The sequence below is a fragment of the Salvelinus namaycush genome, chromosome 8, assembly GCF_016432855.1.
Source record: "Salvelinus namaycush isolate Seneca chromosome 8, SaNama_1.0, whole genome shotgun sequence".
In the NCBI taxonomy this organism is placed as follows: Eukaryota; Metazoa; Chordata; class Actinopteri; order Salmoniformes; family Salmonidae; genus Salvelinus; species Salvelinus namaycush.
In genome coordinates, this window is record NC_052314.1 from 38,261,783 (window position 1) to 38,375,041 (window position 113,259).

A 113,259-nucleotide genomic window follows, 5' to 3' on the forward strand; every position below is an offset into this window, starting at 1 on the left:
TTATTTTACTGAAATGCACAAGGTCCTTTTTTCCCCCTGGATCTTTGTAGAATTTTGACCCATTTTGAGTCACACAAAATCACAGCCTTATTCTAAAATGGAATAAATCGTTTTTTCCCCATCAATCTACACACAATACCCCATAATGACAAAGCAAAAAAAAAATATTGAAACTTTACAAAATGTATTTAAAAAAAACTGAAATCACATTTACATAAGTATTCAGACCCTGTCCTCTGTACTTTATTGAAGCATCTTTGGCAGCAATTACAGCCTCGAGTCTTCTTGGGTATGATGCTACAAGGTTGGCACACCTGTATTTGGGGAGTTTCTCGCATTCTTCTCTGCAGATCCTCTCAAGCTCTGTCAGGTTGGATGGGGAGAGTAGCTGCACAACTATTTTCAGGTTTCTCCAGAGATGTTCGATGAGGTTCAAGTCTGGGCTCTGGCTGGGCATTCAGAGACTTGTCCCGAAGCCACTCTTGCGTTGTCTTGGCTGCGTGCTTAGGGTCGTTGTCCTGTTGGGAAGTGAACCTTCGCTCCAGTCTGAGATCCAGAGCAATTTTTCATCAAGTATCTCTCTGTACTTTGCTCCGTTCATCTTTCCCTTGATCCTGACTAGTCTCCCACTCCCTGCTGCTAAAAAACATCCCCGCAGCATGATGCTGCCCCCATGCTTCACCGTAGTGAAGGTGACAGGTTTCTTCCAGACGTGACGCTTGGCATTCAGGCCAAAGAGTTCAATCTTGGTTTCATCAGACAAGAGAATCTTGTTTCTCATGGTCTGAGAGTCTTTAGGTGCCTTTTGGCAAACTCCAAGCGGGCTGTCATGTGTCTTTTACTGAGGAGTGGCTTCCATCTGGCCAATCTACCATAAAGGCCTGATTGGTGGAGTGCTGCAGAGATGGTTGTCCTTCTGGAAGGTTCTCCCATCTCTACAGAGGAACTGGAGCTCCTTAAGAGTGACCATCAGGGTCTTGGTTACCTCCTTGACCAAGGCCCTTCTCCCCTGATTGCTGTTAGGTCAGGCGGCCAGCTCTAAGAAGTATTGGTGGTTCCAAACTTCTTCCATTTATGAATGATGGAGGCCATTTTTTTTGGTACCCTTCCTCAGATCTGTGCCTTAACACAATCCTGTCTCGGAGCTCTATGGATAATTCCTTCGAGCTAATGGCTTGGTTTTTGCTCTGACATGCACTGTCAACTGTGGGACCTTATATAGACAGGTGTGTGCCTTTCCAAATCATGTCCAATTAATTGATTTTACCACAGGTGGACTCCAAGTTGTAAAAACATCTCCAGGACGATCAATGGAAACAGGATGCACCTGAGCTCAATTTCAAGTCTCATAGCAAAGGGTCTGAGTACTTATATTAATATAAGGTATCTGTTTTTTTATAAATTTACAAACCGTTTATACATTTTGAAAAAAGTAAAGGGGTCTGAATACTTTCCGAATGCACGTATGCTTCTAAAAACCAATGAGAAGATGGGAGAGGCGGGACTTTCAGCGTGTCATGCGTCAAACAGCACCAAGTTCTATTTTAGTTTCTGGCTACGCAGACGCTTGTTGACGCGTGTGAATAGTTTGGATGAAATTATTATATTTATTTTGCAACACTCGTGCATGTGTAACGCGAACTGTGTGGTCAGCATGAAAGAAGAGCCTATAAAAAGGTCTGATTAAAGACCAGTTAACAGGTAAAACCACAGAAATAGAAATTAGCGGAACATATATAATTCATGAAATTAATGTGACTCATCCAACATGGCCTACACTTACGACTTACAGGTATCTTACCAGTATGCAGACAGGTATCTTACCAGTATGCAGACAGGTATCTTACCAGTATGCAGACACAAACAGTAGCACTCGTTACAATGGGGAAAGGTGGAAAATGTGATATTGATAAGAACGTTAAGATTTTCTTTTCTATCGGGAAGAGGCATCCGATGTTTTCGGCAATGTGTGTAAAGCAGATGCTTTACTTTGAAACAATCAACAGGTTATTGAAATAGGAGTGAGTTCTATCCATTCTATTTCTATGGTTTTAAACTAGGGACAGACCATGTGTGCTCTCAGATAGGGAGCCAGTGAATGAGAGAGCCATTTTGAATTTTTTTCAGTCCATGTTTATTCCGGAATGTAAAAGACAATTCGTTTTGCTCATAAAGGAGAGAAAACAAAATCTATTTTTCAGAGGAATAAGACAATAAATAAATGCACAATATAAATGAATAAAATCACCCCCCCCCCAAAAATATGTTTGGTGTGTCAAATTCCTAAAGTCTGATGCAATATTAACTAGAGTTTCTTCTAGATTAAAGCAGTAAATATGCATGCTAAAATTCAATTGCTTCTAGAAATAAGTTATTCACAGTAAAGCAATATCAATGTAGTTGTGATATAAAATATTGCAAAATCTACAGTAGAGATTTTAGGTCAGAAAAAAATCCACATACTTTCAAAGAAAACCGTACAAAGCAAAAAGCACACCCAATCTATGTCTACAGCTTTTTAAATGTTCTGTTCAGTCTTAAAAGACTTCAGTATTGCAAAGCTTTGTGGTCACACACACAGTTCATATGGTTCAGTACCCTAGGTGCAGCAGGCTCACCCAGTGTAGTACCAACACTTGTGTCACCGCTATGCACCGTGCCTACACACAGGTCAACTAAACTGTTTCTCCTACAACACTGACTGAGTAGTTCAGGGGTAAAGAATCTGGTTTACAATCAATATAACAATACGCCTGGTTGGCAACATGCAGAGATAGGCACAACAGATAAATATATATATGGGAGACTCCATAACTGCAAGCTCTGGTCAGGTCTCTAGTCCCAGCAAAGCTAAAAGCGCTCAAGACGCTCAGTTCTGGCCCTTGAGGCCAGTTACACTGCTGATTTATTAATTTACCCCCTCAAATCCGGGATTTCTTTTGAACTGGCACATCATACAGTGTATATGCAAGACTATAGGGAATACTTCCTAAAGGAGACAGACAGAGAGATGTCCTGCAGAGGTAACTGTGCTGTGATTATCAGCCCTATTATTAAACGGTAACGGACCTGTCCTGAAGCCTACTGTAGGAGCCCTCGGCTCAATTCTGGACGGACACACACACACACACACACACACACACACACACACACACACACACACACACACACACACACACACACACACACACACACAGACAGCCAGCCAACACCCATCAGCCAGAGACCGACCAGAGAGAAAGAGAGGAATTAAAATGGAACGACGGTGCCAATAAACGCAGGCTGAGCTAGCAGCAGGACCTGTTTTTCCTTCTCTGTCCCTCTCTCCTCTCTTTCTCTCCCTCGCTGTTGTCTGTTCCCCTCATACCTGCCAAAAGCAGGTTATTAACGCACACACACTCATTCAGACACACACAAAAAGCACAGACTAGACTGAATAACTATAAAAACCTATGGACCTGCTATAGGCAAAGGGAGAAAATGTGCAGGTCAAAATCACTCTCACACACAGAGCTCTGCATAGCGCCGTGGCACACGCGGTAATTGCAGTGGGGGGGAGACTGCCGAGAATAGCTAATACAATCACCAAAACACTATCAAAACAACAGACTGGCCTAATGTGCCTGAATACGTGGCAGACAGACAGTATTTACTGCCTGGGTCTGCCTTTTACAGCCACTGACAGAGAGACAGACTCCTATGGTCTCTCACACACACACACACACACACACACACACACACACACACACACACACACACACACACACACACACACACACACACACACACACACACACACACACACACACACACACACACACACACACACAAAGAAATAAAGAAGCTACACACACACACTTCTAAGCATTGCTTGGTGGGAGAGAGCAATCAGCTGGCTGGAAAAACCAAGTCCTACTGGGCAGTTCACACAGACACGCACGTGCACACACACAGTAAAAATAGAAGTGTGGCTTTAAGCCAGTGTAACAGCATTGAAAGGGTTTAAATAATGTACAGTCACACACTAATATCATTTTGAGATGCTTCGCCCATTGAGAGCATGAGGATATATGACAGCACTAAAACACATATTTATTTGTGATATTTGTTGGTGCAGTAGTTGTTGTTATTGCCTGGGTCTCAGGCTGAATACCTGTGCCAACACTTAGCCCTCATCCATGCCCTTTCCTGGGGCCTTCATACCCCTAGCACCCCCTCTGTCAGATCACCAGGGTTGGGTTCAGGGCCTTTTCCCTTGCACTGTACCACATGAATCTTAAGGGGATGAATTGAAATTAGATTCATTGCTTGATGAAAATTGCTGACTTATTATTACAAACTTCTGGATTTTTTAATTCCTGAATTGACTCCAACCCTGGAGTCCACAACATCTCTGAGATAATTCAACATGGCTACTCTCCTGAGTCTTTCTGTTTTCGGTTTCATTTCTAATGGCAGCTTATTAAGCGGTATTAAAGTGTCGGTTGGTTTATTTGTGTCTCCAGAGCCCTTCCCGTCCTGAAAAGTCCACCGCATTTTTTTTTTTAAACAGCGGGAAAAGAAGAGAAGAACCTGGGAAAACCTGGGAGACCTCCTCCTGCGTACCTTATTGCGTTTAGCGACTGAGCCACTGTTCCATGGCCTCTACAGAAAACAACAGCCATTATAAACAGAAAGGTTTCAAACCTGTAGCTATCACAAACACAGGGCCATAAGAAGGCCTAGGAAGTGTCCATCCACAAGCAAGTTATAATACATAGCTATATGGGCACAAAGAAGTGTCCACTCGGTGACTATTCTAATGGCTATAAGATACCAAGTTTAAGTGTCCCATTAATTTGCTAGTAGACCAGCCCAGCCTTTGTAAGTGTCCATTAGCATCTGCCGAGTCCCCAACAAACGGATTTTCCGGTTTTCAGGGGAAATGGAAAGAGAGCCGGGAGCTCCACTTTTGCATGTTAACAAGGAGACACCTGAGAAACACTCCATCTTAACTCCTCCTCCACATTTACTGGATTGGTTAAACAGCGCAGAAGAGAACCTCCCCCCCGACAGTTTTTTCCCTTCCTTTCGTCAAGTCCAGTATGTAGAGGATCTAGTTTCAGCCGTTTCTTTTACACCTGCTACGTTAGGGTTAGTGTCCATTGTTAAAGGTTAAGAGCAGTGATTGGATGTCCCCCTTCCTGTGTCTCTGAGTTTCCACGGTAGCCCCGCCGCCTTGTACCCTGGGAATGGCTGATCACTCCTACGCTTACAGCACAGCACAACAAATAAGCACGCGCGCGCACACACACACACACACACACACACGTCAAGTCAAGGTCTCCGCGAAGAGAGATAAAAAGAGACACTGAGGCAGTCAGAAAAAGAGAAAGACACCGAGGAAGAGAAAAACACATCAGTTACAGGAAGGCATCAAAGCAACTCTGTGTGCAACACTGTACAGTTTCCCCCATTTTGAAGAAAGAGTACACAGAGAGATAGAAACACAGAGAGAGAGAGAGAGAAACCCGACTACACAGTGACTGGCCTTCAACAAGGCAGACTGACTGATTGGCCATAAAATACAAAAGCAGCTCATATATACATTACAACCAATTTACAGATTATTAGTCAATAAACATTTACACATCAACTGAGAAGAGAGTAATAGTTCAGAATTAAGGCTTGAAAAAGGACAAAAGCGACATAACGGTGTGTGTGTTTACCAACGTCGTACAACACTAAACCCAAGACTGTGTATGTATTGTAGGGGTTAGGAGTTAGGGTGCAGGAGGTCAGAGAGAGGGAGGCCAGGGGTCATAGGTCATCTCTAGATCCGCTTCTTCTTGAAGTAGTCAGCGTACTGGCCCCCCAGCCCCTGGGAGTGCTGCCCCACATACACGCCCTCTGATGCCATATTCTGCACCGCCAAGTGAGGGTACTCCCGCTTCTGCCCCCGAGCCTGATTCTGAGAGACAGCGAGAGAGAGAGCGAGAGAGGAAACAGAGAGAGAGAGAGAGAAGACGATATGAGATTGAAGGGTGGAGAGAGATTGAAAGAGAGAGACAAAGTAAACACTGCTACTTACTGTAAGATCCAGACCCCTCGCTAAACCTTCTCCACACACCGTCCCAACCCCAGACCTGACTGCATGTACATATACCGTCCCAACCCCAGACCTGACTGCATGTACATATACCGTCCCAACCCCAGACCTGACTGCATGTACATACACCGTCCCAACCCCAGACCTGACTGCATGTACATATACCGTCCCAACCCCAGACCTGACTGCATGTACATATACCGTCCCAACCCCAGACCTGACTGCATGTACATATACCGTCCCAACCCCAGACCTGACTGCATGTACATACACCGTCCCAACCCCAGACCTGACTGCATGTACATACACCGTCCCAACCCCAGACCTGACTGCATGTACATACACCGTCCCAACCCCAGACCTGACCGCATGTACATATACCGTCCCAACCCCAGACCTGACTGCATGTACATACACCGTCCCAACCCCAGACCTGACTGCATGTACATACACCGTCCCAACCCCAGACCTGACCGCATGTACATATACCGTCCCAACCCCAGACCTGACTGCATGTACATATACCGTCCCAACCCCAGACCTGACTGCATGTACATATACCGTCCCAACCCCAGACCTGACTGCATGTACATATACCGTCCCAACCCCAGACCTGACTGCATGTACATATACCGTCCCAACCCCAGACCTGACTGCATGTACATACACCGTCCCAACCCCAGACCTGACCGCATGTACATATACCGTCCCAACCCCAGACCTGACTGCATGTACATATACCGTCCCAACCCCAGACCTGACTGCATGTACATATACCGTCCCAACCCCAGACCTGACTGCATGTACATATACCGTCCCAACCCCAGACCTGACTGCATGTACATATACCGTCCCAACCCCAGACCTGACTGCATGTACATATACCGTCCCAACCCCAGACCTGACTGCATGTACATATACTATCCCATCTACTTCAGTCCACTGAGCACAGTATGTGGTTGAGACAGACTACACCCAGACATCGGGTATGTGTCCCATTTCTGGTCTGATCTCACTACCTGGTTCCCCAGTGTTTGCATCTTCGCTGGTAGTGAGAGGGGAAGAGGAGGGGAGAGATTGAGACGGGAGGAGCAGGTGGAGAGTGTGTCTGTACAAAATAGAGTATTATTTTAAGTCAGTATTTTAAGAGATAGAGTTCAGCTCAAGTGTCTGGGTAAATCCTCCCACTAGGCTGTCTGCTCAGCTCAGCTTTTCTCCTAATGTCCTTCTCCCCCTCTCGCACACTTCACACACTCAGGAAGTTGGGCTGGCGCCTCGCACTCATACTACTAGTACAGCCTGCAAGGAAAATGCATCTACTAACATTTAATACCCTATATATATACACAAAAGTATGTGGACAACCCTTCAAATTAGTGGATGTGGCTATTTCAGCCACACCCATTGCTGACAGGTGTATAAAATCTAGCACACAGCAATGCAATCTCCATAGACAAACAATGTCAGGAGAATGGCCTTACTGAAGAGCTCAGTGACTTTCAGCGTGGCACCGTCATAGGATGCCACCTTTCCAACAAGTCAGTTTGTTAAATTTTTGCCCTGCTAGAGCTGCACTGGTCAACTGTAAGTGCTGTTATTGCGAAGTGGAAACTTCTAGGAGCAAGTGGTAGGCCACACAAGCTCATAGAACAGGTCAGCCGTGTGCTGAAGAGCGTAGCGTGCAAAAATCGTCTGTCCTCAGTTGCAACACTCACTACCGAGTTCCAAACTGCCTCTGGAAGCAACGTCAGCACAAGATCTGTTCGTCAGGAGCTTCATAAAGTCGCACACAAGCCTAAGATCCCCACGCACAATGCCAAGCGCCGGCTAGAGTGATGTAAAGCTCGCTACCATTGGACTCTGGGGCAGTGGAAACGCGTTCTCTAGAGTGATGAATCACACTTATTGGACGAATCTGGGTTTAGCAGATGCCAGGAGAATGCTACCTGCCCAAATGCATAGTGCCAACTGTTTGATGGAGGAGGAATAATGGTTTGGGGCTGTTTTTCATGATCCGGGCCCCTTAGTTCCAGTAAAGGGAAATCTTAATGCTACATTATCCAATGGCATTTTAGACGATTCTGTGCTTCCAATTTTGTGGCAACAGTTTGGGGAAGGCCCTTTCCTGTTTCAGCATGACAATGCCCCCGTGCACAAAGCGAGGTCCATACAGAAATGTTTTGTCGAGATCAATGTGGAAGAACTTGACCGACCTACACAGAGCCCTGACCTCAACCCCATCGAACACCTTTGGGATGAATTGTCCCCGCAGCAATGTTCCAACATCTAGTGGAAAGCCTTCCCAGAATAGTGGAGGCTGTTATAGCAGCAAAGGGGAGACCAACATAATAATGCCCATGATTTTGGAATGAAATGTTTGACGTGTCCACATACTTTTGCTCATGTAGTGTAAGTACTAAGCATAGTACTGACTCTACACTACGCCTGCTTCTTCTAAATAACTTATATAGTTGGGTCTTTCCACGAAATAAGTGCTTTTTGCGTCCCTTTGATATTTTAAGTAGAAATTGCACACACATTTTAAAAGCCCGTTATGTTAAACGGAGCGCCCTTTAACATAGACCACATAGAAATCTCTATAAATCCGATTTTTTTTATATAAATAAAGACTTTCTAAAGTGCCCAAATTCTGCATTTTGACATGTCCCTTTGCGCATCCTCTGTGACGTCTGAGAACATTTTAAACCACTTAACCCCACAATTTCTCCAGTTGTCCCCATCATCGTAAAACCTGTTTCTTTTTGAAGAATATTTTTTTCATGTGATTATTTTTTTAAAGGTAGAAACAAAAACTGTCCTTCATTTTAAGGTCATTCCTGTTACGTGAAATGAATTCTCATTTTAATATGGTGAAACTTTTCCTTTTGAAATATTTTTTCAAAAACAAACATTGAACATCTAATAGTCAAATCAGTGTGAAAGCAGGTGAGCTGGTTCTGCTCTTTTTGGTGATTTTCTGGTGTTTTGTGGTGGAAAACTGAGCTGATTGAGCATATCACATCAACCCTGTTACCCACAGATAGACAGGCTAGAATTGTTTTCACAATTTACATTTTTTAATTTTTTTAATGAAGCTTGCATTCAATTGCTCCTCGCTTTTGCACTCAACAAGCTTCCATTCCTGTCACAAGGGGATTTATGGTTGATTTAAGATGAAATCATCAACCCTGTTATGGTCAACCCTGTTACAGTCCACTCTGTTATGGTCAACGCTGTTACTTTATTTGCCACTTAATATGCACTCACTATGGCAATTTGTTTATTTAACCTCTTGAGATGGGAAAACTAGTTTTTTTCTTAAGTTAAACATTTACTCTTTATAGCAGAATGTTAAAAACCAAGTTACACTGCACTGTAAAAGGGGTTACCGTGAATTTGACAGTAGCTTACAGGCAGCTCAGTGGCAAGTAAAATTCTGTATTTCATATTACAGTACACCTACTGTAATATAAATACGGTATCAAAGCAAGTACTATGTAATGACACAGTACACTGCTGTAAATTCGCTGAGAGGAGGTGTTTGTATTTTACTGTAATTACAAGGGATTGGTGCAAGCAGGTTGGCTGCTAGGTAAAGTGTTTACAAACATTACAGCATATTAATGAATAGTTGGTGTTTTATATCACTTCCACTTCTAGAGGCCTTAACAAAGGCTTCCAAACTGGCAGCGAATACAGGGCAAAATTCTCATCCATTTAACGTTTAAGACTTGCTGCCACTCCAATCTGTCCCCTAGACATTATAAATTGATGGGGCTCTATAACCACATAAGAGTTACATTGGTAGAGTATTCTCACTTCCGTGTGCAACAAATATAGCCTCTTACAAGGCACGCCTCAAAACAAAATGATGAGCCAGAAACAACAATACCATGCACCCACTACTGGTCAAAAGGTTGAGAGGGTGGAATTACAGTAGCATTCGAAATACAGCAATTATTTCCCCGCCCTCAACATTTTCCCACAATGCACCATCAGTTACAGTATGCTACAGTAAAAATGTTTCACAGTATTTTACTGTTGATAATATTTAAAAAATGACAGTATAATTTTGAGTTTTCAGTTACAGGGATACTGAAAAAGGAACCTAAATTGGTGGGACAACCCAGTTGTAGAGGTTTGAATAAAGCAGTTGCACTGATTCTCTCACTTTCATACTGGAGTCTGGCCATAATGATGTCTGTCTCTAACAAACCAAAAAATCTGGAATAAAATCACCATCATGCGACTTACATAGTAATACTGGTTCCATTCGCTGGCCGCTTGGGCGTGGGCACTCTGAGTGTGTGTGACAGGGCTGGGTGGGAGTGTGTGTGTGGAGGGAGGTGGCACGGTCATGAAGCCTGGCATCATAGGGATGGAGCTGTAGGCTGGCAGCACCGACTGGGCACCACTGTTACTGACCGCATGTAGAGACACACCCAGCGGCTTACACACGTCAGCCTCCTAGGAGAGAGAGAGAGAACGAGAGAGAACACACACACACACAGAGTTACTGACCGCACAGAGAAACTCAAACAGGGGCTTATTTGCATCCACCTCCTGTTATTTCACACACAGATACAGCAACACTCTGGTGTGGAAGGACAGCCTCTCCCAGCAGGATATCCATGTCCTGGGTTAGGGTAGGGTCGTTATCTCCAAATAAACACACCAGCATCGAAAGAGCACAGGCCTTCCACACCAGTGGCTCACTGACAAACTACTCGGATGAATTACACCCTACGGGGGGGGGGGTAAGAAGGGGGCAGGGTGAGGGGGGATAGACTCAGGGAGGGGGGATAGGAAGGAGCAGCTAAGGTGGGCGAGTGGAGGTCACTACAGTTAACCAGAGAGAGACGTAGCAAGGATGGGATATAGTGCTGGGTTATTTACAAAGCAGGGATGGGACAGTGTTAGATGTAACCTGGGACATGGGGTCCAAGCTACAGGCTAAGTGCTGATGGTAATGTATATTACATCACGGCTATACTACATCTAGAGAAGGAAAGGGTGTGTAATGACGTACCCCTGCGCATAGAGAGGCTAGACTGGGGTTATACAATGTCTAGGACATTGGATTGGAGGTGTCGACTAGGGGAGGGTTTGGGGGTATGAGTGTCGGAAGGCTCGGCATGGGATTGTGTGCTCTGAAGGACAACGACACTCTGTGGTAACAGTGACATAGTGCACAGTAGTGTACCTTGGTAGGGTCTCTGTTCTGGTAAGCCTGGGGAGGTGGCTGGGTCATGGGAGGCTGAGAATAGTACTGACTGACAGCCTGCATGTAGGAGCTGTAATCCCCATAGGACGGCGCTGCCGCTGCTGCCTGCTGCTTGGACACAACACAGATAATGTTACACACACACACACACAGGCTTTTAAGACACACACACACACACACACACACACACACACACACACACACACACACACACACACACACACACACACACACACACACACACACACACACACACACACACACAGGCTTTTAAGACACACACACACACACACACACACAGGCTTTTAAGACACACACACACACACACACACACACACACACACACACACACACACACACACACACACACACACACACACACACACACACACACACACACACACACACAGGCTTTTAAGACACACACACACACACACACACACAGGCTTTTAAGACACACACACACACACACACACAGGCTTTTAAGACACACACACACAGGCTTTTAAGACACACACACACACACACACACTTTTAAGACACAAAGGAGACAGAGGAGGAAAATTATAGTTTTTCTCGAAGGGTAACGTTTCGTATTTGATGACATTAGAAGGGACGTGTGTGACTATGCGTGCCAGAGATGGCGTCTTCACAGTTTGATCCCCGCCTCTATGTCGTGACCGCGAGGGGCCAGCCACGGTGTGTGTGTGTGCTTGTATAAAGCTGAACTACTTCCCCCACCTTGCTTTACAGTATATAGTGTCCTGCCCTCCATGTTGCTTCGGTCGACATACCAGTTTGTTACGATTCTGTCCCAAAATCAGTGAACACATAATGGAGTGTAACTGAGCAGACAGTAAATGCACCTGTGTGTGCTCCTTGGCGTAGTCCACAGCTTGGCTCTCCTGGGGGGCGGTGCTGTAGCTCTGGGCTTGTGCTTGGTAGTGCTGGTACCACTGCTGAATGGCCTCCTACGACACAAATCACAACAACATGACATTATTACACACACACACACACACACACAGTAATAGTATGGCAGCTGTAGTTGTGTGGTGTGCTGCATGTTGTTTTGGTAACATTGGAGTACTCGTTTCCATTAAAGCTTGTTTGGATTTGATTTGAGTAGAGAGTGGTAGATGAGAGAGTGAGAGATGAGAGACGAGAGATGAGGAGAGAGAGATGAGGATAGAGATGAGGAGAGAGAGAGAAAGAGAGAGACATCTCTATGGCTCTATATGGTGTTGCAGTGCGAGGGAGTAGAGCGCCAGATGGAACAGAATATACACTCAACTATTCAGTCTCTCTCTGGCCCTCTCTCTCTCTCTCTCCCTCTCTGTTTCTCTCTCTCCACCGCTTTCTTATTCTTCCTTTCCCTCTAGATAACTCTCATCTCTCATCTTTTCACCTCCCTCTCCACCGCAACCCCCCCCTCTCTCTCTCTCTCTTTCTCCATCTCTCTAACACAAGACAGATTTGTGAGGACGTGCAGAAACAACTTGTCCCTATGAGGAAGCGTGGAAGACTTTACTGTGCAGGGCTCAACAGTTTGTGTGTGTGTGTGTGTGCCTGTGTGTGCCTGTGTGCCTGTGTGTGTTACCTGTGAGTATGCCTGGCTGTAGTGGCTGTAGTCTGCAGAGGTATCTGTGCTGTAGGGTGCTGGGGCGTGAGAGGTGGAGGGTTGGGAGACAGGGGGCATAGCACTGCTGTACATCCCAGCCAGAGGCTGTCCTGCCTGCGCTTTACCGGCCGCCGGGGCTGCCGAACGGAGCACACAACCACACAGAGAATACAGTCGAATACACACTCATGTAATAAGGGGAAATCATCTGTTAAAAGTTAAATCGACTTCCTTTTTAAAAATGTTTTATAGCAAACCCCAACAATCTTAAACAATAAACGTGCATTCCTCCCTTCACTCATTGTTTCAGACGGCGTCATACCCAGGAATGTGAATGTGTGTCTGTCTGTGTACCTCACCTTGCATTACCATGCCAGGTAACACACTAGCTAGATTCAGGTAGGGGTTGGAGGGTAGCTTCATCTCTTTAGGAGGTTCACCCAGAAGAGAGATATGACAGCTGGGAGCCTGAAGACACAGACACGGATAGATTGAACCCTTTACCTTTACCACACTGTCACTGTAACTAAACCATCTCATTAACAACCCATTTGGCATGATTTCTGAAATGTACGTCATACTAATGCCTCATGAATGCATTCGACAATATAGATGTAGACAATATAGAGTGCCCTACAGATGTTCAAGTCACAATGCTGTACACCCTTGGATACTAAGTGTGGCCGCCCACTCTGCCGCACCGTCATCCCTCTATACATCAGCCTTCCACCACCATACAGCCTTGTGGAACTTCACCATTTTATCATCTAACTCAAGGTCCTATGACTCATATCCACCCCATTAAACATACTTCACAGTGGCAGTCAAATGCCGGTGCCTGGCGACCACACACAAAACACACACCGACACACACACCGACACACACACACAGTGTTAATTACTGTGCCCATGTTGGGAGCTGGGCTCCGTTATGGTGACCCTGTGGCTCCTGTAAGAGGTTCTCCAGAGTGGGAACGGTGGGAGAGGAATAATAATGAAACTCAGAGGCGTGCCATCACACACACAGAGAGAGAGAGAGAGAGAGAGAGAGTGAGTGTGTGTGGGGGAAGTGGTGGTTGGTAGAAGCAGTGCATTGTGGGCAAATCCTGGGGCCACAGACCCTTCGGGGTATGGAACTAGTTTGTGTGCCTGCTCTTCGTGTGTATATGTGTGTGTGTGTGTGTGTGTGTGTGCCTATGGATTAGGCCAGAGTTTCTGAGTACTACATCGGGCGAAAAGGCCCAAGGCCATAGAGCACCAACTCATAAACAAATGTTGACGTTTCAGAGGAGTCAGAGAAAGACAGAATGGAAGAGAGAGAGAGAGAGAGGAGGATGAGGAGAGAGAGAGAAAGAAAGACAGAATGGAAGAGAGAGTGAGGAAGATGAGGAGAGAGAGAGAAAGAAAGACAGAGGAGACTAAAACCAGAGAACCTTAGGGCCACTACAGTGCTCCCTCGACGTCAAAGGGTGCAGGAGAGAAGAGACGAGGTGGACGGACAGACAGATAGACAGAGACAGATAGACGAAGGAAAGAGCTGGAGGGAGAGAAGGAAAAAGATGGAGACAGGGACCCGACAGGCAGGTAAAACTATAGGCAGAGGGGAGGGCCGGAGGGCTAGGAGAGGAGTGTGTGAGAGGGGGATATAATGTATGTATAGAAAAGAGAGCAAGAATGAGAGGGTGAGAATGAAAGGAAGAGAGAGAGAGAGAGAGAGAGAGAGAGAGAGAGAGAGAGAGAGAGAGAGAGAGAGAGAGAGAGAGAGAGAGAGAGAGAGAGAGAGAGAGAGAGAGAGAGAGAGAGAGAGAGAGAGAGAGAGAGAGAGAGAGAGAGAGAGAATGAGAACGAGAGAACGAGAGAATACGAATGAAAGAGATAATGACAACGAGGAGAGAGAGAATGAGAATGAGAATGAGAGAGAATGAGAGAAAGAGAGAATGAGAATGGGCTGGTGGGCAGAGGAGACAGCTACCGGTATCACAGTCAGTGCCAGCTCTAGAGCCTGTTGTATTGTTGTGTTGTGTCCGAGCTCAATACTCACTCCACTAGCTGCGCTGCTGTCGGTGCTACTGTGGCTGTATAGGCCGAGCTGGTGGCCCCCTGGGGCTTTGGGTGGAGGTGGGCCCAGCCCCGGGCTGCTCATTCCCAGTGAGTAGCCCTGTCCCTGGGGCTGAGGGTGCATCGTGGTCCCAGGAGGCGCTGGCTGCCTGTCAGAGGCGGTGGAGACCCCGTTTAGCTCCCCTCCCCCGGCTATACCCAGGTGTGCCCGCGCCTGCAGGTAGGGCATCATGCCCGCTGCCGACACCGTGGCCTGACTGGACGCTGGCAGGGACTCCTGACCCAACACTGTGGAGGGGAGAGAGGGAGAGAGGGGACGAAGGAGAGAGAGCAAGGATAGGAGGAAGTCGGACTGTCACACCAGAGGCAGTATCATTCGCAGACTGGCCCATCTGCTTCTGTGAGTCACTTTACTTCCTGCTAGCCTACAATACACTACAGTCAGAGTCAACACGGTATGGCACGCCTGCTGTGCTCAGGATATAGGTTTCTCAACATTCTCATTCTTACTCCACTATTAAATCACAATGTATCCAACACAAAAAGACCATTATCTAGCCGGGAGCAAGTGAAGATGACATGAACTCAGGTTAAGACGTTTCTGAACGGAGCACCTCCTACAATAATATCTATTCACCAGCAGCAGAGCAGAAGCCCCCCTACTCCGTTTCATCCTGCAATCCCCAGATTTCATTCATTCCAGCTGCTTATATCCCTGTAATGAAGGAACCTGCACAGCCCAGAGCAGTCAGCCATTGTGGGCCTGTAGCAAACAACACAATTCCAGCAAACACAGATAAATGGACCACATCCCCCCCCAGACGAGACGCATACTCATTTCAATACATTTCCATAAATACTGACTTTGTCATTTGGAGGATTTGAATTGCAAATGTAGGGTTGTCTGTCTGGCTGAGAAGAACAGTCACAGACACGAGGCAGGACCGCCAGGCTAGGTGGTGCTAAGGGGGGGGGGGGGGGGCTGTGGGTCTATGCATACCGAGCCCAGGGCACTCACCAGTGGGGGAGTCACCCAGCAGACCCTGTCCCAGGGCCATGGGGGCTGGGGGTCTGAGACCCAGGGCTTTCTGTAGGAGTAGACGAGAAGGGTCACCCAGCAGACTGGATACCTAGGGAGGGGAAGAGACAGAGAGAGGAGGATAAAGGAAAACAGGCGGGGAAAGAAAGACGACAGAGGAGGTGATGAATTGAGTGAGAGTGTAGACGGATGACGGGAGGAGAGAAGTAGAAGAAAAGCAAAGGAAAAGATGGCGAGATGATGCAGAGATGGGTAACGACGTGACAACTCCACCAGCGCGGCTCCACTTCCGCGTACACACTGTGCGCAGTACCACCACGGCTGGGGCTAACGGAGCACACAGCAGCGTGTGTCACGTTAAGATATCTCTCTCCTCTCACACTCTCTCTGCATACGGGTGTAGCTACGATGTCACAATGTGCTTTTAAAAACGTCAACAAATATGCAGGAACCCAGAGTTGTGCAACGCATCTCTTTACTGCTGCAGCACACAGGAACGTTCAGGAAATAAAGAGAGAAGAACGTCACTCTCTATGGGAACTGAAGTTTCAATATTGTGAGAATTAATATTATTTTTTATTTTTATACTGACGCAAGCCAATCGTTTCTGCACGGAACCCATTAACTGTGCAGAGTAGGTTTTCCCTAATGTTGTGATGTTTCATTACAAATGACTGACAGAGGCAGTCAACCAAAAAACCCACCACACACACACACACACACACACACACACACACACACACACACACACACACACACACACACACACACACACACACACACACACACGTTGTCTCACATTGCTGATGTGCTTGTCTTTGATGTGTAAGAGCTGCTGCTGGGCCAGCTGCATGTGCAGGAGGTTCTGCAACACCAGCCCGTTCCCCAACATGGCACTCTGGGAGAGAAACAACACAGGGAGGAAAAAACAGTACACACACATTTAGAACGTACTGTAACACACATTACCATACACACTCACTCATTTCTCCAGTCCCTGTAACCCATTCTCACCTGCTGTACCTTCCCCAGTTGTAGCAAGGCTGCTGTGAGGGGGGGTCTGAGGAACGGAGAAAGGCTGGGGTGCCGCCCAAACTTCCCTGGAGATAGAGAGGGGTGGGGGCATGGTAAACGGTGTATCTTGGAGGATAATGGAAGATATAAATATAAAAAGAGATGTCTTTATTAAACTGCTTAAGAAAGTGTTTCTCGGGCAAATTGTAGACTTCACGGAGCTACAGCGCACCTGAAACAGAGCATGGGACACGGCACTGAGGTATAGTCTTAGCCATAACTCCAGCTAGTGACCCTCGACCCCCTCAGAATAAATGTACGCGTCAAAGCTAATGGTAGCTACCGCCAGAATAGGTAGAAAGTTTAACATTTAATCAGGGGCTAATTTTAGACTTAGTCCCAATTATGTGTTCTTCTTTAAAGAGCCAGCCGCTCAGCCTCCACTCCCTCCTTCCTGCCTGCTCTCGTCTGTTCTGATGGAGGCCGAGAACAAGTTCATTATAATAGATGATTAGGCATTCATCAAAAAGAAAACTGCTTAGCATTGATTGGACGGGACATGCTAATCAAAAGGCCATGCCTATCTTTCACAGAGAGGAAGAGACGGATACAAATCTCCCTGATAAACGACATATTAGCAAATAAGTTATTTATCAATGTAATTTACAATAGTCCTCCAAGGAAGAGAGTCCAGCTAATTGCTGTGTGTGTGTCACCTCCTCGTTTCCCAGTGTGGTAGGGCCTCATGAGGACCTGTAGGGCTGCTGGGTTGGCCATGCTGTTCAGTAGCTGGGCCAGGTTGGGCTCCGGCAGTAAGCCCTTCTTACTACTCAACATCTGCCAACACACACACACACACACACACACACACACACACACACACACACACACACACACACACACACACACACACACACACACACACAAAAGGGAAAGGTTAGCACGGCTTGCTCTATCTCAGACAGTGTGGTGTAGTGTAGTGACAGTGTAGTACAGTAAAACGTGGTAACATTGGTGAAATCGTGGTGGTGTCATATACTCTGTGTGTTAGTTTCTGTTTCTGTGTGGAGCCTGGGATCTCCTCATTAGGCTGTTCCTGATGGCACCATGGTCACTTGTTTACAGCAGGGCACCCATCTGCTACTGGAGAACAGGGAGGGAGGGGGGAAAGGGAGGGACAGAGAGGAGGGGGGTGGTAGGGAGAGAGGGAGGGAGGGGGAAAGGGAGGGACAGAGAGGAGGGGGGAGGTAGGGAGAGAGGGAGGGAGGGGGGAAAGGGAGGGACAGAGAGGAGGGGGGAGGTAGGGAGAGAGGGAGGGAGGGGGGAGGTAGGGAGGGAGGGAGAAATCTAGCAGTGCTTCAGGTCTGCTCCTTGCGCTACAGCAATGTGTTTTCTGTGAGCCACTAAACCCAGTTAAGGGGTCAGGCCGTGCCTTCCCACTGGGGCCGGGGAGGAGATGTGGGGGAGTCCTCTCCATATGTTACCATATGGAGCTTCAGCCAGGGGATAGAATGGGAGTAGGGTGGGTTGGCTCGGTTTAGGCCAGATTCTCAGCCAGAGGGTAAGGAAGACAACACACTAGCTAAACACCCTGAGCGTGGTCGACAGTTCACACGCCGGAATTCAAGCGCCTCAAATATTCCCTGCTCATTATGTGACGGAAACTGACGGAACTATAAATGCTACCACCTGCAGGGTTGAGCTTAGCAGCACAGGACAGCACGCTCTAGCCCGCAGACGCCGACTCACAGAGTAGAAATCTGCAATAACATTACCAAGATGATATTTACCCTAGCCTTCAAACTAAGTTCAGCTGAATTCAGGCTCGCTTGTATCCTGTTAAATACGGGAAGTACAGTGTGCATTACTACCTCTGATGGCACGCGTCTTAGCCTACCATACAGAGTGTGTATCAGTGTATGTTAGTTGGGTATTGAGTGAGACAGGTTTGTCCCCGAAGAACAGCGGGATCTGTCGCTGACAGTGTCTTTCAGAGGGAGAATAAGAAAGGAGGCTCTCTCTCTCTCTCTTTCTGAGAAAATGTCAGTGTGCATCAGTGTGTTTGGTTGGTTGCTGGCTGGTTCCTTCAAGCATCAGAAAGCCTGACTCCCACACAATCACACCAGAGAGAGGGAAGGAGAGGGAGGGAGGGATAGAGAGAAGAAAAGAGGAGGGGGGAGGTCCATCTGGTCCTGTGTTCACACTCAGTTTCACAAACTGAATAAATGACAGGAGGAATCCTCCTCTGAGTACAGTGGCTCTCCTCCGTGTCTCCTCTATTTTTCTCCTTCTCTCCTTCCAGATTTCTCATGTCGCTATGGTTTCTGTCTGCAGCTCATTCATTCTAATATTTTAAAGCACCTTAAAGCACTGTTCACTGTCTGAGTGACCGTATTCACTCAGTATTCACTGAGTATTCACTCAGTATTCACTCAGACAGTGAATAGTGGTCACCAAGGTGCTGATTCCGACTTAGGAATTTACGCCACTCCTACGCACTCCTCAGTGGTTGGTGTTCACGCTTACCTTATGCAGGTGCGTATCGGGCTTTGCAGACGTGGTTCCCTTGCGCGCGCTGAATGCATTTAATTCAACCGCTGAAAACCCTCCTACTTGCTGGCCAATAGATTTTCCCGTGGAGTTTTCATTCAACAGGGTTTTCAGTACATTTATCTTAAGCCATCCCTTTAAATACGGTGTACCTTTTAGTTAGAATTTTGTCCATAAACTAAAATATATTGAGAGAACGGGTTCAGAATATTCAGGATCAATGAAAGAAAGCCACCTAAATGTACAGTGCATTCAGAAAAGTGTTCAGACCCCTTCCCTTTTTCCACATTTTGTTACGTTTACAGTCGTATCCTAAAATGGATTAAATAAATACAAATCCTCATCAATCTACAAACAATACCCCATAATGACAAAGCAAAAACAGGTTAAGAAATGTAAGTAGTCAGACCCTTTGCTATGGAGGTACATCCTGTTTCCATTGATCATCCTTGAAATGTTTCTACAACTTGATTGGAGTCCACCTGTGGTAAATTCAATTGAATGGACATGATTTGGAAAGGAACACACCTGTCTATATAAGGTCCCACAGTTGACAGTGCATTTCAGAGCAAAAACCAAGCCATAAGGTCAAAGGAATTGATCGTAGAGCTCCGAGACAGGATTGTGTCGAGGCACTGATCTGGGGAAGGGTACTAAAAATGTTCCGCAGCATTGAAGGTCCCCAAGAACACAGTGGCCTCCATCATTCTTAGATGGAAGAAGTTTGGAACCACCAAGAGTCTTCCTAGAGCTGGCCACCCAGCCAAACTGAGCGGGAGAAGGGCCTTGGTCAGGGAGGTGACCAAGAACCCGATGGTCACTCCAGAGTTCCTCTGTGGAGATGGGAGAATCTTCCAGAAGGACAACCATCTTTGCAGCACTCCACCAATCAGGCCTTTGGTAGAGTGGCCTCTCCTCAGTAAAAGGCACATGACAGCCCACTTGGAATTTTACAAAAGGCACCTAAAGACTCTCAGACCATGAGAAACAAGATTCTCTGGTCTGATGAAACCAAGATTGAACTCTTTGGCCTGAATGCCAAGCGTCACGTCTGGAGGAAACCTGGAACCATTCCAACGGTGAAGCATGGTGGTGGTGGCATCATGCTGTGGGGATGTTTTTCAGAGGCAGGTACTGGGAGACTTGTCAGGTTTGAGGGAAAGATGAACGAAGCAAAGTACAGAGATTCTTGATGAACACTGGGACGAAGTTCACCTTCCAACATTACAACGACCCTAAGCACACAGCCAAGACAACGCAGGAGTGGCTTCAGGACAAGTCTCTGAATGTCCTTGAGTGGCCGAGCCAGAGCCTGGACTTGAACCAGATCGAACATCTCTGAAGAGACCTGAAAATAGCTGTGCAGCGACGCTCCCCATACAACCTGACAGAGTTAGAGAGGATCTGCAGAGAAGAATGGGAGAAACTCCCCAAATACAGGTGTGCCAAGCTTGTAGTGTCATCCCCAAGAAGACTCGAGGCTGTAATCGCTGCCAAAGGTGCTTCAACAAAGTACTGAGTAAAGGGTCTGAATACTTATGTAAATGTGATATTCCAGTTAAAAAAAATTATACCCGTTTTGATTTGTCATTATGGGGTATTGTGTGTAGATTGATGAGGGGCAAAAAAACGATTTAATACATTTTAGAATGAGGCTGTAACGCAAAAAAGTGTGGAAAAAGTCGAGGGGTCTGAATAATTCCGAATGCACTGTATGCATATTCATATGTGTTTCAGCACCAATTGGTAGATTTAAAAATACTTTGATCTTGTAGACTATTTAGGAGAGCCTTTACGCACGAAAGAAAGAAAACAGTGGTTTCATTCATTCAGTTCTTCAACCCATGTTACTGTTGGATGATTAATGTACATATAATTATAGTAGGGAGAATGGTGTACAGTAGTAGGCTATACCCTCATCTATTACCTGCACTAACCATGGAACTGTGTGATGCAAAGTATTGCGCCATGCGATGGGTTCAAACTGCTACAGCTTGGTCTGCTCCATAACAGCTTGCTCTGCTCCATAACGACTTAATTCAGCCTACATGTCTTTTTTATACATTATCAACTGTTACTAATGATCCTCAGCCACAACCACACGTCCGTGCCGGCGTTTACAGAGGAAGCAAACAAAGGTAAACAAAACAATGTCATTTAATGGAACGATAATGTCGGTTGTGTACCAAACGAAGGGAACGAAGAGTAAATTGGCAGTTGAATATGTGTGGTTATTAGGCCTGCTGACGGTTCATACTGAGAGTGGCTAATATCTAACACGATAGAAATAGGAGACAGAGAAAGTCTATAATTGAAGAAATCGTAGAGTGCCCATCCCTGCAAGTTAAAAGTGGAACAGCATTTCATAAACTTTACTGTGGGAAAGTTGATATGTTGATATGCTTCAGTCTGCTGCCATATGACCGGTTGCCCATTTGTCTCCTGTGATTAAAAGGTCAAACAGAACAATAGTCACTTATATTTACGACTCCCGCATCCAAACGGACGACTCATCTCCCTAGCTCTTATCAATACCTCTTATCAAGATGCAAATACCAGCGCGTGGATACAGGATGTTATTTCTATTGGAAAAGGTCTAAAGGTGGTGGAATTATTAGGGAATAAGTTCAAGGTCAGAAGACGGCGTATCTGTAGACACACGTCCACCACACATTCATTCACTCAATCTCCGCCCCCCCAAAACGAATCCCGGGTGAACGGCATGCTTTCCTCCTGCTTCAGTTCAAGGTCAGAATACGCATAGAGAGAAAAGTGCATTAAAAAAGGGAATTACGTTCCCATTTACACACGCTTAACTTGGGTCGGAAATCGCCCCCCCCAAGTGAATAGTTCTCACTAAAGGTTCCCTCTTAAGTCTATACTGTCTCGAGGCTACAGGCCAACCTTGTATCCCTCTGTATACACATGCAAATCTCAATTCCATTGAGATGACTACAGGAAAACTAAACGGACACAAGAGTTGATCTGCTCACTTTAAACAGAGACCTGATATACAGGGTCGTGTGAGGACAAGAATCCATACAATACTATACAGTACTACTGCATGCCTAGTGCCGGATCACCTGGTATATGCTGGAATACCTGGTATGACCAGTGAGAGTTCAACTTAGTGATGATGCAGTGTTGACAGACTGACAGTTCCTTCAGTTCCTGACAGCTCCACAGGTAGAAATTAGTGAATGGAGGAGAGATGAGATGCTGCTTTTGTTTGTGCAGACTTCAATGTGTGTGTGTGTGTGTGTGTGTGTGTGTGTGATTTTGTTTGTGCATGTGTTTGATTACATTTGAGCAGTGTGTATGTGTGTGTTCGTGTATGTTTGTTACAGCGGCAGTGGGAGCAGCATGATTTCCTTTCGTCAGAGGGAGTGGGTTTATTGTGAGCCAGTCCTACCCTGGGACAACTGTAATTATAACTGCCACCGTTATGGTTACTGTAACAGCCACACAGCACCAGAGAGAGAGAATGAGCAGGAGGCTATTTGTATTCATGTATATGTATGTATGCATGTATGAATGCGCGCAAGCATATTGAGCGAGCGTACGCAGCAAGTCGATGGAACCATCCGTTTATCGAGGTGTGCAGTCCTGACCATAGCACATGCATTTCCAAGGTTGTCCCTAGTTCAAGTTTGTACTGTATCTGAATCAGTAAAATGTATCTCTATTTTCTATTTTTAATAAATGTGTGAGGTGGGAGTGTTTGTATATCTACCGTGTGTGTGTGTGTCCAGTCACTCACCACGCCCTGAGCAGCTATGAGCGCGGCCAATGTGCTCCTGCCTGAGGTTCCGGGGGTGCAGAGAGACAGACGGATCTCCTGTCCTCCCACCAGTGTTTTGTCCATCTCTATCAGTATGGCCTCCGCCTGCTCTGCACTCTCATACTCCACCACCCCGAAGCCACGCACCGGGCTGCCCTCATCCTGGGCCAGCTGAAACACAGAGAATACAACGTTACAACCACACACCTCACTCAAAACAGCACAGAACTAACGACCAAACAAGCAAACGAAACCGTGCATGAACACTCCCCTATTCCATCACAATTACAGAGTGTGTGTGGAATATTTCATGCCGCCAGAGACTGGCAGTATACTCTCACAAGGTGAGCTCCAACTCATGTCCGACTCTCTCGCTCTCTCTCCTTTTCTCTTTCTCTCTGTCCATGTGTGTCTTCTCTGGGGAATTCTGGCTCAGAATTTCAGAGAGTGAGAGAGAGAGAGAGAGACAGATCTCCTGTAATTGCAACACAATTAGACCCGACCAAATCATGAGAAAATAAAAAGAGAATTTCTTGACACATTGGAAAGAATTTACAAAAAAGCAAAGCAAACTAGAATGCTATTTGGCCCTTAACAGAGACTACACAGTGGCAGAATACCTGACCACTGTGACTGACCCAAAATGAAGGAACAGTACAGACTCATTGAGTATACAATAACCTTGCTATTGAGAGAGGCCGCCGAAGGCAGACCTGGTTCTCAAGAGAAGACAGGCCATGTGCACACTGCCCACAAAATGAGGTGGAAACTGAGCTGCACTTCCTAACCTCCTGCCCAATGTATGACCATAGAGACACATATTTCCCTCAGAATACACAGACCCACAAAGAATTCGAAAACAAATCAAATTTTGATAAACTCCCATATCTATTGGGTGTGTCGTGTCTTTGACTATGCCAGATTAATTGCTATGACATGCTATTCTATAAAATAATTTATCCGTAATTAATATTACCTGATTGAACTAATCATGTAAATATTAATTAACTAGAGAGGGACACCACGAAAGAATATTTATGGGATTCCCGCTGGGGCGGGGCTTCTGTCAGTACTGGATTACTGAATGGGTTTAGAAAAACCCAAATTTTACTGATTGATCAATTTAATGATAAATCAAACCTGTATAGGCAATTTGTGAATTAAACTTTAATTAACCTGAGAAGTGCTTAATCTAGGTTAATATGAGAAGTTTAAAAGTGTCTAATTTGATTGGAAGAACATTAAATTATGTTCAACAATTTGACTTATGAAATTGAATGAGACGATAATCCATACAATCTCTGTTGATTGGATATCATAAGTGTAAACAGTAGACCAAATGTTGGGCACATTCAACAGTGGCACTTCTCCCTAAGGCCGAAACCACATGGGATTCCCGCTGGGGCGGGGCTTTTGTCAGTACTGGATTACTGAATGGGTTTAGAAAAACCCAAATTTTACTGATTGATCAATTTAATGATAAATCAAACCTGTATAGGCAATTTGTGAATTAAACTTTAATTAACCTGAGAAGTTGCTTCATCTAGATTAGTTTGGAAAAAGTTTGCAATGTCTTATTTAGAGAACTCAACAATTTGGATATTATTTAAAATATCTATTTCAGAATGTAAATGGCCAGATTTACACTTATTAGTTCAATTGGATAAGACATTGATATTCGTCTGGATATCATAAGTAATGACTTGAGTGTGACCTGAATAATTCTTCATGAACGAATATACTGGGCACACTTCAGCGGTCACTGATTTCACACGCTGAAATAAAACGGAACTACCCGGTGCGGGATTTCCGTTCCGCGAGGCGGAGGAATTTCAGCGTGGCACCAGAAAAAAAATGCTATTTTCCCTTGTTAGCTTTAGCACCTCGTGCCAGCTAACCCTCCTTTGTGCCTGAAAATATAGCACGTAGGATTCCCTTGGTAAGGGAAAAGTTTTACTTATAATTTATTATGTTCAAACCCTTTTCGGCGTTTTTTGACGATGTTTTAACCGGAACACGCGGCAAACACAAAATGCACCGTGGTCTCCTCGCGTTGAATCGCGAGGGAGAGAGAGATATAATTATCGCTGGTCGAGCTATATCTCCTGAATTTCAAATCGGCTGGCTCTTTGTCCTCGCTCGAGAAATTAATAATGACCTCGCCTACCCGCGTATGAAACGCGCCAGGCAGAAATAGCCCTGCGTTTGGCCAAACGCTCTATTTCTCAGATTTCTATAATTAGCTTTCTCAGCCTCTTACAAGAAATGTATTCGCTTACGTTATCCACTGACTGCGTCAGAGAACAACGCGGGGCGGGGGAATCTTCAGCACACACACCCAACAATGCTTGTCTATCACTCCAAAAATGTGTATAATAAACTTGGTATATTATGTAATCTGCTTTTCAATTTTATACAGGCTGAATCAAAATGAAAGCCTCATTCTATCTTAGATTCCTCACACGGGGCACCATTATGTCGTGTCTTTGACTATGCCAGATTAATTGCTATGACATGCTATTCTATAAAATAATTTATCCGTAATTAATATTACCTGATTGAACTAATCATGTAAATATTAATTAACTAGAGAGGGACACCACGAAATAATATTTATAGAGCTGTTATCTTCCGAATAAACTCTTAAAGATTTAGTAATATTTTACTAAATAGCAGTCACATTAATCGTCATTTTATTCAGTCTCATCTGAAAGTGGTAAATCCTTTGTTATCTGCAAGAATCCTGGCTAACAAGTTGAATCAGCAATACAAAATTGGGTTTAATTATTTATTTACTAAATACCTAACTAATCACACAGAAACACACATACACAATTAAATCATAACTTGATTACAAAGTGCCGTCATAAAGAAAACGTCCCTAGCGGGCGGAATAGACGTGACAGCTTGTTACACAAAGGAAAGGGGGGGGCAGGGTTTTAGTGAAAGAGCGGGAGACTGGAACATAGGCGAAGCTGTGTTATCGTAAATACAGTATCTTATGCATTCTAAATTACCGCCCATTTGAAAAAGGAAAATGCAATAAATATTTACTCTGAGCTGCGCTTCAGTAGGTTGGTGGTAGATGGAAGACCGTATCGCCAACCCGAGTCCTCTGTCCTTTGAAGAATGTCTCTGGTGATCACTGGATACGTTGGAGTAACGTCGTGTGTAGTAGACGGGATACTCTGACTGTCCTTCCTAACCTACGTTTGTAGCAGCTGTTGCTAACTCAACGGCTAGGAGGTATCCCTTCTGTAGTGAATTACGAGTTCAAAGTTCATACCATTCACAACCAAAGTCCATGCTGCTGTTGGCTTAGTTCTGTAGTTATTATCTGAACCATTCTGACACCGGATCGTCATCCTAGTGTCCCCGGAACAGGAAGTTATATTTTTGTCAATGGCTTTTATAGTGGAGGGAGAGGGGTGTGTCTGAAAAGTTTATAACCCATGTCTTTTCACAGGGGCAGGCCCCTGGTTGAGCAGAAGCCAAACTAATGAAAACCCAAATCTCTCATTTGGAAGCTAAAATTACATTTAATCTCTTCACAAATAATTTCATATTCAAACATTTGAATTAAACAACAATTCCATGTGAATCCGATACCTCTGACGTTTAGACTTTCCACAGTAGAGTTTATGTCATTCTATCATTGATGAGAATGTGTCAGAGGGCAACCGAACTGACATAATATACCTTAAGTACCACCGCATATGTTCAGTTGGTCGGATTACCAGAATATAGTTCATTTCCCCCCACCTTCTGATGTCCCCAGAATCTCTATGTTAACCAAGGGGTTTTCTTATGTCACATCAGTTATAGTAGGGAGAGAGAAAAAGGGGGAAAGAGGTATTTATGACTGTCATAAACCTACCCCCACTGCCAACGTCATGACAGTCCCCCCATGTTGGGTTCAATCTTGTGAAAATACCAGTGTGCCATCACAGACGCAAGATGAGTGACCTGTTGCCACAAGAAAAGGGCAACCAGTGAAGAACCAACACCATTGTAAATACAATCCATATTAATCTATTTTCCCTTTTGTACTTTAACTATTTGCACATCATTACAACACTGTATATAGACATATTATGAAGTTTCTATTATTTTGGAACTTTTGTGAGTGTAATGTTAACTGTACATTTGTTATTGTTTATTTCACTTGAGAGAGAGAGAGAGAGAGAGACTACAGTGGATTGTTAAAGAGCTCATTTCAGCCCATTATCAAAGCGGCTGGCTTTCACAGAATCCACCTGAGCTATTGAGAGATGTAATACATCTACTCCTCCTGGCTTTCTCTCTAAGACTTAGACAAATAAACACACACACACACAGTGCATACACATTCACACAAAAACGCACACAAACCGTACACTCACACAGACACACAAAACAAGCACTACTCTTCTCAGTACTGACGCAATGACAGAGCAGTTTCCTCATCATAAAGTGCAGGCTGGTTTCCATCCAATTTGGACGGTGCCTTCGTTGATCTTGTCCCTCGGGGCATCTGCACTGACGAAAAGCTTTCTTTCAAAAAGCATTTTGACGAGTTGGTTAAGAAATGAAGAATTAAAATAGGCTTCTTCTTTAACTTGTTATGGATAGGGCAGCTTTTTCACGTTTGGATGAAAAAACGTGCCCAGAGTAAACTGCCTGCTACTCAATCCCAGTTGCTAATATATGCATATTAATAGTAGATTTGGATAGAAAACACTCTGAAGTTTCTAGAACTGTTTGAATGATGTCTGTGAGTATAACAGAACTCATATGGCAGACAAAAACCGGAGAATAAATCCAACCCGGAAGTGGGAAATCTGAGGTTGGTCGTTTTTCAACTCATTCCCTATTGAAGATACAGTGGGATATGGGTCATGTTGCACTTCCTAAGGCTTCCACTAGATGGCAACAGTCTTTAGAACCTTGTCTGATGCTTCTACTGTGAAGTGGGGCCGAATGAGAGGGGAATGAGTCAGAGGTCTGGCAGAATGCTTTGAGCTCGTGACGGTCGTTCACGTGAGAGCGAGCTCTGTTCCATAGCTTTTCTACAGACAAAGGAATTCTCCGGTTGGAACATTATTGAAGATTTATGTTAAAAACATCCTAAAGATTGATTCTATACTTCGTTTGACATGTTTCTACGGACTGTAATATTACTTTTCGTCTGAACTTTTGCCTGGACCTGCCCGCGCGTCGTGAGTTTAGATTGTGTACTGAACGCGCAAACAACAAGGAGGAATTTGGACATAAATGATGGACTTCATGGAACAAATCAAACATTTATTGTGGAACTGGGATTCCTGGGAGTGCATTCTGACGAAGATCATCAAAGGTAAGTGAATATTTATAATGCTATTTCTGACTTATGTTGACTCCAACATGGCAGATATCTTCTTGGGTTGTGTTGGTCTCTGAGCGCCGTACTCAGATTATTGCATGGTTTGCTTTTTCCGTAAAGTTTTTTAGAAATCTGACACAGCGGTTGCATTAAGGAGAAGTATATCTTTAAATCTGTGAATAACACTTGTATATTTTATTAATGTTTATTATGAGTATTTCTGTGATTTGATGTGGCTCTGTGCAAATTCACTGGATGTTTTGGAGGCAAAGCCAAATGTAAACTGAGGTTTTTGGATATAAATATGAACTTGATCGAACAAAACATACATGTATTGTGTAAAAATTTGATGAAAAAAAAATACTAATATACCCTTATTATATAAGTATTCAACCCCGAGTCAATACATGTTAGAAACACTAAGTATTCACTAAGTCCGATTGTGCTATATTTACCCCTTATTCTTTTCAAAAGCTCTGTCAAGGTGTTGGGGGATCATGGCTAGACAGCAATTTTTAAGTTTTTTCATAGATTTTCAATCAGATTTAAGTCAAAACTGTTACTTGGACACTCAGGAACATTCACTGTTTTCTTGGTAAGCAACTCCAGTGTAGATTTGGCCTTGTGTTTGAGGTTACAGTCTTGTGGAAAGCAGACGGAACTAGGCTTTCCTCTAGGATTTGCCTGGGCTTATTTTATTTGACCTTTATTTAAGTCGCTCTGGATAAGAGCGTCTGCTAAATGACTTAAATGTAAATGTATTTAACTAGGCAAGTAAGTTAAGAACAAATTGTTCAGGGGCAGAACGACAGATTTTTACCTTGTCAGCTCAGGGATTCGATCCACCAACCTTTCGGTTACTGGCCCAACACTCTAACCACTAGGCTAACTGCCGCTACCTGCCGTGCTTAGCTCCATCCTACTTCTTTTTATCCAGAACAACACCCAAGTCTTTGCCGATAACAAGCATACCATGATGCAGCCACCACCACGTTTGAAAATAAAGAGGCAGTTACTCAGTGACGTATTGTGTTGGATTTGAAGAATCCAACAGAGCAGTGTTTTTTTTCAGTATTACTTCAGTGCCTTAATCTGTATATTTGTATTCTTCTTTTCACTCTGTCATTTAGGACACTATTGTGGAGTCACTACAATGCAGTTGATCCATCCTCAGCCATTGAACTCCGTAGCCGTTTCAAAATCACCAATGGCCTCATGGTGACATCCCTGAGCAGTTACCTTCCTGTTCTGCAGCTCAGTTCAGAAGGACCATGCTTAAAGAGATATTACATATCTGATGTGTCATTGTTAATCATCTACCAATCACTGCCCTTCTTTATGAGGCTTTCGAAAAGCTCCCTGGTCTTTGTAGTTTAATCTGTGCTTGAAATTCAACACTTGACTGAGGGACAGATGTTGTGCGTATGGGGGACAGAGGAAGGCTTAGTCATTCAAAAATCCTTTCAACCCCTATTATTTCACACGGAGTGAATCCATGTAACTTATTATATGATTCGTTAAGCCACATTAGTTAAATCTTGTCTAAACATTGGGGGTGAATACTTATGCAACGATTATATTTTAGTTATTAGATTTTTATTAATTTGTAAAATTGGGTCAAATGTTTATTTCACTTTGACACTGTGGAGTATTTTGTGTAGATCAATGCCCCCCCCCCCAAAAAAAAAATCACAAATAAATCTATTTCAATCCCTCTTTTGGAATGCAACAAAATGTGAAGAAAATCCAAGGGGGGTGAATATTTATGATACCCAGTGTAAAGTCTCTTGACACAGAGTTATTATTGCTACACGGGTCGCGGTCCACCAATAGGAGTGAAAGCAGATATGGAGGGATGGAAGGAGGGAGAGGAAGAGAGACGGCTAGATGGATGGATGGATGGAGTGAAGGAGGGCGTCGGTCAGTAAATCCCCTGCCTGGAAATGTGTCAATTTAAGCCCACTGTAATTGGACAAGGAGCCATTCAGCCCCATACTTGATTACGTTCCAAATGGCACCCTATTCCCCCTGTATAGTGCACTACTTCTGATCAGGGCCCATTGAGAATAGGGGGCCATTTGGGATTTAAAAAAAATTCTAACTTGTGTCCGTCAGCAGAAGGGATCACTTAAATAATGCATCAGACTCTCAGTCCTGTCATACACTTACATGGCAGCCTAATGGAGCTTGCAAGAAAGGTATGTCACTGTACTTGTGCGCATGACATTCAAACGTGAAACTTGAAAATGCAGACCAATTGACAATAACATAGGCTTCCTGCTCACACCCGGCCACAGTTTAGCTAGATGGAAAGGTATGACAAGGCAGGACTGAATGGCATGTAGTACAGATTCTCCATACCATAATGCAGCTGCTGTCATAACCCTCCATCGCCCATCCTCTCACACCACCATTTCCTCTCCTCTACTCCCACTCGTCTGCCAGTCCCTCCGGTCTGAGGAGAGAGGGATGAGGAGGAGAGGTGTGTAGGAGGAGGTCGATAGGCCATCAGCATACATTAGCCATACACTATGGAAATTACCTTCCTCTCCTCTTTACCAGTCTACCACTTCAACGCCCTGAGGGAGGGAGGGAGGTTGCCGTGAGTGAGTGATGGCTGCGAGGGCAAAGCAAGAGAGAGAGAGAGAAAGAGAGAGAGAATGAGTTAGAAAGAGAGAGAGAGGCACATACATACACTTGCAATCTCACACAAACGCATTAAGCTGCTATGGTAATTCATCTTCTACACAAAGTGTGTGTGCGTTCAGTGCGAAGGCCAAATTACAGAGAAATAACTTTTTGAGGCTATTAAATCCTTTCAGTCTGGAAAAGCCCCAGGGCTTGATGGCATACCGGTAGAGGTATATAAAGCCTTTTTTGATATACTAAAAGCTCCATTGTTAGATTGTTTTAACTACTCCTATAGAAATGGTAGTCTGTCAGGTACTCAGCAGGAAGGTCTGATTTCTCTATTATTAAACCAAGACCCAGATGGCAAATATAAAGACCCAGTCTATCTAAAAAACTGGAGGCCCCTTACACTTCAATGTTGTGATGCAAAAATACTAGCAAAATGCATAGCACTCAGAATTAAAAGGGATTTACCAGGTATTGTTCATCCTGATCAGACAGGTTTTTTACATGGATGATACATTGGAGATAATATATGACAACTACTCGAAATAATAGAACATCATGAAACATCTGAGAAGCCAGGCCTGGTACTTATAGTGGATTTTGAAAAGGCATTTGATAGAGTAAGATTGTATTTTATTTATAAATGCCTGGATATATTTAATTTCGGTAATTCTCTTATAAAATTGGTAAAAATAATGTATAGCAAGTGTAAGCAGGTGTAAAATAGTAAATAACAGCTACCGTAATTTCCGGACTATTAAGCGCACCTGAATATAAGCCGCACCCACTGAATTTTTAAATAATATGTATTTTGTACATAAATAAGCCGCACATGTCTATAAGCCGCAGGTGCCTACCGGTACATTGAAACAAATGAACTTTGCGTTTTTTCATGCCCAGTTGTTTTCAGAGTGACGGATGATTCGCCTTTCCTGTTGACAGTCCGAGTGAGAGGCAGGTCAAACGTCAGAGGAACCTCATCCATATTTATGATGTCGTGCGGGCCGATGGAATGCTCCGCTATCTTTGCATCAGTGAATTTGCGGAAGTTTGAAACTTTTTCCTCGTAGTCGGGAGGGAGCTGCTGACACAGACTCGTCCGTACCCTGATGGACAGGCCTTTACGTCTCATAAATCTTAGACACCACGATGGTCCACCTCTAAAATCCTCAAACTTCATTGCGGTGGCGATTGTTTTGGCTTTCAGTCGGATCTGCACAGTTGAAACACCTCGGCCGTCTGCTCTCTGTGTGTTGACCCAGTCTTCAAGCTCATTTTCTAGTTCGGGCCATCTGCTTTTCTTCCCTCTGAAAGCTTTTGTTGTCTTTTTGCACTGAGTCAGTTCCTCACGCTGCTGTTTCCAACGTCTTATCATCGACTAATATGACTACTGATGCAACAACTAGCATGGGTTGCTAATATGACTACTGATGTAACAACTAGCATGGGTTGCTAATATGACTACTGATGTAACAACTAGCATGGGTTGCTAATATGAGTATTGTGCTTTTGGCTAACGGACAACGAAAGAAAGTTGTTAGAACATGAGATAAACGCTGGTTTCAATGGCATATGAGGAAGTGTTTACAAAATAATTCCGTCAACATTTCTATGGTCAGATTTTTTGGCTAGGCTACTTTGAAACAAGGTAAGACATGATTCATAAAATGACAAAACATCCAGGTTTTAAACAATTACGTTTATGGCTAAACATACTAAACAAAAATATAAAAACGCCTTACCTTCCCAAAGAGCCATGGACCGCCGAAAGAGAGGCAAGAAGGACGACCAAAACGTCGTTGATTCCCAAGATAACGATAACGCTAGCAAGATTAGCATTAGCCCTCATAACTCAAACGACAGTCCCAGACTGTTGCTCTCGGCCTCTTGCGAGCCTGCCGACATGCTGGCTACTCTCCTCCGGGAAATTCAGGATGGTAACAAAGGTCTTTCTATGAAAATCGATAAGAGAACGGCTGAACTCCATTCTTCCATTGACGACCTGAAATCCTCCATGAATGATCTCCTTTTGAGAACGACTGAGGCAGAGTTGCGCATTAGCACAGTTGAAGACACCATCGCTCGACATGACCAGGTCTTGATACAACTGCAAAAGGACAATGCCTACCTCAAAAACAAGGTAGATCAGATGGAGAACCAGAGCAGACGTAGTAATATCCGTGTGGTGGGATTGAAAGAGGACAGCGAGGGCCGTGACCCGGTCCGTTTCTTCACTCAATGGATCCCGGATGTCCTAGGCACAATCAACTTCACCAAGTCACTGGAAATCGAACGCGCCCACAGAACATCAGCGCCGAAACCCCGGCCAGATGAGCCCCCACGGGCCGTCCTGATCAGGTTCCTCCGTTTCCAAGACAGAGAGAAGGTACTGCAACTCGCAAGAGCCAAAGGGGACATAACCATTGATGGCAAGAGGGTCAGCCTTTTCCCGGATATGAGCGCGGATCTCGCAAGACGTCGCAAGCAGTTCAGACCTGCCGCCAAAGCACTGAAGGAGAAGAACATCATCGGCTACCTCATCCACCCTGCGCGGATGAAAGTTCAGTACAAAGGCCGAAGCCATCTCTTCAACACGCCGGGAGAAGTGTACACTTTTCTCAAAGAACTGAGCAACGTCTGAGCCAGGACGGTCTCTTTGGGGGATAAGATGCAGTTTGTTTGTTTTCTCTTATCCGGACTGAACCGCTGATATCCTCCGGTCGCTATAATTGATTTGTACATTTTCAACTAACCGTATCTTTCCGGGGTGAGTTCTATTACATTTACAGGAGAGTATATTTTGGTTTAGTACATATCACTGGGCGAAGCAAATAAGTGGATTTAGGCCCACTGCTTTTCCCCTCATTTATGTTAATCTTTCGAAAAGAGACTCAAGCAGCCCTTACCGTGGGCAGTAAATATTCAGCCATAAATATCTATTCACAACGTTTGTTTTCAATTTAGAGAGCTCGCAGGTTTTAGTTTACGCCAAGGTTTAGCTAGTAAGAGCAAGATGGAAAGCGAGCAGCAACGTATCTCTACAAGTGTATTCATGTTTGATTGTTGGGATTGTGGTTTTAGTCTAACAATCGGGGTGGGTGGGATTCTTTATTTTTTTCCCCTTTTTTCTATGTTTATTGTTTCCTTCCTAAAGAGACACATAGGTCACTTCTGTGTTCAAACCAAAGTTGAAACATTTCCTAACTATCTACATATGATAGATTTCCATTCAGTTACATATTTGAAACCCTACTATGCTTAACCCACTAAAATATGTCACATTCAACGTAAAAGGTCTTAACAGCCCGATTAAAAGGAAGAGAGTCTATACATACCTTAAGAAATTAAAGGCTGACATTGTGTTTTTACAAGAAACACATCTTACATCCAGTGAACACAAGAAATTGAAGAGGGAATGGGTAGGACAAGTTTTTGCGTCCTCTTTTAACTCCAAAGCAAGAGGAACTGCAATTTTGATAAGTAGACACATCCCCTTCTGCGTCAGCAACACCATCTCTGATCCCTCTGGCAGGTTTGTTTTGGTGCAGGGGCATATGTTTTCAGAGTCTTGGACCCTATTGAATATCTATGCTCCTAACTTCGATGACCATATGTTTATTCAGAATGTCTTCCTTCAGGTCGCTCAAGCACCACCAGGATGGTTACTGGTTGGAGGAGATTTTAATTTTTGTTTAGATACAGTTCTTGATAGGTCCTCTGATAAACCCTCACTTCTTACCAAAGCCAGCAAGCTCACCATGTCATTCATGAAAGATCTCAATTTACTAGACATCTGGAGACAGTTGCACCCACAGGATAGGGACTACTCTTTTTATTCACACCCACACAAGACACACACACGCATAGATAACTTTTTACTGTCGACACAACTGTTTCATAGAGTGTTAGATGTCGAGTATCTCCCCAGATTGCTTAGTGACCATTCTCCCCTGGTATTATCAATCTCCATTCCTACCAAGGTAAATGGAGCATATAGATGGAGACTAAATTCTACACTCCTAAAGCAACCTGAATTTTGTGCATTCATCAAAGAGCAGATCAATATTTTCACTTTGACAAACAAACCCTCCGCTCCTGACAGTTTCATTCTTTGGGACACATTGAAGGCCTACCTGAGGGGACAGATCATTTCCTATACTAAAGGGCTGAAGAGAAAACACGGTGCGGAACTGAGTGCCCTTGAATCTGAAATCTCAGAGCTAGAGAAAACCTACCAAAGAGGCCCAACTAAAGATCTATACAGGCTTTTGGTGAATAAAAAACTGAAATATAATATTCTGAACACATATCAAGCTGAGAGGGCCATCACTAAATCAAAACAGCGTTATTACGAGCTTGGAGAGAAAGCACACAAAGTATTGGCATGGCAACTGAAAGCAGAGGAAAGTAAGAGGACAATTAATGCTATAGAAACTCTTACTAATGAGATATCTTTCGACCCTACTGAAATTAATAATACTTTTAAGAAATACTATGAAGACCTCTACACTTCCCAATCAAGCGATGATCTATCAGAGATCGACTCCTTTCTCTCCTCTCTCAACCTCCCATGCCTGTCAGGGGAAGACAGCGAGCGCCTGAGTGAACACTTCTCAGTTCCTGAATTGTTGGAGGCCATTAAATCCTTACCTTCTAATAAATCTCCTGGGGAGGACGGCTTCCCTCCAGAGTTCTATAAAGAATTTAGGGAGCTGTTGGTCCCCTACCTTATGGAGGTACTTAAAAAAGCCAGGGAAGACAACTGCTTTCCAGAGTCTTTCTCTCAAGCAGTGATTACTGTAATCCACAAGAAAGGGAAAAATCCACTAAAGTGCGCCTCATATAGACCAATCTCTCTCCTTAACACAGATTGTAAACTGGTCACCAAGATGCTATCTAAGAGACTGGAGTCATGTCTTCCCCTGTTGGTCAACCCAGATCAGACTGGCTTCATAATTAATAAATTGTCCTCCAATAACCTCAGAAGGTTCTTTGATATAATTCACCTTGCTAACAAAAACAAAATACCTAGTGTCGCAGTCTCCCTCGACGCTGAAAAGTCCTTTGATAGGGTTGAATGGTCATACCTCTTTCGCGTCTTGGAAAAGTTTGGTTTAGGTACCGGGTTTGTAAATTTGATAAAATCACTCTACAAATCTCCTAAAGCTAGGATTGCTACCAACGGGATTACTTCCTCCTCTTTCCCTCTCCATAGGGGGAACAGACAAGGTTGCCCAATTAGCCCCCACCTCTTTGCCCTCGCCATCGAACCGTTGGCTGAGGCTATTAGAACGTGCCCTGACATACATGGCTTTGAGGTGGGCCCCCATACCCATAAATTATCACTCTTTGCGGACGACCTTATCTTATTTCTAACAAACCCAGAACACTCCCTCTCTCACTTGCAGATCCTACTACAGGGTTATAGTTCTTTCTCTGGATATAAGGTCAATTTAGATAAAAGCGAAATCTTACCGTTGTCTGTCTTTGACCATCATACCATCAAGCACAAGTTCCCTTTTAGATGGTCGCCTATGGGCTTCACATATTTGGGCATAATGGTGGATGGTAACCTGAACAACCTCTATAAACTCAATCTGGCCAATTTGTTGCAAAAGGTGGAGGGTGACCTTTGTAAATGGATGGACTTACCTCTCACTCTACTGGGTAGAATCAATGTAATTAAAATGAATGTCCTGCCCAGATTTCTATATCTGTTTCAATCTCTCCCTATCCCTGTTCCCGCAGCATTCTTTTCCTCTCTCGACAAGATGACCAGACGGTTTATCTGGCACGGCAAAACCCCTAGGGTTGGCCTGGATAAACTGACCCTGGATTACAGTCAAGGGGGCTTAAACCTCCCCAATTTTAGAATGTACTACTGGGCAGCACAGTCTAGGTTTCTGGCTCAGAGGTTTGACAAGGGTCCCTCTCCCTCATGGTTGAACATTGAAAAGCTTGAGGTAAAAGATGACACTGGGGCAGAATTGTTTTACAAATGGGACAGAAAATCTATAAAAACCATCACAGACAACCCTTTAATCATACATTCTGTCCTGGCATGGTGCAAACTGCATGAGCTGTTCGGACGAGGGGGATTCCTTTCCCCTAAAACCCCTTTATGGAACAATAGATTGATTCCTATGTTTTTCCAGAATAGTAACTTTAGACCATGGTCTGATAAGGGGATCACTCTTCTGGAACATTGTTACGAGGAGGGAGTTCTTATGTCTTTTGATCAGCTGAAACAGAAATACCACTTGCCTAACAGGGACTTCTTTAGCTACCTACAACTACGAAACTTTATTAGGGTGTCTCTCAAGGGACAATGGAACCTACCTAAGATGTCACCTATTGAACATCTCTGCCACGCAGACCAACCACTGTTCAAGACCATTTCCCGTGTTTACGATGCTCTTATGTCAGGACTAACACTGCCTGGGCTAGATAAACCCCGACTTAGATGGGAAAAAGATCTGGGTATTGATCTTGATGAGGGTCTATGGAGTGACCTATGCAGGGATGGTGTTACATCCACATTGAACTCCAGATACAGACTGATCCAGTTTAATTTCCTCCATCAGCTCTACATCACCCCATCTAGACTGCACAAGTTCAACCCTGATATCTCCTCCCTATGTTTTAGATGTGGCTCAGATGAAGGAACATTCCTCCATTCCACTTGGCAGTGTTCAAAACTACACGGTTTCTGGCAGGGGGTATGCGATACCATATCCTCAATTCATGGGGTTGCATTCCCTCTAGACCCGGAGGTCTGTCTACTGGGCAACTTTACTAACACCAATCTTAGGCAAAGCCATACTATAAAGCTAACAGAAATATTGCTAGCGATTGCCAAGAAATGTATTGCCTTGAAATGGAAAATGGATTCCCCCCTGCCAGTTGCAATGTGGCTATCAGAAGTTAATAGTTGTATCCCACTGGAGAAAATTACTTACCGCTTGAGGAATAAGTTAAATACATTTTATAGAATTTGGCAACCTTTTATTGACTACATGGAGAATCTCCCCCCACATCACATTGAATGAATCTCTATATTATCCTTATATAATGTTTCACACGTAACGTATAATATGTAGCCTACGGCAGGTGACCATATGATCCAATGTCTCATTATAATTTTTTTTTTAATTGTATGTCTGTACATATAATTATAATTTGTTTTATTTTGTCTTTCTTTGTTATGCTCATCTGTTATTGTCACTTTCTCCTATTGTTGTCTAATATCTTTTCACGTTTGTCTTGAATGTTGTTAATTGGAAAATGCAAAAATAAAATATTCAAAAAATATATATATATAAAAACGCCTCTGCCCAGTCATGTGAAATTCATTAAGGCCTAATGAATTTATTTCTAGTTCGGGCCATCTGCTTTTCTTCCCTCTGAAAGCTTTTGTTGTCTTTTTGCACTGAGTCAGTTCCTCACGCTGCTGTTTCCAACGTCTTATCATCGACTCATTAAGGCCAAGCTCCCGTGCAGCAGCTCTATTTCCTTTTCCAACAGCCAGATCGATCGCCTTCAAATTGAAAGCTGCATCATATGCATTTCTCCGTGTCTTTGCCATGATGAGGGTGACAAAATGACTACCGTAATCAGAATGATGGGAAGTTTGAGCGCGCTCGATTTACGTCACATTATGTGACGGTGCTCAGTTTTTTGGCGGCATGAATCTTGTGAAAAAAATCCATAAATTAGCCGCGTCATTGTATAAGCCGCGAGGTTCAAAGCGTGGGAAAAAGTAGCGGCTTATAGTCCGGAAATTACGGTACTTCCCAGAGAGTTTTGAATTGTCAAGGGTGTCCGCTGTCACAATATCTATTCGTTATGGCCATCGAAAAGCTAGCTATTAAAATCCGATCCAGTAACAACATTAGAAGATTAGAAATCCAAGGCTTAAAAACAAAGGTGTCCATGTATGCCAATGACTCAAGTTTTATATTAAGTCCGCAAGCTAGATCCCTGCAATGTCTCATTGAGGATCTAGATAGGTTTTAGTCCAGAGAGTACAGAAAAGTTAAGTGTACAATATTACGTATTGGATCTTTAAAAAATACAACTTTTACATCACCCTGCAGTTTACCTAAAAAAAAAATGGGCTGATGGCATTCATATCACAAAATATATAAATAAGCTCTCCACAATGAATTTCAATAGAAAACCTGTAAAAATAGACAATATCCTGCAACCATGGATAGGTTAATACCTGTCTATTTATGGAGAAAAAAATTGCCCTGATTAACTCCATAGTCATATCTCAGTTTACTCACTTACTTATGGCGCTGCCTACTCCTGATAATTCATTTTTCAAATCATATGAGAAAAAAAACATTTTGCTTTATCTGGGATTGTCACACCCTGGCCTTAGTTATCTTTGTTTTCATTATTATTTTAGTTAGGTCAGGGTGTGACATGGTGAAGTATGTGTTTTTGTATTGTCTAGGGTGTTGTATGGTTTAGGGGGTTAAGTAGAGTAGATGGTTTAGTGTTCAGTGTAGGTGTCTAGGAAAGTCTATGGTTGCCTGAATTGGTTCTCAATTAGAGACAGCTGGTTATTGTTATCTCTGATTGGGAGCCATATTTAAGGCAGCCATAGGCTTTAGCTGGTTGTGGGTAATTGTCTATGTGTAGTGTTTGTGTCAGCACTATTTATATGTATAGCTTCACGGTCGTCAGTTTGTTATTTTGTTAGTTTGTGTATAGTTGTTCGTTTCTTGTTTTTTCTCTCTTCTTTAATAAAAGAAGATGTATTTTGCACACGCTGCGCCTTGGTCCTCTCTCTCACCCAAAGACGATCGTGACAGGGATGCTAAACCAGACAAAATAAAACGTGCCTATCTATATAATGAATATGAATTGGGTGGGTTTAGATTATTAAATATAAAAGCACTAAACCTCCTCTAAAAGCTTCACTTATTCAAAAGTTTTACTTGAACCCTAAATGGTTATCAAGTAGATTAAGAAAAGCTCATCCATTGTTTAAAAATTGCCTTTTTTCCTTTGTGCAGATTGCCATGTCTCATTTTCGATTAATTGAAAATTCTACTTTTTTCAAAGTATCTGTCTTTTCAAACAAGCATTGCAGAGCTGGCTACAATTTCAATTTCATCCCCCTGAAAAGATTGAACAAATATTACAAGAAATATTATGGCTGAACTCAAATGTGCTGGTTGATAAAATACCTGTATTTATGGGAAAGATGTTTGAAAAGGGTATTTGGTTCTTAAATTATATTGTAAATTGGAATGGTAGAGTTATGTCCTACATGGAGTTATCAGAATTGTACGGGAAGGTCTGCTCACTCCAAGAGTACAACCAATTGATTACAGCATTACCCAAAAAATGGAGGAGGCAGGTGGCAGCGGGAGGAGGTAGGGAATTGGTCTGTCTGCCCAATATAAAGGATCAAAACTGGCGGAGGAATAAAAATAGCATAAATAGGAAAGTATAACAGTTTCATTTGAGGACCAGGATGTTGATAACTGTGCCATACAGATTGCAAAATAGTTGGGAAGAGATTTTTGATGTACCGATTCCATGGTACAGGGTGTATGAGTTGATATATAAAACGAAAGGATTCAAGACTTCGTGCTTTTCAGCCAAAATTATTATATAGAATTCTTGCCACCAACAAAATGTTGAATATTTGGGGCATAAAATCATCGAAGCTCTGCAGATTTTGTTGTGAGGATACAGAATCAATAGACCATTTATTTTGGTATTGCCGTAGCCTGTTTCTGGTCTCAGGTTCAGGAATGGCGGAAAATGAATAGCATTGATCTAAAATTGACCCTAGAAATAGGAGATCTGGAGAGACTGGGTCTGTCAATTACTAATACTATGAGTAAAAGTATTTATCTTCAACTCGCAATCTGTGGATTCTATTCGATTAGATAGATTGAAATTGTATGTTAAACACCACAGCATAGTTGAAAGATATGTGTTGCGTAGAAACCCGAAGTGGGTGGCCAGCAGAGATAGATGGGATGGGCTGAGGGAAGCTGAGGGTTGAGATGTGGAATTGGAGACAAGTGGGAGTGGAGTTGCTGTGCGGGAGATATAATCATGGTCAAAGATAAAAGTTTTAAAAAAATAATAAAAAAGTACAAATAAAACATAATAAAAGTATATTTGAATGACACTAAGTGGCAGTGTTTTTACAACTAATGCCGGTTTGCCTGAGGCTGATGCCGTGCAGGTGTTTGTACACATGCATATACACATACACTCTCATTCAAATAATGTAATAGTGCCAGACATGCACATAAACATATACAGTTGGCATTGCTGTTCTGATTTTAGTTGTCCTTGATGACCTTTGTTTTCAATGTATTTTTTATTTATTTTTTAAATGGCATTGTTGTTTGCTGTTTTCTTCTGTCTTTTTCTTTTTTCTCTTTAGTTCATTCTCTTGGTTGTTGGTGCATTGGGGGGGGTTCTTGGGGGTGGGGAATGGAATTAATTGTATAATTTTCTTTTCTGGGGGGGGGGGGGGGGGGGGGGGGGGGCTGTGGGAGGATCTTGGAGGGTTCGGGTTCACGGTTATTGGCCTGGTGGGAGATCTGTCAACGTGCCCTTGAGCAGGGCATTGACCCTGGATGCTTCTGTGTGTCGCTCTGAATGGGAGTCTGTTGGATGACTGGTATGATGTCGTTGTTGAGCGGCTTCACTGCAAGTATACTGTATGTTTCAGATATTCAATAAAATAACAAACAACTAAATAAAAAAAAGTGTGTGCGTTTGTGTGTCTGTACGCGCGCGTGTGTAATGCACTGATCCCGACTCTGAGGGCTCTATATACAGAGCAGAGAGTAGGAGTTGTAATTTAGCTGGGTGTCAAGCAGCTGAGAGGGAAACCAAACTCTCGGAACAGACACCAGCACCGACCCCATTGGGGTAACACAGTAATACATCCGTTAATCATCATCTAACAGGTAAAAATACGAACCCTACCCACTCTGATTTTCTCGTCCAATGATAAAGGAATAGGCAAATAAATGACTGCTGGCCAGTATGCAATAGCTTTCCCTACGCAACCTGAAAATATGAACTGATGGCGAGAGGGATTGGCTGAAGTTGATCATTAGTGACCTCAGCTCTGCACTTCCACTGAGCCAGTGACATCTTTCTCCACTCCTCCATTCTTCCCTTCATTGGTCCCTGGTCCATGTCCAGTGCTGACATAAAGACTAAAACATTTACAGAGAGCCCCACCACCCCCCCATCCCCACTACCAGTCTCTCTATAATATGAATGGCATTCATCTCCCCCCTCAGGATGAGGTTACTTCTGCTTCTTCGACATCCCAATCACGTAAAAGGCCAGCTACTGTGGACACGTACGTGTGTGTGTGTGTGTGTGTGTGTGTGTGTGTAGTGTTCATTATCCCCATCTTTCTGTGTCTCTATCATGGTGTGTGTGTGTGTAGTGTTCAATATCCCCATCTTTCTGTGTCTCTATCATGGTGTGTGTGTGTGTGTCTTTCTGTCTCTATCATGGTGTGTGTGTGTGTGTTTCTTTCTGTCCCTATCATGGTGTGTGTGTGTGTGTGTGTGTGTGTGTCTTTCTGTCTCTATCATGGTGTGTGTGTGTGTGTTTCTTTCTGTCTCTATCATGGTGTGTGTGTGTGTGTGTGTGTGTGTGTGTGTGTGTGTGTGTGTGTGTGTGTGTGTGTGTGTGTGTGTGTGTGTGTGTGTGTGTGTGTGTGTGTGTGTGGTGTGGGGGGGGGGTCTGTGCACCAGGGACAAATAAGTCATAGTGAACCAGTCTTGTTATATAAACACAGATCAGTGCACACGCAAAAACACACACAGAGAGAGAGAGCAGGACATGTGCTCAGACCGTCAGAGCCACACCGTATGGTCCTGCAAACGGAGACGTGTCTCTATACACACTCTACAGACAGCCACACGCTCCATGTCTCTGGCAGGTCATCTATCTCCTCTTACTAAGCGAACACCAGCCATGACTCAGAGCAGAGAAATACACAGTCTTTGGGATGCTGCGGGCTGATCTGTCAGATCACAGTATACCTGGTGTGAGTGTTTGTGCCTGTCTGTGTTTGTCTTTGTATGGGTGAAAGGGAGAGTGCTTTGTGGGCGAATATATTCATATGTACAGCACATATAGTATGCATGGTGTGATTTGCCAGTCCGATGAGTGACAGGACAGGGGACTCCAGTCAGCCCTTCAGCAGATCTCCTCCCTGGAGGAGGTTAGAGGTCAGGAGGGGTTCTCTCACCCGGACCTGGGTGTCAGTCAGTCTAGGGGAAGTGTGTGTGTGTGTGTGTGTGTGTGTTCATCAAGCTGACATCAACCCAAATGCACTGGTTGTCAGTCTGTGACAGCTGTTAACCTCCAGGTCACTTTTGAGTTGAGACTTTGAAGACCTTAAAAGTGACCGTGATCTGACCATAGATATGGGGGTCACGGTCCTCCTGTCACAAAGGTCACTGACAGGACAGAGGAGACGCCACACCTGACTCACTGAGAGGCTGGGACAGAGGAGACTAGGAGGAGAGCTGTGTCGGAGTAACAGCGTGCGAGAGAAAAAAAGGGTGTGATTGAACGTTTAAGAGTGCGAACGGGTGCCAGGAGGTGTTCGTGGGTTGTTTTGAGTGTGACTTAGCAAACAGGTAACAGTCAGCTCCACTCTGACTTGCACAGTAGTGAACCCATCCAGGCTGTGTGTTTGTGGGTGTGTGTGTGTGTTGGCTACAAACCTGCGCCCGTGCAGTATTTCTTTCCGAAAAGGACAAACACTTCTTCCCGAATAAGTCGTCTGAGTACCTCCTCTTCACCCATCTTTACCACTCTACCTCTCTGTCACTCGGAGTTCTCCAAACTCCTCCTAACTCGACTCTTCTCCTCTCACAGGTACCTTGCTTTATCGCTGTCAGTGATGACTCATGTAACGTACTGTTGTGTCTGAGAGGCCTCTCCTGCCCCTAGCCAGAGAGAGAGAGAGAGGGGTTGGAGAGAGAGACAAAGAGAGAGAGAGAGAGAGAGACAAAGAGAGAGAGACAAAGAGAGAGGGACAGAGAGAGAGAGACAGAGAGAGACAAAGAGAGAGAGAGAGAGCGAGAGAGACAAAGAGAGAGAGAGAGAGCGAGAGAGACAAAGAGAGAGAGAGAGAGCGAGAGAGACAAAGAGAGAGAGAGAGAGCGAGAGCGAGAGAGAGAGAAAGGAACATAGAAAGAGTGACTTCCGTCTACTGTCATTTACCTGCTTCTAACGGCCCTGGCATTCTCAGCCTGGCTCTTGATATCACTTAAGGGGCTGAGTCACTTTCAAGCACTGCAGCTAGGGGATAGAAGGGCCCTCGAGAGGCAGCAGACTAGGGGAGATCCTAGGGGTTAGGGTGGAAGAGGGATGGTAGTGGGGGTGGGGGTGGAGGGGTTAAGCGCCTACACGTGGAAGGGGGTTGAATAGGGAGGGCAGACAGAGAGGTGAGTAAAACCAGCTGTAACAGTAAAAATAGGAAAGAAGCCTAAGGCTGAGAACAGTGTGGAGCTGTGAACGAGGCTACAGGCTATAGGAGTGGGGGAAAAGGGCCTTTGGATTGGAGCTCAATGCATAGATCTCTGGGAGTAATGGGATTTTGTGGAAGAAACCCCTAGGGAAGAGAGTTGTGGTAACGGCAGAGTGTAGGAGAAGGCACACTCACAACGCTGAACCGTAGGTCAAAGCCTGCTGGCTCTGCAACAGCTAGGAAACCATGAGCCGAGAACACCCACAAACCATCATGGGACTTTTAGCATGTAGGCGTATTGTTTTCTGTGTGGGAGGGAGTGGAGAGTTCGAGGGGGATGGAGCGGCGTGGGAGAAGGAAGGATGAAGGGATGGGGGAAAAGGAGGGGAGGAGTTGTACGTGGGGGTGCTCTGTTAGGAAGAGCCGGCAGGCAGGGAAAGACGAGTCGCGCTGGTGTCACGGTAAACAGGCCTCACCCCGGCAACCCCCCCCCCATTCACACAACGTCAGGGGCCGTTGAGGCGCTTGAACTCGAAAGCCTCACAAATAAGTATCCCGCCTCGGACTCACCTGGCAGAAGACAGGCTTGTAGCGGTCCGAGAACAGCAGGTTCAGCTCCTCCGACTCGTACTCCTGGGGCAGCCGGTCCACACAGAGGCACTTAGAGTGGAGGTGGTGACCCGCGGTCAGCTGGTTCACGTCTGTCCACTGGACCATGAGCGCGCGGTCCCCCTGCGGTCGCCCCAGCAGCTCCGACCGCGCCCGCGACGCCGAGTCCTTCTTCATGTACTCCACGAAGCCGTAGCCCTTGGAGTGTCCGGTGAGCTCGCTGTAGACCAGGAAGCAGCGCTCGATGTTGCCGTAGGAACGGACCAGCTCCTCCAGCTGCTGGGCGGTGAAGGTGTGGGGCAGGTTGGTGAGGCACAGCAGGGAGTCGGTGGGCTGGAGCTGCACCGTGATGTCTCGGCCACGCATGTTGCTCTGGTGGAGGGAGCGGATGGCACCCTGAGCCTGGTCACCGTTCAGCAGGGTCACAAACGCTGGAGGGACATGGACAGGGACGCACATAGACAGGGACAGGGACAGAGATACACAGAGACGGGGAAATGGACAGAGATGCACAGAGACAGGGAGACAGGTATACACATAGACAGGAATACACAGAGACAGGAATACAGAGACAGGGAGACAGGAATACACAGAGACAGGGAGACAGGAATACACAGAGACAGGGAAATGGACAGAGATACACAGAGACAGGGAGACAGGAATACACAGAGACAGGAATACACAGAGACAGGAATACACAGAGACAGGGAAATGGACAGAGATACACAGAGACAGGGAAACAGGAATACACAGAGACAGGAATACACAGAGACAGGGAAATGGACAGAGATACACAGAGACAGGGAGACAGGAATACACAGAGACAGGGAAATGGACAGAGATGCACAGAGACAGGGAGACAGGAATACACAGAGACAGGAATACACAGAGACAGGGAAATGGACAGAGATACACAGAGACAGGGAAACAGGAATACACAGAGACAGGGAAATGGACAGAGATGCACAGAGACATGGACAGGGAGACCGGGACAGGAACACACAAAGACAAGGAGAAACACACACACACACAGACAGAGAGAACAATATACACACACAGAGATGGAAACACATGCAGAGAGACAGAGAATGGGAGAGAGAGGGGTACAGAAACATACACACCCAGAAACAAAACAGCCAGAGAAACACAGAGATACACAGAGAGAAAGACCCACATTAGCTGGGAGCAGCCTGGAAAGAATCCACTCACTGACACACATATTTATCCCGCTTCTAAACACACAGTGACAGAACAGAAACAGCATGATAGATCACAATAACAGGGGAGGTGTTTACAACATCACAGTCCAATAAACAGGCTTAATCAAACCTGAACCCTTTTATACAAACGCTAACAGCCCGAAACGACCCCCCCCCCCAACACGCCCTCCCCCCCTCCCGAAAATGCCGACGCAGTGATTCATGGGCCGTGAAATGAGGCGGTAATGAATTGATATGGAATGTGTAGCGTGGCCAAAATACCCCTCAGCCGAGCGAATGAGCCCACTGTAACAGCATCTGACTGACTGACTGACTGACTGACTGACTGACTGACTGACTGACTGACTGACTGACTGGCCGAAACACGTCCATGTGATTTTTTTGAAGTTATAACTTAATTTACGATTGCTGGCCCGTCTTCTTCCTAACTGACTGTTAACCCGTGTTAACCCTTTAGCGCCCGCGGTAGGTCTGTGTTAATCTGTGTTGACTATTTACTGAGAGGAACTAATATCTATATTTAAATATTTGGTGGCAATTAGCCTCCCCAGTCGACATTGTGAGTCCTAATGCACTTCCAGTGCTCAGAGGATGTTGCTGATACATTACTACACAAGTGGACGAGTGAGTCTGAGAGAGGTGTGTGTGTGTGTGTGTGTGTGTGTGTGTGTGTGTGTGTGTGTGTGTGTGTGTGTGTGTGTGTGTGTGTGTGTGTGTGTGTGTGTGTGTGTGTGTGTGTGTGTGTGTGTGTGTGTAGAGTGCGAGGGAGGGAGAGGGATGCATGTACTGTAGAGTTGATTAATGATGACTAATGTTTCGAGAGACACCGGCTCGGTCTAACAGTGATCCCACTGATGTCTGACAACTGACGCAACTGTGGAGCTGAACCCAGAGCACTAATGTGAAGTCAGGACTGTTCTGCCAGATGAAACCGGGGAGGACCACTCTCCCACGTCCCGCCGGCCTCTAGAACTCACAGCTCCATCTGCACCACTTCACATTCCATTAAAGCGTTCACGCACGCCGCCAGCCGTCCCGCCCGGCAAATCAATTAACTCAACGTTCCGATACTCAAAACTGCATGACGGATCCATTTTTCTGAGCCCAGACGGTAATCTGGTTATACCGCGGTGAGTCAAGTAACGTTACACTGTGTGATGACTGAGGCCTACTTCATCCTCCTTTAAAAGCTTCCTCGCTCCCTTTCTGTGTTTCTCTATTGCTCTCTCTCTCTCTCTCAAACAATACACTCCAAGGAACGGGGGCTTACTAAATAGAACGACGCTGCTCAACATGTTCTCCATGTGAGAGAGAGAGATGAGACGAAAGATAGGGGGGGGGGGGTGGAGGTGGAGAGAAAGAGAGATAGAGGGATGGAGAAAGAGAGAGAGAAAGAGAGAGAGAGAGAGAGAGAGAGAGAGAGATGGATGGAGAGAAAGAGAGAGAGAGGGATGGAGAGAGAGAGAGAGGGGTGGAGGTGGAGAGAGAGAAGAGAGAGAGAAAGAGAGAGAGAGATGGAGAGAAAGAGAGCGAGTGGGATGGAGAGAGAGAGAGAGGGGTGGAGGTGGAGAGAGAGAGAAAGATGGAGAGAAAGAGAGAGAGAGGGATGGAGAGAGAGAGAGGGGTGGAGGGGGAGAGAGAGAGAGAAAGAGAAAGAGAGAGAGAGAGGGGGGGTGGAGAGAGAGAGAGGGCGGGGGTGGAGCTGGGGAGAGAGGGGGGGGGGGGGTGGAGCTGGAGAGAGAGGGAGAAGGGGAGAGCTCAAAGCATCTTAAAAGGCTTACACAGTAATGGTATAATACAGAGACAGTCCAGAGTCTGCTGACAGATTCTCCAGGCAAACGTTTCTCTCCAAAAACACAAAGAGGCTCTTAATTATGGGGCGGCGACCGTTCGGTATTTGTATTTCTATAAGGAGCGTGTCGTACGGTAAGGGGAACGGGGAGAAGGAGAGAAAGAGAGACGGAATCTTTTGCGGAATCATCGCCAAGCCTACAATTCCACATGCCATGTTCGTCGGGAAGTAGCTCATTAAAAACCCCAGGAGATACAGGCGCTAAGGAGGACAGCTATGTCTATGAGTCTATTGTATCGAACCACTGTGGTTTAGTTCACCTGTTATACCCCTGTCAATGCCATAGTGTAGATGACACCCCCTTTCTGTTCCTACACTACGGCCACGCTTGTTCTGAACGCACCCAACAGACGGTAACACATTTCAACAGGCGAGGCGCGGCTAGAAAGGCAGCCCAAGAGTTTTAGACCTGTAGGCTGTAGCGTAAAACCCCTTTGGTTGCCGTCGAAAGCCCGAACTAGGCCCTACCTTCTGACTTCCAGCATGTCAATTAATAAGGTGCAATCGCAATAGGCAAAGCCAGGGTTCTTCTGTCTCTCCGCAAACACACACAATCTGGATATAAAACGCACACAGACGCAACAGACACGTGTCAACTCAAGTATAACCCTTTCACAGCGACAATCGTGTTTCCTCCCCAATACCGTAGCCCTGAGGTCTCTCTCTCTCTCCCTACCCGACAGCTAACAGAGAGAGTGTGAACACGTTTTCGCTGTCATCCCAGTCTGATAATCAGAGCAGCACTTCAATTTGCCTGACTCTTATCAGGCACCCTGGCCTTTTGTCTTTCTGCATACAAACCACCCACCCACACTCTCCACTCAACTCCATCACTTACTGCTCCCCCCCCCCCCCCCAGCTCCAGCCTCTTCAGCCCCCCCAGAACCAGGCTCTCTAGCCCCCAGCACCTCACAGCCCCCCCCACCATGAGTGGCCAGGGAGTGGGTTACCCTCCCACGCAGGGCGGGGGATGGAAGACTTGTTCAAGCTCAAGTGGACCACCACACCGCCCAGTGCTAATGCACACAGTGAGTGGAACCTCTTCTCTCTCCCACCTATGGCCCAGCTCTCCATCTCTCAATCACTCCCATCCCTCTCTCTGCCATCATTCCGTCTCTCACATCCACCACTAACTAGTACGATGCCGGCCTGCCCATCTCTCTCTCTGTCTCTCTCTCGTATGTCCCACCCCTCTGTCTTTCCATCACTCCATCCCGCTTTCCCTCAACTACTTAATAGCTCTCCCCTGCAATCATTCCATCCACCTCCCCTCATACCACACCCGTCCCTCTCTTCTCAAACCATTCCATCCCATCCCTCGCTCGATACCCCATCACTCGTTCTGTTCCCCATCTCTCAGTCACTGCATCCCTCTATCCCACCACCACCATTCCACACCACTCTCCATCTCTCACCCTCCCCAAAAACCCCACACATCATCTCCATCTTTCTTTCAGTCTCTCACCCTGCGTGTTCCACTAACTAAATCCTGACCCTAAAGTCCCCTGACAGACCTCTGAACCACCAAGTCTAACACCCACCTGAACAAATATCACTCCCCCACCACATCACACGCGGGCGGCTTCCTTCCCCTTTCGGGTAGAAACTAGCCCCGTCTATGAGGTCTGTTAGCCACGATAACACGACGGAGACATTTTAGAGAAGTATAGAGGACACATATAGCCCGTCTGCTCTCCAGTTTGCTCTCCGGACGTAGACTGTGGACTACACGGCGGTCAGAACTGATAAGGGGGGGGGGACTGAGTGGAATGGAGAACATACAAATCTCAACGTGGACCTGCTGCTGTTGACGAAAACGGCGGAAATAAATCGTAGGCTTCTCCTCGGTGATTCTTAATTGAGTGTCCGTCCCGAATGGCACCCTTTTCCCTATACAGTGCACTACGTAGGGGGGGGGGGGGGGGGCATGTGTGACACAGCCGTAGTGTATGGTCAGATCACTGAAGGGAGAAACTCTCTGAGGGGAAGTTCTATCTAAAACAAGACTATCCAAACACGGGTTCAGAGGGCTGAAGTGAAGCGGAACTATCCGCTGTGCTAGTGATCGAAACAGGATCCAGAACTAGATCTGACGGAACGGTGAATCGTACGATCCCCGTGCACGGTACAGCCGTACGATCCCCGTGCACGGTACATCCGTACGATCCCCGTGCACGGTACAGCTGCCCTCAAGGGTCAATCATTGCCTGTGCGGCAGGTAAGCAGCACACAACAATTTTGTCGCGGGGTCTTTCGTGACGCCTTCAGGCCTGTTGGTTTTGTTAAACCCACTGCAAAAAGGGTCAGCGCAGTGCGTGTGTGGGTGGATAGATGGATGTTGTCAGTGGTGCTTGTCAGACAAAACACACACACACACACACACCTGCTGTTTGTGGAGATAACACCAGATGGGGCTGGCTGTGAACAAGTGTTCCTATGCCAACTGTTGTTTTCTCACTATCATTACCAATGCTGCCTTCGTCGTCATCATCGTCATCATCACCTCCACCTTCAGTTAAACCACAGACAGGCTCTTCGGTGTAATGAGGAGAGGTGTTGTTGGGGCACTAAGAAGGGGTGTAGCGGCTAATAGCTTAATGAACAACCTACACAGTACTAAGGCTAATTGCTACCTCTTGAGATGTGACTATTTTTTTTTTTTTTTTTTTTTTTTTTTTTTTTCTTTTTGGGGTGGATCAGCTTAATATTGCGGAAAGAATGTTGCTTCCAATGTAATTGTCTGCATCATTTCCAATCCCCCATATTTTTTTGGGTAAATATATATATCCATACACGCATGCATACATATATACATATATACATACACATACCTATATAGACATACATACTTTTTTAAAGAATATACCTTTATTATTATTCCCCGCAACCCTACCACCGCTCCCCCAATTGGAGTAAACTAATAAACACTTCTGCTTTTACCTTCAATTTATACATCTTATACCTATTTTACAGACACAGACTACTTTATAATAGTTCTCTCTTGTTTGTTCTTAGTCCTTCCTCTATTTCTGTTGTCCATCCAATTTTATTTCCACTTGTAACTGTGCTATTTCACAAAAGGTCCGCACCTATACACATTTCACAGATCCCGTATGCCCTACATTGTTTATCTTGTTATTAGTCCCACCCTTCAGTTCCACTCAACCCTTCCCATCTATCTTCCAACATCATCCATTTCGGATTTTTATTTGCCATATATTTTTCAACTGTGCTGTGATGCTTCACAAAAGATTTGAACCTTCCTATTCTTGAGATGTGACTATTGTAAGAAGAGGCAACAGCAGAGAGGAGAACAGAGCCCTACAGGAGGATTCTCAGGGTTGACTTCCTGTGTCCAAAGCTGCAAAAACAGCTCCATCAAATACTATGAAACTAGGAGCAAGTGTCATAGAGAATCAAATCTGTGACACACACACACACACACCTTTTCCCATAATGCCGCAGAGTAAAACACCATCGTTTTGTCCAGGTTCAGTAACAGCGACTTAACAGGGAACATGTAACTAGCTATGAGTTCGCTACAGAGCGTGATCAACCCTGGCGATATCAATCACATAACTCACACGGCCTGGCATGTGGGCTGCTGCTCTCATTTACAGATACTGACTCACACAGCACACAGATGGACAGATGACGATGGAGTGAGAGAGGGGGGAGGGGAGAGGAGAGAGAGAAACAGAAAGAAAGAAAGAAAAATGGGAGAGACGGAGAGAGTGAGAGAGAGAGAGCGAGCGCGAGTGAGAGAGAGAGCTGCCTGCAGTCGTCCTCAGAGGTAACTACAGGGCCGAGAGGTCTCAAGTCATATTGCCAGTCAGAGCTGAGTCATAGACAAGTAGACCCATAACGGATTGTTCGCATTCTACAGTAATAATAACACTAATAACAAAAAAGAACATAGGTGTTCTGGAAAACAAGGGAAAGGGCGAGTCAGAACATTTCTCTCTAAGAAACAACAGGAAATATTTTGCATCTTTAGGTAATTGGCAAGTAGAAACCGGATGGAGCTTCAGTACATTGGGTTATATGATGAGATGGTGTGAGCTGCCAGATTGGATACAAGCTCTCCTTCCTCGGAGATGCCAGTGGTTTGTGACGCAAGCAATGTACTGACACTGGCTTTCTTGGCACACTGTTGCTCTTCCACTCTCTATATAGCTGAACATTTCTCCTAAACATCCTATATAAATACAGGGACCATCGTCAGCTCGCCATTTTAAAGCAACACCGTTAACTGTGGGGAAATAGTGAAATTGTTTGTGATCATTGAGATCTAGGAACCTTTGAAAACACAGGGCGAAGGTAGGAAGACTACTCCCGGGGGCAGCGGTCAACAACCGGTCGGTCGTGATGGCATTCCTAATCGATCAACAAGCATTTCTGTAGAAAATCCAACGATAAAGGCTTGTACTCGTTTTTTCCCCCCGTCTTGCGCTGTTGGCGGTAGGTGCACTTGATTCAGGTGCCCTGCGCACCAGGCAGGCAAAGTGTTCCCATTTTGAACCATTTCCTACCCAGCGGAGCGGGAGATCAGTTGCTAAAACGAGTGCGCCTACTGCGCTGGCCAATCGGATAGCTCAAATCACAGTGCCTACCTACAGCTTCCACGACCCCAGCCACAGCAAAGTTTGATACTAGCCTATATAAGATTGCATAACTTTTAAAACCATGACCAGAGAGACTGTCAAAGAATACATGGCATCGGTGCCAGTCGAGTTTCACCATCAGGTGGAAGACAGTGTCCCCGCTCTCTGGTCAGTCTCAACGGGGGGAAAGGAAGGAGAGAGCAGGGACCGTAAGAGGCGGACCATCTGCGGCTCTCTTCCTGCCTCCGCTGAGACTAATGCCAAAACAACTGGGAACTCGGGAAATCTCCAACTTCTGACTTCAGTGCGGTCATCCAACTCAGAAACTTAGGCATCTTTCTACACTCTTAGGTGCTATGTAGAACCTAAAAGGGTTCTTCGGCTGTCCCCATAGGAGAACGCTTTGAATAACCCTTTTTGGTTCCAGGTAGAACCCTTTTCAGTTCCATGTAGAACCCTTTCAACAGAGTGTTCTACAAGGAACCCAAGAGTTCTACCTGGAACCGAAAGGGTTCTCCTATGGGGACAGCCGAAGAACCCTTTTTGCTAAGAGTGTAGAGCTCGGATTTCCCATCTTGAAGTTCACCGACGTCATAATTTGATCTTGTTTTTTACGAGTTCCCAGTTACCTTGAAATCACCATGACCATCAGATGCAGGTACCATCAATCCAGTCAACTAAAAAAAGTGAATAATTGCCTAATTATTTCAATTTATTATAAAGCTCTTTTACCAACTGATCTATTTTATTATCAAAGCTTGAGTTTTAAAATATAATATGGTCTGAGAAGAACAATATTGGCAGACCAGGCATATAGCCGATATGCTGTGATAATGTATTAGGCCTACTGCACAAACCTCATTCCGACAGAACTGTTTTTATTAGGTTAATGTAAAAAAAAGATATATATATTATGTTTTTCTTTTCTTTTTATCTGAGCCACTGCCCTAGGGAATCCTTTCCACTGAGGTTTTTACATAAATCCCAAAAGAGTTCTACCTGGAACCAAAGTGTTTTACCTGTGATGGGTTCTGACTCCTAAACTTGAAATATTGTTCATTATCAGATATCCTATTGAAATACTACATACCTTTGTAAAACTGACTATCCTACCGATCCTCGACTTCGGCGATGTCATTTACAAAATATCCTCCAACACTCTACTCGGCAAACTGGATGCAGTCTATCACAGTGCCATTCGTTTTGTCACCAAAGCCCCATATACTACCCACCACTGCGACCTGTATGCTCTCGTTGGCTGGTCCTCGCTACATATTCGTCGCCAGACCCACTGGCTCCAGGTCATCTGTAAGTCTTTGCTAGGTAAAGCTCCGCCTTATCTCAGCTCACTGGTCACGATAACAACACCCACCCGTAGCACGCGCTCCAGCAGATATATCTTACTGGTCATCCCCAAAGCCAACACCTCATTTGGCCGCCTTTCCTTCCAGTTCTCTGCTGCCAATGACTGGAACGAATTGCAAAAATCGCTGAAGCTGGAGACTTATATTTGTCTCACTAACTTTAAACATCAGCTATCTGAGCAGCTAGCCGAGCGCTGCAGCTGTACATAGTCCATCTGTAAATAGCCCACCCAATCTACCTACCTCATCCCCATATTGTTTTTATTTACTTTTCTGCTCTTTTACACACCAGTATTTCTACTTGCACACCATCATCTGCTCATCATCATCTGCTCATCTATCACTCCAGTGTTAATTTGCTAAATTGTAATTACTTGCTACTATGGCCTATTTATTGCCTTACCTCCTCACGGCATTTGCACACACTGTGTATAGACTCTTTTTCTCCCTATTGTGTTATTGACTGTACGCTTGTTTATTCCATGTGTAACTCTGTGTTGTTGTTTGTGTCGCACTGCTTTGCTTTATCTTGGCCAGGTCGCAGTTGTCAATGAGAACTTGTTCTCAACTAGCCTACCTGGTTAAATAAAGTTGAAATAAAATACAAAAAATATTGAGTGCCATAGTCTGGTTTCTAAAACGGAAGTCAATGGTTATCTGTAGGAGGGATGTATATGGTGGAGGCAATTAAGCTTGGAATGTACTTAGTAACGGAAAAGCAATCACATGGTTGCCGGCACTGATAAGGGTGGAGAGATGTGGTTCAGTGAGGAATGGGGGCCGAGGTCAGTTCAGGTCACATTAAGGGAGAAGGAATAGTTTATTGCCCGCATCACTTAACTTCCTGCCTAGCAATAAAGATGTAATGTTTAGAGGGAAGGAGGATACTCCACCCAAATTGGGGTATATATACTACCACTGGTGGAACCATGTCTTTGTCTGTGCAGCTGTCCGACCCTTTGGGTGAATAAACTTGGTTTGAGCTTTACTAAGCGTCCGTGAGTGTTTTACTCTGTTTATTTAGAACCTAACACCTGGAACCAAAAAGAGTTATCATACAGGGACAGCTGAAGATCACTTTTGGAACCCTTTTTCTATTGAGTGCAGTGTCTCCATTATGGGGACGGTAATCGGCTCACACAGAAGGCCCATTGTGTGGCCAGGATCCCCCTGCTGACCCCTTCCATTGTCATCCCAGCGGACAGTTCCGCAACGCCGCGCATACCTTTGGAAATTCCCGAATTCCGCATCCGGGGCACTCTATCGAGGCTCTATGGCTGGCGTGGAAATTCCCAGGCGTAGGATTGGGCTGGGAGGCCAGGTAACGACAGATGCTAACTGTTAAAATCAACACCATAACACTCCGTAATGAGGAAGTCATAAGGAGTCCTCGCTGCGGCGCAGCGCTCTAATTTGCACGGTGGGTGCACTGAAGCAAAGGCAGAGTAACACAGGGGATGAGGAGGGAGATATACCCCTCATTACCTAAAGAGGCTACCAACTTCTGAGCAACGTCCTGGAGCAAATCCTCACAGAGAGAGACAGAGAGACAGAGAGAGAGAGAGAGAGAGAGAGAGAGAGAGAGAGAGAGAGAGAGAGAGAGAGAGAGAGAGAGAGAGAGAGAGAGAGAGAGAGAGAGAGACAGGGACACAGACGTGCACACATAAGCTCTAATCAGCACAAGCAGCCCTCTAAAATGAACTGAAATGTCTATACGGGGACGGATTTGATGTCACAGATGGAACAGCCGTACATCTCAGTTATTGGTAATAGGCAAGGGGTTGGGAATCAGCCCTCACATACACACACTCTCCACTCTCCTCCAGGCAAGAGAGACCGGCTGCAAAACAAGATGTGACACTCCTTTGAATTCACTCCCTGTTGTTTTCTTCCAAAAGGAATCATTGCACAATTGTCATTTCCAGGAATTCTCTGACACATACCACTTATTTCACCCAGAAAACAATCCCTGTTGGGTAGCCCGTGTTTCAGGGCAAACCAAGCCATCTGCATCCCACAATCAGCACAGGGAATATATAATACGACAGTGTCTTGCATCCCAAACGGCACCCTATTTCCTATATAGTGCCCTACTTTTGACCAGAGCCCTATACGGGCACCTGGTCAAAATAAAACACTAAATAGGGAATAGGGTGCCATTTGAAGCCAAGCTAGTGTTTCACACCAATTAAAACCATGGCCCAATAAAAATCACATAAAATCTGTTTCACCATTTCCCCAAAGGGAAGATTAAATTTACACCCCATACTTACAACGATAGATATTACATCCAAACGAAACATGCTGTTCGGCTAATTCAGCATTAAGCGTACACAGAGTTTGTACACACGCGCGGCATGAGATGAATGGTGAGTAATGTACACTCGTTATCTGGTGATTTACGATGGTTTGAGTCCTTTAATGGCCCTGTGTTCTTTGGTATGGCGCTGAGGGAGATAGGGAGTAGGGGGGAGAGTTTGTGCGTGTGTGGCGGTGTGGGGGGGCTGACGGCAGTTTAAGGCAGGGATCAAGCTAGATGAAGCCGATTTTTTTCTTGAGTGGATGGTCGGGGGGCCGGAACCTAATTTACAAATCATTTGTAGACTGCAAATTGACCGCGAGAAGCCCAAACAGATATAATGTTCGATTAAAACACAATTTCAAATCTCGCTTACATTTGTATCTCTATTGTGCATGGGAATACTTGGGAACAGATTTGTTCAATAAGAGAGGGGGGGGGGGGGCAAATAAAACCACCTGTGGGCCAAATTCAGTTGGGGAACCTTGGTTTAAGGGATAGCGCTGCTTCTCACACAGGACATACTATATAAACATTTAGAAAGATCAACGTCCTACAGATGCCGAGGAGAACTATTCAGGCTCCATAACAGATTCATATACTCACTATATAGTTTAAACACATATGGACATACACAGAAACATGTACACACACACACATATATACAAGCACACACACACACACACACTCTCTCACCTTTCCCTTTATTTCTCCTATCCCTTCTTTATTGTCATCTATCATCTTTCTCTCTCTCTCCATTTCAAACTCTGCACGTCTATGAGTTGGTGTGTGGACTGGAGAGATCACTGTGTCTCCAAGCGGGACCCTGTCCTGAGAATGGAGCTGGGGGTCTGTGAGGTGACAAGCCTGAAGAGGTTGAGGGGCCCGAGAGTTGGATCACGGGACTCACATTCAACCCACTACACCTCTAATTAGGGATTTCTCCACAATGTAGAGGGACATATAAGATCCCCCACACGGCACAGAGATATAAGACCCCTCCTCAGCGCTCACACATCCCACAGCCTAGAGACCACACAAGGGTAAGGGACGGTGGGAACAGGCAGAGAATGGCAAGAAGCAAGACGGCACCGACAGCGATGGTCGCTTCGAGTCCTTAGGAAACTATGGAGTATTTTGTTTTTTTTCTTACATTAAGTATTTCTTACATTGTTAGCCTAGAAAATCTCAAGCGTTATTACATACAGCCGGGAAGAACTACTGGATATAAAGGCAACGTCAACTTACCAACATTACGACCAGGAGTACGACTTTCCCGAAGCGGATCCTTTGTTCGCACCACCACCCAGGACATTGGATCAAATCCCAGAGGCCGACCCAAAAACAACGTCGCCGCAGAAGAGGTAGACGGAGCGGACTCCTGGTCAGACTTCAAAGGTGTGCACACCACCCACCGCTTCCGAGTATATTACTCGCTAATGTCCAGTCTTTAGACAACAAGGTAGACGAAATTAGGGCAAGGGTTGCCTTCCAGAGAGACGTCAGAGATTGTAACATTCTCTGTTTCACGGAAACATGGCTCTCTCGGGATATGTTGTCGGAGTCGGAACAGCCACCGGATTTCTTCATGAGTTGCGCCGACAGAAATACACATCTCTCTGGGAAGGAGAAGGGCGGGGATGTATGCTTCATGATTAATGACTCATGGCGTAATCATAACAACATACAGGAACTCAAGCCCTTTTGTTCACCTGACCTAGAATTCCTTACAATCAAATGCCAACCATATTATCTCCCAAGAGAATTATCTTCGGTTATTGTCACAGCCGTGTATGTCCCCACTCAAGCAGATACCACGGCGGACATCAAGGAACTTCACTGGACACTATGTAAACTGGAAACCATATATCCTGAGGCTGCATTTATTGTAGCTGGGGATTTTAACAAAGCAAATTTGAGAACTAGGCTACCTAAATTCTATCAGCATATTGATTGTAGCACTCGCGCGGGCAATATACTGGATCACTGCTACTCTAACTTCCGCGATGCATACAAGGCCCTGCACCGCCCTCCCTTCGGCAAATCCGACTGTGACTTCATTTTGCTCCTACCGTCCTATAGGCAAAAACTCAAACAGGATGTACCCGTGACAAGAACCATTCAACGCTGGTCTGACCAATCAGAATCCATGCTTCAATATTGTTTTTATCACGCAGACTGGGAAATGTTTTGGGCAGCCTCAGAGAATAACATCGATTTATACACTGATTCGGTGAGTGAGTTTATAAGGAAGTGCATTGGAGATGTTGTACCCACTATGACTATGAAAACCTACCCTAACCAGAAATTGGATAGATGGCCGCATTTAACCATGGAAATATTTTTTAGAATATGGCTAAATATAAACAGTGTAGTTATTCCCTCCGCAAGGCAATCAAACAAGCGAAATGTCGGTATAGGGACAAAGTTGAGTCGCAATTCAACGGCTCAGACACGAGACGTATGTGGCAGGGTCTACAGGCAATTACAGACTACAAAAAGAAAACAAGCCACGTCACGGACACCGACGTCTTGCTTCCAGACTAACTAAACACCTTTGCCCGCTTTGAGGATAATACAGTGCCACCAAGGACTGCGGGCCCCTCCTCTCCTTCTCTGTGGCCGACGTGAGTAAGACATTTAAACATGTTAACCCTCGCAAGGCTGCTGGCCCAGACGGCATCCCTAGCCGCGTCCTCAGAGCATGCGCAGACCAGCTGGCTGGTGTGTTTACGGACTATTCAATTGCTCCCTATCCCAGTCTGATGTCAACACATGCTACAAGATGGCCTCCATTGTTCCTGTACCAAAGAAGGCAAAGATAACAGAGCTAAATGACCATCACCCGTAGCCCTCACTTCTGTCATCATGAAGTGCTTTGAGAGACTAGTCAAGGATCATATCACCTCCACCTTACCTGCCACCCTAGACCCACTTTAGTTTGCATACCGCCCCAACAGGTCCACAGACAATGCAATCGCCATCACACAGAACACTGCCCTATCCCATCTGGACAAGAGGAATACCTATGTAAGAATGCTGTTCATTGACTACAGCTCAGCATTCAACGCCGTAGTACCCTCCAAACTCGTCATTAAGCTTGAGGCCCTGGGTCTCAACCCCGCCCTGTGCAATTGGGTCCTGGACTTTCTGACGGGCCGCCCCCAGGTGGTGAAGGTAGGAAACAACATCTCCACTTAGCTGATCCTCAACACTGGGGCCCGACAACGATCCTTGCTCAGCCCCCTCCTGTACTCCCTGTTCACCCATGACTGCGTGGCCATGCACGCCTCCAACTCAATCATCAAGTTTGCAGACGACACAACAGTAGTGGGCTTGATTACCAACAACGACGAGACAGCGTACAGGGAGGAGGTGAGGGCCCTCGGAGTCTGGTGTCAGGAAAACAACCTCTCACTCAACATCAACAAAACAAAGGAGATGATCGTGGACTTCAGGAAACAGCAGAGGGAGCACCCCCTATCCACATCGAAAGTTAAGTTCCTCAGCGTACACATCACGGACAAATTGAAATGGTCCACCCATACAGACAGTGTGGTGAAGAAGGCGCAAACACCTCAGGAGGCTGAAGAAATGTGGCTTGTCACCTAAAACCCTCACAAACTTTTACAGATGCACAATTGAGAGCATCCTGTCGGACCGTATCACCGCCTGGTACGGCAACTGCACCGCCCACAACCGCAAGGCTCTCCAGAGGGTGGTGCGGTCTGCATAACGCATCGCCGGGGGCAAACTACCTGCCCTCCAGGACACCTACAGCACCCGATGTCATAGGAAGATCAAAAAGATCATCAAGGACAACAACCAACCGAGACACTGCCTGTTCACCCCGCTACCATCCAGAAGGCGAGGTCAATACAGGTGCATCAAAGCTGGGACCGAGAGACTGAAAAACAGCTTCTAACTCAAGGCCATCAGACTGTTAGACAGCCATCACTAACACAGACTCTAATCATTGTCCACTTTAATAAATGGATCACGAGTCACTTTAAATAATGCCACTTCAATAATGTTTACATATCTTACATTACTCATCTAATGTATATACTGTATTGTATACCATCTATTACATCTTGCCTATGCCGCTATTATTAGGTAGTTATTGTGGAATTGTTAGATTACTTGTTAGATATTACTGCACTGTCGGAACTAGAAGCACACGCATTTCACTACACTCACATTAACATCGGCTAACCTTGTGTATGTGACCAATACAATTGGATTTGATTGGTCAACAGGACACAAGATTCTCCCATTGGACAGTGGTACCCCGGGAGGGGGCTCGCGAGAAGGTTAGGGGGGGGGGGGGGGGGGGTAAAGCTACAAGGTGTCTTCCAAGATTTCCCACAGTGTGGTCTTGGGAGGGGCGAGAGGGGTGGCTGGGTATTGGTGGTTGGGGAGGTAGTGATTGACAGGGGGAAGGTTACAGTGTAACACCTGCTAATCAGGCTTGGGGTTAACACGTTGTGGTGTGCCGACTCCTCGGTCAGCTATTCTGGAACACCATAACATCATAACACACACACACACACACCTACAGAGATTCTCTCTGTGATAGACAAAGATTGATGACAGAGTTCAAATGCTGTCAGATCCTTTCTGGGGGAGCTGTGATTGACTCGCTGTGTCTGATGTTAAAGATGACTGATCTTGACCATACTGGTCCTGGCCTCAGAGATAACACTACTGTGCTGCTGTGATATGGTATTATAACGTGAATATATCACACTAGAAATCTCTCTCTCTCAACAATGTACATATTGCCAAAGCTTACTTTGGCTATTTACAATATGAAAATAATAGGAATCAAAATTGTCAACGGGACAACAGTAACAACAATAACCAAGGGCCAAAATAACCATACATTGAACGATAACAATAAGCATACAGTAGAGGACATGTGCAGGTCTCTCTCTCTCTCTCTCTCTCTCTCTCTCTCTCGTCCTCGTCCTGACAATCTCTTTGAAGTTCCACCACTTTCAAATGAGATTTGATTAAAAATAGTTCTGTCTCCGTCTTTTAATTCAAAAGGGCAATCATTAGAATTCCACTAACACTGACGCATCAAGTTCTGCAACTAGCTACCTTCTCTAAAATGAGCTAAGCTATTTAAAGCATGGACATCTATTGATTTGAGAAAGAGAGAGAAAGAGAGGGAGCGAAAGAGAGAGAGAGAATAGAGAGAGAGAGATGATAGAGAGAGAGCGAAAGAGAGAGAGAGAGAGAATAGAGAGAGAGCAAAAGAGAGAGAGAGAATAGAGAGAGAGGGCGAAAGAGAGAGAGAGAATAGAGAGAGAGAGCAAAAGAGAGAGAGAATAGAGAGAGAGGGCGAAAGAGAGAGAGGAGCAGAGAGAGAGAGCGAAAGAGAGTAGAGAGAGAAGAGCGAGAATGAGAGAGAGAGCAAAAGAGAGAGAGAATAGAGAGAGAGAGGAGTAGAGAGAAGGAAAGTGGAGCTGTCAAAATATCACCAAGGGATCTGTGTTAAGAAAATGAATTACAGTGTGGAAAAAGAGGGAGCCGTCTCGACGTCCTTCCTTCTACTGCTACTTCAGGAGCCATCCTACCCTCGACACCGCGGCCTGTTGGAATAATTAACCGTGTGACGTGAGCCGTGGATAACACACACACACACACACAGTGGATGAGGCCATTTCACATTAAGCTCTCATCAGCCATTAAATACCTTTAACCCCGTGACATGTTGCCCTCTGCTATCTCAGCTGTTTGCAGATCCGCATTTCAAAAAAGGTATTCGATTTCAAGTGTTTGGCTCTCGCTCTCCTCTATGTATAGGTATCCCCTTTAACTTGACGCCCCGGGAAAGGTGACTGGACAGACATGGTGGGGTTGTTCTGTGCACTGAAGAGGATGTTGATGGTTTGGAGAAGTGGGAGGTTGGTTTTGGCTTACCTGTCCCTTTGTTGCGGTCCACAAAGCAGTACTTGAGCTCGTACTCTCTCAGAATCTCGTGGACCTCCTGCAGAGAGAGGGGGGGGGGGGGGGGGGGGGGGTGTAGGGAGGGAGAGAGGGGTAGAAACAGAGAGAGGTGAGTTTAAACATGGGGGAATAAAAGCTGGATTTTTTAGGGGGAACAACCGAACACACTAACGTCTCGGTGTTTCCCGATGGGACACTTCTTCGATTCGTTGACAGCTGAGGCAATTTGCCCCCTCAGAAATACTTTTCAGAAGTCTTTGGTGGAAGGTTTCCCTATTGTAATCGTTCTCTTGTATTGGGGAATTAGATCAAACATATCCTCAAGTTGAATCGCCTTTTTGGGTTCTTTAACAAGAACATGTCGTTTACACTCACAGTGGAGATACATTCCCAAAAACATATGAATCAGAATATTAAGACACTAAATCAGACACCCTTCTGCCCGCACATTTAACAGAGGCTCCTATCCAGAGCGACATACAGTCAAAGCATACTGCCCACCAACCCAGCAGCCCATGCATTATCTGACAGAGGAGAGGGCAGAGGTCAAAGTGCAGTGGCTACTGTATACTTCCACACGAACCGCGGGGGTAGTGGTGCCTGCCTGCTGCCTGAGAGACGTATGGCTGGTCTCTGGGGAACTGTAAACATGACTTCGTTTAAAACACGGCCTGGGGAAGTGCCGAGCAGAATGCAAGCAGGCAGGAGATGGGCTGCATATAACATCAAAGAGAGGCGTATATCGTTTCACCTCCCTGTTCCGTTTCGCTCAACGCTACCCTCTCTGCTACCATCTCCGCTCCAACACACACACACCACGCTACGAGTCATCCTCTTATCGCGGAAGGCCACACACACCCACGCAGGGTCACTCGTAGCTAAAAAAAAAAGAGCAGCTCTTATGGGATGTAAGAGGAAATCAAAGCACTTCAACAAGCCCGCTCTCTCTCCACTCCTCCTTCAATCCCAGGGTACTGTACAGAGAGAGCAGAGCAACGTGTCCCGTAGGTAGATAGTCATCTATCTGACTCACCTCCCACAGAGAGAGAAAGAGAGGGAAAAGAGAGAGGAGAGAAGGAGAGCAGAGAGCTGTACATCCTGCACAGCAGCCCATTGCTCTTCTCTCTCCCCCCCTCGCCCTACCTACCTACCTCCCTCTTTCTGCATGCTTTCTCTCCCATTCGCTCCTTTTAAGCCCAAGCACACACACCGCTCACTGCTGTGAGCGTCACTGTGTTTGTCTGTCCGGGGTGAGATCAAAACAGAGCTGTTGTATTTCCTCAAACTTGTATGTCTCGGCGCTCACAGATCGGAGATGGGTGAAGGCAGCGAGGCCGAACTATCCTGCTGACAAACCTCCATTAAGCCACTCTGAAGCCCCACATCAGCATCCTGTAGAACCCCGCTGAGACACTTTAGAGCACTTTAGACATGCATGCTGTGTCAGACCATGCCGTACGGTTCTATGCTACTCTATTTCTACGCTGCTCCGCTCCGTGCTGTGACGAGTGTTCGTGGCGTTTCTACATCTAAAAGGTGGTGACATTTTGAGCAAAGTCCGTTGGTTCCAAAGCATCAGCCTACCAGCCACCCACTCCAGCCCCTGCGGTGTGTCTCTCTGCTTTGGTTGTGACTCCTGTGTGTGTCCTGCTGTGCTGGCAGTGGTCTGACATTAAAGGGATACTTCAGGATTTTGGCAATGATGCCCTTTTATCTACTTCCCCACAGTCAAATGAACTTCGTGGATACCATTTGTATGTCTCTGCGTGCGGTTTAAAGGATGTTGCTAGCATGCTAGCGGATACCCATAGACTTCCAGTCATTGTTCTATTACTAGTTAGCGTTGGCTCGCGAAACTACGCCCGACTTCCTTTATACTGGACACAGAAACATAAAAATGGTATCCACAAGTCCCTCTGACTCTGGTGAAGTAGACAAAAGGGCCTCGTTGCCAAAATATTGCTGCAGCTACCCCTTTCCTGCAGTAAAAATACCAAATTGCCCACTTGTGGCCTCAGGTGTGGAATGTTATTAGTATTTTTCATAATGAAAAATAATTAATAAACATATATTTTTTTAAACACGCAGAAAATCCTGTGTTTTTATGTCAGACGGTTTTGTTATATATCAGTCTTCGGTGATGTACACTACATGGCCAAGAGTATGTGGACACCTGCTCGTCGAACATCTCATTCTAAAATCATGGGCATTAATATAGCGTTGATCCCCCCCCCCGATCCCTTTGCTGCTATAACAGCCTCCACTATTCTGCGAAGGCTTTCCACTAGATGTCGGAACATTGCTGCGGGGACTTGCTTCCATTCAGCCACAAGAGCATTAGTGAGGTCGGGCACTGATGTTGGGCAATTAGGCCTGGCTCGCAGTCGACTTTCCAATTCATCCCAAAGGTGTTCGATGGGGTTTGAGGTCAGGGCGCTGCGCAGGCAAGTCAAGTTCATCCTCACCGATCTCGACAAACCATTTTTGTATTGACCTCGCTTTGTGCACTGGGGCATTGTCATGCTGAAACAGAAAAGGGCCTTCCCTAAACTGTTGCCACAAAGTTGGAAGCACAGAATCATCTAGAATATCACTGTATGTTGTAGCGTTAAGATTTCCCTTCACTAGAACTAAGGGGCCTGGCCCGAACAATGAAAAACGGCCCCAGACCATTGTTCCTCCCCCACCAAACATTACAGTTAGCACTATGCATTCGGACAGGTAGCGTTCTCCTGGCATCCGCCAAACCCAGAGTCGTCTGTCGGACTGCCAGATGGTGAAGCGTGATTCATCCCTCCGGAGAACGCGTTTCCACTGCTCCAGTCCAATGGCGGCAAGCTTTACACCACTTCAATACGGGCTACTGCCAATGTGTCTATGGAGATTGCATGGCTGTGTGCTCAATTTTATACACCTGTCAGCAATGGGTGTGGCTGAAATAGCCGAATCCACTCATTTGAAGGGGTGTCCACATACTTTTGTACATGTAGTGTACATAAAGTGTAATATTGGGATGCAAACTCAAAATGGAATACATTTAAACTCTATATCTGACATGGTCGAGGTGTTTTCTTTTGTTTAAGCCCATAACCATGTGTGTGAGGTGTATACTTTTGTTTCAAAGTACATTTGTTTAAGACTACCAAGAAACACTGTGTGACCCTGATTCAGCCCACTGCAGTAAAAAGGTTAAATAGTACAGCGATAACTTAACTCAGTTAACAAGAAACAGCGGTATACGTACGTATGCTGTCTGTTTCTCTTACTGAGAGGGAAAGATATGCGAATGCGTTCTAAATTGCACCCAATTCATACATAGTGCACTAATTCTGACCAGGGCCCAGCACCTACTTTTAAGCAGAGCCCTATATGAGACCTGGTCAAAAGAAGTACACTATATAGGGAACAGGATGCCATTTGGAACACAACATTTGGAACACAGCCTCTAATTCACTCTACCATACGAGGCACGGAGGGGAGCTGTCTAAACTCATCTCCATTCAGAGAGAGATATACAGTGTACACAACACAGAGAGAATTTTCCTCTATATCTCCATCTCTCTCTCTCTCTTTCTTTTCCTCCTCTGCCTCCCCCTCTCCCTCTCTCCTCCTAACGCGTCTCCGTCCACAGTGGATAATGGGTCTTAAATGAGTCCAAAGCCCTTCCCGGACACAATAATCAGAGATATGGATTAAGGCATACTACACGTCAGGATCTGTTGTCTCTCCTGCGCACAATCCCAGTCTTTCAAATGTAAATCGGCCTAGAAATCACTTAAAGGGGTGGTATGGGCAGGCTGTGGCCCTGACCCTGGATGCATCCTAAATTCCACCCTATTCCCTCTATAGTGCACTACTTTTGACCAGGGCCCATATAGGTGCAATTTGGGACACATCCCCAGTACAGGCCAGGCAGGCAGGCGAGGTGGCCAGGGCAGAGCAGAACAAGGACAGGACACAGGGAGCTGATTCCCTTAGCCAGGGCTAATATATTTACACAGGGAGTGACAATCATTGAGTTTACACCTCAGCTCTTAACGCACGTACGCACACACACACACCTACTCCCCAGTCACAGAAGCTTAATCAGGTGGTTTACAAACACAGGGACAGTGGCCTGAGAGGATTTGGGGTACAAGTCTCAAAGTCTATCCTGTCTGAGAGTGACCATGTGGGTCAGTGAGAAAGAGAGAGATAGAGAGAGAGGACAGGGACAGAGAGAGAGACAGAGAGAGGGACAGAGAGAGGGGCTGAGGAATTACAGTGAGTGACTGCGTTAGAGGGAGTGCATCTTCAACAAACAGCCAGCCAGTCTGTGAGTTTAAGCTCTGAGTAGTTACTAGAGGGCCAGCGTAGAACACTGAATGGCTGTTGGCGCCTAGTACGGGAGGTCTTCATGCCCTTGAATGGGTCAGGTATATGATTACCAGTGGTGGAAAAAGTAAAATTGTCATACTTGAGTAAAAGTAAAGATACCTTAATAGAAAATGACTCAAGTAAAAGTGAAAGTCACCCAGTAAAATACTACTTGAGTAAAAGTCTAAAAGTATTTGGTTTGAAATATACTTTAGTATCAAAAGTAAATGTAATTGCTAAAATATACTGAAGTATCAAATGTAAAAGTATAAATAATTTCAACTTCCTTATATCAAGCAAGCCAGACAGCATAATTTTCATGTTTTTAAAATGTACTGATAGCCAGGGGTACACTCCAACACCCAGACATAATTTACAAAATTGAAGCTCTGTTCATCTTTTATTTATATATATTACCCCTTTTACACCCCAATTTCGTGGTATTCAATTGGTAGTTAGTCTTGTCTCATCGCTGCAACTCCCGTAAGGCCTCAAGAGAGAGGCGAAGGTCGAGAGCCGTGCGTCCTCTGAAACACAACCCAACCAAGCCGCATTGCTTAACCTGGAAGCCAGCTGCACCAATGTGTTGGAGGAAACACCGTACACCTGGCAACCATGTCAGCGTGCACTCCGCCACAGGAGTCGCTAGTGCGCGATGGGACAAGAACATCCCTGCCGGCACTGTGATGCAGTGCCTTAGACCACTGCGCCACTCAGGAGGCCCTGCTCCGTTAATCTTTTCCTTGGTCCTGACAAGTCTCCCAGTACCTGCCACTAAAAAACATCCCCACAGCATGATGCTGCCACCACCATGCTTCACCGTAGTGATGGTGCCAGTTTTCCTCCAGATGTGACGCTTGGCATTCAGGCCAAAGAGTTTAATCTTGGTTTCATCAGACCAGATAATCTTGTTTCTCTAGCTTTGAGAGTCTTTAGGTGCCTTTTGGCAAACTCCAAGACGGCTATCATGTGCCTTTTCCTGAGGAGTGCCTTCATTTTGGCCACTCTACCATAAAGGCCTGATTGGTGGAGTGCTGCATAGATGGTTGTCCTTCTGGAAGCTTCTCCCATCTCCACAGACGAACTCTAGAGCTCTGTCAGAGTGACCATCAGGTTCTTGGTCACCTCCCTGACCAAGGCCTTTCTCCCCCGATTGCTCAGTTTGGCCGGACGGCCAGCTCTAGGAAGAGTCTTGGTGATTCCAAACATCTTCCAATTAATAATGATGGAGGCCAATGTGTTCTTGGGGACCTTCAGTAATGCAGAAATGTTTTTATTTTTAATAAATTATAAAAAATGTCTTGTTTTGACTTTGTCTTTATGGGGTATTGTGTGTAGATTGCTGAGAAAAAAATTATATTTAATCCATTTTAGGATAAGTGTCAAGGCTCAGGAGAAGAACCAGATGCAGACAGTTTCGAAGTAACAAAAGTTTATTACAAAAACAGGGGGGGGCAGGCAGAGGTCAGTAGTCCAGAGCAGAGTCCGAAAGGTACAGAACGACAGGCAGGCCCAGGATCAGGGCAGGCAGAATGTTCAAAAAATGGAAAAACTAGAAAACAGGAACTAGAGACAGAAAGGCGCACGGGACAAAACGCTGGTAGGCTTGACAAACCAAAATGAACTGGCAACAAACAAACAGAGAACACAGGTATAAATACACAGGGGATAATGAGGAAGATGGGCGACACCTGGAAGGGGGTAGAGACAAGCAAAAAGACAGGTGAAACAGATCAGGGTGTGACAATAAGGCTGTAACGTAACAAAATAAGGAAAAAGTGAAGGGGTCTGAATACTGTCCGAAGGCACTGTATATGTTAAATTCTATTCGTATTTGTGGATAAAATGTCCTTCTACATGATGCATTTCATGAAGGTTTTCGATTAGAAGTAAATGAATCCACGGATAATATATAATTTTACGTATATCTTAAATGACCGGCTTTTCATGAATTTGATAATATAATCTTGAAGGCCATTCAAAAAAACAGTGTGGGACACGATCCAGGAAGTAGGCGAGACTGTCATACAATATTATAATATAGGTATTACTTCCACTGTATGTGGTAAACATGACCGTGCCACGACTTACTGTGTCCCCATATTCCACTCTGACCTCCTGTTCCCTGTACTGTCCCCGGTGACTTCCTCTATGGAGTGTCTGACAGGTGGCTCACTATAGCACAGCACGGATCACACACACACACAAAGCTGAACAGTCTCACTTCATAGGACATCTCGTAGGCCGGGCTAACAGGCTTTCTCCGCTGCGGCATCGATAAGGGTTTAACAACCCCGTTTCCTCTCCTCATCCCCCTCTTCTCCTCTGCTACTCGTCTCTCTGACGAAATGTTCATGCAGTGTTACAGTACCCCCGGAGCCCAGAGAGAACAAGAACATGCACATGGACACGTAATCAGATCTCACTCTCTCCCTCTGTATGACCTATTCTCTCCCTCACTCCCTTCCTAACACCCTCTTCCTGTATTTCACACACTGTCCTCTCCTTTATCTTCTCAGGGGGCTAAACACTACCTCCTCTTCCTCTATTTATCACACTGTCCTCTCCTTTATCTCCTCAGGGGGCTAAACACTATCTCCTCTTCCTCTATTTATCACACTGTCCTCTCCTTTATCTTCTCAGGGGGCTAAACACTATCTCCTCTTCCTCTATTTCACACACTGTCCTCTCCTTTATCTTCTCAGGGGGCTAAACACTATCTCCTCTTCCTCTATTTATCACACTGTCCTCTCCTTTATCTTCTCAGGGGGCTAAACACTATCTCCTCTTCCTCTATTTCACACACTGTCCTCTCCTTTATCTTCTCAGGGGGCTAAACACTATCTCCTCTTCCTCTATTTATCACACTGTCCTCTCCTTTATCTCCTCAGGGGGCTAAACACTATCTCCTCTTCCTCTATTTATCACACTGTCCTCTCCTTTATCTTCTCAGGGGGCTAAACACTATCTCCTCTTCCTCTATTTCACACACTGTCCTCTCCTTTATCTTCTCAGGGGGCTAAACACTATCTCCTCTTCCTCTATTTATCACACTGTCCTCTCCTTTATCTTCTCAGGGGGCTAAACACTATCTCCTCTTCCTCTATTTCACACACTGTCCTCTCCTTTATCTTCTCAGGGGGCTAAACACTATCTCCTCTTCCTCTATTTATCACACTGTCCTCTCCTTTATCTTCTCAGGGGGCTAAACACTATCTCCTCTTACTCTCTCTTCTCGCTCTTTCTCCTCTCTCTACAGGCATGCGTCATACATGGGCTCGTTTTCCAGTCACCTCACCTGACCCCCCCCCCCTGTCTCTGTGTGTCCCTGCTGGAGCTCAGGACTCAGGTGGGGGCACAGCTGCACACTGCCGCCTCAGCAGCGGCTCGTCACATACCATGGCACCAGCAAAACCGCCACACTGACTGGGATATACAGAGAGCTGCCACCAGCAAAACCTCCTCACAGATAAAAGCTAACCCAGCCACAGAGGTTACAATGGGCTTCCAAGGGCAAAGCTATAATGATATGTTAGTACCTTGCAAATCTTTTTTAAGTGCATTGCCCGCTAGAACTCATAACAGCCACTTAAAATTTACATAGATATTAGATAACAGAATGACATGGTTTGTGCTACATAAGTAAAATTACTTTTTCGAATGTGCAGCTTTAGTACCATAAGCAACTCCAGTCCTTAGCAGTTCAAACTGCTCTGTGAATGATTGGAAATACAGCTTTCTGAAGGTTGACAGGTTTACAAAGTCAATCAATCAAACGCATATTATGAAGCCCTTCTTTACATCAGCAGATGTCACAAAGTGCTACACAGACACCTGGCCTAAAACCCCAGACAGCAAGCAATGCAGGTGCAGAAGCACACAAAGTCGAAGGATATCTGTGGGGAAATAGATCATAACATATCACGTGGTGTACCCCAGGTGTTTCAGTCAGAATGCACAAGAACTATGGTGGTTTTAAGTGTTAGTCCCAGCTTCCGAAATATACACTTGAAAAGGAGAATGAACACAGATATTGGACTACAATGATATGCTCCCACCAGGGAGTGAGTTGCAATAACAGCTTCTGAGTCAGTGCCTGAGACAAACAGGCAAAGAGATGGGCTCTGGTAAACAGGCAGTAGCAGGAAGCAGACAGCAGGAAGCTCTCTCCTCCACCGGCTCCACTATATTGGCTAGCATTTAGGCCAGAAGCAGGCAGTAGGCAGCAAACACTGTCTCTCTCTCTCCCTTTACTCCCTCCACTCTCTCTCCTCTCCTCTCTGTCTCTCTCTCTCCCTCCACCCCCCTCTCTCTCTCCTCTCTGTCTCTCTCTCTCCCTCCACTCCCCTCTCTCTCTACTCTCGGTCTCTCTCTCCCTCCACTCCACTCTCTCCTCTCTCCCCCTCCACCTTTCTCCACAGGCTCCGTCCCTGCTCTGTTTATTGCAGTGGTAATCAGTCTGGTAATACGAGACTACTGTTCATTCACTGTCAACAGTGTTTCGGTTTGCCTTTCTTCAGGGGAGAGCGGAGTGTTGAACAGAGAGGGAGAGAGGGACATGGAGGTGAGAAATAGTACTACGTGGATATCCTGTTGTGAATGCAACACAAACTGTTTACATTTCAGTGGAATTGCTGTATACAGTATGAAATGGCATAGGCTACTGTGAGCGCAACATATTCCACTTTAAGTTGCCAAGAGTCCTTTCTTCTCAATGCTTCTCAAGTCAATTACTCTGGACCAGCTCTGATAATAACAGTGTAATAATCTGTGAGCGTGTGATGAAAGAGTGACTGTATGAATAGAGGCTGTGCTCCACAATGCAATGAGTGGGAATGTAACTGTGAATAGAGACTGTGCTCCACAGTGTGTAACCAGGCATCATGCTGCTCTAATGACCACCCCTCCGCAGGCAGCTAGCTCTACACCAGTCAGCCAGGCAGATAGCTCCTACACCCAGGCTCAGAGTCAGGCAGGCTGCACCACTCAGCTGTCTTGTCAGCTCTTTCAGTCCCCTTAGGGAGCTACTCAGGGAGGGGGGGATACCATTATATCAATACTAATAATAATCTATTCAACCCTTAATAAAGCTGAGCAAAAAAAGACTGTATAAAATAAATACAAATACCAAGTTATTGTATGCTCCCAAAAATTTGAAAATTATATTATTCTATACTAATACAATTGCTTAGAGAAAGAGATTTTGTTTAATAACAAGTAAAAAAAAAAAAAATTCTCAGAAGATACGTCAAAATTATTGCCACACCTAAAGATTCTTGTAAATAAAATACAATAAAATCTGCCTTAACATTCAACTTTTTTAAGTTCATCTCATTTTAAGGAACCGTATTGCGGCCTTCTTTGGCTTCCTGTTTCACTAGGGTATAAAAATGAGGTAACACCCATTTCAAATCTGTTTGTCATCCATCACCATTGGGAAAGGCAAAGAACTCACAAATTAAGAGAGACAAATGGTTGTTGACCTTCATAAAATCAGGCAACGGGTTTAAAAAAAAAACGAAAGAAAAAAACAAATATACCATTTACCACTATTAGGGCAACCATTAAGAAGTTTAAAACCACTGGAACAGTGGTAAACTTGCCTGGTAGAGGACCCAAGAGTATCTTGTCCCCACGCACAGTGGGGAAGATGGTTCGGGAGGCAAGAAAGTCCAAGAGCCACAGTTGGAGAATTACAGAACTTAAATTGCATCAAGTTGCCAAATCTACAATTTGACACCACATCCATGCCAATAGGCTATTTGGAAGGGTTGCCATGAAAAAGCCTTTATTGAGAGCAACCAACAACCAACCGGGTGCTATGGTCAGATGACAATAAAATAGAGCTCTTTGGCCACGTACGTCAGTGGTGGGTTTGGCCTCGAAAGAAGAACGCATATGCAGAAAATAACCTCATACCTACTGTAAAATATGGTGGTGGATCTTTGATGTTATGGGGCTGTCGTGCTTCCACTGTTCCTGGGGCCCTTGTTAAAGTCAACGGCATCATGAATTCTACCAAGTACAAGGACATTTTAGCCCCCATAAAAACTGTCTGCCTCTGTCAGGGGGCTGAAACTTGGCCACAAGTGGATCTTCCAGCGAGACAATGACCCCAAGCGAACATCAAAATCCACAAAGAAATGGTTAACTGACCACAAAAAAATGTTGCAATGGCCATCGCAGTCTCTGTGGTTTGAAGTCCATAAGTGCAGACCGAAGACTATCAAGAATAAGGAAAGAGTCTGTATGGAAGAATGGCCTAAGATCCCTCCCAATGTGCTCTCCAATCTCATTAAACATTATAGAAAAAGGATAAGTGCCATTATCCTTGCAAAGGAAGGGTGCACAAAGTATTGACAATTGGGGTGTCAATAATTTTGATACCAAGATCTTTTGGAGATATTTTTAATTAGAAAATATTTTTCTCTGAGCAATTGTATTACTACAAAATGATATTGTTTTTGAGTATACAATATAACTCAGTATTTGTATTATATTTCTTATGCAGTCTTTCTGCTCATCTTTATCAAGGGGGCCAAACATTTTGGAGGCGAATGTATCTGTATGCAGCCTTGTGTATTTGTGTGTTTTTTTTTTGTGTGTGTGTGTGTTTTGTGTGTGCAAGGTGGCGATGAAGGGTACGTCCTGTTCTACGAGGGGCAGATTTTAGAACTGCTGTCTGCTATTGACACACGCAGCCGCACTATCCAGGAGAGGGGTGGGCAGAGAGAGGGTGACATACACACACCGCCCGCGTGAGTCTCACCTGTTCCAGAGAGGCTCTAAATAATTAAACAGCTTAACTAATAGCAGGAGGTGAGGCGGTAGTTTGATGCCTCATCCTCCCCCCTTCCGTCAAACCTCCACCCATGCCTCACCTTCCACTGTCATATTTTTCTATTTAACCTTATTTATCCAGGTGTCTCACTGAGACAAAATCTATTTTCCAAGAGAGACCTGGTTAATGGGCACGGAAAACCCTCTATATCCTCCACACCCATTAAGATCCATCTCCTCTCTCAACCCGTTTCCTCCCTACCTCCACACCACTCCCCTCCTCCCTCCCATGACCTGAGGAGTGTCAGCATAGTTATATGTCTGACACCATCCACCCTGGACAAGGACGCCGTTAAAATGAAGCTAGTCGGGCTCACACAACGGTCCACACTAAATACTCTGTCATGTCAAAGTGGAAGACAAATGCTAACATTTGTTTAAATTAAAATGTCAAATAAAACATTAATATTGATGTTAGAATCACCTTTGGCAGCGATTACAGCGTTGTCTACCTGGTTAAGTCTCGAAGAGCATTGCAACCCTGGATTGTACAATATTTGCCCATCTTTCTTTAAAAGATTCTTCATGCGCTGTCAAGTTGGTTGTTGATCATTGCTAGACAGCCATTTTCATGTCTTGTCATAGATTTTCAAGATGATTTAAGTCAAAACTGTAACTAGGCCACTTAGTAACATTTAATGTCATCTTGGTAAGTAACTTCAGTGTATAATTGGCCTTGCATTTTAGGTTATTGTCCCAGTGTCTGTTGGAAAGCAGACTGGGCCAAGTTTTCATCTAGGACTTTGCCTGTGCTTATCCTAAAAAACTCCCTAGTCCTTGCCGATGACAAGCATACCCATTACATGATGCAGCCACCACCATGCTTGAAAATATGAAGAGTGGTACTCAGTGATGTGTTGGATTTGCCCCAAACATAATGTGTTGTATTCAGGACAAAAAGTAAATTTCTTTGCCACATTTTTTTGCAGTTTTACTTTAATGCCTGCCTTATTGCAAACAAAATGCATGTTTTGGAATATTTTTTATTCTGTACAAGCTTCCTTCTTTTCACTCTATCATTCAGGTTAGTATTGTGGAGTAACTACAATGTTGTTGATCCATCCTCAGTTTCTCCTTTCACAGCCATTTAACTCGGTAACTGGTTTAAAAATCACCATTTGCCTCATGGTGAAATCTCTGAGCAGTTTCCTTTCTCTCCATCAACTGACTTATGAAGAATGCCTGTATCTTTGTAGTGGCTGGGTGTATTGATACACCATCCAAAGTGTAATCAATAACTTCACCATGCTCAAAGGGATATTCAATATTTTTTTATTTTTAACCATCTACCAATAGGTGCCCTTGCAAGGCATTGGAAGACCTCCCTGGTTTTTGTCGTTGAATCTGTGCTTGGAATTCACTGTTTGACTGAGGGACCTTACAAATACTTGTATGTGCGGGGTACAGAGATGGGGAAGTCATTCAAGTCAACAAAATCATGTTAAACAATATTATTGCACACAGAGTTAGTCCATGCAACCTATTATGACTTGTTTAAAAAAAAATAACTCCTGAACGTATTTAGGCTTGTCATAACGAAGGGGTTAAATACTTATCCTCTTAATTAAGTCATTTCATCTTTAAATTTTGTATTAATTAGTAAAAATGTCTAAAAACATATTTCCACTTTGATATTATGGGGAATTGTGTGTAGATCTGTGACACAACAAAATGTGTAACAAGTCAAGGTGTGTGAATACATTCTGAAGGCACTGTGCACACAAAGACACACACACCAGGTCTGCAAATACTATGGGAGACAGGAGAAGTGAGCAGACTGGTTTTCCTCCCTCATTTCCTCACTACCTTCTCTTTCTCATAAAATAGTGCTCAAGGACCCCTGATCTGTTGGCTTCTGAGTTGAGTTGACACTACACTCTTAAAAATGCTGGGTTAAAAACAACCCAATTTGGGTTATTTGGTAACCCAGCGCTGGGTAAATATTGGACAGAACACACACTTGGTTATTTTACCCAGCCAGTTGTGTTGCGTGAATAACCCAACAAATTGGGTGTTAGGATTACCCAAGCATGGGTTAATTTAACCATCAGTTAAATCTTTGACCTAGCAGCTGGGTCTTAATGTAATACTTAGGTTATTTTCAGGAGGCGTGGCTTATTAGGTGCCTTTCAGCTAGATCTTATTGGCCACCGGTGAGAGTAAATGCCATTCCTGTTCATCATGTTAAGTTTCAAAGGTGTTATCAAAAGTGTTCTCACGTGCTCCACTAAGGCAGTTATTTATCTTAGAACTTGTCCTTGTGGTAAAAATGATGTGGGTAAAACAAAGCGCAAATTAAAAGTACGTATCTCAGAGCATCGTAGCACCATTAGGTGCAAAAACTTGACTTACCCAGTTGCGGCCCACTTTTTGGAAACCACTCGATTTCGTCTCTGCGTTATATTGGTATCGAACATGTCACCCTCCCTAGGAGAGGGGGTGACCTTGATAATTTATTGTTAAAACGAGAGGCTGCCTGGATCTTTAATTTAAAGACCCTTGCTCCCTTCGGTCTCAACGTAGACTTTGATCTGAAGCCATTCTTGTGATTATTGTGACTTTGCCATTGTAATTGTTTGTAAGCTTGTGTAGTCTAAAATGAATCTATGATCGTATGCTATCCATTTGTTTTTTTCTATGCTGTTCTTTGTATGCCATTTTAATATTTGATAATTAACCAATGATATTAGGCCACACTTGGCCATGATTACAGACACCTGTGTCTTTTGACACTATATAAACGAGTCATACCGCAGTGTTTGATCATACCCTGATGAAGACCGCTTGGCTGTCGAAACGTTGGACATTACATTTTTGCATCTGAGCTCCTAGAGTGTGCGGCTCTCCTTTATTTTCATCATGTTAAGTTTACCGACTGCAGATTGACATTTTCATTATTTTCTTTTTGCATTTTACACATTGTTATATAATATTAACATGATTTATTATATATTATAATATGGTATACCACCTTATTGTATCCCAACAATGGGATTTACATAGGCTTTTAGGGAACTCATGCACTTCTGTACGCCTCAATGAAGCTACAAAAATGTAAATGTTCCACTTTAACATGTGATAACTATACAACAGAACAGAAGAACAGGAATGACATTTACTCTCATGGGTGGCTAAAAATAACTATCTGAAAGCCACACCCCTACTAAACTATGGCTCCGGTCTTCTGATCTGACACGCTGGGTCATATCTCAATAACCCAGCGCCTATAACCCAGCAACCAGCATCAATTACCCAGCAGTTTTTAAAGAAAACAACTCAGCTAAGGGACCCAACGCCTGCAACCCAGCAGCTAGGTCAACCAAACAACCCAGCATTTTTTAGAGTGTAATAATGTGGAAACCACATCTTTCTCTCTCTGTCTCTCCACCTCACCTGCTTGGCTCTCTATGTGTGTCTCTGGCTTTATAGTGTTTCTCGTACTGTTTCATTGGCTCCTCCAGCAGCTCTGGGCTCTGTGTGTGTTGGTTCTTCCTGGTTGTCTCCCTGCCCTGGCACCCTGCCTGCCTCTGGCTGGGAAATGTTAGCTAGCTGCTACAGTCTGGAGGAACTCACAATCAGCCTCTAGTTTATTACGTATACCCCAAGACCATACAGTATGACTGAATGGAACAGTATTGTAGCCTACCAACCATAATACAAGCAGTTACAGAAATGGGATATTACATTGGGAATTCTCAAGTTCATAAACAAATTCCAATCCTGATTTGATCAATATATCTAGGCCTATAGGTTTGTGCAGAATTGAAGTGTATTGTTAGAACAGGGCTATTAGTAGGCTATATCCTAAACATTATGGACTGTGCAGAGAATGAATACCATCACATTTTCCCACCTGCTGAATTCAAATAAGCCTATTGTCCTACTATAAAACCCTTATTAAACCCTTACTAAAATATTATAAGCGTTCAATAATTTTCAAACAAATGTTTGATGTGCAAATACAAATGTCCGTTCAACGTCGTAGTACGTCCACCACGTTCAACGGACATTTGTATTTGCACATTAAACATTTCTCTACTTAAGAGAATGCCATATTGTAGCGATTTGATTGTCATTTCGCAACATCAAAAACGACTCACGCATATCGTGCAAATAAATGTCTCATATCAAGTCTATGTCCGCGCTGTTAGGCTGAATAAAAAATGCAAACCATTTATATTGGCTTCACTTCTATTTGTTAAATTGTAGCCTAAACTACGGCAGGAGTTGTCGCTAGTGGCAAATATGTGGGTGCATCGGTCACATTGTAGAAATGATTAACAAACTTGAGGCAAAGGTAGTCTGTTTGATATAATTCCTAGCTGCACGTTAACCACAAAAAAATAACGCGCATTGAGCGCGGCCGTCTTTAAATGCCTTTCAGAATTTACATTGTATAGCCTTTCTAGGAATTAGCCTGCTAAAAATGCTGATGTTTACATATGAATATGATCATTCCTGATCGCATAGCCTAGACAAGACTCGCAGCAAAATTAACGGTTCTCTTAAACCGTTAAAGTTTATTATGTTCGTTTTTCTGCAAATAAACTACAACTAAGTATAGCAAAGTATTGCGTAAGAGCACGCCCGAAATCATTTTTTACTTTGAGAGAGACGCAAAACATTAGCCTAGCCTACAACAAGCCAACTTCACTCCATCTGTCAAAATAGAGAATAGCGCACCTGGTTGGTTGTATCTTGTGGCAGGTTTTTAATGAGGATTTTCCTCCTGTTGCTCAGCTCGTGGCGAGTTTTCTCCAGCCTCTTCTCAATTTCCTCCGGTTCCAAATCGGGTAAATCTCGGAGACTGGTCCCCTCGGAACCTGCGTCCTCATCCTGACGGATCTCCGGGCTGTCAGAATCCAGGAAAGGTGCGTTTTTATGGTTTAAAGAGTGAACGCTCGGCGGCTGGATGGAGGAAGCTGCCGCCATCTTGAGTAGCTGTGAATGAAAGTGAGTGGAGGCAGCGGTAGGTGAGCTATGAAACCATGGATAATATTTTATCGCCATCCTGTGGTAGACTATACCCTATGGCTAATTAACTAAATGTTACCTGTCAATAAGCACATCATAGAGAGGCTATAGCAATACAGAGAAGGGGGAACGAATCTACAGGCTGCATAATTCGTTTTATCAAAAAGCATAATGCATGCATATACTCTATTTCAAATAAACTTTGCTCAAATATATACTGAACAAAAATATAAAGTCAACATGCGACAATTTCAATGATTTTACAGAGTTACAGTTCATATTTTGGAATCAGTCAATTTAAATAAATGAATTAAGGCCCTAATCTATATATTTCACATGACTGGGCAGGGGCACAGCCATAGGTGGGCTTGGGAGGGCATAGGCCCACCCACTTGGGACGGGTTGGACCTCTTGCCAAATTCTCTAAAACGACGTTGGAGGCGGACTATGGTAGAGAAATGAACATTAAATTCTCTGACAAGAGCTCTGGTGGACATTCCTGCAGTGAGCATGCCAATTGCACTCTCCCTCAAAACTGGAGATATTTGTGGCATTGTGTTCATTACAAGGTGCATCTGTGTAATGATCATGCTGTTTATTCAGCTTCTTGATACCTGTAAGGTGGATGGATTATCTTGGCAAAGTAGAAATGCTCACTAACAGGGATGTAAACACATTTTTGCACAAAATTTGAGAGAAATAAGCTTTTTGTGCGTATGGAACATTTTGGGGATCTTTTATTTCAGCTCATGAAACATGGGACCAACACGTTACATGTTGCATTTATATTTTTGTTCAGTATACATTGCAATGTAGGATAAAAGCCCCAGGCAATACTTTATTTAGCCTATAAATAAGAAATAAATAGGCCTAAAATTAAACCAGGACGAGGAAAATGGAATACCATGTCCCCTGCTGTGCAGATTATAAACATGAATGGCCAGGACCTTTCTCTCAGTCAGCCAAAGTCAGTCAATCCTTTTCCTGTGGGTGGAGGCTGTGACTGAGTCAGACTGAGCAGTAAATGGCAGCTTTCTTTCAGGACCCTCACAATGTCCAATGGCCATGTATATGTGTGTGTCAGTGTGCGCCTCAGATCCGAATTTACACATTGCAACCCACTTAGGAAATATTTACAGCACAATTATGTTTATAAAAAGGGATGAAAAAAAACATTCATCCAAAATAGATATGATCCTTTTTCCTCGTGAGATTTTTGGCAGCTATATATGTAGGGCTATACGCACTGTCACAATTAAGGGATGGAAAAATCCTGCACGCAACTGGTAAATTAAATGACAGGCTTTAGACTGAAGCGGAACAATACCTCATTTATGCATACATACAGTAAATCAAACTAACCCACCTAATGTCTGACGGGAGGGTGAGTGGAATAATAGGCCTATTCCAGGGATACAGGCTATAACAAGAGAGCTTAAATGAGAGCATTCTTTAAACTGTACTGTATGTGTGCCTACCTGCAGAATGACGTCTCAATATACTGACAAATTGGAAGACGTGAATCGCTGAGAACAGTGTTTTCTCTGAAATGATGGTCAGTGATGCTTGTCAGTAACAAGATAGTGGACAGCCATAATTCATTCAAAGCAGTGATAAACAACAGAAACTCCCCTCAAGAGAACAATTAATTCATCTATTTTTCTGTCTCTCTCTCATTTAGACATGCACGCATACACTGTATCTCCCCTCATCCTAAACTCGTCAAAGTCTGTCCCTGTGTTCACCAATGCGAATCAGAGATTCTTTGCACATGTAAAAGGCAAGGCAGGCAAACCAACGACATAGGTACAATGATACAAATGGGGATGGGGGTGCTGGGTTGAACTGCTATGAGAATGATTCACAGCTCCACCGAGTGGGAGTATGAGAAGACATGAGGAAATTTCAGTGCTTGTTGGGACCTGTGAGTGGGTGTCAGCGAGTGACTGAGCGGGCAAAGCGAGTACCTGGGAGGCATGTATAAGTGATGTAGGCGGACAGAACCTTGAACCCTGAAGGGCTGTGAGCAAGGAGCTGTGTGTGTGTGTGTGTGTGTGTGTGTGTGTGTGTGTGTGCGTGTGTGTGCTGAGTGTGTGGGAGTGGAAGAGGAACGGTTATCTCAATTTTCGATCCAGAAGAAAAATACTTATTTGTAGACCTATCCATTTCATACATTTACACACTCATTGGACATTCCTTGCTTTTAATCCACGACACTGGATGGTTGTCCTCACCATACATTTGCACATATCTGGGCTTGAAGAAGAGAAAATCACAGATTTCAACAAGATCACGCAATGGATTATGCATGAGCAGGACCACAGTCCGCTCTCATCTACTCAACACCACTTTCCCTCTGTTCCCTGATGTTACAATTAGTAACGGTATCAGCCTCAACCGGTGGTCCTAAACCACATAGATTAATAGAAGGAGCAGGAAGCAAATAGGTATAGGCCTACTTCAGAATATTCTGGCCTGTTTGATCATGTGTACAATATGCTTACTCCCAAGTTGGCTGGGAACGCCTTGGGTGCACCCAGAATGGAATAATGGCCTGAGGAAAGTTGGTAACAGTGAGCGTGCTCTAATTCCCGAGCAGATCCCTGGCAGAGAGAGGGAGAAATAGTGAGACAGAGTGGAGCTCCTCTCTTCTCCCTGATGGCCCTGGCCCAGCCTTTAGCACTGCAGAACTATAGCTGGTCCACTTCCCCTGTCCTGCTACCCATGGTCATTAAGGAAAAACCTTCACCATGTCCTTCTCTGCATCTGAAGGAGAAACCTTGTTTAGAAATATGGAGAGACCTGGTTAAATAGAGGACAGACTGGTTGCCACTTGAGCATTCACCCATTATTCATAACTGATTAATTATGCATGTCCTCCTCAACCTCTCTACATTCATATACCTATACATTATACTTTGATCATTTAAATAAATAAAAAATACCTTCCAATCAGTGATGCCAAAACATCACTTTGGACATGTATTCACCACCTCCAAAAAAGACGGACTATAATGAAACGCGCATGTTCTTAAATCTACACGCATCAAAACATGTCTTCAAGCTGCAAGGCTGTTACAGAACTCTATGGCAATTCAGATAAATAAATGATGCTCTCAGGCAACAATGTATAGCTCTTCCCCTACCTCCCCCCACCATGGCCAACTGCTAGCTAAAACACGCCGTCCGGGATTGCAAAGCCATTTTGTCTCGTACCTTTCAGTTGACCTAAATTACCTTCCCAACCCAATCTAGTTGGGCCAGTAGCCGAAAGGTTGCTAGGTCCAATCCCCGAGCTGACAAGGTAAAAATCTGCCGCTCTGCACCTGAACAAAGCAGTTAACCCACTGTTCCTAGGCCGTTTTTGTAAATAAGAATTTGTTCTTAACTGACTTGCCTAGTTAAATAAAGGTTAAAGAAAAAAATGTATCCAACAATAAATATGGGTTGGTGACACATAGCAATTTGGACCGGACACTGAGGATGAGGCTGGATGGAGGAGTAGGTCGTCTCCATCAGTTAGTCCTACTGTATTTGTACTGGCAGACATGACGTGGTGCCCCACTGACTGACCTAAGAACATGATGATCCAGTAGTAAAATGTGTCATTTTGTAGGCCTGCCATGTTGTACTGTGATTGTGTCTGCCATGGGTGGTGTTTAAGGTGTCATGTTATTGCTGAACTAAGAGGACCGCTGTCTAAACTAAAATGACTATGTTGAATTGAATATTGAATGGAGTAATACATTATGGTACACAGTGAATGAAATATTGATGCAGTACATGGTACAGAGTGAATGTAATATTGTGGCAGTACATTGTACACAGTGAACTGTAGCATAGTAAATGGACAACACATTGAAAGAGGCAAGGGGTTTAAAATTGACTTTTTTATCACATTCACATTGCAATAAATCTCCATATTATAACTGTATATGTTACACTGGGGAAAAAAGGAATGATATACACACATTGAAGTTCCTTCAGTACATTAATACAATTCATAGCGTTCGGTATAAACAAAATTATACTTGCTTACAACAGCTGGTAAATACTGTTAATGCTCTCTCCTGTTAAAAATGTTATTACTACAACGGAACTAAAGAAAAAAACGAATGTAAAAACAGAGTTATTCGCAACACTACTCAGTAAATGTTTTTCCAGAACCAAACCCACTTATGCTTTGGTACCATCCTGAGTAGGAAATATGCACTGACATTCCAGAATCAGTACATTCACCAGAGCGGTGTCGTGTTAGGAGTAACGTTCAGTGCTACGATTTCAGTGGTGGTAGTTAAGAAGAGGACAGTAGATGCTAATTGTGACTAAATCAAATGATTGCTTTTAACTACATTGAGAGGAGAGTACCACAACATCCCATAATGTCAGCTTTAGGGTTAGGCGACATTGGGGTCAATTCTATTGCAGGAAGTAACCGGGTAAAACATTTCTAATCGAAATTAAATTGACCCATAACCTGTCTAGATCTAATTCAACTCAACGAACAGGGAGAAAGTTCCAATGCAGTCTCAAATGAAATCTCTTCCTGTCGATTGATATTGTTTTCCGTGACATTTGGACCCTAAGTGTAATAAAAATACGAGGCTTTTAAAGACGATTGCTCTCCAACTTAAGTGTGTAAAATACCACAATGTCAGTCTGTTTTCCATCCAATATGGACCTAAAGAAAAGTAGACCTAATAACATCGAAATCGCAGCGTAAAGTCAGATCGATACCATGTGCTGAAAAATTGCAAAATATACTCAAATATCTGAGCATCATTTTGAGCACACAATATTTCATTTTCAACATAGACATATGGAGTGTAACAACACATTAATAGCTATTTGTGATATTTATTTTAACATATGTACACTTTATACTATTCCTTCAGGAGAAGAAAAAAACCCAGACATTCTTTACCCAAACTAAATGAATATCATGATGACTTGATTTGGAACAGTTAAACCATGGATCGCATGACTGAAAAAAGCACACAGTCATAGGGGGAAACAATTAAAACATATAATGATGCCTTCAATGGAGATGCTCTGACCACCTTCCTACAATCAGACCAAACACACGCACAAGCAGAGTGTACACACACACACACACACCATGACTGTAGCACAAGCAGTGTGTACACACACACACACACACACACACACACACACACACACACACACACACACACACACACACACACACACACACACACACACACACACACACACACACACACACACACACACACACACACACACACACACCTCTGTTCAACACTAATAGGTCCCACTCAGGCATAGAGACAGAGAGAGCCATAGCTTGGTCCACCAGGTCCAGATGCCAGTGTGAGGTCCGAAGACAGACCAACCAATTCCACCAAGCCTCATTATACCTTTCTTTTCAGGCAGATAACAGGGCACCAAAGCATGGGCACTGTACTTCCTGTGTCCGAGTCATTCTGCCAGGGTCCTTGCATGCCAATTCCTTATTCAGTCATACAGCAGCCCCAGTGACTGATGGTAGGCCAGGTGATCGGAGTACGACACATCTAGTTCAGACAAGTGGGTGGGTTTCTCAATGTCTTCTATTCAGCACGTCCAGTCATCACAAAGAGCTTATCTTCACAACTGAAAATAATCAAAACGATAGCATGAATAACCACTTCCTCGATGCATCCTCGACAGAAAGCGAGGGAAGTGTGCAGCAGAGGCTCACTGTGGTCCATGATCAGCCACTCTGGTTACCTTAGCGACCAGAGTCCTTTCAGTTCAGCTCCAGCCACACGGTCAGTCTCTACTCTGATCCACCTCAAATCCGGTTCAATAAATAGTAGAAAAATAATCCTTTAATTCTTCCTTTTTTTTTATTGTTGTCTTCTTAAACATGGGAGATCCTGTGTTGACACTTTTAAACAAGTTCAGACCCTTTTAGAATAAGGCCAGCAGCTGCGTCTCACCCCCCCACCCCACCCCCACGTTCTGAGTGGAGCTCAGCTGGGCTACGGAGGCTAGTGTTCCTCCAACAGTGTATGATCTTCCAAGGAAACTTCCAGCGGGAGAGGGGGGGGGGGGGGGTCTGCTCATATTCTCTCTCAGCCCACCTCCCCTCACCCTGGCTGGGCCCAGTGGGAGCCTACATGGTGGTGGAGTCTGGAGGTGACGGTAGTGGTAGCGTTGCATGTCAGGGGCCCCACCAATGTAGCGAGGCGTAGCCAGGTCGAGGAAGAGGGCCGGTGGGGGTGGAGGAGAGCCAAGGCCTGGGGGGAAGGGAGGGGAATGGAGGTTTAGGATCAGCACTCTGCGTCCACACTGTGCACGGTGACGGCCGCCTGCAGGCGGTGCGTGTGGAGCGGGTGATGGTAAGGGGGGTGGCGGTACGGGTGGAACTTGTGGCTGAGAAGCGCCGCCGTCTGAGGGGGCGTGTCCAGGTCCAGGTCGTCGTCGTGGTTACCCACGTCCACGCCGGCCGACAGGGGGTCGTTGTTGCAGGGAGGGTTCTCGCTGTCCTCCTGAGGACTCATGGTGCTGTAGCCTGATGTGACAAACACAGGAACACACGTGTTAATACACATTCAATTTACATACATGCATACATACATACATACATACATACATACAAGACAGACATTCTAAAACACAGACACGGATACAAGCACACAGAAGCACAGTGATGTGTCCCAAACTTGGATGCCTTGCGATTGCTTCGCTGCCTCTTACTGTAATCTGAACAGCGTACCACGACAGAGCAGTAGAAACGTCTGAAGAAAATAAGCAAGACTTTACACACCAGAGTATACTTACGGCGATCTATAATTACAGTCTAGGGAACACAATTCTTAGCCACCACGCCTCGTTAATTACATCCGTGTGAAATCTCAATCGTTGTAGAAAGCTCTGGAGAAAGAGAGCTGTACGTGCAGCGAGTGGTGTGCGTTGCACGTGGGGTGGTTTGAAGGGGCGAGCTAAGGGAAAGTTTGTGCCCCCGCAGTGGAGGGGAAGAGCGTGCATTCAAGGGGGGGGGGGGGTCGCCTACACGTTTGAATCAATCCCTCCATCTTCAACTCCTCTATCTATTCCTCCATCCATCCATCCCTCCTCTGAATCCCCGCAGATTATTGGCATTGCAACATCGTACATCTCATCTCTGCCTCTGAAACTGCCAAACGCCCAACACTCAGCAAGCCCTCAGGCCCTTTTAGACTCCAAAGAGGAAACATCAACTCTTAGAAAACACTAGAACGGTCGAAAGAAGAGAAACTTGCTGAGTGTAGTGGAAGGTAGATTGGAGTGCACGATGGGCAATGGTAGGCGTCTATCGGGATCGATCTAAGCGAAAACAGAGAGGTACTGATATAGACTTGCTAGCAGAGCTTCTGAATGGGATTTGGGCTTTCGAAATGTTCCCCCGAAAACAGTCAGAGGGAGGTTCAATAGGATCCGGGGGAGAGGAAAGACACCGACTATATAACTCCTCTCTCCTACCCACAACTCCTGCCATCTCCTGATGAGAAGTCATTTCAGACAGTGCTACTGCTGTTGTCGTCAGTTTTTTGTGAGAAAACAGAGACCGGGACTGGAACGGAGGATGTGAAAAAGGTCAGGAGTGCGGTAATAACTTACACAAAGACATAATACACAGAGAGGCTGAATTACTAATGCCCATAGCAGGATGTCTGTTTGCCTGCAGGCTGTTAGACAACATCCTTGACCCTTGACCCCAAACAAACACCAAATGCTCCTCCAATTCCCTGGCGTGTGTACCAACAGATACCAGCTCAGTGTTTCCACACACACACACAGTGTTAAAATGTGTTTGAGTGTTAAAACTGTGAGTGAGTGTGTGTGTGTGTTCAGAGTGTACAGAGACCCTTCAGCTGTGTGAGTGCGTGGACTGTGGGAGGACACCTCCGACTGAGACGGGGAAAAGAACCGGCAACTTAACACTTTGCCGTTTGACCTGAAGCGCTTCCGCCCCCTTTCTTACACACTCTCTCCGTTTCTCAACTGCCCCTCCTTCACTTCTCCCTCCTTCACTTCCCTCTCTGATCAGTGGTTACACAACCGGCGCTAGCTAGAAAGAGACTCGTCTCCAGAGGGGAAGCGAGGGAACAACAAAGGCAGCGGGTGCTATCTGCTATGTGGGTTTTCAGAGTTAGACCACTCTTCTCCCCGTTTAACCAGAACGTGTGTGATTTTAAGGGGAGTACAGTGCCCGGTTTCCTCTGTGGTCGTCTTGTGGTCTTACCGTGGTCACTCTCCGTCCCTGACCGTCCCCAGTACCTCCTCCTGCGTTCAGGGCTGTGGGTGTGTCTCTCGATGACCGCCGCGATGAACCGGGTGTTACTGACTGCAAGACGAGGAACAACAAGGCAACAATACAGGTCAACTCAAGGGCAAAGGTTAGCGAACACAAGGTCAAATCAAGTTAGAGGTACAATATGCAGTATTTATAGCGGTTCAGCAGCCAAACAACTACCTCTTCCCCTACTGTATTTATTTATTTTGCTCCTTTGCACACCATTATTTATATTTCTACTTTGCACATTCTTCCACTGCAAATCTACCATTCCAGTGTTTTACTTTCTATATTGTATTTACTTCGCCACCATGGCCTTTTTTTGCCTTCACCTCCCTTATCTCACCTCACTTGCTCACATTGTATATAGACTTATTTTTCTACGGTATTATCGACTGTTTGTTTGTTTTACTCCATGTGTAACTCTGTGTTGTTGTATGTGTCGAACTGCTTTGCTTTATCTTGGCCAGGTCGCAATTGTAAATGAGAACTTGTTCTCAACTTGCCTACCTGGTTAAATAAAGGTGAAATAAAAAATAAAAATTTCAAGCGAGAAACTAATCAAGAATTGTGCCTTTAACGGGTGCACCAAGAGTTCCTTTCAGGATTGCAACGACTCACAACCTTACAGAACACTTTTATTATTAATGGAACCCATGGGTTAGGTAAAGCACACGGACACTAATCTACACCGAGTGTACAAAACATTAGGACATAGACTGACCCAGGTGAATCCAGGTGAAAGCCATGATCCCTTATTGATGTCACTTGCTAAATCCACTTCAAATCAGTGTAGATGATGGGGAGGAGACAGGTTTCTAAGCCTTGAGACAAATGCAACCTGGATTGTGTGCCATTCAGAGGGTGAATGGGCACGACGAAAGATTTAAGTGCCTTTGAACGAGGTATGGTAGTAGGTGCCAGGCGCCTGTCAAAAACTGCAATGCTGCTGGGTTTTTCACACTCAACAGTTTCCCGTGTGTATCAAGAATGGTCCACCACCCAAAGGACATCCAGCCAACATGACAACTGTGGGAAGCGTTGGAGTCAACACGGGCCAGCATCCCTACGGAACTCGTTCGACACCTTGTCGAGTCCACGCCCCGACGAGAATTGAAGCTGTTTTGAGGGCCAAAGGGGGTGCAACTCAATATTAGGAAGGCGTTCCTAACGTTCTGTCCCCTCAGTGTATATGGCGTACTTACTGATCCCCCTGTCTTCGTGGCTGTCCTCGTCTCGCTCGTCTCTCTCATTATCCAGGTTAGACATCCTGACGGACATCTCTGTAGGAAGGAGGGAGAGAGCGATGGATTCTCTTTAGCCAGTGTTAATAATGAGCAATACTACCATTAAGAAGAGGCTCTATGTTGCAGCGTCTAGAAAGGTCAGCCGTTCATTTTACATCATTCCCACGGCAGCCATAGCAGCTTTCTCTAGCGACACTAAGACCATAGACACTCAGACAACATTGGAGCAATAACGGTCTTCGAGTTGAGAGTACTTTCATAGCAGACTTAGACAAATCACAAAGTGGTCTTGAATGTCAATAACATTTCCTAGGCATGAGACTTGAATCAAACCTAAAATCAAAAAGGCGACTAGCGTCACCGGCGTTGTCCAACTTGCATGCACCAACTACATAGTCAGTTGTTTCTGGGTGACGGTCATCCTAAGTATGTCACGGTGTCTTACCCTGTGCAGCCAGAGGGGACATGTGTTGATGTGAGCGTCGGTGGATCTGGTGTCTGTAGGCGTAGACAGCCAACACCAGCACCATGATACAGCCCATAATACCCCCGGCAACCGGCCCAACCGGGGCACTCTTCATCATGTTCAGAGACACCACCTCTTCATCTGGAAGGGGAGGGGAGAGGGAGAGAAGGGCGAAGGGTTACATTCCATCTATAAAAGGAGAAAACTCACCGGACAAATTGTCGGTCTGCACAGCGCGGGCCGTTCATTTTCCGTCAGCGTGGTGCGGTTATAGGGACCACCCGCCGGTGGGCGACTGACGGCCGCCATGTTCGCCCATTTCTACATGTAGAATAGGTTTTCAAATGACCTCCGGCACTCTCTTCAGAGGTGCCAAGTACTATAGGCTGTAAGACGCTCAACAATTCTACCGGTCTGTTCGAGCCTTAAAGTTAACTAAATATTCTTCTTGGATGACTATCACATAGCTGTGGGAAATCAAACATCATTCCACAAAGTCTATCCCACTAGCTCATTCTGTTTGCATGACCTCGTGACAGCAAGGTTATGTGTACTCACCCAGCATCCCCATGCCGTCCATGTAAGGGCTCTTGGCCCCCACGATGCCCCCGAAGCACTCTTTCTGCAAGGCACAGTAAGGCTTCTCCAGGTGGGTCTTCCCATCACTGTCCACCATGCACCACTCACAGTCCAGCACGCCAAAACAGTCACTGAGGATCACAGAGTAAAGGTCAGAGTTAATAAAGTCTATGACGTGCAAGGGATTCCCTTCACAGTTAATCTCAGCAAATCTATTTTTGGAAATGATTTGTAATCTGAAACGTTGCTCTTCTAAAATCAGCGTCACTACATGATTTAATCCATCTATGTACCGACAGACGACAAAAGGTGAGGCCTAAATGAAAGAGTTTATTCTCCGGTACAGTATTTCCTCCCCCTGTCGTTCCCCCAGGTTGGTGATGTGGGCTGTAATGGGTCACACTTTCTTTGGGACAGTCCATCTGTAGATGTTCTACAAAATGGTCATACTATCAACAAACTTTGTTGATAAGCAACAGACTATATGTGGATAAGCAACTGCTTGCTTAGGTTAGGGTTAGGTTTAGGGTAAGGTTTAAAAATTAAGACCTAGGGTAAAGGTTAAGTTTAGAATTAGTAGATTGTTAGTTGAAACGTTACTGATGGTCTGTAGAGCATCTACAGACGGACGACACAAATAGAGTGTTAAACCCCTGCGTGTGCTCTACCTGCTGGTGAAGCGCTGGCTGCAGCGGGTGTTGATGCACTGGGGCAGGGTGTCCTGCAGACTGGAGTCCATCACCGTCAGAGACAGGGGCTCCTGGTGCACCTCACAGCTGGGGTTCCTAAAGAACAACCACACGTGGTCAGACCACGATGACCGTGGACCACGCGGTCGCAACGCCAGAAACGTATGACCGGCGACCGCGCGGTCAAACAGCAGCAATTTACAAGCCAAATAATGAAAAGACACTAATGAAGTGGAGAAACGGCGTGGTCGAAACAGTTCAATCCGTGAACGGAAAAGACAAAAAGGGATAATGACGGTTCAACTATCATTTAGGCTACCGCTTTCAACAGCTCAACTGAGGGAGAATCTCGCATTATAGAGCGAAGGTCAAAAGAGGGAATACGACACATGAACGCCGGACTGTCCGCAGAACGATAGCTTTGTGGGTGATCTTGACTACGCACCCCCTCTATCCACCACACAGTCCTCCATTTCTTTTACCCCAAAAAAGCCCCCTCCAGCCAGACGTAGAGTATGTCAGTGGAATGATGCAGACACAGTGAAATGGTTGACTGAAGACAGGGGTCTCGATGTGTGTAGTACATTTAGTCAAATAACAGACGCTTAACAGTGCCTCTGGAAAGTATTCAGACCCCTTGACTTTCCCCATTGTTTGTTACGTTACAGCCTTATTCTAAAAAAAATTATAAAATATATGTGTTTTTTTCCAGCAAAATACACACAATACCCCATAATGACAAAGCAAAAACAGGAATGACTTTATTTACATAAGTATTCAGACCCTTTGCAATGAGACTCGAAAATTGAGCTCTGGTGCATCCTGTTTCCATTGATCATCCTTGAGATGTTTCTGCAACTTGATTGGAGTCGGGCCTCCCGAGAGGCGCAGTGGTCTACGGCACTGTATCGCAGTGCTTGAGGCTTCATTACAGCCCCGGATTCGATCCCAGGCTGTGTCACAGCCAGCCGTGAACGGGAGACCGATGAGGCGGCGCACAATTGGTCCAGTGTCGTCCGGGTTAGGGGTTTGGCCGGCCAGGATTTCCTTATCCCATCGTGCTCTAGCGACTCCTTGTGGCGGGCTGGACGCCTGCAAGCTGATCCCGATTGCCAGTTGTATGGTGTTTCCTTCGAACACATTGGTGCAGCTGGCTAACCGGTGTCTGTATGTAGCCTCGCTACTTTTATTTTTCACTGTCTTTTTACTGTTGTTTTTATTTCTTTACCTACAAATTGTTCACCCAATACCTTTTTTGCACTATTGGTTAGAGCCTGTAAGTAAGCATTTCAGTGTACCTGTTGTATTCGGCACACATGACAAATACACATTGTTTGGATGAAACCAAGATTGAACTCCTTGGCCTGAAAGCCAAGCGCAACGTCTGGAGGAAACCTGCTACCATCCCTGCGGTGAAGTATGGTGGCGGCAGCATCATGCTGTGGGGATGTTTTTCAGCGGCAGGGAGTGGGAGACTAGTCAGGATCGAGGCAAAGATGAACGGAGCAAAGTACAGAGAGATCCTTGATGAAAACCTGCTCCAGAGCGCTCAGCTCCCCATCCAACCTGACAGAGCATGAGAGGATCTGCAGAGAGGAATGGGAAAAACTCCACAAATACAGGTGTGCCATGCAGATAGCGTCATACCAAAGAAGACTCGAGGCTGTAATCACTTCCAAAGGTGCTTCAACAAAGCACTGAGTAAAGGGTCTGAATACTTATGTAAATGTGATATTAAAAGTATTTTTTTAATACATTTCCAAAAATGTTTTTGCTTTGTCATTATGGGGTATCGTGTGTAGATTGATGAGGGGGACATTTTTTTAATAATAAAGCTGTAAACGTAACAAACAATTTCGAAAAAGTCAAGGGGTCTGAATACTTTCCGATTGTACTGTATATACAGAGCGACGTACAGTTAAGTGCAGTCATCTTAAGATAGCTAGGTGAGATAACCACATATCACAGTCACTGCAAGCACATTTTAGGGGGAATGGTCAGGGGAATGGGGAATGGGGTCAGGGGAATGGTTAGGTAAGGGTTTAGGGTAGGGACGTCCCAGGGATCCAGGATAGCACTGACCAAAAGACAATATTTTTTTTTGCGGAGAGAGACACTGTGAAAAGGTAGGTTTTCGGGATGTGTCCTGACATTCGGGAGAAGCTTGTTCCACCATTGGGGTACCTGAGCAATCATCACAGCTATTTGATTATCATGACAGACAGACAGCCTGGTAGAACGATGTTGACTAAGATGACTAACAGAGCCACTAAAGAGTCTGCAGGCACTAAAGAGTTGGCACATATACAGTACACACACACACACATCTCTTTATTTTTTAAACATGCAGGACTGTAACTGTTGTTGATGGTAGGCTACGCAATACAGGACCATAATTATGGATCCTAGCACTCACCTGTTTTCAGCGTAGCTAAGGTTGCCAGTACATTCATTGACCTCCAGGGGGCACTCACATGGACACTCACACTCATTCTGCTCCATCCTGCAGCAAAAGTCAGACTTTAAAAAACGTTTTTCAAACAGAATTGCATTATCTACAGAGACGATTCAAAAAAAGAAAATGGATAGAGTTTAAATAACGTAACGCGTACTATTCCACCCTGTTCATACAACTATTTACACAGATAAATCACTCGTTCATAGTAACAAGAAAACCTCCGCAGCTCATCTCCTTTGCAACTCTGTGTCCTGTGACCGTGTCCTGACCTGTGACAGTTGAGACAGAGGCGGTCCACGGTGCTGCAGGCACAGAAAGCCAGCGAATCGCACGTCTCGTTGACGATGCCGGCGAAAGCGTTGGTCCCTGGGATACGGGTCAGCCGGTACTTGGAGCAGTGGCTCCCGTGGACGAGGTTGGTCAGGTCACCCTGAGTGAAGGCGATGGATACAGTGAGAGAAAGAAAATATGCTACTATACTATGGTTTATCAAATGGCTCTTACGAGGAAAGCACCAAGGGTCTACAGTATTTTGCTGTTCTTTCTTCTGAGAAAGCAACAGTGCGCCTGCTATATTATTTCCCACCACTTGGTGGGGCTATGACACTGATAAATATTACACGTTAGAATAATCTGCCCGGACAAAGTGGTTTTACGAGGACAACACAGTGTGCATCTATCTAGCAGTCGAACTGGGCTCGCACTCTCCCGTTTGTGTTGCTAACCTAGTCTCAGTGACCGCGTCATAACCCATCCAACCCATCCACTCACAATGATACTGCTGTTGAACTTGTAGAAGCGCTGGACTGTACGATCACTGAAGCTGTTGCAGAGGTTCTTCTTGACAAAGTTGGGGTGGTTCAAGATGTCGTTGGCCACCAGCGGTTCCTTGTGGGTGATGTGCTGCTGTTCGGCGGGGGCGTGGCCTTTCGGGTCGATGAGGGTGGGGTGGGCCACCAGGTAACCCCTGTCCTCCATGATGAAACACCTAAACACACAGAGAGAGAAACTCCAGTTCAAGTACCATTCCTTTTACTGAACAGTACAATGAATTTGACTTAACGCACTTGAGCCAAAAAACGGGACCACATGCCCACTGAAACCCATCTGACTTCAACACAATAGAACCCAGAGCTCAGAGTGGATGTAGAAGGCAGAGAACCGTGTTAAGTCAGAAGAGAAGGGGTGGTAGAGAGAGAGAACAGGGTTAAATCAGAAGAGAGAGGGGGGTGGTAGAGAGAGAGCAGTGTTAAGTCAGAAGAGAGAGGGGGGTGGTGTTTGAGGGAGAGAGAGCAGGATCTGGGGGTAAAGAGCGCCACATGGGCCAGACTCCAGCTCAGCTCATTCTATTGTCCTCCTGAGCCCCATATTACCCCATCCTGCCTGAGCCAAACACAAATCAACCCCAACCAAGTCCCCCTGAGCCCTAAATTACCCCATATTGCCTGATCCAAACCCATTCAACGCCAACCGACCCCAGCCAGACCCCAGTCCTCTTACCCTGGGTTAATCCTGTTACACATGAACCACTGAACACCAAGACTCTCAGAGAGAGAGAGAGAGAGAGGTATAGAAAGAGGGAGGATGGGGGGAGAGAGGGGGAGGGAGAAGGAGAGCGAGAGAGGGAGGGAGTGAGAGGAAAGGAGGGAGAGGGAAAGAGACTGAAAAGAGAATGAGAGAGAATGCAGCAGCATCTAACGTAACAGGATGTCTCTGGAATGCAATTATAATCAGCTTATCTCCTTTTGTCTCCATTTCTCTCTCTCCCTCCCTCCCTCTCCGCCTCTTCTAACCAGCATAGAGTTTATTTCTGGACCACAACAGAGAACTTCCGCCAGTCTCTTCATATGGTGTCTCCCGCTGAGCAGAGGGCATGCTGGGATCCTGGCGAACTAAGTATTACGAGCCATTCAAATCAGATTCGCTTGATTCAGAGTCTTAAAAAACAAAGCCACCAGTGGGTCATCCCTCAGCAGCCCTATCAGGCATAGCCGCAAACCTTTAACGACGGGAGAGAAGAAGCCCTCAAAGAATGACGTACCGGATCTTGTTGCCCTTGTCCTGGTTGCAGATGGGTAGCAGGTCCAGCAGAACCTTGTACAAGTAACGCAGGGTGAAGTCTATGCCCATCACGGCTACCGCATACCCTGAGGCCATCTGAGAACTGCACCGAGAGACCGGAGAGGAGAGAACAGTTATTAAAAACGGTACACATTTCATGTTCTCTACCTACCTTCCCTGCTTGTGGATGCAAACCTAACCCCACAAACCAGTGAAGGCTGCTGAGGGGAGGACGGCTCACAATGTGTCTGGGACGGCGCGAATGTGTTTGATACCGTTCCACCTATTCCGCCCCCAGCCATTACCATGAGCCCGGCCTCCCCAATTAAGGTGATACCAACCACATGTGCTCACGCTCACACACACCTACACACACTGCGGCTGCATTATCAGAGCTGTGTGTGTGTGTGTGTGTGTGTGTGTGTGTGTGTGTGTGTGTTAAAGATAAACAGAATATAAATACACATCTTAACATGCAGCCTGTGTTAGCGTTGCCTCCAGTCTACAGCCTCCACAGAGATTACACAGTAACTACACATGCAGATGAACTAATAAAACTTCAGTCTCTGGACGCCATTTCACACCGCGCCTTTATGTGCAGGCCACTTGTACAGCTTGAAATGCCGACGCGCTATTTTTCACTGTATCGTGTAATTCTTTGAAGGGCCCAAAACAAAGTACCTTGAGGCGTGGATGGTGTGGCTGATGGTGACCACGTAGCCAGCCCCGCCCACATCCAGGTAAGGCCCAGTGAAGGTGATGAGGCCTGGATTGGCTACAGCGTGCTGGTACCTGTATGGGTCAAAGGTCAGTGAAGGCGATGAGGCCAGGGTTGGCTACAGCGTACAGGTACCTGTATTGGTCAAAGGTCAGTGAAGGTGATGAGGCCTGGGTTGGCTACAGCGTGCTGGTACCTGTATGGGTCAAAGGTCAGTGAAGGTGATGAGGCCTGGGTTGGCTACAGCGTGCTGGTACCTGTATGGGTCAAAGGTCAGTGAAGGTGATGAGGCCTGGGTTGGCTACAGCGTGCTGGTACCTGTATGGGTCAAAGGACAGTGAAGGTGATGAGGCCTGGGTTGGCTACAGCGTGCAGGTACCTGTATGGGTCAAAGGTCAGTGAAGGTGATGAGGCCTGGGTTGGCTACAGCGTGCAGGTACCTGTATTGGTCAAAGGTCAGTGAAGGTGATGAGGCCTGGGTTGGCTACAGCGTGCTGGTACCTGTATGGGTCAAAGGTCAGTTAAGGAGGTTGGCGGGCAGGGTCAGGTCAAAACAAACAAGTTGATGCGACATGCTAATTCCACGACGATACATGGTGGGTTCCGTACTAACTGAAGACGGGGGGAAAATAAAGAGGGGAAGAAAAGTTGACTGACAAACATTCCTACCGGAACATTCCAGGGTGAAAATATATAAACGGCCTACTCTACAACTGCCGTGCAAAATGAAAAGTGTCACGCAGGGTTTTAGTAGATTCAAACTTTTTCGTGCAAATTCAATCATTCTAACTGAAAACAGAGAAAGTTGTGCTAAGCCGGGCCAAAACGCTGTGCAGTAGGACATAACTTTCTCGCTAGGAGTCTGGAATTATTTCAAAGCAGCCCCCCCCACCCCCCTAAATAAACCTCACCATTGTCTCCGGGTTGGGTCGAAGGCTTTGTCCATTAGCGAGCCGGGGTAAATCCGCAGCACCCCATTGGGCGTTGCTATGTAACGGCGCACAATGTAGCAGTTGAGGCTACTCATCTCCATGAGTGTCATCCATTCATCTGTGACGTGACTGGTCGCCATCACCTCGTTCCTGACCGACGACTGCAGGGGGGGACAAAGAGGGACATGGCAGGGTTTCGTTTAGATGGGCCTGGGAAGAGAGGAGAGGAGCCGAGCTCTCTCTTTAAGCCCGGCTCAGGATCTCAGATACTCTTCTCCCCCCTCACCCTTTACCGAGAGTCTCTCAGTCTCTCCCCCCACCCCGTTACAGAGAGGGGCTGAGAACGCTATGCACACAGCTTGCCAAAAACATGGAGCTTTTCTCCAGCTTCTCCTTAAAGACACAGAGAGAAGTGTAAGAAAGAGACTTGAGCGGCAGTTAATTTCCTTTCTTTTGGTGGCTTTCGCTAGTGTGCGCTGGCTCTCGAGTCTTTCCCGGGAAGATGTCTGTTTGATGGCGTCTCGATACTGCCGCCGCATCGCTCTAAGGCGGTCCCTACTGTTAAACGACTAGCATATTGACAGGAACTTCACCGTTTCCCCCCCATTTACCAATACCTTTACATAACTTGGTGTGTGTGTGTGTGTGTGTGTGTGTACCTTAAGGCCAGGGTTGGCTATGAGGCGTGTGTTGTCACTGAGGTAGGCTGTGTAGTGTTCCACCATGCGTTTGGTCTCTGGCTGACTGAGGTGCTCGTAGGGAGAGGAGAAACTCCCTGCAGACAGCATCACCGTAGGGCTCTCTGAGAGACGGTGAGAGAGAGAGAGAGAGAGAGAGAGAGAGAGAGAGAGGGAGAGAGAGAGAGACAAAAATGAATAACGACTTACAGTTCTACAAACATTAGCAAGCTGTGAGACAAAGAACGCTAAAAACAGCCGCCGGCATCATCTTTCAAATGCAACCTCTGCCTCTAGCCTGGGTTCCTCTGCCCCAGTCATTGACTGTATGGCCTTAGCTTTGGTTCTTACCGACGGTGGCCAGCTGTTTGAAGTGCAGACAGGAGGAGGGCTGACCCAGCAGGTCCAGGCGGTGATAGAGCAGCTTGGAGCTGGGAGCAGTGTTCAGGTTCTTCAGGTGTTTCACTGGGATCTCTGGCTGGACGTACACTATGCACAGGATGAACGATGTGTCCTGGACCTGGGGAGAGGAGCGGAAGGGGTTCATGTGTTAACGGGGCCATCCCTGGTGCACAGACACAGCAGTGTAATATAGACACCGGGTGGGACGGAGAGAGGTGGAGGGAGAACAGGATGGCCGTTTTGTGTAGGAGCTTCGACTTAGAATAGAGACGTACAGAGCAGAGGCACAGCTTGGTAGCCTAGTGGTTAGAGCGTTGGGCCAGTAACCGGAAGGTTGCTGGATCGAATCCCCGAGCTGACAAGGTTAAAAAATCTGTGTTTCTGCCACTGAACAAGGCAGTTGACCCACCGTTCCCCGGTAGGCCGTCATTATAAATAAGAATGTGTTCTTAACCGAATTGCCTAGTTCAATAAAGTTTTAAAAAAAACACATATTTTCCTATGAGATTTGTACAATCCATTGATAAGATACGACTGATCTGAACTTGTGGTTTAGAAACTCTAGAACTCACACTCCTACTCCTGTCCGGCTTCTCCTCAAGTGTGTTTACCGTCAGATGTCACCGCGAGTGTTTTATGACCCTGCCGCACGAGCGTACACACACGCGCACACCCGCACACGAACAGGCGGTCCTTTCCCAGCACTGCTGCCAATGAGATAGATAGATAAATGTGCTGTGCGTAAGGACGACGCCAGCAACAGACAAGAGCGACTGCCGCGTACGACTCGCCTGGCCTCGTCCACATTTTTCAATGAACCACGTGGAGTGGATCTGTCTGGGAGGCTGCGGCACACCAGAACCTTTTAGGAGCTCTGGTACAACAAGACATTCCTAAGCAAAGTTATCCTTTTAACGCAGACCTTGACAAAAAATATAGAGACAGGAAGGTCAACCTGAGCATGATCAAATAAAGTTAGTAATTTCCAAATGAAACCACTTTTATAATTACCCTTAAGAGCTGTATGCTGTAGGAAATTGCATAAATTTTGACCATTTTACCTTTATTTAACTAAGCAAGTCAGTTAAGAACAAATTCTTATTTACAATGACAGCCTAGGAACAGTGGGTTAACTGCCTTGTTCAGGGGATTTGTTAACTGCCTCGTCAGCTCGGGGATTCGATCGAGCAACCTTTCGGTTACTGGCCCAACGCTCTAACCATTTAGGCTACCTGCCGCCCCATTACATTCATGACATTTAGAAAAGAGCTCGTTTTTCCACTCACAGCTGTGCCCCACTTTTAGTTATGAAGTTGAGATGTTATTGATACAATACAGACCAAATTTGAAGTGTTGAGTTTTGTTTGCGTGTTCCACGGTCCTGTAAAGGTAGAGGGGTGGCTGGGACAGGCAATGTAACATTCATACTGTTTTTTCAGGAAATGTTTTTCAGCTCTTCAAATTCTCTGTAAAGCTAACTTTGATCAAGGTTTTATGGTCTATAATTTGTTTTTCCTTTTCATTGTCAGTATCCTTTTTTTTTCTTTTCCCGGCATTCTGGTGCCCTTAACATCCATAACGGTTGTGGACGTGACAGATCATATCTTAGCTTCGGAAGCTTGTGCATTCACCACATTTTGTGTGCTTGTTCTGAGATGTATTTTTCATACTTTTACTGAAGCAATTGTTGATCATGCATTTCTCATACACGGCACTGTTTTCTTTAGATAACAGAAACACGTCTCTTTCTGTTTCTGTGAATAGTCCTGGAGTGTCTTTTTAAAATCCAGTGACCAGAAAAGTGGATCGGCAGTATAGGCACATGTAAATTGTTGATTTATATATATATATATATATATATATATATTTTTTTTTTACAATATTTCATAAAATGTTTAATATATTCATATATTATATTTGTGTCTACATTCAACTGGTAAAGGTTCATTTTGATATACATAACAAGGAGGAGTCTTGGTCTTGTATTCCACTGGTCACACCATATTTCAACATGGACATTTTGCTAATGTTCGTTTGAGTTGTTCAAATGAGATTTCAACCTGTATTCGCTCAAAAAGACCGCCAGAAGTTTGTTGAATTCCCAATGTGTTATCACACTATGATTTCAACCATCTGAAAGCACAACCAAATTCCAATGGAAAAGCCATGTCTGATTGCTTGTTTAGTGGTCATCGAAGTGTATTACCACTGCGCTTTCAGCCATTTAAAAGCACAAAAAAAGATCAAATGGGATTCGAATGTCATACGTTTTGTATTCATACAACTTAATGTGTTACCACTGTGCTTCATCTAATAGCACAACCAAATGACATGGATTGCAGTTGAGATGACATAAAAAAAGTACATAGTGCAAGTGATCAGTGCTGTTCGAGACGATACCAGTATCGTGATATTTTTCAACGGCAAAAATGAAAACACGAAGCAGACTGAACTCTTGTGTCCTTTAAAAACCTGTTGTATGATATCTGCTTTAGCTTGGGAAATAAATCAAATGTGACTCTGGATGCAACACAATATTAGGAAGGTGTTCTTAATGTTTTGAACACTCAGTGTATTTAGACAAGAGCTCTCTCAATAATCATCCTCAAGATAGCACATTGGTAGTCGTCAGTGACAAATAAAGTTAACCAGGTCTGGTTTTAAACCCTGGATGGGAGACCAAACGAATAGCTGTAGATGGATCAACTCTCCAATAGGAGGAGCTGCCCAGCCTATAGTCTATTTCTGATAGTGGAGTTGAAGATCTAACGTTGTTTCAAAGGTACACATTCAACATATTTCGTACAAGGTTTTGGTTACAATCAGGGCTTAAAATTAACACCAGGGGTAAGATGTCCATTTTACCAGCCAGCCACGTTGGCGGGTCGTCAGGACTCCACAGTGCGAGCATTTCACTCACACTTGTGAATAAAAATAGTCAAGTATGATTACCATTTATAGTCAAATAAATGCCGTAGTAGCTGTTTTCAAAGTATTTCTGCCGTTTTGTTTCACAGCCGGTAAATGAATCGCACAACGTCAAAAGACCTACGAATCCTATAGCCTATCCCACCTCAAGCTGCAACACTGCCTGGCTAGGTTGTGCGCACGTGAAGAGCTGATTGAAAGATTTGATTTTAGAAGCGCTGTGCACAGGCATGACAGTTGGTCTACTTTTCTTGAAATGAAAGTCTACTGAAGTGAGACTTTGTCCTTGTGCTTCTTGGCTAATTGACATTGTTTGTTCACAAGCCAGGTTGTTTTTCAATGTTTGAGTTTCAACTGCTAGCGAAGATAAGACAACGCAGCTTTTAGTCAGACTCCATCTCATAGGCACATGACTCCCAAGCCGTGTTACCAGGTAACCTTCTGCCCTTAAAGGGGCAGGTGAACATTTTTATCTCGTTTGTGATATTTTGGTTAAATGGCTGAGGTCGCAAAAAAACAAAACAGAAATGAAACAATATACCACATTACTTCTTACTAGTAATACATTTATTGTTTTAGAAACATTACAAAGCATGCTCATCTGTTTTTGTGTGTTTTGGTAGTGTAATTTTAGCGGGGGAAAATATTCTGTCTGTTAAACAATTTGAGTGGCTGGAGATTTTTAAATCTACCTGACAGTGGCTGGTGGACCAAAAATATAGTTTTAGAACCTGGTTACAATGATGACAATCCTGTGGTTGAAATTTCACACTCAACAGTTTACGTTGATGCCTTTTTGTCAAATCCAATGTATTTTCCATGTAGAAGCCACATCACAATACATTGACAAATTACGTTGAAACAACGTTGATTCAACCAGTTTGTACTATTCGGGCTGTAATATCTGTAATTATGCAATCTTAAGGCACTATGCCCTTCTGGTGACATCTTAAAAAACATTCCAAATGACAACAAATGTGTTCGGACAGACTTAGATCAAGAAATCTTCTCGAAAGTAATAATGGAAATAATATTTTCAAAATTATCGTTTTTCTGTTCAGCCAAGCCTTTCCTTCGAAACGACTATCCACGTTTTGACCTACGACTTAGAAACTAAACAGACCTCTGCTAATATATTCAGTCTCCCCAAAAAGCATGTCAATTTCATGTAACATCCACAACCCCTCTTATTTTCTGTATTTCTCCAACATTTAGAAGTCCGCTTTCTTGGGTATACACTCCGCCCAAGGGTTACTATAGACATCAAGAGTTTCATTTATATGTTGTTTGTCCATTCTGTGAGGCATTAAAGTTGTGATTTTGCGTTAATGTCCATCCGTATACACACTTTTTTTGTTAAAGGACACTTTTAAGATGAATATTCGGCTAATTGGAGCTGGAGGAAGAGAAAACAAAGACGCAGCATTGCATTGTTGGCTTGCTCTATTATTGAGAGGGGAGAAGAAAGAAAGAGAGAGGGACAGAGGGGAGAGAAAGAGAAAAGAGAACTCTAGAGAGGAGATATACGGAGTCAGAGTTAAACGGAGACGGGCGGTGAGCGACGGCAGTGCCCTCGTACCAGTTTCCATGCGTAGCTGACGTTGTAGGCCTCCCTGCTGGGGTCTCGTAGCCGGTTGGTGTGCCAGGACAGAGAGGAGTTGGTTGGCACAGCTATCACCTGACTGCCCAGAGGCAGACTGGGGCGACACAGGGAGCAGGAGGGTTTGAGTTAGCAACAACAATTAACGCTGTCCGTACGATAACACCAAGCGTGAATTGCAGTCCATTAAAAAAAAAACGCCTCAGATTACAATATGTAAATAAAGATTGCTATAACAGAGAGCGGATGAAAAGGCATCCAACTACATTAGTAGCCACCTCGAGTTTCCAGCATCTACACAAAACTGGTGAAACCGCACCTCTCGGTCGTAGCCCCCTAAACCCTAACTCACCGGAGTATGTTGTCCCGTACTACAGGGAACCCTGGGATGTTTTCATAGTGGATGATGTCAGTGTGCAGCGGAGGCTCGGTCATCAGGTAGGGCCGTGTGAGGGACGGGTGCATCAGGGTGTAACCTGGGTAACCAAAAACAACAGGAGAACAGCGGTGTCAGGGGATCTTCACAGGATCGAAACACACCTTACCCCAGGGGCAAGCTTACTACTCCCTGGGCAAGGCAAGGCCAAACCTCCCCTACTACTGTGGTCCCTAACCATTCTCCAGGCAGGCACCAGTGAGCTCAGAGCAGCAGTAATAGTAAGCTATGGAAGAGTGAGAGCCCTTACGAGGGAGGAGGGAATGGGGGGGGGGGGGGTTGTACTTTAATGAGGGTAAACAAACGGCTTGGCCCAGTGCCAGTTCTACGGCTGTCTGTTTCTAGCAGCCAGCCGGAGGGAGCAGGTTCTCTCTGACAGACAGAGAGACAGACAGAGACACAGACACAGAGAGATGAAGGAGAGGGGGAGAGAGATGGAGAGGGGGAGAGAGAAATGAAGGAGAGGGGGAGAGAGAAATGAAGGAGAGGGGGAGAGAGAAAGGAGGGAGAGGGGGAGAGAGAGACACAGATGAAAGAGAGGGCTAGAGAGAGAGAGGGGGAGAGAGAGAGACAGATGAAAGAGAGGGGGAGAGAGAGACAGATGAAAGAGAGGGGGAGAGAAAGAGATGGAGGCGGAGGCGGAGAAAGAGATGGAGAGGGGGAGAGAATGAGAGATGAAGGAGGGGGAGAGATGAAGGAGAGGGGGGGGGGGTGAGGAGAGAGGAGAAACACTCATCTCTGACCTCATTACCTCCACACTATAACAGTCAATTAACATTACAGCATCATTCTACTCTCCACTGAACTGTCTACCTTCTGTCTAATTGAGTGGCCTATTAGTCAGAACACACCTAACAACTTTAATAGCTTCATTAAATCGTGGTTTGTTCATCGAATGACAGTGTAATAAGTACCATGCTGCAACAAGCCGTCATCTGACAACATACCCATTACAATAACAATACTGCCAGCCATTCAGATTGTTTACAAAAACCTAACCTTCCCTGGCCAGCCAAGGAAACATCCTGCTTTATTTGAAAAGCATTCGCAAAAACTACCTCTTAAATGCAGCCTTTGGTGACACTAAGCCTCTCTTAAAGGCAAGCCTAAAATGAGTGGCAGAGAAGTAGCGAGCCAAAACTCCACCTCTCGCCCCTGACTCAGTCTCTCTCTCTGTGTGAACAGGACCACTGTTACCCTGGACAGCCCTGCCCTGGTGATGTCACCTCACGGCCTGTCAGTGGGTCTGTCAGTCTGGCCGTGTGTCACAGCCAGGTAGTTCCCCTAATGGGGTGTAAACTTAATGACTTTCCCTCTCAGGCCTGCTGACCTGCCTCACTCAGACCCGGCGGCCGTGCCACTTTCATATTTCTACTGGACCTCCCAGTCAGTCAGGGCTCTGAAGAGCCACTGCCATCTGTCCTGGGATGACTAGAGGGCTGAGACGGGACTTGCCAATGGAACCTGTTCTCCGTGAGAATAATTGCTCCAGTAGGAGTTGTATTAACTACATACCAGGTTTTTCTGAGCCTATGCAGAAGTTGTGAGCACACACAGGAAAGAGCTTCGTGTTTTATTAGTCGTACGTAAGGGGTATTCGTCGCCCGACAAAACGAAACAAGAAATAATAAAAGACAAGAACATAAAGTAAAATGTCAGTAGAACAGAAAGAGAGATAGGTATGGTACCTTTGTTGTCTATGAGGAAGGTGTAGGAGGCCAAGGAATCCTGGTGGTAGGTGACGTCCTCGAGAATGTAGGCCAGGTTCACGTCTACTCCCACCACGCCTAGCAACAGGTTGCCAAAGTAACATGGCCGGCTCGCCGTCATGATGAAACCTGCAGGGTGGAAGACACAGGTAGTTAAACAACCGCACTGATTTATGACCGAGAGCCGAAAATCTATCCGATTCTGTTCATAAATCCTTCTTTACCACTGATCAGCAGCTCTCTGTACCATAGCTCCATTATGTGCACGTAAGAGCACATCTGGTCCCAGACCAGTTTTTAGGTCCCAACTATAACCTAAAAAATTACAACGGCCATTTTCTTGATTTAACTTAACAGAAACTGGCCCAGGACCAGTTGTTAGGAACCCCCGTCTCCCATGGGGTCCTGGTAGGGCAGGCCAAAACAGAACTGGTCTAGCATATATTTGTTAACACTGACTTAGGATCCAATCACTGTACCCTAGCTCTAACCTTAACCATAATGACCCTAACAGTAAGACTGGCCCTGGATCAGTATATAAACCCACAGTGGGCTCCTGGTAGGGCAGGCAAAAGCAGAACAGGCCTAGCATATATTTGTTAACACTGATTTAGCATCAGATCACTGTACCCTAGCTCTAACCTTAACCATAATGACCCTAACAGTAAGACTGGCCCTGGATCAGTATATAAACCTACAGTCTCCCATAGGGTCCTGGAAGGGCAGGCCAAAGCAGAACTGGCCTAGCATATATTTGTTAACACTGATTTAGGATCAGATCACTGTACCCTAGCTCTAACCTTAACCATAATGAACCTAACAGTAAGACTGGCCCTGGATCAGTATATAAACCCACAGTCTCCTATGGGCTCCTGGTACGGCTAGCTGAAGCGGACAAAGTCAATCATGCGCTTGGGGTCAGATTTTATAAACCAAACGTTAACTGTGAGCCACTAAAACAAACTGATCTAGGACTAGTTGCTAACCCACCGTCTCCCATGGCGTCCTGGTAGGACAGGCTGAAGCGGGCCAGGTCGATCATGCGGTTGGGCAGGTTGATGTAGAAGCGTCCCACGGTGGTCTCCAGGTTACTGAGCTGGTTCAGGACCATCATGCTCCCCTTCACCACCGGCAGCGCCGAGCGGTCGGGCACGCCGTACTTCAGCGAGTTCTGCTCCGCCAGGTCGCGCAGGAACGCTAGCTCCTTCAGACCGGTCACACCCTCTGTGGAGGAGGGGAGAGAGATTTGTTATCATTTTTGCGGCTTCATGACTCAAAGCAATACGATTCGTTGATACACTGACACGCCTACTCAGTCATCCCGATCGTTCTCACTGGGGGGCATAAAGCAGCCGCCTAGGAGATCCTCCTGAATGTATTGACGTCAACGTAGGAAAAGCACGCATAAGTCCCCCAGCATATTCCTTTATCATAGAGGACAGACTAGAATGACCTCTCCAACATGGCTGGCCCGACAGCTGTCACTGGGCACATTTGACAGGGTTTAATGTGGAACGCATGCATGCCAGCCATATCACCGATTGGATTAAAGAGGGGGGGGGGGGGGGGGGGGGGGGGGTCAAGCCTTATGCTTAGGGCCCTGGTCTGATCAGATGATAAGACACATGGGAATGTGAAAGGATTCAAGTCAATACAGCCAGGCATGTGTGGACCGCAGGGTCAAACTGGACATCAGAGCCAGCTTGGTTGTAGACGGACGTTTGGCGTTTTCTGCAAAACTCAATGAAAGAATCTGTAGCTGATTTCACTGGTTAATGTTAAAAGCATAAATCATTCTCCTGGTTTTTTTTCTTTCATATCTGACAGGGTATTTGAGAGATTGAGTCGGTCCGTGATCCACAATCTGGCAGGAGAGACTGGAAAGTATTATTAGACAGCTACAGAGCATTAACAGCCCATTCCTCAAGATTTCCCGCTCCAGCCATTTGGCCCTTCTAGTTCTAGCATCTCGTCGACACACGCACGCACTAAGTTCAAACATCAGAGTTGATGTAGGAGAAAAGACCGTTGACCTTTTAACAATCAACAGCTCACATCTGGACATACACGGACCTCTATCGACTGATTACAATCGCCTGCGGTACACAAACAAGAGCTTTCTGGATACAAAGCTACTCAACTTAGCATGATTGTATATTTCTGAATCCTTTTCATCACCGACCCTTTTAAACAAGCAACGCTTGACTGTCACACACACACTCTCCCTTTGAAGTCTTTAGACTCGAGGCTCTCTCCGAGTCTCTCGTTTTAATTTCCTCGTGAAAAATAAAGTATTTGTGCTAATTCCAGATTAATGCAGGCCCTGTGGAGGGGTCTCTCTGTGTCGGATGTGGAGAAAGGGAGGGAGGCGAGACGGGTAAAAGAGAGGGACAATAGAGAGGGGGGGAGGGGGATACATCACAGACACACTGCAGAAAACAAAAAGCCCTTTGAGGTTCCTGAGCACCTCTTGAGTCCACACTCCCCCCATCCCCCTTCCCATATGACACATCCATCCCACCCCCCCCCCCCCCCTCTTCCTCCTCCCCCATCCAGGTGGCTGGGTAGGTCCAGCAATACTACCCATGACACAAACACATCCACTACGGATCATGACTGGTACAACATTAGTCACATTACAAAACATACTGGATTCTGAATTCCAATTGTAAAACCACCGGTGACACTTTCAGTCATAACCATGACCTTTCCTTTTCTCTTGATCGAGCGAATCTCAATGCGATTTCTGACCGTAGACCAGCGCGCGTGGGGTCGAGGGTGATTTTGACCACAGACCAACCGCGTGTGGTGGAGGGCTCCTACCGTTCATGAGGGCGTAGGTGAGGATCATGACTGAGTTGTTGAGGTGGCGGTTCTCCTCTTTGACCACGCGCAGGGTGTCCCTCTTCTCGTGCTCCGACGCGTCTCGGGACGTGATGCCAGACGACAGGTAGATGATCACCATGTCCGTATCTGACAGGAACACACACAAAAAAAACTAATTACACACTTCCTTGTTCATGAACCCTTCAACTCACAAATCCTTTCTCGAGTCACATTTATTTCAACCATTAAATAAATACACAAATACATTGCCACAAGTGTTGAAAAATAACAAGTTGCCATTTCCTATAGAACAAGCCTCAGTGGCCAGTGCTAAAGACCGCATTTCCCATGGTGCCCTGTTCTTACTGGTGAGTTGGCGGGTGATGTTGCTGGTGTTCCGGAGCAGCTGGAAGGCCTTTTGGAAGCCCAGAGCGTGCAGGGTAGGGCTGTCGGAAGCCTTGAGGTTGTTGACGAAGGTGCTCATCTTCCTCTTGGTCTCGCTGGTGGCAGGAGACAGGTAGCTCTTATAGCACTGGTCCAGAGAACAGGACCGCACCACCTCCGCTGAGGACAGGATCGAGACCTGGGGGAGAGGGAAACAAAGACGGACACTCCCTTTTAGCCTTATCGCAGATGCATTCGAACGACCGAAACGACAACTGCTGGGATCAAGATTGTCATCCCTGGGCATACGTAGTTCTTCGCTTCAGAGGGAGGAGAACGAATATGGATGACTTGTCAGGGGATAAAAGGGGGGCGAGGGGGGGGGGGGGGGGGGGGGGTGAAGGGGAATTGGGGCAGGGCAGTAAGTTAGGGATGGGTAATCAAATCAGAAGAGTACTCCTCACCTTGTCATGTTCGTCTACGGAGCTGAGGACGACGAGCGCAGCGTCTCTGGCGATCTGGAGCTGCGTGTCTGTAATGGTCACGCCGTGATCGATGATCACCACAATGTGTTTCGATTGGGGCCGCACCGCCGACACGTACACTGGCCTGCGAGAACACACACACATAGCACACACATACACGTGATGAGGACACACATGGTACACACACACAACCACACGTACCCGTACACACAAATCTAACACATACGCTCAACACAATCCCACTCAAAAACATACACAAACACAATAATCTGTTTAGAATGGCGGTTTATTGACACCAGACAACATTCTCCCATCGTCTGCCCCCAGGCTGGTAACCCTGTCCCCGCTCTTATATCCCCACTGCTTCATGGTGGCCTGAGCTGAACTGAAAGTTCCCAGGGCTGTCCCCTCTACCTCCGGCTGCCCTGAGCCCTCCACACACTGTTTTCACAAGAGATCCCCTTTCCCAGGACTACTGTTGCTTTTGGGAGGCACCGCCAACGCTTTTCCAACCATCACCACCCTTTGTCAAGATCCTATTGCCGAAACCAGTTTGTGTCGGACAAACCTAGTCGAAAGTTGAAGTGACCAAAAGTAATCGGTTTTCTTTTCCTACTAAAATAAGCTACATGTAGATTTTTTTGCATTGTAATTGCTGAAAATGTCCATACTATATCTGCAGTAATAGTGGAATGATAGTGTTTCCCCGTTTTTATTTTGATGGTGTGTGCGTTTTTGGGCCCATACAAAATCGTATTCTGATTATGCAGCCTTCCTTTTTGACAACAAAAGACAGTCCGTCCGTCTTCTATCGTCAAATGGGAACGCTGCACCCTCCCTCTTTTCCATCAGCGTCACTCAGAGGGCTGGTCATCTCCTCCCAAGCAGAATCAACAACGGCAGACTTGGGCAGTAGAAAACACCCTGGTTGCTAAAATTGCAGTTTGGGACAAATCAAGCAAACGCTTGTGTAGGGAACCCTTATACCAGCTAAAATCTCTGTGGCATATCTTTTCAACGACCAACAACATTGTATTTCCAGCTGTTTGAAGCTGGTGTACAAAATCAAAAAAGATACTCAAGCTAAACTTTGGGGGGGGGGGGGGGTCGTCGCCGCTCTCGTTCTCCTGGTTTTGATGTCAAATTCAAAGCGCTTGCAAATGTATTTTTTTATTTTATCCGGCACATTTTGCTTAGCCCCCGCGTGTAAAGTGTGTTGAAGGAGAATAATAATGAATGTAGCCTAATGGGAATTTAATGTCTGAAGTTCAAAGAAGCGGGTACATCAGAGCAGCTGTCAATCAAATACACTCTCTCAAGCTCCAGAGGGGGGTAGGAAGAGAGGAAGGCGAGAGTGTATGTGCGTTCGGTGAGGATAGCGGCTTGCTACGTGCGTGCGTCTGCAGGCGTGCGTATTTGTGTGTGTCGGCGGGTCACTGGTGGTCGATTGTGTTTTCCTGTGTGCAAGGAAGGACAGAATGTCAGCCAGCAGGGAGACGGGGTTTAGTGGAGCTGGTAAGGGAGTGCGGGATCAAAGCGACCCAGCCGCGGTGCAGTGTGGAGCAGGCTACTCCCCTGAGGACCCCCCCCCCCCTCGTCTCCCCATCCCTCTCTCAGCTCTTCATGAGTGAAGCTGAGGCACTCTGGGAGCTAGCTGCTATGAGACTAGCTCCTATGACTGCGTGGAGGCACCCGGGGGCTGACAACCCAATGTAATGCTGTGTTAGGGTATCGACTGGGCTTAGAGGACCCCCCACCCCCAACCCCCCCCCCCAGGACTCCACAAACATTCACTCACTACATGTACCCCACCTATGCATGCAAGGGTGCGTCTACTGGGAATGAGAGAAGCATATATTCCACACACAGCATGGGCATCATCGAGATGGTTGCTACAGTTTGCGTCAGCACTCTTGTGTATTTCCCCATTCAGTCCTCTCCTTGATGTCCCCTCTTTCCTTTTGCTTATCTCTCTGCATCTCCCTCCAGCCGTGGCTGTTTCTGAGAGATATTACTTCTATGGTGGATAAGTGAAATCTACTTTGCAGTTGTGCTGTCGCTAATGTGATGTGTTCTGTCTCGGTTCAGGTTCGACGGTAACTTCAACACCAACGTGTCCAAGACCATCTGCTGTGACCGGCTGTCCCCCACTGTCAACAGTCGAGCCTTTAACCCTGGACGGGACCTCAACTCAGGTGGGTCACCTTCTACCCCTACCACTACACACCCTTACCTTTACCAACCCACAACCCCCTCTTCATCATGTGTATCTCCTATACGTCCCCATTGAGACATAAGGCCACAATAAGCTCCCCTTTACTTCCTGTCCACTTCTTCCTGTTGTCCAAACACCCGCCCCCCCCCCGCACCTTCTAACCCATCATTCATCCAGCAGTCTACACCTCTTAACATGGACAGCCATGGCCTTGCTTACGAACAATTGCCATGACAACAGCAACCCGTAGAAGTGAATATTCCTCGCCATATCGTTCAATCTTAAAAGGGAAAGGACCCAGATGGAAATAATGAACTGTGCCTGTTTCACACGTTATTAAACCACTGTGTTCTTTCCTCGCTCCTACGCTCTCTCCCCTCTTTCTCCCGCTCTCTTTCCATCTCTTTTGATTCAAGAATAGTGATTTTGTTTTCTGCGCTGAAAATTCTGACATCAAATTAGGTGTCCCCCCCCTGCCCTCGATCTCTGTTCTGCTTCTCCATTCAGTAAGAGGATGTTTTTTTTAAATATTTTTTTTATCATTCTACATTAGGAGGCTTTGTCGAGCCTTGCCATGTGCCCCCGTTGCACCGCTGTTATCCAATCACTCGAAATCATAACCGGACGTAATTGACGTCATACGTTTTACCTCGGCACCTGAACGCTCCCAGTCCACATCCACACTCTAAACAAACAACAACGAGCGCTGTGATTGCGGCTAGACTTTCTGTTCGTTTTATGACGTCCGTCCGTTTCATGGCAGAACACTGCCGACTGTACTGATGCAGCTGCAGCGGTTGCTCGATTTATTTTCTACTCCTAATCCCGCTCTCGCTAATGGTCATTTATTTTTTTGGTCTCGGTGTGGAAACACTGGCAAAGCCAACCGCTCTCTCACACACACTAACCCTCCTGTGTTAGGGCTGTAGAAACTCTTAACAGCCCTTTCTCTTACCTGCCTCCTCGTCTCTCACACCCTCTCCGTCCAAATCCACGGCCGCTCCGCCTCTGAGCAGATTAGGATGATTCATCGTCACCTCCCTAGAGTTTATTATCCCAAGGCAGCCATCAGGAGTTCACGTTACCACCAGGCCTCCATTTCTCAGGCCGTCTTGACCTCAAGCCTCTGCTACCATTCATCGTCCCCATTTGTCTGCACCCAGTCTAAACAAGCAGGGGGAGGGAGGGTGAATGGGAGAGGAGGAGGAATAGGCAGATTATCCAGAGGAGGACGGAGAGGATGGTTAGGAGCGAGAAGAGGAGAACGACTGTAATGGAGGAAAGGGAGGCAAAGAGAAGGAAACGTCAGATTATCCAGGGAAGAAGAGCGAGAAATGACTGGGGGAGCAAGAGAAGTGAGTGAATAAACGAGGGTGGAAAGAGTGAGAGATGGCACCGGTTGTAGTAAATACGAAGAAGGTGTTGGGTGAAGTTTCACATCTGTTTTTCCCTGGGACTCGTCCTTTCCTTCTGGTTCTTGTTCTCCTCATCTCCTCTGACACACCAGCGCCTTTCTCGGTCGCGGTTCCCACGTCGCTCCGGGCACCGGTTTGACTCGAGTGAGGTTCGTTTTCCACCCCTGCCCAGTGGACACATTAACCCCTCTGCACTTAGCCAAAGTGTTAGTGAGCTGCGAGGAGGGAAGCTGGGAATGGGAAGTGTGATTGAGTAATGAGCGCGGATGGAGGGGGTTAGAGGAAGCGGCGCTCCCTCAGCCTGTCGTCTGTGGTTCTAGTGTTTCCTAAACACTGGTGGCGGGATTAAGCGCTGGCAGCCTAGCCGATGTATACATGCTCTTTATAGACTGTCAACATCCCAAGTGGTTCCTGTTTATACCAGGCCTGGAGATGGATGAAGTGGCCTAGAGCGCAGATGTATGGCAAGCTAGCGCTCAATAACCGCCGCCGTAGGAAATCCTAGCGCGCCGCTAACCCATATCCATTCCCGTGTTGTAGTGGAGAGTGTAGTGTTGGTCTCTATATCGTGTACTGTGTGTACATGCTGTTGACTCTGTACGGTTAGTGTTGTAGCTAGCTCTGACATGCATATCTTTTCTAAGGTAGCGCGGCTAAATACTTTCAACGGTGACGTCGTGTTTGCTATTATCTATCTTAAAGGGCTTACTTTACACACGCACACGTTTTTGTTGACACGGGCAGTGGTGTAAAAAGTACCCAATTTTCATACTTGAGTAAAAGTAAAGATTCCTTAATAGAAAATGCTCAAGTAAAAGTGAAAGTCACCCAGTAAAATACTGAGTACAAGTCTAAAAGTATTTGGTTTTAAATATACTTAAGTATCAAAAGTAAATGTAATTGATAAAATGTACTTAAGTATCAAAAGTAAAAGTGTAAATCCTTTCAAATTTCTTATATTAAGCAAACTTTCTTGTTTTTAAATGTGAGGATAGCCAGGGGTACACTCCAACACTCAGACATAACGAGTACTTTTAGATGTCAGGGAAAATGTATAGAGTAAAAATGACAATTTTCTTTAGGAATGTAGTAAAAAAAAAAAAAAAAGTAGAGTACAGATACCAAAAAAACACTACGTAAGTAGTACTTGAAAGTATTTTTACTTAAGTACTTTACACCACTGGACACGGTTTCAGGAATCTGGCTCTATTTGTCTCCCCCGCTCTCTCCTCCTACTTTTCTCTCCTTCCCCCCCACAGAGAGGAAGCTGCAGGGTTTGTGATCTGATCTTTCTGAAGATTCCGCCGTCTCCTCTGACCCAATAAGTCTGTTTGTTTAGACATCTACTTTGGCCCAGTTCCCTGGCAGACGCTGCCGTTATATCAGCCTGCAGTGCAGTAACGTAACGAACCAGTAACAGTTACTATGTCCGCCTTTATCTGTTGCGAGTTGGAATTCTTAAATTCTCTATCTATTTAAAATCACTTTTTTGTTGATGCTCTGAGTGAGAAGGTTTTGGCTTAAAATAGCTAGGCCTTGTGTCGTCGTGTGTTGCATGCCAACGGCACCTTGTATAACTACTAAGAGCACACACTATAGTGAAACTATTAAAAACCATCTCAGTTATACGGCAGGAATAAGCAGTTTAGTCTGCTATCCAGTGGGACACATGCACCCTGGGAATGTGAGTTTATGCAGGGCCTTATAGGATGTGAGCTCGCTCTCACCTTTCACACACAGACTAGAGGAGATATGGAAAGTTTTGCCATCTATCAGTGGGCTCTGACAGGTGTCTGAAGAGACCGAATGAAC

The 113,259-nt window shown here is 45.4% G+C and overlaps 2 protein-coding genes across 2 annotated transcripts; both read right to left on the reverse strand.

The window, feature by feature from the left end:
* Window positions 1-4,507: 4,507 nt before the first annotated feature.
* On the reverse strand, window positions 4,508-78,880 carry LOC120052116 (ribonucleoprotein PTB-binding 2-like). Its single transcript, XM_038998964.1, has 16 exons — window positions 78,628-78,880; window positions 62,722-62,788; window positions 45,413-45,882; window positions 23,355-23,546; window positions 17,761-17,881; window positions 17,045-17,130; window positions 16,830-16,928; window positions 16,010-16,121; window positions 15,726-15,754; window positions 14,975-15,343; window positions 13,293-13,401; window positions 12,913-13,070; window positions 12,179-12,283; window positions 11,292-11,420; window positions 10,343-10,555; window positions 4,508-5,950 (listed from the first exon to the last, which is right to left on the reverse strand). Exons 1-16 carry the CDS (start codon window positions 78,874-78,876, stop codon window positions 5,813-5,815), a joined length of 2,646 nt encoding a protein of 881 aa, XP_038854892.1. The 5' UTR covers window positions 78,877-78,880; the 3' UTR covers window positions 4,508-5,812.
* A 5,263-nt stretch (window positions 78,881-84,143) lies between these two features.
* Window positions 84,144-107,939, reverse strand: LOC120052658 (VWFA and cache domain-containing protein 1). The gene is made up of 21 exons (XM_038999704.1): window positions 107,797-107,939; window positions 107,315-107,531; window positions 106,946-107,095; window positions 105,113-105,346; window positions 104,102-104,251; window positions 102,330-102,453; window positions 101,957-102,074; window positions 97,399-97,567; window positions 97,030-97,172; window positions 96,350-96,531; window positions 95,402-95,512; window positions 94,701-94,823; window positions 93,431-93,647; window positions 92,929-93,089; window positions 92,618-92,704; window positions 90,181-90,297; window positions 89,492-89,643; window positions 88,913-89,074; window positions 88,426-88,503; window positions 87,170-87,271; window positions 84,144-85,456 (listed from the first exon to the last, which is right to left on the reverse strand). The coding sequence occupies exons 2-21, from the start codon at window positions 107,430-107,432 to the stop codon at window positions 85,215-85,217; spliced, it is 2,940 nt and encodes a 979-aa protein (XP_038855632.1). The 5' UTR covers window positions 107,433-107,531; window positions 107,797-107,939; the 3' UTR covers window positions 84,144-85,214.
* Window positions 107,940-113,259: the final 5,320 nt, after the last annotated feature.

What these genes read in the sequence shown, in the direction of transcription:
- LOC120052116 (XM_038998964.1), bottom strand. Translation starts at nt 78,876, where the DNA reads ATGGCGGCAGCTTCCTCCATCCAGCCGCCGAGCGTTCACTCTTTAAAC. An exon ending in CACAAGATACAACCAACCAG is followed by an intron (nt 62,789 to 78,627) that starts GTGCGCTATTCT and finishes CTCTCTCTGCAG; the next exon opens with GAGGTCCACGAGATTCTGAG. An exon ending in GGACCGCAACAAAGGGACAG is followed by an intron (nt 45,883 to 62,721) that starts GTAAGCCAAAAC and finishes ATGTCCCTCCAG; the next exon opens with CGTTTGTGACCCTGCTGAAC.
- LOC120052658 (XM_038999704.1), bottom strand. Translation starts at nt 107,432, where the DNA reads ATGAGCACCTTCGTCAACAACCTCAAGGCTTCCGACAGCCCTACCCTG. An exon ending in CTTCCTCATAGACAACAAAG is followed by an intron (nt 102,454 to 104,101) that starts GTACCATACCTA and finishes TTGGTTACCCAG; the next exon opens with GTTACACCCTGATGCACCCG. An exon ending in AGGGACGGAGAGTGACCACG is followed by an intron (nt 85,457 to 87,169) that starts GTAAGACCACAA and finishes TTGTCACATCAG; the next exon opens with GCTACAGCACCATGAGTCCT.